Source organism: Podarcis raffonei, chromosome 8 (genome assembly GCF_027172205.1).
Source record: "Podarcis raffonei isolate rPodRaf1 chromosome 8, rPodRaf1.pri, whole genome shotgun sequence".
In the NCBI taxonomy this organism is placed as follows: Eukaryota; Metazoa; Chordata; class Lepidosauria; order Squamata; family Lacertidae; genus Podarcis; species Podarcis raffonei.
In genome coordinates this window covers 35,155,770-35,272,197 of record NC_070609.1, presented here as the reverse complement: position 1 = coordinate 35,272,197, position 116,428 = coordinate 35,155,770, and the positions used below count along the sequence as shown (strand labels likewise).

Here is a 116,428-nt window from a genome sequence, read left to right as displayed (position 1 = left end):
GCTGAGCATTGTCCCAGGGACACTGGAAGAGAAAAGAGATCTGTACAGCAGCCCTGGTTGCCAATCTAGGCACTTTTCTGGGCTTCTATCTGCAGCGGGAAGGGCCTGGAGGACCTTATGGAAGCCTTTTCCACATTCCAAGCATGAATGATGCCAGAGCTGGCCAAGATGACCCCAAGTCCAAAGAAATTGGGTTGGTGGGGGGGAGGCTGAGCACCTCTTTTGACAAGGCAAGGAGAACCTGGCAACAAGCCTCCAGCGACCCCTTGGCTCTGAAAGCTCCATGCTGACCTGCTAGAGATAGGGGCATGAGAATCACCTTCCTACAAATGGCTCTTAGAATGCCTACTCAAGGAGGAAGACGTTACCAAATGCTACTGCTCACACTGGCTGCATCATCTCCAGGCTCAGAGATGGGAGCATGTTTCTGAATTCCAATTATTGGGGGGATCAGACGGGGCAGGGAAGTGCTCTTGCACTCAGGTCCTGCTTTTGGGCTCATTTGGGCCTTGAGAAATAAGAGTGCAAGACTAGATGGGCAGCCTTTGGTTAGATCCAGCCTCCAGGCTCTTCTTATGCTCCTCTGCAGCCTTTCACCCTCAAAAACCCTGTAGGGATTGGATGAGGTTGCAGGAAAAAATACTGCCCCAGGTGTGAGATGAGCAGGGCGACTCTCTGCAAGATTGAGGGCCGAAAGAGGAAAGGAGGGACCGACCTTAGCAAAGACTTTGCATGCCTTGTCTAGGAAGCAAACCTCCCTGCACCTAATCCTGGGTTGCTGAGCTACATCGTTCTTGATGTAGGTGGGATTGAACACCTGCCACAAGTGGGCAGGCACACTTCCAGGACAGAGGCAGCTGGGATGTCTGCCCCAAAATACATTTCAGATCCTTCCTTTCTCCTTCTGCCTTATATAATACTGGTGTGGAGAATGCAGGAGATTCTAATGGTGTGCATCATACCAAGTAAACAGGCCTCTGCAGAATCATCAGCCTGGATCACCAAAGCCTACCACCTAACATACAACCATCAGGTGCCCAGAGGAAACCAGCAAGGGCCCACCTTGAAAGAATACAGGATGCCCCTCACTCTTTTGCCTCCTCATATGGTTGGAGAACATGGGGGGGGCGACCAGAGGGGCACTCATCGAGGTGAGAGCCTGCAGCCTATGATGAGGGTGTCCCAGCTGGGCTTCCCTCTCCTGGCAGCAGAAACCCATTTGCAAAGGTCCACCTCGAAGAATGCAGTTCAGCTACACACATTAAGAACAAAAGTAAACAGAAACCCCAATTGATCTTGCTGGAGACAAAGACCTGAGCCACACCACAGGGGTCTGCATGCTGAAAGCAGCATCAGCATCAACTTCAAACAACATTGGCTCAGTTCTTTGGTATCTCAGATGGGAGTTAAGGCAAGCAACCTCTGGCTGAGTGGTTAGGAGCACTCCAGCAGCTCCCTTTCTGCTCTGGCTGGCTTTCCCCCAACCAGCACAGTCCTCTGCAGCCACAGAGCAGCACTGCCACCTGCTGGGCATTCCGCACTAAGCCTCCACTGCTAGGCAAAGTCCAAGAAGCTCAGATGGGCAATGCCAGCTGGCTGCTCCTCTGGAAGGCTCTCCCTGCTGCCCTATCAGAGTGGCACAATATATTGTACCTGCGGAGAGCAGAAGGTGGGCAGAATTTTACCCTCTCCACATCCCAGGCGGGGCTCAGCCAAACCCCTTCAGAATCCTTCAGAAGCAAAGCAGCCTACGGCAGGCTAGTCAATCAGCACAGCTCACCGAGTGGGGGAATCTGGGGCTGCCATGACTCCCAGCCAATCCTTCCCCTTAGCTCTCTGCCTACACAAGAGGAAACCAAAGTAAGTCCCGTCCCATCCCAGACAGGGAAAGTCAATATTCTTGTAATCTCAACTGCCAAATAACTTAATACATGGAGTGAAGAAAAGAAGTACCTTCTTTATGCAAGTCTCACTGCTCATTTTGGTTTGAATTTATTATTATTCACCCACTTGCATTACATACCCAGGTGTTCCAGTACAGAAGTTCAAAATCTGGAGAGGAAGAGACATTTTCTTGCCAGTTCTGATGGGTTGACAAGGCCACCTTAGGGCCCCATCTCTGCATGTTCAATGAGCCCCTTCACACAAGCAATAGAAATCAGAATTGCTCCCACTGGATTTGTTTGAAAAGAAGGTATACAAGACAACATTTATTCTGAAAACGAGAAAATGAATTTGTGCAATGAGACGGCTCCACCAAGAAAAGCCACTTGCCGGGGTGAGGGTGGGGGAACCTCCTCTAAGTTATCGTGGAATAAGATGTCCTTCATCATACCCACCACAGCACACGGCAGTCAGCGCTTCCGCCTGAACTGGAATTTGTAAATAGCTGGCTGGTTGACGGTCTCTTTCTTCAGCTTCACTTTGTGGGCTTTGTCCTGAAATTGGGGGAGAAGAAAGTGGGGCTTCTTAAACCAACATACCCTTCTCATAAGGCTCAAGAGAGAAAAGCCAGGCATAGGGTAGGGGGCTGGGAAGCAGCAAGGAGTCAAGCAACCCATCTTAGATCTCTCAGTCTCTCAAACTGGTTGTGGAACTGCCCACGTCACCCTTGGGAAGCAGGAAGGGCTGACTGATCCTCTCTGGAGACACACATTGACCCCCCTCCCATGTTCCCTGGAAAAGAGGCAGGAGAAGCCACTGTAAGGCAGTAGCAAGATACTGCCACCTCAGCCAAGAGCAAAGGGAAGCAATGGTAGGTGGAAGGCAAAGACACAGTCTGCTCCCTCACCAAAAGGTCCTTCCGGGTCTGGAGCTTCTGACCAATGACAAACATCTTCCGCTCCCTCTCAATGCGCTGCTTCAGGAGGCTGTACTGACTCTTCCTCTGGCGGGCTAATTTCTTAAGACAAAAGAGAGAGAGACATTTATTGCTTTTGGCAATGGACAGAAACAAGTCCTCTCTGAAACGCCAGGTGTCTCCAACCGATCTTAAGGAGAAGACACCATGCCCAAGGCTGCCTCCAATTCTTTCTTGGTTGGTTAAGTGAAAGTTCCCAGCATACTCCACTTTCAACCTTGCAGGCAAACCTTCCCTATTCCAATGCTCTCCAGATGTTGCTGGACTACAATTCCCATCATCATCCTTGACAAGAAGTCATGCTGGTTGCTGTGAGTTGTAATTGAGGAAGAGCACCTTCACCAGAGTCCATCTCACAGCTAAACATTCAACATGTGAAAAAGCAGTCCTCTGCGGCCAGATTCTCAAGAGAAGCCACAGACACCCTGCAGTAAAACTTCTCCCCTGGATTCTCAAAGGGACTTTCCCAAAGGAGCATCTTCCTTTCAACCCAACCCTTCCTAACTATTCACAGCAACAGGCCAAGGAAGGACATAAACATATACTAGGCCAGTGGGATGGGGTGGGTTGATAAAAGCAGGCAGGCTGCTCTGGGAACCCTGGAGGTCTCACATCTCACCACAGCAGGTACAGAGGGAGTTTGGGCCTCTCCTATGGGCCTGGTTCAATGCCATTTCCAGGGAGCATGTTGCCGATCCCCACGGCACCCAGGCCCCAGGCTGCCAGACCCAGCTTTCCCGAGCAAGGCCATCTCAAGGCAGGTGTGAGCTAATTAGCACCATTGAGGACGACGGATCCAGACTTGTTGCACCTTCAGAAGGTGACTCAGTTCTTCTGGAAGAGGAGAGAACCCACCAGTCTGAACTAGCACAGCGACTTCAGCAATATGCCAACAGGAGGGTGGGGACCTTATCTCCCATCTCCCGCCACAGCAGTCTCTGCCTCAGCAGTTCTGGATGGCCTCTGCATTCCTCTCAGGCTGCCGGGTATTGCCCAATGTTTCTGCTCCTCTAGGCTTCCTCCTCCTCCGTATCCCAGGCAGGAGTCATGTGACCTTCTGCAGAGCTTCCTGATAGGCTGGAGCCAATCAAACTGAAAGGGGAGGAAGAAAGGGGGGAATCCCCTTCCCCCACTCTCAAACACACTGAGCAGACGTCTGGCTCCCTCTGGCCCATTTCCCAAATCATGCAACCCTGAGGACTATAAATAAAATCAGCAGCCGCCAACCCCGGGCTGAGAAATATTTTCCTTCTTATCCGCCTACCTAGATTAACACGTCACCCCTGTATCTGCAGGGAGCTGAGAGAACTCTAGCACCTCTCCGCTAGTCCTCATGGCACTTGGGGCAAAATTTAGCATTACGCAAAGTACCCAGAGTAAACCCCTTGAAATTAATAGCTGAGATCCATTCATTTAAGTGGGTCCACACGAGCAGAACTCAGCTGGCTACAAGCCGAAGTATGCAACCATGGCTCAGGACAAGAACATGGATCCTCCCACTTCGGCACTCTCAGTTTAGCTCCCAAGCAGAAGCCTCTGGGGGCTGATAAGCAGCAACTGCACAGACCTTCAACTGGGCCTGGGTGGTGGCCCCCCGAATGGCTTCCTTCCGCAGAGTTTCAAGGGTCGGCCGGTTGTACACTCTGCCCACCAGCTCCGGTGCAGTGTTCAGATGGGTGGCAATGTCAAATCGTTGCACTGGAAAAAAGAGAAGGCCCTGGGGTTGGCAAAGTCAGCCAAGAAACACCACTCACCAGACACTCAAGAGCCCTAAGGAAGGGTCATGCAGAACAGGAAGAGCCTGGGGGCTTCTGAATACCAGGTGCTGGAGGGCACAGGAGGAGGGAGGCCTCTTGTGCTCAAATCCTGCACTCACAGGTTTCCCCTAATGGGCAACTTGTTGGCCATTGTGAGAGCAAAATGCTGGACTAGAGGGGCCCCCTTTGGCCTGATCCAGCAGGCTCTTATGCCTCTGGCAGCTCCCTCCCTTCCCCTCTTCCAACTACCATCCCACAACCCCCACAGCATTCTTCAGCACAAGCGCATTAGAGTCAAAGGAGAAGGATGAGAAGGAAGGCTCCTCTGAAGGAAAAGTAAACAAGAAAGAGGAAGGTGGGAGAGAGCAGCCAAGTGCCCCCCTCACCCGCCGTACATGCCCCCCTTACCTTCCTTCTTTGTGTCAAAAAAGAATGTGTGCTTGTTCGGCTGCTTGCCCTCAGCTTCCAGCAGGTGGAGCTCCGACTTCAGCCTTTCAATTTTCTGAGGGAGAAAAGTGACTCAAGTCTTCATCTTTGCTGGGAGCCACAGAACCAGGCGAGCTGGAAGTGGTGGGGCAGGACCTGAACTCAGGGAAGAGCACAGGCTTTGCACGCAGACTGTGAAAAGCACAGTCCCCAACACCTCTGCCTGACAAGCAGAGGCCTTCCTCTGCCTGGGATGGGCTACCACCAGTCAGAGTAGGCAACAGAGAACCAGTGGGACCAATAGGCTGGCCTGATAGAAAGGAGGGTCCCCTGAGGCCATCTGTCTAGGGCAGCCTCCCAGCACAAGGCATAACCATCCAGCTGCCAGGCAGCTCTCCATGATCATTCATCCACAAAAACCAGACCAGGGTGCCTCACACAAAACAGAAGCACGGTGGAAAGCTTGATGCATGGCCCTTGAAAGCAAGCCAAGCCACATATAGGACAGCCAAACACAACCACTACTACTTCCCAACTCTACACGTAGTAGACCAGGGAGCAGCATCTACAGGGGTGACTGTTAACCCTTCAATAAGTGCCAGGAAGTAAATTCCCTTTAAGTCCAGTGGGAATCCCAGAGGGTGAAGGGAATGTGCTCTAACCTTGACTTCAGCTACCCGCTTCATCTCAATGTATTTCAGATCCTGTGTCTTCATCAGCTTCTGCTGCTCCAGCGTGGTTTCTTCTTCCTGCTTTTTAATTATGTGAACTCCATCCTGCCAGTAAGAAAACATATATACTTTCCAGTCAGACACAGTCAGTGGTGCCATAAGAGCTTAGATTGGGCTGGGGCAACAGAAACCTAAAATGACAACAATCTCTGCAACAGATCTGACTGGTTAGGCACTGTAGAACAAGCCAGTAACCCCCCTTTTCCCTTTGGCAAACAAACAAGCAAACAGAACAGGAAAATTAAACAGGAATACTCCAAAGAAAAAAATAGCAAGGATGGGGTTTCTTGTGCTCCACAAGATGTAGGAAAGATGGAGCGGACAAATATACAGATGCAAACAAGGGCATTTATCCCTACCACCACCCACTCAGTCAAGCCATGAAGGTCAACAGTAGAATCTACACAGCAACTGTCTCTCCCCCAATGCAGCCCCACATAAGAAGAGCCCATCCATCTGAATGAGTCCAAAGGCCTATCTAATTCTCTTCTTACATTGGCCAACCAAATGCCCAACTGCAAGCCAATAAGGAGGACTTGAACGCAACAGCACTCTCCCCACTTCCAGTCTGCAGTAACTGGTATTCAGAATCAGACTGTTTCTGACAGTGGAGGTAAAATAGAGCCTAATCGTCTATGCATTTGTCTAATCTCTTTTAAAGCTATTCAAGTTGGTCACAGAACACACACACCCTTCAAAAATAGTCCCATCCTATTCTCTACTCAGGCTAATAAGACTATTGATCCACTATCTGCTTCTTGGACAAACAAGCAGGAAGCCATGTCCCCCCTTATGCAGGGCTGCTTCCCAAGGCAGACTCTCACCTGGAGCTGCACGCGGGTCATTTTGTAATAGAATTCATCCGGGTTCTTCTCCGCGGCCTTCCTGCGAAGCGCCTGGAGCGCATTCCGCTTCTTATGGTAGTCACTGAAAGGCAACAAAACATCCACATTAGCACAGCCTTTCCACACAAAGAGTTTCCTCCACAGAGAGGCTACAAATGGGCTAGAAAAGGGGGACAGGGAAGAGTTGCTCCTTCCTTTACGCTTCTGAATATCAGCTGCCAGGCATCACAAATAAGGAAAGTGCAGTTGCACTCAGTTCCTGCTTGGAGGCTTCCCACAGGGATTTGGTTCTCCACTGTGAGACTAGGATGCTTGACTAAAGAGGCTTTTGGTTTGATCCAGTGGCAGGGCTTTTGTATTTCACCAGGAACTAATGCAAGCCTCTGCCATAAACACAGAAAAGTATTACAGATGATTAGGGGAATGCTTTACCCTCCAAATGTTCCAGATTAGTTTACTGTAACACACTCCACATGGTGCTGCTCATGAAGACAACTCAAACCTCAATTTGTTCAAGCTGCAGCCATCACATTGCAGCCTGGGACTCCATTTAGATGGCACACAACCCTTATTTTAAAACAACTACATTGGTTGCCAATTCATTCTTGGGCCCAATTCTAGCTACTCACAAGAATTGGGCCCAATAAAATTTATTGAATTGATCAATTATAATAAATAAAAATACCGTATTTTTCGCACCATAGGGCGCACTGGACCATAGGGCGCACCTAGTTTTGGGAGGCGGAAAACAAGAAAAAATTATTCTGAACCCCAGAAGCCAGAACAGCAAGAGGGATCTGGCTTCTGGGATACCGTGTGGCTGTTCTGGCTTCTGGGGTAACCGCGCCAAGCCTCTGAAAGCTCCCCCTGCCCAAAGAGGCTGTGCAGGGCTAAAGCAGAAGCCAGGACAGACGCGTCGCTGAAGGGGCACTGCGCCTTCTCTCTCTCTGCACAGCGCCCCTCCTTCACAGGAGAGGCGCTGCGCAGAGAGGGAGAAGGGGCAGCGCCCTTCAGCGAAGCTGGAGAAGGAACAGAAGAAGACCCTTCTGTTCCTCCTCCGGCTTCCAGCACAGGCGCGTCGCTGCGAAGCGGGAGGAGGAACAGAAGGAGACCCTTCTGTTCCTCCTCTGGCTTCGCTGGACAGGCGCGTTGCTCAAGGGGCGCTGCGCCTTCTCTCTCTCTCTGCGCAGCGCCCTTCAGCGAAGCTGGAGAAGGAACAGAAGAAGACCCTTCTGTTCCTCCTCCGGCTTCCAGCACAGGCGCGTCGCTACGAAGCGGGAGGAGGAACAGAAGGAGACCCTTCTGTTCCTCCTCCGGCTTTGCTGGACAGGCGCGTTGCTCAAGGGGTGCTGCGCCTTCTCTCTCTCTCTGCGCAGCGCCTCTCCTTCACAGGGGAGGCGCTGCGCAGAGAGGGAGAAGGCGCAGCGCCCTTCAGCGAAGCTGGAGAAGGAACAGAAGGAGACCCTTCTGTTCCTCCTCTGGCTTCGCTGGACAAGGAACAGAAGGAGACCCTTCTGTTCCTCCTCCGGCTTCGCTGGACAGGGGCGTCGCTGCGAAGCAGGAGGAGGAACAGGAGACCCTTCTGTTCCTCCTCCGACTTCCAGGACAGGTGCGTCGCGGCGAAGCCAAGGAGCCTGCATTCGCTCCATAGGACGCACACACATTTCCCCTTCATTTTTGGAGGGGAAAAAGTGCGTCCTATAGAGCGAAAAATACGGTACTTAACTAACTGAGGTTCTGCCCCCCCCCCAACAAACGCCTGCCCCCCCAACAAAAAACCTGCCAATGCCCATGGCGGAGACCCCATTTCCTTGCCTGCTGCAAGAAAAGCCTTCCCGTTCATCAAGTGTTGAGCAGGGAAGTGAAGTAGCAGAGACCTCCTGCACACCATTTTGGGGTCAGCACATTTAAGGGTCAGACAAACTTGACACAGCCACATTAGTGTGGTGCAGTGGCTAGAGTGCTGGACTAGGGACCTGGGAGACCAGGGGTTGAATCCCCACTTGGACATGACATTCACTGGGTGACCTTGGGCCAGTCACTGCCTCTAAACCTAATCTACTTCACAGGATTGTTGTGGGGATGAAATGAGGAGGGATGGGTATTAAATGAAGAGTGAGGAGAACCATGTACACCACTTGGAGCTCCTTGGAGGAAAAGGTGAGATATAAATGCAATAAATGATGATGATGATGATGATGATAATCACATTGTTGCAGTGCAAGACACTGGCAGGTCCTAGTGAGCAGCTGCAGGAGGCATATTGTGAGAGTGAGGGACATTACTCACTTGGCACGGAGCTTGTAGTCCTTCTTCTTTTCAAGGATTCCAAGATTCTTTCGGGAAGCTGGCTGGGGGATGGGGAGCAGGGAAAGAGAAACAAACACACATGGGGACAAGTGCTCAATAAACATAGTAGGTGGATATATGTGCAAGGTGTCTTATTTAAAACAAACAAGTAGACTACTGAAGTTTAAGCTTGTTTTATAGCACATGTATTAATACCAGGGGAAAGGCCTGTAAGGTCAGTGGCAGGGTGCCTGGCTTCCATGCAGCAGGCCCCAGGTCCAATCCTTGCCGGCATCTCCAATTAGACCTGGAACAGGACCCTGGAGACTGGCCACCACTGCCAGTCAGTGCAGACCACACTGAGCGAAGTGGGCCCAGTTGTCTGACACCCAGCTACCTCGGAAGGTGGCGAACTCTCCTCCACTGGAGGTTTTTAAGCAGAGGACGGAAGGCCATCTCTCAGCGACGCTTTTGCTGTGATCCCTGCACTGCAGGGGGTAGGACAAGATGAACCATTGGGGTGGGGTGGGGTTCCAACCGGGCATTTCTATTGAACTTCTGGACCGTCCGCAGCGACCCAGAGGGCAGAGGGGCCTTTCCGTAGGGGAAGGAGGAGGAAACCTTCGGGTGCCCTCCTAATGCAGCTCCTCGTACAACAGGGAGGCGTCGGAAGCGACACCCCCCGAAGGCGGAGAGAGGAGCTCCAGAGACGCCGCGGCCTCGGCTCTTGAGGGGCAGCCCTAGCCACAACCTCTAACCTCTTCCCCACTCAGCCAGGACGCAGGGCAGCGGCCTCTAAGCCAGGCGAGGCCCCTGCGAGGGTCCCTGGCCCTTCCAGCCCAAACCTGGAAGCGACACCCGAGGCGGGGGGGAGGGAAGGAAGGGAGAAGCCGCCACCGGAGATCGTCCGCCCGTCCCGCTCCCCGCGGCGCCTCTGCCTGGTCCGCCCACCTGGCTCCGCTCGCGGTGCTCCCGCTGGCGGGACTTGCCCGCCTTCTTGAACGCCGCCGACATGCTTTCGAGAGCCAGGCACTTCCGCGCCGTCGACTTCCGGTCCCCATCTGGCCCACTTCCGCTCGGCGGGGACCGAAGAACTAGGAACGTGCAGAGGAGAGCGCGTACACGGATGAAAAGAGAAGCGACGCCTCCCGTTGGGATGGAACGAGGGAGAGCGTCAGCCGCGGGGCGAGCTCAGGAGGCTTCGCCGGAATTCCTCACTCGAGCTCGCCCTGGTCCCAATGCGAGGAAATACATCTCCCTCCTCCCATTCACCCCATACCCTGGATCAGGAATCTCCAACCTTATCAGACCCGTGACCCACTTTTCTATAGAATCATTGACCTGTAGGGGTCATTGAGGGTCTCTAAATAGGTCATCTGGTCCAACCCCCTGCAGTGCAAACCCAAGCAGGCATTTGGGGACCCATTTCTTACTCTTTTATCATATATTTGCATGATGGAGTGGGCTTCTAACAAACCACCTTGGATCAGAACCCATTAGTGAGTCCTGACTCCCGACCCATCCAGTGCCCTCCTTGGGGGATCCTGTGAGGTTTAAATGTGGCACAAGTCCTGCTGCCACTGAGTTCAGCTGGGAGGGAGGAGGGTGTAAGAGGAGCCCCCACTTCCTCATTCTCTTCTCATTTGTGGTGGAACAAAGCATATTTTTAGGGTGTTGCTCCCCTGCCCTAGTTTCTTATTCTTTATTTTATATTTCAGCGATAAAGGAATTTTTTATAATACATTCCATTGTGTTGTATTCGCGTTATTGAAATACCCTCAAATGCAAGATTTTAACCTAAATGTTCCGAATGTAGATGCAGGGGCTCAGGAGAGAAGTGCTCTAGGAGACAGGCACACAGTAGCAAGCAATGGTCAGTGCCTGGAGCGCCTAGCAGAGACCTGAGGGCACTGGAGAGGTTTATAAGGGGGAGAGGGATGGGTGTCCCTTGAGTACTTGTACCTCAGCCTGGGAGGGTCGTAGTGCACTCTCCTTCCCTGGAGGTTTTTAATCAGAGGTTGGAGGGCCATCTGTCAGGGACTATTGAGCAGTGATTCCTGCATTGCAGGGGGTTGGACTAGATGACCCTGGAGTCCCTTCCAGCTCTACCATTATATTCTATGACTAAGGCCATGCTTACCCTTTTCCCTGCTCTCTACATCCAGGTTGTGATTCCAGGCCTTTGCAAATAGGAAGCTTAACTCCATGTTTGTGCTGAATGCTTCCCTTGGATGTAGGGTTAGGGTAGGGTTAGGCTGCTCCCTGCCGTGGGGGAGGAAGCCTCTTACAGCAGTGCAGTGTAGAAAAGTGGTGCAGGGGAGAAAACGAAGACCTTTAGCGGCAGTTGCACTTTGTAGAAAGCCAGTGTAAGTACAGTAGCTAGTGTGTCAGGACGCTACTTGGCCACTACTTGGGCCAGTCACTGCCTCTCAGTGATACAATCCAGAATTCTGCCACCTTCACTTTGCTTTTGAGGTGTAGATCAGCTCTCCGTCTCTGGGTGGCAGTGGCGAGAAAGACGGCAGGGGAGAGGCAGCCCTCCAATGGAGCAGAACGTCCCCAGCCGAGGAAGAACTCACTGCAGCTGGGGACCCCCCTCCTCACCCATCTATCCCTTCTCCTGTTGACCTGAAACAGCTGCTTCTGGCATTGGCTGGATGAGGAAGCTGCCTAGAAGAGGACCAGGGATGTGGGGACAGGGAATAGAGTCCACTGTTTAGGAAATGCCCTCCACCGCCACCACCGACTTGTGCTGGGACAGCAGAGAGGCCTGTACTGCTGCTGTGGGACAGAAATGCGTGTGAAGGGGAGGCTGTGTCTATGGGAAAGGCAAGGCTAGCTGCTAGTTTACTGGGGGCAGCCATTCCAGCAGTGGGGGAGCTGGGAAGCAGATCTCACTCTATTATCAGTTCTGCTGGGACAGGCCAGCCCCATCAGGTCTCTTCTCCCTTCCATATCATCCTGGGGACAGCCATTGCATCAGACTACATCAATGGCAGAGATGGGAAGCAGAAGGCTCATTTCATCAGCTTTGCCCCGCTCCATCAGGCACCTCCTGTCCCTGAACTGAGCCAGCTGGCCAGTATAGGAACTGTTCAGAAATTGGTGCCTGAATTTGGAATTTGGTTTTCCTCTTCCCTGCCTGTCTCTTTCCCTTGTGTGTCATGTTTTGAGTTTTCTTTGGATTGTCAGCCTGTGGGTAGGGACTGTCTTGTCTTGATTGTACCTAGGCTTCCCTGAGAGCCTTTCTTTCCAAATGCTCTAAATAAAATTAATAATAACATGGGCCTGGGGATCTTTGCTCTTGGAACTAGTGAACCAAACCACCGTGGTCTCTGCAACAGCCCTACAGTTGCCACTTAGGCTCCACCTTCCCTGGCTCTTCCTTTGTGCAGACTTGCTGTTGCTGACCACCTGCATGCCCATATCCCAAGCGCTTGCCTGTAGCTCCTTGAGCAAGGTGATGGGAGGCTGGGTCTGTTCTAGAGAGCCTTTCCCTGGAGGCTTTGAGCTGAGGCCGTGTTGTGGTTGGGAGGGGATGGCTGAGTCCACCAGGTGGCATGTCAGGGACTAGAGAATTCAACTCACAGCCTTGGGGTCAGGTCGACCCATGAGCTCATCAGTGCCTAGGCCACATACCTTAGGCCAGCACTCACCTTCAAGTTGGGCAGGCTAACTGAGCCCCTTTTGGGAAGAAGCAAAGCCCTCATTCCTCTTGCTGGGGGTTCCCAGCGGACAGGTAGAATGTGGTGCATGTCTCTATAACTCAGCACACCTTGATTTGCACATCTCTCTACAATCTTGCCATGCTTCCTGTCTCAGCAGAGCCACCTGTGGGGCACAAACCTTAAGCTGTCCATGTTTCCCCTTCCCATCATCAAACTAGCCTCCTCACAGTGGGAGGCAATTGCAGAGGCACTCAGGACCATGGCTGGCACCCCTGGATGGAAGCAGTTGCTATTTGCACTAGAGTCCTGCTTGTGGACTTCCGATACAGGAACATGGTTAGCCATGGTGAGAATGCTGGACCAGATGGGCCCCCTCTGGCCTGATCCAGGAAGCTCTTTTCCCAACACTGCAGAAATTTTAGGGCCCAGGGCCCAGTTGAGCTCCTTGGAAGTATGCCAGTTTTCCCCTCGCGGAGAAGGCAGTGGTGGTGGGTTTTGCAAGCAGCCCTTGGGGACAGTCCTAACCACCTCCCTCTGAAACTAGATACTGTCCCAGGGAAGACCAGGCTGCTGCTGGTGGGGACTGAGGACCTCAAGCCATAGTCTTGTCCAGGGTGCAAGTGGCCAAACCAGAGGCAGGAGCATAGGAAAACTGCTCTTCCTGTTGGGACATGGGAGAGTGCCAGTGGAAACTGATTTGTGTCTCTGCCCTGGACAGCACTAAAGGGGCATTTTTGGAAAGGAAAAGCATGCAGACTTAGATAAATAGGGCCAGGTGCCAAGGGAGGGAGGGAGCAGGCAATTGCATGGCTGATAAAGGCACATGGGTATGTGTAAGATTCTTCCCCTTTCACTCTTCAAAAGCCTTTTCTCACTCCAAGACTGTGAAGCTGGCAAAAGGAAGGGGCCCAAGGAGGTGTGGGTACCCGCCCCCTGTCCCAGCACACACAGGTGAAAACAGGTCCAAACAAGCCAGCAAGTGACCAGCTCATCTCTCCTGGAGAGACTTCCCTGGACAGAACAGGCGGTGGGCATCTAGAACTAACCAGCCCAGTGAAGCAAGCCCAGCATGGCTCACAGGGGGCAGCTTCTGCTTGGCAGCACAGGCCTTTGCCTGATCCAGCAAGGCACTTTTTCCAAGGCTTTAAGAACTGCTGAGCGTGCAGTTTTGCTTTGCAACTTAAACCCTTCAGTGGCCCACACTGGGGTTCCAGGGAAGGAAATGTTGAAGTCAGCATTGAGGAGTGCGCTGCAACTCCTAAAAATGAATGGGTGGGGTGGGGTGGGGGTGGGTGAGAGACACATCTAAGAGCAAAGCAAAGGTCTCAGGCCTCACAGACCGCCTTGCAAAGCCTCCTTCCCTGCCTGAGCCACAACGCCCCCCCCCCATGTCACCCAGCCCAGCAGTTTCCCTCCCTGTGGTTCCCCAGCCAGAGGAGCCTCCTGCATCCAAGGCCATTTCCACCCCCACCGTCGCCTTCCAGCCTTGCCCCATTACCTCACCACCCTCCCACTCCCTCCCCACAAATAAATCAGGCAGGCAAAGCAAGTCGTGACCCATTCATGTTGGGATGGGATCCAGATGTTGCCGGCCACAGGCAGCTGGGCCATTTCCTTTTTTGGAGAGGAACGCCAGGCCGAGGGGGATCCCAGGGGCCCAGAGGTAACAAAAGCCTGGTAGCTGGATCTGTGGGGGAGGGGGAGGGCTGAGCACCCCCCCTCCCTGCGCTCAGAGCTGGATGGGGGAAGCTGCTTTCAGAAGAAAAAAGGCTCTTCCAGAGATGCACAACAGTTCATTGCCCAAGTTTGCAAGAGCGGGAGCGGTTCCGCTGCATCAGCCCAGAGATCAGCTGCCCTGGGTCCATGTCCCAGCAAGTCCAGGGAGTGGGACAGGGTTGCAATTTCAAGAATATTTTGTCTTCTGTTTACAAGAGTCCAAGGAGCCCCCACCCTGCTGCAAAGAAGGCTGTATGCAGGCAGATTTGGATCCCAGAATGCGTGTGTGTCTGTCCTTCTGACAAACACAGAAGGGGTGGAATTATCCAATTTTCCTTCCAAACAGCCACAGGGCAAAGTTTTGCATGTTCTCAGCCTGCTCTGAAAGCCACAAATGGGAGGTGAGGTGGGGGGAGGAGAGACAGGCACCAATTACCCTGCTGCCGCCCCCCCCCCCATGTGGGTAGAGCTCATTGAGAAAAGTGCAAATTCCTGATGGGGCAAATGCAATATTTCCCCCCTCCCTCCCACAAGTTGCTAAGAACGACATCCATGGTCCAGTAACATGGTTTATTATATAAAGCCAGAAAGCGGGGGGTGGGGGGCGGACACTGGCCAGATATGGGCAAGGCTAGGAGGAGTCCCCCCACCACGACCTCCGACAGGCAGAGAGAGAAAAACACTCACACACACACTGACTCCCCCACTGCAAAATATCCAAGGAACTGGCTACACAGTACACGAACAGGATGGGGACAAAATATTCCTTGGAAGAGGGGAGAGAGAGAAGGAGCCAGGAAGGAAGTTTAGGATATAGAGAATAGGAGCCGGAAGTGGCTTCCTGCAGCTGGAGAAAATTGGGGGGGGGTCACTTTGGTATCGTTCTGGAGATCCTGCTAGGCAGAGCAGCTAGCGCTGAGCAGGCCACAAAGTCACTGTGGGTGGAGAGAGTGCCAAGACCCACCCAAAGGGTCCTGAGCACCCTCAGCGCCCACCCTGCAAGGGAGTCCCACTGCTGGAGCCTTGCCTGTTTTGACAAGTTTGCTCCTGGGTCCACTCACCCTCCCCTCCTACCACTGCAGACAACACTTGGGGGGAAGAAAGATGGGTGGCCACATGACACCTGGGGGGCAGGGAGGAGCAGCACCCTCCCTCAGAGGGTGCCCTCCCTCCAGCCTCTGCTTCCACCTCACTCACTTCAAAAGCAGGGAGAAGGGGGGACTCTTGGCTTGGAGCTGCTAGCCCCAGAAACTGGAGACCCCTCCCTAGAGGCTCAGGGAAGGGGTTGGTGGGAGGTTGGAGGGGCTGCAACGGCTTCAGACATGCATCCCCCCTGCATCCCATGCTGGGATGACCTTGCATAGACAGGCTTTGCTGGACTGCAATAGCAGGAGACAGGGGACGCAGGGAGGGAGCGGCCTCCCACCTCGCAGCACAACCTCTGGGGACAAAGTTATGAGGGCGTGTGGATCCAGCCCCCGAGGCCCAGCCACAGAGAGGCAGGGAAAGGGAAGCAGGGAGGGAGAATCCTCTCTGCCCCACTGCTGCTGCTGCTTCAGGATGCAGGAAGCCTGGAGGACAACCGGCACCAGGCCCGGCCTCAGAGGTCGCTAGCGCAGTCACGGCAGAGGATCTCATCGTTCTCCGGGATGAAGCCCTTGCCCACGAGGGAGGCAGCACAGCGGGAGCAGCTGAAGCAGTTGTGGTGCCAGTGGCGGTCCTCAAAGGAGACGTATTTGCCCCCTCCAAAGCCTGGGGGGAGAAAGAGAGGAGGATGGAGAACGGGATGTGGGCACAGCTGGGACTTGCAACAGGGCACCCCTCCCTGGCCCCCATCCTCAGGGGCCGCAGGAGGCCTCCGTGGCTCCGCCCACCTCCCGATCTCACCTGTGATGGGCTTGGTGCAGGCGCTGCACTTCTTGGCGTAGAGGCTCCCAAAGCACTTGACACAGTAGGGCTGGTCTTCCTGAGAGGTGAACTGCTGCCCGGCCAGGGGGGTCTGGCAGCTCGTGCAGACGAAGCACTCCTTGTGCCAGGGCTCATCCCGGTAGGTCACGCCTCCCTTGGTCAGCGACTGAGCGGGAGAACAGAAGAAGAGTCTGGGTGCTGGATCGGGCCAAGGGTTGCCCCTCCAGTCCAGCATCTTGCCCTCACACTGGCCAATCGGATGCCTCCAGTGCAATGGCAGAAAAACAACAACTACATTTTGAAGCTGGAACTGTCATGGGGGCTCCTATGCAACCAGCAATGAGGTTTGGATCACAACTGTTGGCTTCTTCAATACGGTTGTCCCGACATCTTTACAATGTCTGTGCTGTTGACTGTCAAACTTTGGGACTGTTGAAATATATACAACAAAAATAATCAATTTGTGTTGCGCCACTCCAATTGGGTCTACTAGACCCAAAATTGTTAGGCGATATGGACTAAATTGCTTCTGGGGTCCCTCTGGGATTAGGGGCCGCAAAGCTTCGGCTTAATTGGTTTCATAGTAGATCTGCCCCTGCTCCAGTGGGAACCTGGCAAGCAGATTTCAAGCCTGAGAGCAGCACTCTCCCTTCCAGCTACTGATATCCAGAAGCATTGCTGCCTCTGACTGCACAGGCGGAAGAACAGGAGTAATACGCACAGAGCCCCCTGTCCACCCACCCAACCCAAGCCTGCAGAGCCTGAGATGCCCCCTGCCCAGCTGTCCCCCTCCCCCTGCACACTAGTTAAAAAAGCAGGCGGGGCCCCACCTTCTTGCAGTGGGTGCAGCGGGGGGCGAACTTGCTCTCGTAGCACGGGACGCAGTAGTAATCCTTCTGCTCGGGGATGAAGGAGCGAGCCCCGATGGGCTGCTGGCAGCCGCTGCAGAGGAAGCAGTGCTCGTGCCACGTCTGGCCGTTGTACTCCAGCTTCCGGGAGCCTGTGGTGAGGCATTGCAGGGGGTTGGATTGGATGACCTTTGGGGTTCCCAGCCAAATCAACAGCACTATGATTCTAGGGAACCCACGCTAGCCGTGGTGACCCCGGCTGCAGAGGTGGCTCCCCTTGCCTCCCTCCCTCGTGGCTGTGGGGGGAAGGGGCAAAGCAGCCCACCTGGCATGACCACCTGCTGGCAGGCCACACACTGGGAGGAGAACTCCCGGCAATAGCAGTCGTTGCAGAGCAGCTCCTGGCCCTGGCAGGTGAAGGGCTCGTCGGCTAGGGAGCGGTCGCACCGGAAGCATCGGAAGCAGCCCTCGTGGTAATGCCGGTCCTCGTAGTAGAGCTCCTGGAGTTGGGAACGGAGGAGAGGAGAGGTCAGGGGGCAATTGCAGTGAGAGCCAGCGGGAGGGGGCTTGTCTGAGAAAACAACGCCCTTACGCTATGCTCATGGGGTGGAGGGAAGAGGCAAACGCACACCTTTGAGGAGGAGGAATTCGGAGCCCTCTCTTACCTATCTTTCTGTGGAAGAGGCTCTAGGAGGCCAAGAAGCAAAGCGCTGCTGCATCATAGGGGGCTGGACTAGATGGGCCATGGGGTCCCTCCCAAGTCTATGATTCTATGATTCCCCAAAGGTCACCGGTGAGCAAATACAGAAGCAGCCCTAAGCGTGGGCCCATTTCCTCCCATTTTGGGGGTGCAGTCAAGCCAAAGTGGGTCTACCTGCCCCAGCAGCCTCTTCTCAAGATGCTCCAATGGGAAGCCCCCAAGCAGGGCAGAGGCGGTGGCCCCCCTTTCCCATGCTGCCTAGCAGTTAAAGAGAGCCATTTGCCTTCCCCAAGGAGGTATTGTTCAGCTCATCTTGCTGGCTAGCAAGCAGGGGGGCGGGTGTCAGGTCATCTCATTATCCACAAGCAAAAGGTCCTCCTTTCCTAGCCTGTCCTTTCCTTGTATCACAGCTGGTCCCTTTCAGGAGGCTGCACAGACACACACACCCTTACTCACGAGCTACAGAACTCGCTTTAGTTGCCAGAAGGACCTACCAAAAGGGGACCCCCCATTCCCCTTGGGGTGCTGCCTGCTGGATCCATTTAGCACATGCTTGGAAAGGGGAGGGAGATCAGCTTCATCAGTGGGACTGGTTGTTACTTCTAAAGGTGCCTGACATGCAGGAGGGGCACTGCAAAAATCCCCGGTGCTTGGAGGATCCCAGCTCATGCCTGGGCCAAAGGCACCAGGAAGACAAGGAGCAGCCACCGCCCCCAGGGTCAGTTGAGCAGAGGCCTCCCCCCGCCTTGCCCCCTCACCCTGCAGTCGTGCCCGATGGGCTCCTTGCACTCATCACAGGTGTTGGCAAAGTGGGTATCATAGCAGGGGATGCAGAAGGGCCCCTCGTCCACCTGGATGTATTTGCGCCCGTAGAGGGACTCCTTGCAGCTGGCACAGTCAAAGCCTTCAGTCATCCTGCTGCGGGCCGGGACTCTGCACAAGGGTCCTGGGGGAAGAGGGAAGAGCGCGGCTGTTAGCCTCCTTGCCCAGGCAGAGAAGAGGGAGAGTAGGAGAGGACTGCTGCCTTGCTGGCTGGCAGACTAGCAAGGTCACCCAAACGCTTGCAGGCAGGACCAAGAGAGACTCAACTCCTTTCTTCCAACCCCTTGTGGCTTTGGGGTGCTGGTAGAAAGGACAATTCCAAAAGTACTGAATTGCATGCACCCGAATTTCCAGTGCAGCTCCACACACCTCCCTCAGCAGCTCCTAACCCTGACAAGGGTTAAAGTCCCAGTTGGCAGTGACAGAAAGCTGAGCCAAGGCTGTTCCTGAGCATGTGTTCAGCTGGTGGGGAGGGATGCGGAAGCCACTCAACCCTGTAGCAAAGGGGAGTGCCAAGTCCCACTCTGGTTTCACAGATCCAGTCACCTCTCTCTCTCTCTCTCTCTCTCTCTCTCTCTCACACACACACACACACACACACACACACACACACACCCCAAGGCCTGTCATTTGGGGCCCGCTTACAGCTGCCCCTTTCTGGAAGCAGCAAACGTTCCAGGAGCCCTGGGTTGATACTGCAGATCAGGCGCTTAGGAGGACCGAGGTTGCCTCTCCAGCTTTTTGCAGTGAGGGGGGGCTCTCTCTGCTAACCCTCCTGGAGAAGAGGAGCAAAGTCCCCTTCCGAGTAATCACTGCATTCCCCCAGCCCCGCAACCTGCAGCCCCTTCCTGCTTGTTCCCTGTGCTAACAAAGAGGTCAAGGAACCCTTGGAAGGCAGGCATCTGCTGCTCTCCAGATTGGAACTTCTGCCGCGTGCCTGGACTAGCTGGCCTGGAACCAGAGGAGGGTGAGACATAGTCCTGGCCTCCAGGAAATTCCAACATTTCAATCCTTTCGAAACAAACGAAAGACAAAGGGGAGGGGGAGGAGGAGGAGGCAAATCTCACGGCCCCCCTGCAATGCTGCTTTGAAATGGGAGTCCCTGCCTGAGCTCCCTTCGGGCCATGGGACAGGGGTAGAGGGTAGGGCACACAATGGTTGGTGGTGCAATCCTATGTGAGAGTAAGCCTCACCAACACAGCGGTGTTTACTTTTTGAGTAAAATACTCATGATTGTGTTAGTACTTGCAACAGATGATTCTATGTAGTGACAGTCTATCATTCTTGTAGAGAAGCCAGCAAGTATTATCTTCAGGAAAAGGGTTACAGTACTTGACCACATCTGGCCCAATCCAATGCTGCATGCTCATGAATGTAGCAGGACTTGCTCTCCAGTAAAAATAGACTGGGACTGCAATCTTGGATCCTCAACTTCTCCTTTCAGTTTTATACTATTTGTTTTGTAAAAATATATATATACTGCTTACAGTGGAGAACTTTGGGCTCTCAAATTTCTCAAGACCGCCTCTGCCGCTTGATTGCAGAAAAACCTCAAAGCTGTTTACAAAAAAATTGGTTCTATTAGCTGCGCCTCTTAACGGCCGCCTGACATGCAGAAATTCACCAGGTGAAGCTCTTAATGACATGGCTAGACCAGCAGTGGGAAAAGCAGGTTTCAGCCAGAGATTCTGCACATGTCCTTAGAAGAAAAAATACTTCCCTTCTTAGAGCGGAGACAGAACAGGGCAAGAGAACAATGCAAGGCTTTGATCACGGCAAGCTGGGTGACTATTCACTTCCTGCAATAATACCTGGCATGTATCAACCCAGGTCAGAGAAGCCACGCTGAAGCTTGTGTGCATTGATGGGACATGACTCCTGGGAGGTTTTCTCAAATTTGCCCTAACGCCTTTATGTCGGAAGGACTGCACAGAACCTGGCAATTACTGCTCTAGGTGGTGGTTCTGCCGCAGCCTCGGCCGTTTTGGAACCTGGTTTTTGGAGAAAAATTACACATCTACCCACAAACAGGACCCTGCCGTTGACTCACGTGAACCTCTTCACAAACCGAAATCTGAGCAAAGCTTTCGTGAACAGTCTGCTGATGGCAGCCGCCTGGCTCTGGCAAAGGGGAGTATTATCATCGCTGGAGTATTATTGGTATTGTAATTAAGGGCCTCTAGCAGCAATGATTGAGAAATTAATTAATGCAAAAGCTCAGGGTACTAAAAGGCCTCTCAAAATCAAACACGCTTACTAAAGTGTTTTTATTATGTGTATTAATTAATGCAAAATAGCTTTTTTATAGCATATGATTTTGCACTAACTTTCCTTTAGAGAAATTATCAGACCAATGCATTTATATCTCTTTATCCAAGCCCCACCCCCTTTGTAGGGAGATTTGTATGCTTTTCTGTTATTAGTTATCTTTCTGTCTTTATGGTATCTGTCCGGAAATGAAAAAGGAAAAACAGTAACTTTTCTTTTTCAAGCAAATGCACTCCTGGCCATACATAAAAGCCAAAGAGCACAAACTCTGACATGCTGCTTTAGGAAGCTTCTTGCCGTGGGGCCTTGCCCCAAAGCCAGCCGCAATTTTCAAAGAATGAGGAGGAGGAAGAGAATTGACTTCCTGGATACGGGATACAGGAGGAGCAACTCTGTGCCAGAGGAGGCCAGTCCCTTTGCCAGCTGAAACTCTCTCTCTGCAACTGCCAAGGCAGCATTAAGCCCAGCCCAGGCAACACCACCGATCTACCTTCCTTTCTGAATTTAGAAGAGCCCCGTCTGTCTCCTCTTGCTCACCTAAGAGGGTTGCCAGTGCTACCCCAAGGCAATGTGTGCAACCAAGGCCCACACGCCAGGCTTGTATCAGCTGGACAACTTTGCTTCGGAAACCCCTGAAGGTCAGCTGAGCTCCAGGGTTCAGAATTCCTGCAGGACCTGCGTATGGCCACCCAAGAAGCAAGAGGCATTGTGGGAAGTGGCCTTTCAGGACGAGGGGAAAGAACAGGACAGGCTGCAAGGCATTTTACAGAAGGCACAACACAGAAACGGGGTCTTCTCAGGGTCCTGAAGCCCGCTGCCCACAAAGCAACAGAGCCCTCCCAGGGAAACAGAGGCACCCTGTCTCAGCCTTGCACAAAGGGGGAGACACCAGCGGTTGGGTGCTCCCCCAGTAGACAGGTCTCTCTGGCAAGGGCTCTGCTGCGTTTACTAAGCACCCAAAGGGGAATCAAGTGCCACAACTGTCCCTCGCTGAGCCTCCATCTTTGAGGATCTTCCCCAGGACAGGGCGGCGTCCTGCTGCTGCTGCTGTTTCCCTGGTGGCAGAAGAGGGGGGCCGGCAGAGGCAACAGGCTGATATTGCTCAACGACTGAAGGAAAGTTTTCTCCAAATTTGGTCAAAACAGTCCCTCTCGCTGTGGCTCTTTGTTTGGAGAGCTGCAGCTTAGGAGGGAGTTATTTCCAGCGGGAGGGACATAAATCAGGTATCCAAAAGTGAAGGCACAGTGGCAGCTCTTGGGCTGCAGCACAGCCAGCTTTCCCACATTTGTCCTCTTGCGCCCGATATCGCAGCAGTGAGAGTTCAAGGGAAGCCATGGCAGGGAGGGGGAGAGAGTGCAGCCGAGACCAATCCTGATCCGTTTTCCAGACTATTAGACAACCATAGTCCTCCCCCTGTCCCCCCCCACACACAGGCAAGCCCTTCAAAATCTGGAATAGCACCAGATCCTAATGAGCAGGAAGTCACTCAGTTTACCATCCCTCATGCAGGCATAGGAATCCAGGCCATCTGCCGTGGGCAGGGATGCAAATGGCAGCCCTTTGGGATGGGAAAGGGGTCTCCAAGAGTGTGACTTGGGGGGCGGGTGATGCTGCAGGCAGGAGGGGAACACGGAGCACCTTTTCCTCTTCCCCCATCAGAGCAGAGGTGGATTGAATTTCCATCTGCACAGCTGAGATTTTCCAGACCTGGTGAGAGTGGGCGCGCGCACACATCATCTGGTATCAATTACAGCCCCAGCACAAGCCGGAGCTAACTGCAAATCCGTCTCTGCCATTGCAAAATCTCCCCATGGGGACCAGGGCTCCTTCCTTGCCAACTCCTTCCTCTGAGCAGCCTGCAGAAGGAAAGCGGCTCACAGCTCCAGGCTCTGCTGGCCAGGGCACCAGGTGGTATTAAGGGATCTCGGAGCGGGGAGCAGAGTGTTCTTTCAACAACAGGCACTTCGACTTTTTGGTGCCACAACAAACCGTTGCTTGCTCTGAGATGCCAATTTGAAGCAAAACATTCCATCCTCTTGGGAGATGTCTGGAGGTGCTATGGGACACCTGGCCGCCTTGAGTCCATCCATTTAGGACCAGGCTAAAGGGTGCTGCCCACACGACCTGTGGAAAACAGCAGGCTCTTGCCCACAAAACCAACTGGACAAGACTGCAGAGAGCAGAAGTCTGGCTTCTCCCGGCCTGAAGGGTCGAGGCTGAGGGAATTCCCTCTGCTTTCTTAGGAGGAGAGATCAGAAAGTCCAGAAACTGGTGGAAATAGCCTAGAAAAGACAAGATCCCTCCGTAAGGAAGGCCTCCAGAGAAGACAAGCGACCCAGTGGCTGGCCCTCACTGCCTTAAAGAGACGATCCAGAGGATGTCTTCCCCAGCCGAGGCACAAGAGGGGAAAAGCTACCTTTGCACACCTGACACCCCAAAGCACCCACCTCATCAGCTTGCCCCCTTTGGGGTTTCTCGTCTGCATTAGTCAAACAGGCACGGCTTCCTCGCTGGCTTTTTCAAAACCCTGCGAGGATTTCTGCCAAGTTGCAGAGCCAAATGGGATCTTGTGCTGCTAAAATGGGTGAGGGTTTCTTGAACTGAGAACCACTGCACACATAAAGAGCCTGGTTGCTGGATCAGGCCAAAGGGGGCCTGTCTAGTCTAGCACTCTGTTATCACAGGGGCCAGACAGATGCCTCTCTTCTGGAAAGCCACCAAGCAGGTCAATGGCAGGGCTATCCCCACCTGCTACTCCAAGCAGCCCATGGTACTCAAAGGCCTCCTACCTCTGGCAGGGCAGGTAAGACCATGGCCTGGGGCAACCTGTTCCATCTTCCCACATGAGGGGAAACTAGAAGGTGCAACCCTCCCACCAAAGCCCTGCTTACTGGGATCGCATAGTGGCAGCTTCTGGCGAGATCCCACATGAGCTCTGCGAGATCTTACAGGAAGCCGCCACCACTTGTCCTCACTTCTCTGGTGGTGGCGATGGCAGGCAGACTCCGAACCCAGCCATCGTGAGCCCGATCACCCTCCATGAACTTGTCCAATTCTCTTTTAAAGCCATCCATGTCAGCAGCAGGTGGCATCACTACCTCATGGAGGCCTTCTTCCACTGGAAAAGGGAATGTTTGCTTGTTGTTGTTTAGTCGTTTAGTCGTGTCCGACTCTTCGTGACCCCATGAACCAGAGCACGCCAGGCACTCCTATCTTCCACTGCCTCCCGCAGTTTGGTCAAACTCATGCTGGTAGCTTCAAGAACACTGTCCAAGCATCTCGTCCTCTGTCGTCCCCTTCTCCTTGTGCCATGTTTGCTTACAGGCAGGCGAATCTTGGTGGAAAAGGAAGGCTGACACATGCAACACAGAATCTTCCACCCAAGCTCCATGTGTGACATTTTGGGTAGGATGTACAATTGATGGAGAAAGATACTGTGAAAGGGCTGACGAAAACAATTGCTAGCAACAGGCAGGCAAGGTAAAAATTCCACCACACACCCACAGGAAGAGCTACAGACTCAGGGGTGTGGTGGGCATGATCCAAGAGCCTATAAGGGGCCCCCCACCCTGCAGTGCCATGGAGCAAAGGGCCTACATTCTGCACAGGGGCCTCACAGGCCAGGTGGGTTGAAGAGGCTGGAGGTGAGTCACATTGCCTCACCCACCTGCAGAGAGACAAGCCAGCGACTGTTTGCTCAACTGAAAGGAAACACACACTCAGAGCAGTGGCATCTCCAACCCACCCACACAGGCACAGCTTGCAACACTGGAAGGAAGACGTTTGTCTTCCTACATGCTAAGCTGTTTGGTCACAATTTCCATTCGCTGCGCACACAAGCACTTTTTCTGGCCTGCCAAGGTTAGGTGAATCAGAAGGCCCCATAAAAATGAAAATAACTGAAAAGGACATGTCGCCCGCTGGCTTCAAAGAGGGCTTCCTTGCTTCCTCCCTAGCGGATGCCCTGCTTTTTGCACCAGGTGTTAAGAGGGCACAGCACTGGCACCAGCCCTTTTCACAGCACACACAAGCCCCTCGACATGCCCTTGTCACAAGGGCAATGTGGAAGGAGGCATTCCTGTTGGGGCCCATTGCCAGTGGGGATGGCATTTCCCTATGGCAACTCAACCCTCCTTTTCTCAAGAGCACTCAATGACACCCCAGACACAGGCAACCTCCAAATGGCAGTCAAGCTCATAATAGCGGTGTCTGCTTTCCACTGGAAGGCCTTGACCTTCGCTGTTCCTCTGGCCCGCGCAGCTATCAGAAGCAACCTCTCTCCAACTGGAAAGGAGCTCCCGTATTTGGGAGGCAACCCGAGTCAAGCAGAGACTCCTGACAGTTGGTGAGTCATTTTCTGGGTTTCCTCTAGCACCTCTCTGAGCAGCAGGCTGAAGCATGAGCCGAGGTCCCTTCGGACTCCCAGCCAAGGAGTCACTGGCTCACAGTCTCCGCGGCGCTCGAGAAGCTACGAAATTACCCCTTTGCGGAGGCTCTGTAACCTCTGCCGTTGTGCGGTTCAAACAGATACCACCAGCAATTCCTCCCAGCCCAGAAAGTTCAGACAGTTTTCATTTTCTGAGTAACAGAGCATTTTTGTCGGGTGAGGTAAGCATCCTCCAGCTGCCAGGTCCTGCTCTCTGCTAGGATTGCTTAAGAGCATTGCTGCAGGAGGTTTGGGTGGTGCTAGTGAGACAGACACACACACACACACACACACACAGCAGGCGAGAGGCAGCAGGCACCAACCCAAAGCAGAAGCTGAAGAAGCAGAAGCTCTCCTCTCCATGCAGCTGGGCAGGAGGACTCCCTGGGGCCTCCATTTCCCCTTTGGCACACAAACAAGGCAAGGGAGACAAGGAGGGACAAGGAACATGGCCCACCCTCTCCAAATGCACGTTCTGAATGCATTCTCACCGAAATGTAAGAAGAGTCTGCTGCTGGATCAGGCCAATGGCCCATCTAGTCCAGCATCCTCCTCTTACAGTAGCCAACTAGATGCCCTACTGGAAAACCCACAAGCAGGATGTAAGCACAAGAACTCACAGGGCTCCTTTGGTTTCCAGCAAATGGTATTCAGAAGCATGGCTGCCTCCAATTGTGAAGGGAGAGTAGCCATTGTGGCTAGTAGCCATGGATGGCCTTCTCCTCCATGAATCAGTCTAATCCTCTTTTAAAGCCATGCAAGTTAGTGGCCATCATTGCCTCCTGCAGGAACAAGTTCCATCATTTTAACTACGCCCTGCTTGAAGAAGGACTTCCTTCTATGTGCCCTGGAAGACAAGCTAGGGCTTGTGTGTGTGTGTGCACGCGTGTGCATGTCTGCATGTGTGCACAGTCCCAAGTGTGAACGTGTTTGTTTTCTACGGTTTGTTGCTTTTAAGTTATAAGCAACAGGCAACTGGGGAAGCATCAAGTCCCACTCATGTATCTTTCCATGTGCTGAAAAATACGCCCAAGTGCCCTTTGCTGCAGACGGCATTCATATCCAGTAAGTGATGAGATTCAGGCCATCTGAAAACAAAAGGCACTATCAGAAACCCATGAAAAAGGGCCCTGGTGGGTTTGTCAAGGGGGAGGTGGCTGCGCCAGAGAATGGTCATCCAGGTGGACAATGTCAGCAGCTCAGCAGGTGAGCAAGCAGCGCCTGAGAGGTGCAGTTGACACATCACAAACAAAGCTGGGGGCAAAAGAAAGCAGTGACAGAGAAGGAAAACCATTGATGCAAAGACACCCCCCATACTCCAGAATGGGGTCCCTTGCCTCTCTAATTGTACCTGAGCCCTACATCAAACCAAACAGAGATGGTCTTCCAACCCCCCCCCCCACACACACACCACCCATTTCTCCTGGAGTTTGGCGCCTCATCTCTCCAGACACCATGCAGAGACCTCGGGGCTGGCAGGAGGGGCCTGAAGGTTGACAAGGAAGGCAGATGTGAAAATCCTCCAGTCTATTTTTTGCCCCTGCACGATCCAGGCTCAAAAAAGAATAGGGAGGCATCTCCCGAGGACGGTGAAAGCAGCAGGTGGGAAAGGGCAGGCTCTTAAATTGGGAACGCACCAAGACAGAGGGGGTCAGCTGCCTCTGACATTTTGTGCGGCCACGTGACGGGGCACAAGGGGGACCCCTCTTCAAGAGCTGCCTCTATTCTGGAGTTGTATTTTTAGTCTGGGAGATGCCAAACATTCAATGAAAGTGTGGGGGGGGGAGATTAGAGACCTGGAGGCAGCAACTGTTCTTGGCTCAAGGCTGTAGCTAGAAAGCAGAGTGGCAGGGAGGGTGTCCTGGGAGGGCTAATACCACCAATACCCACCTGCCAGGCTGCGAAGGTGCTGAGATGGATCAGTCGCCCCAGAGAAATGTGGAGCTTGCAGGAGGTGCTGCAGCCCCAGAAGGTAAAGCCACCCCAGTTGGGAAGCCAAAAAACTTTCTTTCCTGGGCAGCTTTAGAAGGACAGAGTCCCCAAAAAGCAGCTGCCAACACATTACACTCAAGCTGCATAGAGGCATCCTCTGTGCAGTGGAGAAGCCTTCATTTCCCACTACAAACCTTCCCATGACATGCTGAGAAATGGGTGCAGAAGACACAGATCCAGAGAGGTATCTGGGCAGGGGTGCTGGGTTGGGTGAAGGAGCCCAAGGGACCAATGCAATGAAAAAGGTCCCTTGAACCTCTCAGTCCAAACATCCAGAAACACTTTGTCAAGAGCAGCATGAAGGTTTTCCAAGCTATACTGAGGTCTTTCCTCTCTTTTTCAGAAGTACAGATCTGGATCTGTTTGAAGCCTCTTAAAACTTTCCTTCTGGGGATACCCAGTTCTGCAGAGAGGCTGAGGATTGAGTAAAAACATTCCCAGCACCCTCACACAGCTACGATTCCCAGGGGCTGCTGTGACAGTCAAAAAGGATTTTCATGACATTCAACTCTGCTCTGCAGACATGTGCGCACAAACACTAAAGGGTGTGTCTGATGTCACACGCGGAGAGAAAGAGCACGCCTCACCCAGGGCATCCAGCAGGCCCCTCTGTTGCATAGCATGGAAAATGCCTGGAACAAGTCCAAATCCCAGGCAGGGCTGAGCCCCAATTGCCATCAGGGGACCAGGCAATAAAGGCTGGGAGCAGCCCAGAGAGCTATTTGGACTTCCACCGCCAGATCTCTCATGAAGGGGCTCTCTCAGGGGCTTAGGAGCTTCCAAAACTGATGGACGGGTGGAATGGCCTATAGAAACAGGGCAGAGGGCAATGCTTGCAGCTCCTGGCTTGGCTGGAAAAACCCCAAAGCAGCCCCCGTTTCCGGGAGAAAAACAGAACGGCAACAGCCTTGCTGTACCAGGAAACCCTCTGGGGCCAGATGGGGACCTCCCAACAAGGAACTTTCTTCGGATGAAAGATGCCCCATCCCTGTGAACCCAGGATGTCTCCTGGGAGGAAGGAGGAGTGATGGTTCCCTGGAGGAGAGCTGGAGAAGGAACATTCCAGGCTGCTGAGTCAAACTGCGGGGGGGAGAAAGGGGTGGATGTTGTGGCTGCCTCACTAGCCTGAATAATTGCCAGCCAAAGGTAACCTAGGGGTCTCAGAGCGGGCCTGGGTGTGCACTGGGTGAAGCCAGGAGGAGCTCCCCAAGGGCCATGGGCCTGAGGCTGGGGCCAGCTTGAGGAGCTGTCCAGGGTCACAGATGCTCCAAGCTTTTCAGGTCCTGCAAGAAATACTGGCCACTATTCCTCTTAGGGACACTGTGAACCCTCCATATGAAGTTCAATGGCCAAATAGGAACACTGAAGTCATTTCCCAAAGTGGCTGTTTCAACCCTGAACATAAATTCAGGCAGCCCTTCAGGAGGCACCTTTGACCTTCCCAGGTTCAGAGAAAAACCAGCTAGCATGGCCTCTTACACGACCTCCAGATTGCAGCAGAGCTGCCCATCACCTTGAAAGGCGAGCACAGGGGAGATCCAGCCCCAGCCACCTTACGGAGCCTCGTTCCCCAAAGACAGCAGTATGCTGGGGCAGCACAGCAGACCCGGACAGTCCTGAGCTGCCCCAACACGCCCTTTTTCCTCCATAAGGAGGTGCTCTCAGCAGAAGAGCTTCCACCAAAACACACCAGAAGCAGCGACAGAGCCTGTCCTCAGCAAGACTCCCATGGCCCCATCATCACTCAGGTGCAGGCAGGGTGAGCCCAGCCAGGCACGTAGCTCCAGAGAGGAACCCCCCTCCCCTGGATCCACCTTCGTTAATGATTTCCTAGTGCTCAGAGACATTTAACCCTTTCGGATGTCTCCCCAGTCAGTTACACAAGGAAGGCAGCTTCTTCCCACCAAGGCAGGAGCAGCCAATAAAGAAGGAAAGAGCTGCTTTTCTGCCATGGTCAGACCACCCCCCTGGAGGCCTGTGTCCACTTCTGGGCACCACAAGGATATTGACACGGTGGAGTGTTTGCAGAGGAGGGCGACCAAGATAATCAAGGGTTTGGAATTAAAGCCTGAAGACGAACAGTTGAGGGAGTTGGGACTGTTTAGCCTGGTGAAGAGAAGACTACCTAGAGTAGGCAGGGCTGGACGTATGTGAGAGAGACAGACCCGAGAAAGGACAATGAGCTCAATTTAGTTCTAGGACTGAAAGCAAATTCCTGGGCTCAGAATGTTCTCCAAGGAATCCAGTGTGTTAATTCGGTGTCTTTGCACCCGGCTCTGGTTGGCAGATCTTGGAGTTCTAGTAAAAAGAACAAGGAGATCTGACAAGCCTGAAGTGCACCCACCTCCCAGAGGTCCTGCTTAAGTTTTAAATGAGGTGGGGAGTGCTGTTGGCTCAAGCCAGCCTGCCTAGGGCTGGGAATTCCACCACCTATTGGAAATCTGGATTATGTGGGACTGTTCACGCTACAAGTTACAGAGCGGCGATCCAGACAAAGGATGTCCTGCATGCCCACAGGAGCACCCATTTGCAGGATGGGCCCTGGCACTGAACACAGATGGCACTGTGACTGAGCCCCATGGAAAGAGTGGGCAGTATGGTCATCCCAAGCTCCTGGGGTGGGACACGCTGCCAGCTGGCCTTGTAATGACAGGCAGGGTGATGGTTAGCAATGAGAGAACTGCCATCCTTTCCAGCTATGAGGCATCAACACTCACTCTACCTTCACTGGTTCCTCTTCGCTGCGACTGGCCATATTTGTAGCGATGAATGCCAACAGAGAGGAAAATCCTGGCTGTGCAACAATGGAAGCCCCACTGAATCTGTCATCAGAGGCAGCTGCTTGGCTCCAGCTTGGCAATGAAGGGCACTCCATGGGGAGAGAGGCCAGGTTGCTGGGGTGGGGAGGGGAGGTTTTTGCAGATCCCTCTGCTGGGATTCCAAGCTGCTTCCATTTCCTGTGCCACATCCTCTTGCTGGGGGGGCTGATTCAGCAAGCAATTTCCCCTCTTGCCATAGAAGGGTAGCTGGCAGGCAAGAGAGCTTATTTGTGGCACACTGAGCGCAGGCTTGGTTCTAGTTTTCAAAAAACACTGGGCACCAAGAAGAAGCAAGACTGTCTGGCCTGCCCAAGTGCTGCTGGGCAGAAACACTATTGACCAGAATTTTTTGAGTTCTGGACTGAAAGGGTCTAGTGTCTCCTGCTGCAAGGAATCAAATACAGTGGTGCCTCGCAAGACGAAATTAATTCGTTCCGCGAGTCTTTTCGTCTTGCGCGGTTTTTCATCTTGCGAAGCACGGTCCGTCACAACTGCACCTCTTCAAGCGGCTTTAAGAAAAAAGGAAACAAACTTGCAAGACGTTTTTGTCTTGTGAAGCAAGCCCATAGGGAAAATCGTCTTGCGAAGCAACTCAAAAAACGAAAAACTCTTTCTTCTTGCGAGTTTTTCGTCTTCCGAGGCATTCGTCTTGCGAGGTACCACTGTATGGTATTTTAGTAGAAAAGGAGTGTGCCTGCAAAGATGATAGACAGCTAAGATATGTTCCTACAGCCAAGTCAAGTCTGTGGTGCAGTGGTGACGGGGTCGGCCTATGACAAGTGACACCAGGGTTCGAATCCGCACTTGGCCATGAAGGTCGCTGGGTGACCTTGGGGACCAGTCACAGGCTTTCAGCCTAGCCTACCTCACAGGGCTGTTGTAGAGATTAAATAAGAACGGGGAGGAGAAGCAGGTAAGCTCAGTGGGGAAAAGGTGGGATATTAATTCAATAATAAAATAATAATAAAGGAATAAATAAAACAAGTCATTCATTTGTCTTTAACATGAGAACACAAAAAAGCCCTGCAGCTGCATCATAACAAAGGTCCCTCTAACAGATCAGCAGGTTCTTGCAGCAGCCAATCAGATGCCCCAATGGGAAGCCCACAAGCAGGATCTGAGACCTGTGATTCCCAGCAACTGGCATTCAGAGGCAGAGCACAGCCACTGTGGCAACTGGGAATCAATAGCCTTTGTCTAATCCTCTTCCAAAGCCATCCATAATGGTATCCATCACAACAAGTAGGAGTGGATTGCATCCTTTAACTTGGTGTGCTACGTGAAGAGGTCTTTGCTGTTCTTTGAATGCTTGCAAGCAGCAGCAGCCCAGCAGAGCATGGACCTTCCTCCCAGTCACCTCCAGCCTCCTCTGTAATGAGTCACTGAGCACGAGTCCCTTTAAGAGCTGAACAAATAAATATTAGTAAAAATGAGGAAGCCAACAGAGGCTGGGTCTGCACACTGCTTCTTCTGCCTTGCACATTTCCCACAACAGGAAGCCCCACATCCGCTGCCTTATTCCAGCAGCCTTGCGGAGGGCTTCCCATGTGGGGAGAAGCAGGATGCAGAACCCCCAAACCACCTGCAGCCTGTCCCTGCCCCTCAACTGGACAGCCCTCTCCACGTCTCGTGCAGAATCACTGTGTCCCACTCGTTTTGGGTGCAAGCAACGCCGTCAAACAAGGTGTTGTGGTCAGAATGTCAGACTAGGCCCTGGGAGCCTAGAGTTCAAATCCCCACTTGGTCGTGAAGGTCACTGGGTGACCCTTAGGCCAGTCACTGCCTCTCAGCCTCTATTTACAGGAATCTTTTGAATTCTGGACTGAAAGGGTCCAGTGTCTCCTGCAGGGAATCAAATGTGGTGCTTTAGTAGAAAAGGAGTGTGTTTGCAAAGATGATAGACAGCCAAGAAGTTCCTACAGCCAAGTCAAGTGTATGGTGTATTGGTGAGAGTGCCAGACTACAACCTGGATGAGACCAGGGTTTGGATCCCCATTTGGCCATGAAGCTCACTAGGTGACCTTGGGCCAGTCACTGCCTCTCAGCCTCACCTACTTCACAGGGTTGTTGTGGGAATACCATGAGGAGGGGGAGAACCTTGTACACCACCTTGGGACCCTTGCAGCAAAGGTGGGACGTAACTGTGATAATAATGAAGCACACGGCTAAGAAATGGTTTTCAATAGGATTCGGAGGCACCAGATTCTGACACTCCAAAGCTAAACAGCGAAATGTGTGCCAATCCCACCACCAAGCCTATACGGCATTCTGGGGACACCCCAGAGTTAAGCTGTGCTCCGTACCACACAGACCTCCTTTTTGCACATACAGTACTCTTTCTGTGCTTTAAGTAGTTGTCCAGCAACCATAATATGCCACAAGCATGTGTGAAAGGCCCAGGATCCTGCCCCCGAGGTCCCTATGAGGCATAAGCACAACCGTGAAGCCCCCAGGCCTTCTGGTACTCAACACCCTATGAAGAAGGGTTGAGCACCGAAGGAGCTACCCTTGCCAAAATCCAAACCCTGCCTTGGGAAGGGGCATCTCAGCACAGAAACTCTGTGTATCAGGTTCCCCTTTGGGAGCCAGGTGCCTAAACTCAGCAGTTCTTGCCTCCCAGCCTTAGAGAGCCACCAGTTTCAAGAGCTTGGGGTTGATCAGCTGCTTTGCATGCAGAAGGTCTCTGGTTGAATCCCCAGTGGCATCTCCAGGGAAGGTTGCCTGAAAGCTTGAAGAGCCACTGCTGCCAGTCAGTGTAGACAATACTGAACTATCTGGACCAATGGTCTGACCTGGTAAAAGGTAGTTTCATATGTTCATATCTCTCATTTCCCTAAGCATCAGAGTGAATGCAGTATCTGCAGCTTCACCTTTTTCCAAATGCCTCTCCTTTCAGAGTGCAAATATCTCATAGTTATATGTCTTTGGATAAGTGATACTAATAAAAAAGAGAGAGAGCATGAAATGTTGCCGCCGCCACCACCACAAGCTGGGTCTCCTGTAGTCAAGGCAGGCTTTGATTGCCCCAAAGCTCAAAGATGCTCCTTCCAGGAAAGGCAACCACAGACTTGGCAGCAGAGGAAGAGTCACCAGACGAGGTGCCAGATTGGCATCTCCAATATGATGCTGGCACTGTCTCAAATAGATTAGTCAGTTTATCGTCTGCAGTGGATTCCTTTGTCTGAGGATCTCTTGGTGTGATAAGGCAAGGCTGCCCCCAGAACACTGATGCAACAGCAGCCTTGGAGCCTGGCCTCCAGCCTAGCCCAAAATGACAAGGAGCCCTCCAGCACAGAAAGCGCAGGCTGGCTGGGTATGTTCAAGGGTTCAGCCCCAGCAAGCCTCCCCTAACTGAAAGAGGAGAGTCAAAATCTAGCTATGATGAGGCATCTATGCAAAGAGACCACGTTGACTTCCAGCTGCAGGCCCAGCACTCAGCAGGTTGCACAAGCCTGTGGGGGCAGGCCAGGTTTGAGCCAGCAACACCCATGTTTGTCAGCTCCTTAAAACGCCACCCATTTAGCTAAACAGACCTGTCCCTTATGCTCAGTGCTGCCATAACAAGAGAGGAGTCCGGGACAAGGTCTCCAGTTCTAGACCAAGAGGAGGGCAACTTAAGTGGCATGAACACCCATTTTACAGTTTGCTTCAGCTGCTTTTAAGCAAACAAGAGATGAGAGTATTCACACATCATAAGATTCCCCTGCCACCCAAGTGTTGAACCAGAGTGAAATCACATTGGGCTCTTTGGAAGCTTATCAGAAGCCCTACAAGAGGAGTTTGGCCAAGATGCCCAAATGAGAACTTCCTGCCTTACTAAAGTAGATCTTCTCCTGCCATGTTTTGCTGCAGAGCAAGAATGAGATCCTCAAGTGGATTTTGGAAGGCATGGAAAGCATCCCTGGATGGAAGGAGGTCATAATCCACCAAGGAGCATTTGCAAGTGTGAAGCTAAAAGCAGTGGCTTCTCGTGAGAAAGGCCCTGAAGCTGGATCAGGCTGAAGGCCCAACTAGTCCAGCATCTTGTTCTCATAGCAGCCAACTAGAGAGCCAGTGTGGTGCAAAGTGTTGGACTAGGACCTGGGAGACTGGGTCATGAAGCTCACAGGTTGACCTTGGGCCAGCCGGTCATGGTCTCACAGCCTAAACCTACCTTGCAAGATTGTTGTGAGGACAAAATGTGGAGAAAGAGTAGTATGAACTACAGCACCTTGAGCTCCTTGGAGGAAAGGTGGGGTTCAAAGTGTTTCTCAAAATTGGGTCTCCAGCTGTTGTAGGACTACAACTCCCATCATCCCTGATCACTGGTCCTGCTAGCTAGGGATGATGGGAGTTGTAGTCCAACAAAATCTGGAAACCCAAGTTAGAGAAACACTGCAAACTAACCAGATACCTATAGGAAGCCTACAAGCAGGACTTGAGCATAACATCTACTCTCCCCACCTATAATTCCCAACAACTTCAGAGGCATACAGCTTCCAACAGCAAAGGGAGAACAAAGCTTTATCCTCCCTGAACTAATCTAATTACCTTATAAAGCCATCCAAGTTGGTGACCATCACTAGAGCTTGTGGTAGTGAATGCCATAATATAACTATGCACTGAGCAAGGAAGGACTTCCTTTTGTCTGAATCTCTGAACATTTAAAGTCAGGAGGCAGCCTGGGGGCTCAAGGCTTCATATTTCCTATCAGTTTCTTGTTTGTGCAAAGGCAGTTGCTTTTACTGCATTGCATTTGGTATGAATATATATATATATATATATATATATATATATATATATATATATTCTCTCTCTCTCTCAATTATGTTGGAAGCCATTTGGATGAAATATTTTAATTTAAGAAAACCATGTAGGAAATATATTACTCAGCCACCGTGCTGACTCAAGATGAAAAGGTGTCCCCATGTGCTGCAGAGATGAGCCCAGTCACCTTGGGGCACAACACAAACTCAGAAAAGTGGATTTCCTTGTGAACGACAACACATCCTTCCTTTCCTCCAGCCCTGAACTGTCCACAGCTGGACAGCCCAGAGACACCCGCAGCAGCAGCAGGAAGAGAGGGCAGGCTTCCCCTTTCCGCAGGAAAAGCAAACATGGAAGGCAGGGTAAAAGAGCATGGTGGCAGTGGAATGAATCTGGAAATCCTGGAAACTTGATTCCCAGCACACTTTTTCAAAAAACAATAACGCACAAAGCGTCTGTTCACAGGGAGTTCATTTAAGCCAGTAGCCATAAAAACAAAAGAGCTGGAATGAATCCATTTACAAATGTTGTGGGTGGGTGGGAATGTTAGTTAGACATTAACAATCAAGAAGCCTGATGCTTCAACTCAATATCTTATGCCAAGTCAACTGTGGGACCCTTGTGGCCACAGCTGGCTCCAGTGCCTGCACAAAACTTATTTGCCATATTCGCTGTACTGCCTCCTCCGAACCCTGTAATTGGAGCACCTACATTCCCAAGATTGTCAATTAGAGCATAGTCATATTTAGGACACACCCATTTGGGACAGGGTCTGCACTGGGATGGAAGAGAACCTGACTGAATCATTCTGTCTCATTGACCAAAACTGTCATCCTGTCCAAAATTGAAGGGACATCTGGCTGTGCTCATTTCCCACATATAACCCCCTCTCCAAAATTTCTTTGAGCGTCCAGAACTCTCAGTTGAGGGTTCAACAGTCACATGAAGAAAATTCTCTCTTGGGCGAGGAGATTCATAACACACGAAGCAGCAACCTGAACCTGAGGGTATGAGCTCCCCCCACCCTGCAAATCCTGTAACACATCCAAGGACATGGGGCTGGTGTTGAAGATGGACACAGCCACATGCAGCAGCTGGCGGGGGGGGGGTGTAACCCGGACCCCCAAGCTCAGCTCTCAACTGGTCTTTGCCACTCACAAGACACGGAGTGGAAAACAGATCAGAATGGAAGGGGTCTTGGGGGAAGGCAAGGGATTTCTTGTCTTTATAACTTGGTCTTACTCTCAAAACCTTGGAGAATGTTGCGGGCAGGCATACCTACCGTTAAACAGGGTCAGACTGCCCCAAGCGTCAGATTTTGGGGAACCTTGCAGGCCCCCCCAGGCCAGCTGTTTAGCACAAAACTCTTGGTGGTCGTCGGAGTTTTCTGTGATAACCATTGGCAGGGACGAGTCAGCGCCATTTGGGCTTCCTGCCTCAGGTACTAAACAGGGGGACACCCCCTACCAAAGCGCCATGGAATCCCCAGGTATTATTCCAACTTTCCGCAAATTCTCCTGCCACGATATTTCTCCCGCATCCTCTGACCCACACGGCGCTCATTCACACATTTGCTTCCGACATGAAGAGTGGAGGTGGGAAAAGGCCTTCCGGAGACGTGGAGACCCCTTGGCCTGTTTTGTTGCCCCCCTCCCCGGCGTTGCTGGGCCGGCGCGCTTTGTCTCCGCGCGTCGGAAGCTGCACGGGACGGGGAGGTCCTCCCCACCCCCTCTGCCCTACCTGGGCGAGGCTGCACAGCGCGCTTCTAACCGCGAAGCCGGGAAGGGGACTCCTCCCTCCGCCAAGCTCGGTTTTCAAGCCCCCCGGTAACCGCGTCTGGACGCAGCGGCAGCTCCGCCTTTGCCGTCGGGGGGAAAAGTTCCAGGGCGCGTTCCCCTGCGGGCAAACTTTCGCTGCCTCCCAGGACCGGTGAGGGAACCCGCTTGCCCGGGGGTCAAAAGGGTCTCAGCCCGCGCCCGGCGTGGGGGAGGTAGAAACGGGTCTGAGCTCTTTTTGCGCGCGCGCACCCGAAAAAAGGGACGCCTTCTTCCGTCGCGCAGGCAGCCGAGGAGTCGCGCGTCGGTTCGCCGTGTCCTACTCCGGCTGCTCCCGCTGGCAGGCGATTGCCACGCGGAGCCGGCCAGGGTGTGAGCGCCGGGAAACAAAGCCGGGGCTATGCCACCACCCCCTCGCCCCCCGCCTCGCTCCCTCCAGCCGCCGCCGCGCCCACCTGCTGCGCCCTGTCCAGCCGCGGATTCGCCAGAGGCGCTCGGCTTGTCCCTCTCTCCGCCTGCCCGAGTCGAAGTGGCGGCGGCCGCGCCTGCTTCCCTGGCCTGCCTTCGCGGGGCGGAGCCGGAGCCGCCGCCGCTGCCCACTAGGGAGGGGAGGGGGCCGCCGTCGCCGCCAAAGGGCCCGCCCAGCAGGAGCCCCCTGCCTCAGGCCCAGAGGCCTCCTCGCCCCGGCTTGGCCCGGCTTCTTCCTGGGCGCGGGGCAGGCTGCCCCCGGCCGGAGGGGCAACAGCAGCAGTCATCGCCGGGCGTCCCCTTGATCCTGCCCCGGGACTGGATCAAGGCGGCTCCGCTGGCCCGACGGTGCCTGCCCTGTCCTGGAACAGCAGCAAACGCAGCCCCAAGGCGGTGGCGGCATCGCTGGTCCCGGAGCCCGCAGTTCCACTGCCCCGGTGCGCTAATCAGATCAAAGGCGCAAGAGGCTTCCGCTGTGGGTTTCTTTGGAAATGAGCCCCCCTATACCTCGAATTTAAATGGGGCTCGTGTCCAAATAAGCATGCACAGGATTGCGGCTTTGATCTTATACTGCTCGTGGTTATACATATTATACTAAAAGTAAAGTTCCATTTAAGACAGTCATGTCCCGTTTAAGGCAGTCCGATCCACTGGGACCACTCCAGTGGACTCCAACATAAATAGAAGCCCTCCCCGCTCCGATGCTGCTGGGTCAACCCTGAATGCGGGCTCTTCCCGTGCTCAACCTGATAGGTCGCATCAGACCTCTGCTGCCTCCCTCCTCTTTGTTGCTCGAGCCAGGCGTTCCTGCTTTACAAAACAAACAAAAAACCGTGAAAGATTTAGCAGCACCCAATCCTCGTTGCTCCGATTCAAGTTGGAACTAGAGTCGCTGCAACTCCGCTTCCATTTTTCCAAAAGGGGTCGTCCTCTTTTCAATACAAAATGACAAGAATGTTCACAGCATCCCTAGAAACAAAGCATGGCAACCTGGGATGGTCCTGATGATGACGCCAACACACAAACATGAATTTACCACAATAGGGAACACACTCCCATGCCAGAGAGACCCGCCTTGCAGCTGATACCTGCTACTGTCTGTCTCCACACATAGGGGGAACAGGGGACAAGGGACAGGGATCCCACAGCCCTCCTGGGCCAAGGGCTCAAGACCCACCCAGGGAAGGAAAGTCTTTTGACAAGGAGCCAATGGGCGGGATAGGAGACCCTACAACAGCAGCTGTGGCATGCCTCATGTTGGGCACTGGGCTGGGGAGCTGGGGATGGAGATGGAGCCTCTGCCCCCTACTCACCTTTGGCATGTCTAGGGGTGGGAACCTCTAGTCAGGGGCAAAAGAGAAAGATCAAGGCCACAATACCAGCAGCTCCACAGGGCAGGGTCCTAACGGCCACAGCAGCACACAGGAGTCAGGCACTGAAGGAGGCTTTTGCTACTCCGCCCCTTGCCCCACTGCCTTAACTCCTGATTATGAAGGGCTGGCACCCTGGAGAGGTAGAACAGCTTGTGTTTGCCATGCAGGGGTCACAGGCTCCCATGCAGGATATGACCTTACACCAGGACACCCACCCTTCCTTCATTCATACGTACCTAAGCAGATCAGGGGAGCACTGCATAGACCAATCTTCTGGGTCCTGTATTTAGCCTCCCACTCTCCCCCCACCCCATGACCAATTTTTCTTCTGCCCTATTGGCCAGCCCTGCTGGGCAGCATCTCAGTGTGACTCTTCATTGCTTCCCACAAGTGATTTGAGAAGCCTGCAGAGAACCTGAGAGGGGAGAGCAGGAAGTAACCCATAGTATTTAAAGGACTGGGGTACAGACCCATTACACCCACACATTTGAATATCACCATGGTGCATCTGCAGCAGCACAGCTGGACACCTTCATCTGCCCCAGCTGCAACAAAACATGTCTCTCCCACATCTGTCTCTGCAGCCACAGCCTCTGGGCAAATTAAGGTGGATGGTTGTGGTTTCACCTGCATTGTGTTTTGCAATTCACACAGCCACCCTGGAAGAAAACTTGGGTTTTTTTAAATGAATTTTTTAAAAGGGAGGGGAATGGGTCAAGAGTTGGGGCTGTGGGGGTGGGGCATTCGTCTGCCCCCTAACAGTGCCTGAGCTCTTCAGACTCCAATCCCTCTCTATCATGCCATATCAACAAATATGCAAGTTCACAGCCTTTATTGAGCAGCATCCAGGATGGAGGTGATTCTGAGCAGCAAAGACACAGGAATGAAGTTGCTGAGCCCCAGTCAGGAATCCCAGGAGAGCATCTGAGCCTGGGGCACTGGATTAATGTGTTCCCGCTACAAACAATACTAGGAATGCCTTAACATGTTGCCTTAACTGTCATGGCGCTTGCCAAGGACAGAGCAAAGAGGTAAACCCCATGCAGGAGCATCTCAGCCACTTCTGCGGGTAATGGGGTGAACCTCCCTGCTTTACACGCAGAAGGGAGGAATTGCAACTGGAGCACACAGTTCCTGAGCCAGCATACTGTTAAATGTGTGTGAAGTGGGAGAGAAGGGAGATTGTGCCACCTGGGTACAATGCTGTGCTTGTGACTTAGCCTCTCCCACTCCCACCCCAAGCGGGGAGGGGAGACGGCAGTGACTGTGTGTTTACCCACACAGTGTGGTGTAGTGGTTAAGAGCGGTAGACTCCTAATCTGGGGAACCGGGTTCACGTCTCCGCTCCTCCACATGCAGCTGCTGGGTGTCCCTGGGCCAGTCACACTTCTTTGAAGTCTCTCAGCCCCACTCACCTCACAGAGTGTTTGTTGTGGGGGAGGAAGGGAAAGGAGAATGTTAGCCGCTTTGAGACTCCTTAAAGGGAGTGACAGGCGGGATATCAAATCCAAACTCTTCTTCTTCACACACCCTGTCCTCTTGCAAATTACAGGGTGGGGGAGTGGTCCTTGAAAGGTGTGTTTGGCCAGTCACTCTCATGGTTGGGCAGCATCATCCTGGAGGAGAGACCCTCTTAAGAATATTAGGGGGATGGGCAAGGGAAGGACCACACCATGTGAAAAATGAACATAATATTTTAACTGCAGTTTATTCATTTTCAGCTTTGTATTCTTGTTATAAAAAAAGTGTGCCCATAACCTAGGTTTAAGGTGCCATTCAGCTCCTAGCTTTCTTATCTCAGTTTCTAACACTGTTACTCATATGTTGCAAAGGGAGGGGACAAGAGTAGGTTGCTGGTTTGCTGCAGACGGCACCTTATTTCAGCAGGAAGTTGGTGAGAGTTCTGATTGGGAGTGACTGTGCTTTTTATCATTATAGTGATGGGTGGTTTGGCCTCCATTGCGGAGAGAAGAGAGCTTATGCAGAGAGTTCCGGTGGAGAGTCCAGAAGCCTCTGAGCCCTCAGCAGTGATCTTCCAGCTATCCCCCTACCATAATATTAATGAAACGTTCAGAAGGTGTGTTTTTTTGTAGGGTTTGGATCCCTTTTGAATAATTAATATTGTACAAATTTACAGCCTGCCCTCACTCAACAACTTTGTCCCCCCCCAAAAAAAAGTTTTTGTGTCCAATTTATGTGTTGACCCTATTTATTACTTCCAGGACAAACAAGTGTGGGAATGTGCCCTGGCCCCCTTGAGCCCCTGCAGCCCCTTTTTGTCAGAAAAGCAACCTAGTCAGAACATTACCAGGTGGGGGAAGGGACCAATTTGCCATTTTGTGGAGTACGGGGGTGGCGGCAGAGAATGAGCCAGTTCAGCTTATATGCAGCTCTCAGACTAAAAATAAAATTTAAAAAATGTTCCTTGCTATAAGGCAGGGGTGGCTAACTGCCAAGAGACTGCGATCTACTGACAGAGTTAAAAACTTGCAGTGACCTACCCCCCTTTTTTTGGGTTCAGGTCAAAGTTTTTTTAGGGAGGAGGAAAGCCCCTTTTTGGAGGGCGCAAGGCAGTAATGTTGAGCTTTTTTTAGGGGAGACCAAGTTGTTTAGCTTCTTTGGGGGGAGCCAGTGATCTACCACAGACGTCTAGTGATCTACCAGTAGATCACAATCTACCTGTTGGACGTGCCTGCTATAAGGCAAGTATCTGACATTTACAAGTTATCAGGAAGAAAAGGCACTGCTACTGTGGCACAAAGTTGGAGGGCAACTTTGGGCGATCACGGGTTCTGTATTGGTCGCGCGCATCCCCGTCCTCCGTCAGGGGTTGCTACATCGGTGGACAGGGCAGCTTCGCCCCACTGGGGGGGATGGGGAAAGTCAGGGACCTCCCACTGAAGGCAATAGCCGAATCCAAGACGCTACTTCCCTCCGTGTTCCACCAAGCCCAGGACAGGGCACAGCTTGATTTGAGGCACACCCCATTCCCACCACTGCAAGGGAAGGTCCTCCGGCAGGGTGGACCTAAAAAGTTCCTGGCCCGTTGGGCGCTAGCAATCGCTATGCAGCAAGTAGGGGAGTGGGGTACCCCCACAAAGAGCTTCCTGTCTCATCACTTAATCAGGCGCCCCTAAAACACACACACACACACACACACACACGTGTCTCCTTTATCTCATCTGGCCCAACGGGGGCTTCTTCCGGGGCCAAAAGGAGCCGAAACAGCCATCTCTTTAAAAATAAAAACAATGGGCGACTCTCTCAGCCTCCAGCCCCACACCCGCGGGGAGACAGTTTGCTCCATTCTCACGAGACATTCGCGTGTCGGAATGGTCACAAAACTGGGCACGATCCTCGTCCCCTCACCCCCCGGCTCTGCAAGGGTTAATGTCGCTCGCGGATGAAGGGGCGGTGCGACGGTTCGTCCCCCGCCCTCGCCAACCCCGAGCAGCCCCATCCGCCTCTGCACATCCCGCGCCGACCCCCATAGCTATAGCCATAGTGTTTCCGCCGGAACTCTCCTGCGCCGGGGAAGGAACAGCGAGGGACCGCTGGAAGGGTGGCTTCCGGTTTTGAGGGTTCGCCACTTCCGGTCCCGCCGAGCGGGACTCGAGTCTTAATACCGACCTCCTCCTCCGCTGCCGCTGCCGCCGCCGCCGCCATGGAGACCATCCTGGAGCAGCAGCGCCGCTACCACGAGGAGCGCGAGCGGCTGATGGACGTCATGGTCAAGGAGATGCTCACGCGGAAGTCCACGGTGAGGAGGGGGAAGGGGAGGCTGGGGGCGCCGGCCCCGCATCGCCCCACACCCGCGATTGACCCGCACCCCCTCATCCCTTATTTGTCTCTCTCTCTCCCCCTCTAAGCAGCTTCGAGACCAGATCAACTCGGACCACCGCACGCGGGCCATGCAGGATGTGAGTAGGCCGGGCCTTGTCTTGGGGGGGGGGGCTTTACCTTACTGTTTATTCATATGCCGCCTTTCAACTAAGAAGGCTCCCAAGGCGGCTGCCAAGAACAAGCGGGTATATACAAGTGCAAGAAAGCAAGTCCAAAAAAACGCAAATGCAAATGATAACATATCTGAAGAATTCCAGCAGGATTGAAAACTGAACATATCCACACTCCTGCCAAAAAGGCAAAGACCATTCCCTAAAACAAACCTTAAGAGGAGATAAGAATGCTTAAGTCATCATCTTTGCTTTATAAGGGTTCCAGGTGGGGCTGGGAGGGGACGAGGCTGGTGCCTCTTGATGGTTCCAGCAGACTCTCCCCTGTAGCAAATGATGTTTACATTGGCATAGGTGGCACTAAGAAAGCTTGGAAAGCAAGTAGGAGGCATAATTCAGTGACACAAGATGCAGGAGCAGCAAGTGCCTCAAGACAACCAGAGAGGCAGAAGGGACAGCTGATGGTGCAAGGCTGCTGTTTTACCATGAAGCCCAGCCCCTTCTAGTTTGGGGAGGCTGCTGCTGCCACCAGAGCTGTTATGGCTGACTCCTGGGCCCTGCCCCTCTTTTCCTTCCAGAGATACATGGAGGTGAGCGGCAACTTGAGAGACTTGTACGACGACAAAGACGGGTAAGAAGGGTATTCCCACCTGGCAGTTTCTTTGGGGAGGGGGCAGCAGACTTTGAGCTGGCAGGACCTGGTGGGGGCCTCCAGTTGAATGGGTACTGGAAAGGAGGGGGAGCACTTAAAATCCAGAAAGCACGGACTGCTGTTGTCCTTGTTCCATGTGCAGCACCAATCAGGCCAGATCCCTTATTTCTTTCTCCTTCTACAAGCAATCCTGCTAGCCGATCTGAAAAGGCTTCCTCCTCCTGTTTTCTATAGGTTGCGGAAGGAAGAACTCAGTGCCATTTCAGGACCCAATGAGTTTGCTGAGTTCTACAATCGTTTGAAGCAGATTAAAGAGTTCCATCGGAAACACCCAAATGAGGTGAGGGTGTGGGTGTGTGTGTGTAATGAATCCTCAAGGAGTAGCACCACTGACTAGTTGCCCTACTAAGTCTGAAGACCCTGGGATTTCATGGTTGCTTCTGGTATTGTGAAAGTGACTTGACTGTCAGTGCTGTAGCCTATATGCTATATTTTCTAGTTTGAACTTTGCTTCTAGTATGGAAAGATGCATACAGGAAGCAATCTCCACTATCTCTTTTCATGCTGTCCTTTTATGCACCAAATACACGCTGCTTTTCTTCCCAAAACCTTTTGGCAGTTGTTCAACTTCTCTCCTTGTCTGCCTCCCAAAATTTGGTAGTGCAGTGGTTCCCAAACTTTTTCATGCTAATTCCCCCTTGGTTCCATAAATTCACCTCCAGTGACTCCTTACCCTACAAAAAACATTATTCAGAATAGTGGTTTGCACAACTCACTAAAGAAGATAATAACACAATAAAATGCAAAACAGTAATAATTAATTGCACGCTTATTCAAAATCCAATTAAAGCTATTTCTTAATTAATTCAACAGAATTGATGAACTTGATCCAGTAATACTTGCTTTTCAAAGCCTGATAGTTATTTAGCAAGATTATTACTTATCACCTTTAGTAACTACTTTATTATTCAGTAAATTAATGTGATGGACAGACTTGATAAAGTATAATCCGTTTCCCAATGTCTGGTTTAAAGTCACTTTGCAGGAGCTTTAAATCTCCATGTTTCGTAAGAGTTGATTTCTTTGCTTGGAGAGAAGTTGGATGACTATACCAAAATCACATTCCACCAAATATGATGTTGGAAATGCAACAAGGAGCTTTTTAACCATTGTCAATAGTGCAGGATATTGATCAGAAATTGCCTCAAAAGTGATAAGAGTAAAAGAAATAAGCAGTAAGAAGTGAAGAAAGTGTTTCATTCTAGGCTTTATCCTGGACAATCATAAATAAGCGAAAAACATGCTTGTAGAAGCACATCTGCAGCAGTCCCTAAGTAACCCCACCCCACCCCAGGAGGCGATACCACCCACTTGGGGAACCACTGTTGTAATATGTCTGTTCCCTTAATCTTCTGTTGTCTCCTGCAAACATTTCTTTCCTTCATGTCTTGTCTAACTACTAGCATAAGGTCTAATGTATTTTGGATCAGGTATCACTGCATTTATTACCTGTTCATTATCTGGCCTGTTAATCCTAAACACCTGTAGTAATCTGTCCCTTGTAGATTTGTGTGCCGATGTCGGTGGAGTTTGAGGAGCTCTTGAAGGCCCGGGAGAATCCCAGTGAAGAGGCTCAGAGTAAGTTTTAAATCTAACCTGTCTGGCATAACCCCTTACTTGGCCTCCTATTCTGATGCCCATTACACTTTCCAGATAGTTGGAACAAATGGGCCTATTGCTGCAAGATTGCTTCTTGCTTGTCTTCATCTGCACTGTAGCCAAGCTAGAGGAAATGCTCTTTGTTCTTGGCCTGGGGATTCAGTTCTCTTCCTCATTATGCCAGTTCTGAGTTGTCTGTCTCTATTTGTTTTCTGCAGACCTTGTGGAGTTCACTGATGAAGAAGGATATGGCCGCTACTTGGACCTGCATGACTGTTATCTCAAGTACATTAACCTCAAGTCGTCAGAGGTGAGATTTCCAACCAGGTTGTCTAGGATTTGGAAGCATCTCTTGTCCTCTGTTCTATACCCAAATGGCGCTGCCCACCAACAAGTATAGCATGCATTAGAGTGCAAACAGAAGGAAAAAGGAATGGAGAAGGAACAAGCAACAGGTGTTCAAGCACTAATTCTTAATAGCTTCAGAAATATTTAATAACCAGGGAGACAGTTCTGGGAAGAGCAAAATGGAGGCAGGTGGTCCCAGCTGAACCAATAGAGTTGGCCTTTCTGTTTCCCTCTTCCACCTAATGGAATGGAGCTAAGGGGGTGAGCAGCAGGGAGTAGGGATTATACAGGAAACGATTCAGTGCCTGCGTTGGGATCTTACATGAAGTCACAGTTAATTATCTCTTTTTCCCTGTCCTCTGCAGAAATTGGATTATATCACATACCTGTCCACTTTTGACCAGCTTTTTGACATTCCTAAGGAGAGGAAAAATGCTGAATACAGGAGGTGAGAACTCAGAACTTTTTTGGGGGGGGGGAGAGAACAGACATTAAACTCTTCCAAAGCCTCTAATGTATCTTTATCAGTCTGGACTATTTTTTGTGTTCTGCTCCTAAGGTTATTAAAGCCATTCAAGTTGTTTTATGCCCCCCAAAATCCATTGTGACCAGATTTTCTCTGTCACCCACGTGGGCTTAGTAACAAGCTGAAAGAACCATAAACCTTGTTTGGCATCTTTCTGTGTAGGATCTCTGTTGGCAGGCTCCTTGCAGTGGGGTGAGGAGCATTGTTTGAGTATGAGGCTGTCACCTCATTCCTCTCTTCCCTTGATGATTGATACAGGTATCTGGAGATGCTCCTAGAATACCTGCAGGATTATACAGACCGAGTGAAGCCATTGCTGGACCAGAACGAGCTGTTTGGCAAAATCCAGGCAGAATTTGAGAAGAAGTGGGAGAACGGCACTTTCCCTGGTTGGCCGGTGAGCAGTGCCCAGGATGGGGTGGGAGCTGGAGGTTTGGCAAGATCATGGTCTCATGGAGCAGGTCTCTGCTGACAGCCTCCTTGAACCACCTTAGGAGCTCTAAGTAATTGGCCACCAAAGCTTTGGACTGTGTTTTGGGGGATCTTGAGCCACTAACCCTCTTGTTGTCTCTTGGCAGAAAGAGACCAGCAGCGCCCTCACCCATGCTGGGGCCCACCTGGACCTGTCAGCCTTTTCTTCCTGGGAGGTTTGTTTGCCTTTTTGAGCCTGTCTTGTTGGTGCTGGGAAGGGAGCAGGAGACGAAGGGCTGCGGCTCAGAGGCAGAACACCTACTTTGCATGCAGAAGGTACCAAGTTTGATCCCCAGTGACATCTCTGTTTAGGGCTGAAACCTTGGGGACCATTGCTGCTAGTAAGTGTAGACGATACTGAGCTAGATAGACCAGTGGTCTGCCTCTGTATAAGGCAGCTTCCGAGCTTTCCGGAACAGTTGCTGCTGCTGTTGCCGCCGCCTTTGCTCTCTGTGCTGTGCGGGGACTCTCTCTGTGCTCTGTGCTGTGCCAGTGTGGTGTAGTGGTTAAGAGCGGTAGTCTCGTAATTTGGGGAACCGGGTTTGCGTCTCCGCTCCGCCACATGCAGCTGCTGGGTGACCTTGGGCTAGTCACACTTCTGTGAAGTCTCTCAGCCCCACTCACCTCACAGAGTGTTTGTTGTGGGGGAGGAAGGGAAAGGAGATTGTTAGCCGCTTTGAGACTCCTGAAGGGGAGTGAAAGGCGGGATATCAAATCCAAACTCTTCTTTGGCCAGGCTCCTGCTACCCATTGCCCAGCTAGATGAGGGAAAGGAGATGGTTAACTTACAGCCAAGTCATGTCACCTCTGTGCATTTGTGCTTCTCCCACAGGAATTGGCCTCCCTTGGACTGGACAGGCTGAAATCTGCACTGCTGGCTTTGGGTCTGAAATGTGGTGGGTAAGTAAAGGATTTGTTTAGAGCTGGCTGTGGGGGGGGGTGTTGCTACTGGACCCCGTGTATGACACCCAATGAAATTAAAAGAAAATACTTCTTCATGCAGCACAGAGTTAAACTAAGGAACTTGCTCCCATAGGAGGCAGTGATGGCCACCAACATAGGTGGCTTTAAAATAGGGTTAGATAAATTCATGGAGGAGAGGACACTTGATGGCTACTAGCCCTGATGGCTATGCTCTGTTTCCACAGTTGGAGGCAGTGATGCTTCTGAGTACCCTTTGCTGGAAACCACAGGAAAGGAGAGTGCTCTTGTACTCAATTCCTGCCTGTGATCTTCATACTGGGGCATCTGGTTGACCACTATGAGAAAAGGGTGTTGAACTTGATGGGCCACAGGCCGGATCCAGCAGGCTCTTATGTTCTTACGTGAGAGGTCTGGTTTTTTGGATGAGCTCTGGGTTTGTCCGGATCTGGAGATACAAGCACATAATGCGTTTCTTCTCTTCCTCCTCTCCAGGACGCTAGAGGAACGTGCTCAGAGGCTGTTCAGCACCAAGGGCAAGTCTCTGGAGGCCCTTGACCCTTCTCTCTTTGCCAAGAACCCAAAGACAAAGGGGAGCAAGCGGTGAGGCCCATGGCTGGGGTGAAGTTGAACATGTCCTGCTCAGATCACCTTCCTGCAGAGGGGCAGCTCCTTCCTTCCTTCCTTCTCTGTCAGTGGCTGGGTGGGAGAGATGCTGTCCTTGGCTTAGCTTTGACTAGTAACCTGAGCTGTGGGGCCCATGTGGGTCCTCCTGGCGCTGCAAGTGGGGTGGGGTGTGTGTATCCTTATCCCTTCATTGAGCCATTTCCTTGACAGGGACACTGAGAGGAACAAGGACTTGGCTTTCCTGGAAGCTCAGATCTACGAGCATGTGGAGATTCTTGGGGTAAGCTCTGTCTCCCATCCTTCTCCCTAGCCATTGGGATTCTGTTGTGGTTCAGTAGGCCTCCTACTGTACTCACGGGCTCTGTTTCCCACCCCTTGTAGGAGCAGCGGCAGCTGACTCATGAGAACGTGCAGCGCAAGCAGGCACGGACCGGTGAGGAACGCGAGGAGGAGGAGGAGGAACAGATCAGCGAGAGTGAGAGTGAAGACGAAGAGAACGAAATCATCTACAACCCCAAGAACTTGCCCCTTGGGTGGGATGGCAAAGTAAGCCCGGCTCATTGTGGGGCTCGCAGCACACCCCCGGGGATGGGAGGAAGCGACTGCTTTGTGTGCTCACACTCTCTCTCTCTTCCTCCCCCCCCCCTTGCCTTGCAGCCCATCCCTTATTGGCTGTATAAGCTCCACGGCCTGAACATCAACTACAATTGTGAGATCTGTGGGAACTACACCTACCGTGGGCCCAAAGCTTTCCAACGACACTTTGCGGTAGGACACTGGAAAGTGCCACAATATTTATTTGGGGAGTGTGTGTGTTTGATTGGGCCTCAAAACAAATTATCAGTTTGCATAAGGTTCAGGGCTCTTGCTAGGCAGCAGCCCTCGAATCTTAACACTTGCAGAGCCCCCACTGTGCAATGGGGAGGGGGACCCTTCCCAACTGGCTGCTTTTTAGCTTAGCCTTCTATTTGAGACCCAGGTTGTGTGGCAGTTCTGCATGGAGGGCAGTGGCACAGGCCAGCCTCTTCTCTGCCCTCCTTCCCCCCTCCCTCTGGAGCACTTTGGCTCCGTCATGGCCAAGCCTTGATGCTCCTCTATGTTCCATAGGAATGGCGCCACGCCCATGGAATGCGATGCCTGGGAATCCCCAACACAGCTCACTTTGCCAACGTCACGCAGATTGAAGATGCTGTTTCATGTAAGTGGCCACAAGTTGCCTTCCTGGCCCTGGGTTTGCCTGTGGCTGCCAGTTTCACATTGTGGGGGGTGGGGGCTATCCTGTCAGAGTGATGGACCTGCTCTGTCAGCTACTGACTTGTTCTGTGATTTGTTTACCTCTTTGCTGATGTGCCAGGATCAGCAGAGTGACTGGGTGGGTAGAGCTTCTCAGAGGGGCAACTCATGGTGTGGCAGGAGCCTGATCCTTTACCCCTGGTTGGGCAGGGGTGCACGGCTTCTGGTGCTTCCCCAAGCAGAGTAGCAGCTATCCCTCCACCTGGGCATCTTGGGTTGTGACTGGGAGCTAGCAGTTGACAGTCGCCTCTGACAATTTGTGCATGTGTGTTTACAGTGTGGGCAAAGCTGAAGCAACAGAAGGCTTCGGAGAGGTGGCAGCCGGACACAGAAGTAAGCTGGGTTGGGACATCCCTTGCAGTTGTCTGTTGGGAATGGGAGGACCAGGCCGGGGGTTAGTGGTGTGTGTGCCTTCAGCTTCGGTCCCCATGCCAAATTCTACCGAGGTCCCCAATGTTTAGCAAAGGGAATGCAAAGGCTGGCGCTGGCTAGCAAAGCCCACTGAAGTCAAGGGGGATAAGAACTATTGGTTGTTACTAGTCATGTGACCAGGGTGAAATGTCCCAGGGTGGAGAGGAGTTCCTCCCATGTCTAGATTGGCTGTTTCCTCCATAACTATCCACCCTATTTCCCCTCCTACACAGGCATCTGTTGTGTGTCCCTGCCCCACTCCCAGCATGTAGTTAACTAGCTGGGGAGTTTCATTGGTCTAAACATGTTTCAGTGCATTGGTTTCTCCCTTGGCTACTGATTCCTCCCTTTTGTGTTTGGTTGAGGCTGTTTCAGCCACATAAGCAACAGCACTCGGGGCTGAATGTCAGAAACAGGGCATGACAGCTCAGTGGAGCCTCCATATTCAGATGCATCATAGAGGGGTGCTGGAATGCTCTCTGTTGTTCTCCTGCCTTGCTTCAGGGCTTCCCAGAAGCACCTGATTGGCCAAAGGAGCCTGGACTAGATTGGCTCCTCAGAGAGTCTCAGCAGAGGCAGTGCATCCCATTTTGCCGCTTGAGGCCGATGCCGCTCCACTTCTCCCCCAGTGGTAGAGCTGGCAGGGTGCCTGCAGAGGCTTCTGTTGCCTTTGGCAGTAGCTTCTGGGTTTCAGCGCTTTGCTGTCTCCATGGTGGGGGAGACCTTTGCCTTAGGGCCCTGGTACTGCTTTCCTGGTTTTCCCCACACCTGGGCTTCTCTGTCAACCTAGGAGGAATACGAGGATTCCAGTGGGAACGTGGTCAACAAGAAGACCTACGAAGATCTGAAGCGCCAAGGCCTGCTGTGATCAGAGGAGATGTTGGCCCAACGCACCCCACCCCAGACCTCCCATGTTGCGTGTGTGCCTGTTCTTCCCCCCTCCATGGGAGCGGGTGCTTCAAGGACACTTACAGTTCACAGGGTGATGATTCCTGTAACAATTTTTTCATAAAAAATAAACCTTAGTTTTAAAGGCAGAAGGAATGGGCACCTGGTGTGGTCTTCAGCTTTATTTAATAGACATGTTCAGGCTTCCAGCTTCTTTCACACGTAATGCATCCTTGTTCACTAGAAGTGGGACACAAGGCACAGATTCAGTCCCTCACTGAGAACTAAGCCAGAGTTGAACTTTCGCTTCCCAAAGATACAGAAAATACTCCCTCAGAAGCTGGTAGACTCTTTCATTGGATATATTTAAGAAGAGATTGGATGGCCATCTGCCGGGGATTATTTAGCTGCGATTCCTGCATTGCAGGGGTTGAACTCAAGCCTTTGGGGTCCCTTCCAACTCCACTGGTCTATGATTTTAGGGTTGTTCCTTTGTACCTCCTTGTAGTTCACTAGGCCCGTTTCTGTTTCAGTTGAGCGGGGAGGAAAAGAAGAAAGTGCCTTTGTTTGCAGCTACTCAAGGCCTGGCTGTGACAGGCAATTGTGTTCACTAGGTTTCCCCAAACCCACCCGCTTCTTCAGCAGCTGCTGGTAAATATCCTGCTACTGCTTCCAGCTCCTGGGTCCTAATGCCTACAGACACCTTTCCCTCTGAGCAGAATGCTTCTCTTAAGGGCCATTTGCTCTGGAATACAGCTATTGTGGCTCTGAGGCAGGGAGTTGCTGGGTGGAAAGGACAGGCATGCCCTTGCAGGTCTCACATGTGTATGGGACAAGGGGGTTGCAATCTAGTTGGAAAAGGAAGTAAAACCATCCAAAGTTGCTACAGTGGTGGTGGCGGCGGCAGCTGCTGCTCTGGCAAGCCACAAGGGAAGACCATAACATGACCCACCACATGTAACATCTGTATCTTCTGAAGTCTCTGTTTGGGGAAGGACCACACCTCAATTCTAGAGCATCTCCCTTGCAAGCAGATGATCCCAGGTTCAGTTTCCTGCAGCATCTTCCGGTTGTGTTGGAAGAGACTCCCACCTGAAATCCTGGAGAGCTGCTGCCAGTCAATGCAGACAGTACTGAGCTAGATGGACTAATGGTCTTGATTCAGTATAGGGCAGCTTTCTGTGTTTCTCTTCTCCCTGGGTTTAGTTCCTCTTTTTCTTGTTATTTCTCTGCTGCTACCCAAGGACCCCAGAGACCTGCTGGGAACAGAGAGCGTGGCTAATTACCCTAATTGGGATGGATTTGTTGCTGTAATTGCCTGAGGAAGGCGAGGCTCTGATGGGCACCTGGGGGTGGCTGCAGCCTGATTGGAAGTGGGAGAAGGGCAATTTGACTGAGCTGTGTTCTTGGGTGCCCTGGTTGGGGGAGATTTGGGGTGTTCTGCCACGGGGAGGGGGGGCTAAGTTCAGAAGCTATTCCATCTCACTTGAACAACCGTAGACTTGTAATGGAGCAGCAGCATTTATATACAGTCACACAGACTCCCTTTCTTGATAAAATGTATTGGCAGCATTTAGACACAAACCCAGACTCTCTTCTTTGAGAAACTCCCTCTCGATCCTCCCGAAAGTGGCCACTGCACTTTATCTGGCAAGGTCTTTGTTTCTGCCAAGTTTCTGCAATGCATCGCCCAGGTGAGGAGGTCTCTAGGAAAGGGTGGGATGTAGGTTTTGCCGCCTCCTAGCTGTGGCTTTCAGCAAGGCAGCTGCTCCATCCTCAAAGCTGGCAGTCTCTCCCCGCTTCCATCCCAAAGACGCCTTCCCTGGCCATTTCTCTCAGAACAATATAAAATCCTATTGACTCTTCCAAGCTTAGCCAACTCTAAAGACTGATTTTTTTTAAAAAAAGAAAGGGTAGCCCCCTCTCCCCAGGGGTAGTATGAGGGGGGTTGTCCCAAATACCCCAGGTTTCCTGCCCCTTCACTCCACCCCATCCTTTGTTGCATTGCTTGTGAGACCCCCCACCCCCACCCCCTTAATTTATCTCTGTACACCTACACCAGTCTATGCCAATCAGTATTGTGGACCTGCCCCCCAAGTAGTGCCCCTCTCCACAGCAGCCTAACCTTTTGTCCCATTGAAAGATGTTTCATAGGTGAAGAGGAACTTCCAGCTGTAGAGGTCTGCCTGAAAAGCTTGAATTGTCAGAATCCTTATTGTAAACAGCATACAGTCTTTGTTGGGGGGAAGGATGGAACTCCTTTCCCCATCTTTTATGAGGATTATCTTAAGTGATCTGATGCCTTTACTCAAAGACTCCCTGAAGCCAGCCTTGGTGATTGTGCCTCATCATGCCATGTGTTCTGGGCCCCATGTGGGGAAAGCAGCCCTCGGTTGCCCAGAGCATCATGGAAGCAAACCCCTCCTTTCTCCCACCACTCCACTCTACCTGCTGGTTGGTGCCATCTCCGCCTGGGCGGGGAGGAGGGCTCCCCAAGGGGCACCTCTTCTGCCAGCACAGGAGGAAGACATTGCTCAGACAGGCTTCTAGGGCGAGGTAAGTGAGCGCAGCTGGTGGGTTCCTTTGGGGGACTAGCTAAGGAAGGCGGGAGGGGGGGTGCATGTTTGAGAGAGTGTATGTATGAGAGACCTGCCTGCTACAGAGGGGACTGGTCCTCTAAATGTATTGAGTTGGGCTTCTGAGTGAGACAATCCATCCCTGGATGAAGCAGAGTTGGCTCCTCAGCTTGCATCCTTAACGTACGATGGGATCCTGAACGAGCAGCGATCAGGTGGGGTGGAGGCCCTCTGAAAGAAAAGACATTCCCCAAACCCTACCAAGCTCCAGCTCCTTAGCTGGAAGGATGATCTGTGGATTATACATTTTTCTGGATTAGAACTCGAATGCTTTGGTTCCTGAGGTCTCCCCTGAATTTGCAGCGCTTCCTTGAGGTTCTAAGAGGGTTGAAACCAAGCAAAGGAACGCAGAGCATCGTGGCGTGAGCTTTGGTGTTCAGTTCGTTTCTGGCAGACCTCTATTTTGGGAAAGTGAATGGGCTGCACTTCATCATCCAAACTCTGGTATTTTTCTCAGATATGCAGAGCCTTTAGGGAAGAGCCCAGGCCCTGCTTTTTCAACTAATGGCTTAGTTGTGTCCCCCAAGCTTCCAAAGCGATTGTCAAGAGTGTTGGAGATGACCCAGGGCTGAGCTGATGAGGTTTTTTGCTAACTGTTGGGTGTACGTTGGCTGGCCGGAGGTGCTGGTAGGATATAGGCTTCTGTTCTTGAGGGTTTCTGTCCTTGATGCCTGTCTACAGCTTTCCCATTTTTCCTCTGGGGCTCAACCAAACACAGGGTTGCTGGGCCAACGGCATTTGTCATTAGCAAGGAGCCCTGGGCCTCTGGGCGTGTCATTTTCCAGTCTCCATGGCAGCCACTGCTTGGGGACCTGCAGGGGTTCCTGGAACTCAGCCCACAGCCTTCATAGGTCTTTTGTACTTGTTGCTGCAAGTGCTCTTACCCCTTTGACCGCTTCACCAGCAGCTGCTTTAATGGCCTTAACGAAGCACCACAAGAGATCAAGGCCTTGGAGGGTTATCAGGCTAAAGGCTAAGCAGATTTGACCAGGGAATGAGACACAGAGCAGCCAAATGCTCAGTGCGAGAGCCGTCGTTGCTGGTGGGAACAGATAATAGAATCATAGAATTGTAGAGTTGGAAGGGACCTCAAGGGTCATCTCATCCAACCTCCTGCAATGCGGGAATGTAGGAATCCTTTGAAGGATGTTGACTGGTGGTCAGTCTTCTTGGTGGCACAAGTCAAGGTCCCACAGTGGACCAGTGAAGCTTCAGATGGTATGGACTCCTTGAATTTAGCCTGCGCAATCCTGCCAATATGCCCAGCGCAGATAATGGGGGTGCCCCAGAGATGAGGCAGGGGCAACTTCTGGTTACAGGAATGTGCTCCCTGGAGGAGGCTTGCCCATGGCTGACTCTGTTGTGTTTTCTGCACCGGTCAGAGACATTCTCATTCTGCCTTTGACTTACTGACTTTGCTTGTTAGATTTTTCTATGTTCCTGCATTAAGTATGTATTCTGTCCTGCTGGTCCCCCCCCCCCATATTTTTCTTGGGGTTTCCTTGTTAAATCCTTTGTATTTGTTGCTAAGCCCCCTGAGAATAGTTACACTATTAACTGTTTTAATGACTTGCTTTAATTAAGAAGACATTGCAAGATTTCCCAAGGAGGAGGTGGGGGGCGTGTCTTCCAACACTGCAGGGAAAGGCTATACCAGCAACAATCCATAATGGCACTTCCTGTCCTCTTGGAATCTGGAATAAGCTTCACATGGAATAAGATGCATGAGACTAATTTTAGGAGACACAAGAGAATCATAGAATCATAGAACTATGTAGAGTTGGAAGGACCTCAAGGGTCACCTAATCCAACCCCCAGCAATAGATAAAGTGATCCGGAGCTGAAGCTGCTCACTCCCCCCCCCCATCCATCAGTTTGCAATCAAAAGCAGCCAGACTTTCCCTAAGACTTGCTCAGTGTTAGGTTTTGCTGAGTCTCTGAACAAAGAAAGCTTGGCAGATACTAAAAATGCACCTCAATGTGCACAACTTGATGCTCCAAATTGGCACTTACTTTCTTTTGTCAAGAAAGCTCCTTAGGTTGAGGTAACTATGCCTTTTCCTTTAAAACATAGCAAAACTACATAAGAAGAGCCTGCTGGATTAGGCCAATGGCCCATCTAGTCCAGCAGTTTTCATTTTGTGACGAGAGATCTTCATCTCTCACCACCACTATCTGTCTCAGCTTATTAGACTTGCCTGCCGCAAAGGTTAGTTCAGGCACCGGGAACTGCCCTACACTATCTGCCGTGAAGAGAGCTGCAAATAATTCACTCAGCTTCTCTGCAGCTCCTATGACTTCTGCGGTGTATCCCCCCACTGTCAACTCTCATCTTGTCCCCGCTTCGTCTCTAGCACACTGCCAACTAAACATTCACCATGTCACTCTGACTACCAGAAAGTGACACTCCACCCATCTCTACACTGGCTCCCTGTCTGCTCCAAATCCAGGATGCACCCCCCTGCAGAGCCTGGAATGGTCTTCTCTCTTTGCTGCTCTCATATACCTAAAGGCCTCTCTGCCTGTGACCTTCTTTCCACAGCCTTCAGCCATCCCAAGATCTCCTCCCTCCAGCAGCTCCTCTTGCATGCCTGGAGCTGCCTCCCAGGATGCCTGCCTGCAAAACCCCCTCCCTGGCTTTCTGCAATGAAGCCCAAGGCCATGCAGCCAAAATGGAGGCACATCCAGCTTGCTTGCTTGCTTGCTTCCTCTCCTCTTCCTCTGTGGTCATATTTAAGACTGGAAGCTCATCAAGGGAAGGTGCTGCCCTCCTGTAAAAGCATCAGGCACACAGATGGCACCACACAGAAATAATGAGGAAGGGGGATGGTCTTCCATGCGGGTCTTCTTCTTTTGCTGAGTTTGTTTAGCACTTCATGGCTCAAAATTGGCAGCATCTGTTCCGGGAGGTGCTGCAGGGCTGGGATCTAGCAACAGCCTGAGGCAGTGAAGCTGTTGTGGGGGACAGGGGATAGCAGCCTGTGCATAATCACTCTCATAGAGAAAGACCCAGCTGACTTTCCCCAGGAAGGCAGGTGTAATGTCTTCTATTCTGACTCCCTCCAGTGGATGTTACAGGACTTGGGGCAGCTCAAGTTCTGTCCTTGCAGACTGTGACCAGATCCAGATGCTCTGCACTGGGGTGAGCCAGCTGGCTCCAACTATACTGGCCAGGTGGAGAAATGGCTTGATGGCCCAAAGCATCTCCTTCTGCCTTTTCTCCTTGAGTGAGCCACTTTTCAAGGGCCCACTGGCAACCACCTTCCTGACTATTGTGGGCACAGCTGATGCCCTGATCAGATTCCTAGCCAGTGACTGCACAGCCTCATCACCTGGATGAGAAGACCAGAACAGAGGAATGTGCAAAGGGCCCTGCTTCAATCGACCTATTGCTCCTGATGAACTGAGATAAGTCCTGCCAAGACCCTGTTTGGAATCCTTTCTACAGCTTTGTCTTGAGTTTAGGGGTTGCTTGCCTCCTTGTGCTCAGGGTGTGCGTGCTGAGAAATATGAGAAATGCATACACATGTTCCTTCCCTGTTGCCCACTCTGCAGGGTCCTACAGGATTAGATCCCCTTGGCTCGAGATGGCAAGTCCCAACAAGCACCGGATTCTCCCAGCCCAGGGTAAGAGGCTTCATTGTGGTGGAATTTCTGGCAGAGGTGACAGCCTGACATGTGCCCTAAAGAACAGTGGTCTGCAATGGGATACATCAATGCTTTGATGGGACATTGTCTGATGGTCCCCTACAGTGAGCTGTGGGTGACGGAGGTGCCTTTTCTCTCTGCCTTTCAAGAAACAAACAAACATGGTCTTTCTTTTTTCCATCTGCAGGCATCTTTCTCCTCTGGGTTGCTCTGCACTTCAGCACTTGGACCTCTTGTATACTGGCAGGTGAGAGGGCTGGCTGGCTATGTACTGGGAAGGGGAAGGTTCCATGTAGGGAGGCCCCTGGGGCACAGGCTGAGGAAGAGACAGACCATTGGAACTTCCTGCCACTTTCCTCTATGCACCTCCTGAAACATAAGCATGGCTTCAGTTGCAGTCAAGGCTTCTGCTCCACTCAGGAAACCATTAGCAGGAGCAGAGACTTCCTTGGCTCGCACACCAAGGGATTTACTAACGTCTTGCTTCCTCTTTCAGAGCCCGGGCCCATTTCAGGAGCACCCCTCGTCCCCAGCAGCTCAGTGAACAGCACAGGCATGATGAACGTAAGAAACTGACCCGGCATGACGCTGCTGTGTGTGGGGTGTGTGTGTTGGGCATTTCTCAGTTGGAGGTGATGAAATGGGAATGTTTGGGTGGGGGGCAGGCATGGAGTGTTTGCTCCTGGCTAGCTGCAGCCCTTTGGTGAGAAGGGACGTCCTGCAGGTGGAAGTATTAATTGGGCAGGTTTGTATGGGAGATAGATGAACCAGGAAATGATTCAATTGGGAGGCCCAAGTCAGGTCCAGGTCGCAGGTGAGAGGTGCTACTAGGGCAGAGGATGCTTGGCCTGGGGAGGCCAGGGCAGCTGTCTAGTTTTCTTGCCATGAGGGTTCAGCTCCATCTCCCTCTGCAGCTCACATGCCAGAGCTTCCAGTGTTCCGGGGAGCGATGCTACCATGACGAAGCTCATGGGAACAACACAGAGACCTGCCACAACACAACACACTGCGAGGTAGGGAGCCCGGTGGTGTTGCTTATTTGAGCAGGGTTGTTTTAAAGAGTTTTAAAGTGTTATATGTCAATTTGTATTTTGTATTTGTATTTTTTGGGTTTTATAAAGTTGATTAATACTCTACAGCCTTTTAAAATGTATTTGGGAGGTATTGTTCTGTTTTTGTTTTAACTACTGACTTGTGTTTTTACCTTGTATTTTTATCCTGTGAACCACCATAAGATCTTGAAGGGTGGGACAGTGGTACCTCGGGTTAAGTACTCAATTCATTCTAGAGGTCCGTTCTTAACCTGAAACTGTTTTTAACCTGAAGCACCACTTTAGCTAATTGGGCCTCCTGCTGCCACCGCACCGCCAGAGCACGATTACTGTTCTGATCCTGAAGCAAAGCTCTTAACCCGAGGTATTATTTCTGGGTTAGTGGAGTCTGTAACCTGAAGCGTATGTAACCCAAGGTACCACTGCATATAAACTAATAATAATAATAATAATAATAATAATAATAATAATAATAATTAATAAATATAAATAAATAAAGCCCCCCCCCAAGATGCTGCAAAGGACTGTGGGTGGCCTTGGCCTCTGTCCTGGACTGTGTCCTTACAAGTGTGCGGGGGATCAGCTAAGGTGAGGCTGTGGGGTCTAGCCACTCCTGCTTCTCTGCATGGATCATAATGCAGCGATGGTCAGTTGTCAGCCTTGCCCTGCTAACCCTTTGTTGGGTCTTGCAGCTCTTCCGCCTCAACACTACCAGCTACACAGCCCGGTGCAGCAGTGAGTGTGGGGGAATCAACGGCACCGACATGTGCATGCAGAATGGCACCATCAGAATGAACTTGTGTTCAATGGAGTGCTGTAGCTCCCCAAACTGCCTGTTCCTCAACGCTACAGCCTACGGTAAGCTCCCCCAATGGGAGGTCTCTTAGGATACTCTGCTTGGCAGGATTCCTTCTCCCTGGGGAGGCTGAGCTGACCTATGGGGCATCTGGGCAGAGCTGCCTTCTCAGAGGCCTTTCTTGGCTCTGGGGACTCAGTCCTTGGAGCAGCTGAAGGGCAGGATTTCAGCCCGCAGCCAGCCTCTCTCTGACGTGCCAGTCTGGCATGACAGCTTCTCCCGTCGGTCAAGAGGTCGTGGGGGCCTCAGCCAGCTCCTCCATCTCTCATGTCTGTTCTAGGTGACCTGCCGCCCACCACAACGCCAGCGCCCACCACTACCACCACCAAAGCACCCCCCAAAAATGTAGGTGTCACTTCATGTTCTGGCAGGGATGGCTTGTTTGCTGGCGGGGCAAGTGGGCAGGTGGCATCCTCAGAGTGGGTGGGTGGATGAGTGGGAAATGGGATCCTGGTTCTTTTCCTATGTCCTCCCTCCTGCCCAACACCAGGGGTGCACACACACACACCCCACACACATTGGATCAATCATTTAATTGATGAGCTGTTGAGCAGAGGGGGAGATCCCTGGGGGCAGGAAAGAAGTTGGACCCACCTCCTCCCAGAAGAGTCTGCGTTTTTTTGTGGGGTTTGTCTGCCTTGCCGGCCTCTCCTTCCTTCCTGACAGCCATAGATGGCTCTGGGCCATCCAGTCCAACCTGCAGACTGTCTGAACCCAACTTGACAAATGCCTGCGTCCTTCTGAACAGTCCTGATTTGTCTGGGGATTTGGCTGAATCCAGTGCACAGCCCTGGTGTCCACAATTCAATGGCCTGCCTCTCTTTCCTCCCTCGCTCCCTTCCTCTGTAGGGGAAAGTGTGCTCAAGCTTCACCTGCCATGGAGAAGGATGCTACAAGGGACAGAAGCATGCGGCCGGCTGCATCGTGGGCTTTGATTTTTGCGAGGTACCGTTCCTGAAATAACACCCCCCTCCAAACGCCCAAGCTCTTGTTCTGCCCTCTGAATGAAGCGCTTCCACAGGGCAGGGGCCTGAAGTGTTGCGGCAGTGCCTCAGAATGCATCTTGAGCCTTGTAAGCTCCTTACAAACCAGCAGGAGCTGCGTGCCTCAAGAGAGCATCAGGTGCCACAAGGCAAACTGGAAAGGGGTGGGCAGTGGCCAAATGCACACCCTGATGGCTGTCGTGAGGATTCTGAAATGAGAATAGTAAGCTGAATGGGTGCTGGAGCATCCAATGGAAGTCTGCTTTTTAGGACGAGAGATCTGAAGTCTGAGGAAGAAAGGGGGAGGCCCGCCAAATCCCCATCGGCAGCCCCGAGTGCCAGCTGCCCTCTGCAGGCCCCCTGCTTGATACTGGGCCCCCACAAAGCACCAACGCCTGAAACAGCAGCCAGCTGGTTCCTGTGTCTGCTACTTGTGTGGGCCAACACTTGCTCCTTTCTCTCCTTCCAGATGAAGAAAACCGGCCCCCACTTTGTGGCTGGATGCAGCAAAGTCTGCAAAACGGCTGGCCCGCCATGCTCCATGGGGTCCAAGGTGCCCTGCTACCAGGAGTGCTGCCCGGCGATGCCCAAGACCAGCTGCCTGAAACTGGATGGCAAAGTGCACTTCAATGGGGCCAAGCAGGTGGCAGCCCTCACCCCCCTGCTCCAGCTGCTGGTGTGTGCAGCCGTCCTCAGCCTGAACTATGCTCTCCTGTTCTAGGCTGGGCACAACTGAAGCTGAGCTGGCCTGTTCGGGTCCTTAGGTGGTGGCAAAAAAGCAACTCTCCCTTCTCTGTCTCTCTCTCTCTATGCCTTGGGGAATCCACTTGCTTTGGGCCTTTCTCACGAGGCATCCAACAAATGCCTTCCCCCCTTTCCTCCTTTTTCTTCCAGGGCCAAGTGATTTATGAACCTTTGGGCTGTGTGAGCTTGCGATAAAGGGTGATATATAAATCAAATAAATAATAATTTAGCTCAGACCTACATAATCAAGAGTCACTTTCCTTCCCTCTGCCCTGGTCTGAAAGATGGCAGGAGATCTGAGCTGGAGCCAGCAGGTCACAAGCCTGATCCTGGGGGCAAGTGACAGAAGCAACAGGAATTCTCTTTTGGATTAAAAAGGGGAGGGTGTCCTATCTATCCAGGAGCAGCTATTTAACAGTTTTGAGACCGTTTCAGATTTGCAGAAAGCTGAAGGTTGCCTTCTGTTATTTGACAGAGTCCCAAGGGCTGTACAGAAAGCCTCTTCTTCTTTAAACTAGCGTGACCCTGCTCTCTCCTGGCTTCCTGCTAGCTGGCTCTGTGAACCCCCTTCTGGCTCTGCAGGGGTGATGGGCCAAGGGAGAAGGGGGGGAGTTTGCTTATCCCCCCTAAAGGTCCTTGCTGCCATGGCTGATCTTAGCTGCTGCCTTAAATGAGGGACCCACTTTCTCGCTGGGCTGCCTGTCGTTCTCCACCCACCGCCCCACTCCTAGTATCAGAAATGTTTCTCTTGCCTAAAAATTGCAAATAAATCTATTTAACTAGATGAGCAGTGTGTGTGTGTTTAAAGTCCATGTCTCTGCCCTGGGCCTGCACCGTGTCTCCTCCACAGAGGCAGAAAAACCACCCAAGGTTTTTGCAATCACTGCAACAGGTACCGGTAGCTGCCAAGATCAGCGGCTGATCAATGAGGTCTGGCCCTGGGCGCCTCCTTGCTTTTCAGAGGTCGCCTGCCGTCCTGGGCCTTCTCAGGCGGCCACACTATGTACTGAGGGGCGTGGGGGGGCCCTGCACCTTCCAGGGGGAGCTGGCAACATCATTTTAGGGAAGTGGCAGTCTGGCAAGCTGCGCTGCAGCAGACGGGGCGTGTGGGTGTCTAGCTTCGGCGAGTCCGTCGAGCAAGGAAAGGGTTTGCAGTCCGGGCAGCAGCCGCTCCGTGGGGGGAAGGCCGGTGGCAAGAGCCCGGAGCCGCCCTTCCCGCGGCTCGTCGGGGCCTGGGAGCGCCCATGCGTCGGCGGCCTCCTTCTCTCGCATTCCTGCGCCCGCCCGGGAGGCCGGAGCCGCCAAGGCAGCCGCGGCCAGGCCGGAGGCGGGACCCGTCTTCTCCCCCCGCCCCGCCGTGCTCAAGGAAAGAGGCCTGCAGGCTCCAGCGCCGCCGCTTCCTCCTCGGCTCGGTTCCTGACGCTCCCCGGTTGCGGCGGGGGCTGCCGGGTCCGGGCGACCCTCTCCCTCCTGCAGCAGCAGCGGGGAGTGCCGCCTGCTCCGCCTTCCGCGCAGGATGGATCAGTCAGTGCCCATCCAGGAATCGCTCTCGGCGGGGGAGACCTGCCTGGTCGTATCCTTTGGGGTCCGCCCCGGGAAGGACCCAGCGGGGGGGCGGGCAGGGTGGGGCGGGGGTCGCTCGCCACTCCGGCACTTTCCGGCCCCTTCCTTGACCTCCGGCTGCAGGCGGTGCAGGGGCTCCTGGCTGGTGGGGAGAGCCGGCTGCTGGGCCTGGTGGAGAGCCACGGCAAAGCCATGTAAGTCCGCCGCGCCCGGCAGGTGGGACAGATGAGACAGGTGAGGGCAGGAGCCGGGCGTGGATTGGAGGAGGCGGGTCTCTTCCTTCCTCCCGCCCCTCCGTGCGGCTGCGGCTGCTGCTCCTACTTTCCCAGCTCCTCGGTCTCGCGCGGCCCCGGAGAGGAGCAGGTTCTCGGGAGCGAGCGGAAGGGGGCGCTGGGGATCCCAGGAGGGGGCCGGGGGAGGTGGGCTGCGGAGGGAGGAGCGGGCTTGGGACAGCAGCATCTCCGGGGTGCTGAGACGTGGTGGGCGAGTTGCTGGTGCCACGATCCTGGTCTCTGATGGAGAGGGCGCGGGGTCTCCCGGCTCTGTCTCCGCAGGATCTGCCTGTACAGCCACCGGCGCATGGCCATCACCGCCGAGGACGTGCGCCTGGAGAAGGTCCTGCTCCTGCAGGAAGGCTTTGCCGTGGAAGAAGGTGAGGGCTAGCTCTCCTTTGTGGCTTATTGACTTCGTTGCCGCATTCCTCGACAGGGAAGGCTCCGCTGCCTCCTCTCCCCCCCCCCCGCCCCACGCGACTGGGGCACTTGAAATAACCCACTTGAGTAGGAGGAATCCAGGACGAATGATCCCCCAAAGAGCCAGGTAGTGGATGCACTCTTTGGGGAACGTTGTCACCCGTGTTTCTGTCCCTTGGTCACCCCTGCCCCAGATAATGAATAATCATTGACCAGGCCTTATGGGGGGGGGGCTTAGGGGCTTAGCCGCCTTGAGTCCTGGGCTAGGAAGAAGGCAGGATACAAATAAATAACTAAAATAATAAAAATAATAATTTCTCCTTTGACAGTGGCCGGGGAGAATGACCTGCACATTGTAGGTAAGCATCTGCTGTGGTTCTTGTAAACAATGATTCCCCAGAAGTGTGATGGTGCCTGCCCTTCACTTCTTGGATTGCTTCACTCACTCCCTGGCAAGCAGAGCTGTGAGCAGCACCAATGGGGCCATGGATTGTTCTCCACACTACACAAATAACCATACTGTTGTACCTGGGAAATGCTACAGCATTCACTGACTGGGCAAAACACAGGCCCAAGCCAGCCAGTTCCCACTGAGATGAGCTCCTCTGCTTGCTTCGTTCTGCTTCCACTAAGTCTTTGTTTCTTATTTAATTTATCTCTCCCTTCCTGCCTCCTGCCTTCCTCCTGCCCCACCCTCTCTGAATTCTGAAACTTCACTAACCACACACTTCAAAGCCAATCTCTGTAACCCATGTGGGCTGAAATATTGCTTTTTGAAAGATTAAAACTTGCCTTGCTTTTGTGTACTAGGCACACATGTGGAGCTTTGCCTGAAGGTGCTGCCACTGATCCCCACTGCTGCGTCCATATGTATATTGTTCATTTTATATGTGTGCATGGTGCCCTTCAATACATATATTTACATGGTCGATTATGGGGAACGCGAACGATGCAGCCATAGGCTTCTGGGTAGCTTTAGCTGTGCCCAGGTTTGTCCATGCTGCTGCATGGTGGGGCAGCAATAGGAGTGCTCCTGCAGCTTATTCTCCAGAAATGCTTCTCCCAAGGTCAGCCCACAAAGTTGTTTATGCTGCTCTCCTTTCTCCTTCTCCTATAGGCTCTGATGTCACTGTCCAGATCATCTCAAGTGACGCCAACTTGCTAGTGCAGCTGCCTTTTGGTTCCCAGACACAGACTTTCTTGACAGAGGTCAGGAAGCGCTGCAGCCCAGCAGGTTCGAGACTCTGTTGCTGATGGGAGGACCTCAAAGTTTGGGCTACATTTGATTTTGCAAAGGACTGGAGTGGGGGTTAGTGTTGAAGTCCTGAGGCTTGTATGGGAGCTTGCCACAGTGACCAATTCTTTAAAAGGCTTCAAACCACCATATACTTGATTGTCACTGATGCGTTCCAGTGCAGCATTTCATGATAAGAAATATGGTCTGGGCTTCCAAGCCCCGGGCTTCCCTTGGTCACAGAGCTTGGCAAGGTTAGAGGAGCCTATGTTGTGCAAGTAGTCTAACAACCCATTGAGGAACAGCTGGAAGTATCTTGGTCCCTGCTGCTGGCAAGGGTGTTGCTTGGATCCTCCTTGTTACAATAGCTCCACTGTTGTTACAAGGCTGCCTAGTTGTTTGCAGTTCAAAATGCTGGTTGTGACCATAAAACCCTATATGGCTTGGGTCCAGGCTATCTGAAGACTGAATCTCCCCAAATTAGCCTGCCTGGGCTTTGAGATCTCCTAGGAAGGCCTTTCTCTCAGACTCACGACTTTCACACGCCTGTTTGGTGAGGACAAGAGGCTAGCTTTCCTTTCGCCAGCAGTTAAAAACTTTTTTGTTTTGACAGGCCTTTGGCCACTAACTGGCTGTTGTGGTAGGGTTTCTGAGCGGTGGTGTGTGTGTGTGTTTGTGCGGTTTTAAATGGTTTTAAGTGGTTTCAGTGCTGTTTGTAATAGGGTTAGTTTTTAATGTCTGTATTGATTGTTTGTGCTTGGTTATACTATATATGTTTTAATTTATGCTGTGAGCTGCCATGGGTCCTGCACTGGGAGTATAAGTCAGAATATAAAATAAACAATTAAATCCTCTGCCTGTGAGAGGATGACCTGGAGAGAGCAAGTAAGCAAGATGCATTTGTCATGGTGGGACAGATCCGGTTCTTGCTTGCTAGTGCAATGGGGCCTCTACCAGATGCTAAACCCCCTCTCCGGTGTCACTCTAGGGCAGGATGGCAATAAGACAGCAACAGACAGTTAAGACAACAAGAAGGAGGAATCCAAACTCTTTCTATGTGCTGTTGTAGTTGAGTGGAAGGACTAACCAGAAAGAGAGCCTCCGAAATATATCCCAGTGCAGCACAGTGGGTCTTTCTACCCTCCTCCTTCCATTAATGGGGTCCTCCTTCTCCGTAATTTATTAATTTCATAAAATTTACACACTGCTTGATTGCAAACAACCTTAAAGCGGTTTACAAAAAAATAAAAAACACAACCAGGATAATGTTATAAATAAGAAGCATTAACAACGATAATTTAAGACTTAATAGAAGTAAAAATAACTATAAACAAAAACAGATTCAAACTCACATAAGCTTCATGAATATCTGGGTAGACTAGTCTAAACAGATGTTTTTAGCAGGTGCTGAAAATAGTAGGGTGAGGTTGCCTGCCTCATATCAATAGGCAGGAAGTTCCAGAGTGTAGGTGCTGCCACACTAAGATATTGAATTCTTACAAATGTGGAACGGGTATTATTATGAGGCATCTGTAATACAGTGGTACCTCAGATTAAGTACTTAATTCGTTCCGGAGGTCCGTTCTTAACCTGAAACTGTTCTTAACCTGAATGTGCGGGTCGTCAGCGCACACGCAGCTTCCCAAAGCATGAAGGGACCGGTCCGCTTGCAATGCGAGAAAACGCTCATTGTGATGGTCATGACCATCAACGATGAATCAAGGCATTTTTAGCCGCGGCAGCGCGAGGCGAGGGAGTCCGCATCTTGCCAATCCTCCTGTGGGGGCGCTGCTGAGCTCCGCTGGGCTGATCTGGATCCGCTCCACCCTCGGGCGGGGGCGTTTCTGGAGGCGAACCCCACTGTGATTGGCTGAGCCGAGCGAAGGGTGTGGCCTGGTGGGCAGCCGCTCCTGGGATTCAGACCGGGCGATGTGCGCTTCTTGGCTGCGGCGCGCAGGTAGGAAGAGGCGCGCGCTGAGGACTAGGCGCTTGATCGCGACTTGGGAGGAAGAGATGGCCCGCCGTTGCCTGCGGTGGCCGGCCGGCTGGCTAGCCTACTGGCGGGAAGCTCCTTGGAGCGGGGGGTTCTCCAGACTGTGCCCTACCTCGCAGGGCCGTTGTGAGGGAGGCAGGGCCGCCGCCAATTGCATCGCCTGGAGAGGCGGCAGCAGGTCCCGCCCATACTAGAGCCCGGTTAAGAGAAGGAAGAAGCTGCAGCCCTAGGCCAGCCCTGCAGGTGCTGGCTGGGCGGGGGCAGCCCTGAGGCGCGCCCTCTTCCTGCTGCTCCGGGCTACCCGCCTTTTCTACCGGCTGGCGCTTCTTCCGCGCAGGCAGCTACTTGGGAGGAGGAGGAGGATTTCACCCTTCTACTTTGGCTGCATTTTCCACACACCCAAAGCGGCTTTTGCCCTGCCTGGAGGGATGGAGAGAGCCGGGCTCCTCTGCAGGGAGGAGTCGGGAAAGATCCGTTGGCCCGGCGGCAGGAAATCCTTTGGCGGCAGACAGCCGCCTGCCCGCCTCGGGTCCCTGGTTGCTCCTGCAGCAGCAGCAGTAGCACCTGCTGGTTCCTGGCTGGGAGCCCATTCCGCCTGCGGGGAAAATGTTCTGTGGGCGCGGTGGGCTTCAGGGCTAAGGGATCCCCCTCTCCAACACTTTCCTTCTCTGCCCAAGCAGCCCCCACCTGCTGCCTGGCGATGCTCCATGTGGAGGCAGGAAGCTCTTTGCAATGTTGCAATTTCAAGGCTCTTTTCCCCAGTCCCAGGCACGGCTGGCTTCAGGCTTTCCTGGTGGGTGGGGGTGGTGCAATCCCCCACCCCACCCGATGCTCCTGTCTGGCCTGGGCTTGTCTGCAAGGGCAGCAGCGGTTGGGCTGCTTCTGGCCTCAGAGGAGTTCGGCTGGTTTCTCTCCCTCCACCCCAGTGCCTCTTCCTTTCGTCATCCTGCAGAAAGTGGATTACCAACAGGAGCGGATGTTGCCGTTTCAGCCAAAAGAATATAGAGATGTTGAAAGTGGAGCTTACTCATAAACACTTGATCCGTAGTCTACCGAAAGAAAATTCTTTACAGACAGTATTCTTCATTTTGGACACTGGGATGTTGGGCTTTAGGAGGGAGCTTAACCTGCTGTTTAAAAATGTTCAGGGTTCCTAAAGCATTAATCAGAACTCAGTTTCAAATATTCAAACTTCTGAAGTTTGAAGGTTTGCTAAATTGTGACTGTGGTTGCACTTCTTTTTCAGTACCCTGGAAGAGCCCCCCCTCCCCAGTATGTGGATCCATTGGTTCCTTGAGCTTTGAAATGTGACTTAAAACAAAAATACAGCACCATCAAAAGCTCAGTATCTAGGAATGTAAGAGATTGTGAGTGATTGGTGTGTCCGTGTGCTATTTGTGGACTCAACCCCCCCCCCATGCCGCTGAATCACTTTAAATGTTTCTGGCTTTGCTCAGGCAGGCTTATCTGGTGCAGAGAGGGTTGCAAAATGGGCAGCTTTGCCTGCACCCCGTGATTTTAATACTCTACTTCTGGCCTGGAAGAAACAATGTGAAAAACTGCTAATAACACCATTGGCATTCGGATAATCTGCTAATAACACCGTTGGCATCTGTCTGTCTCGGGAGCTGATGGAGGGGTGTGCTTTTGCAGGTGAAGTCAAAGACCACTTGTAATTAAGTTCTGTAGTCTAAAAAACCAGTAATGTGAAGCACAGATGACATTGTCGTTTTTCTGGGGCACGTGATTGTCCTGCTGCCTGCTTTTCAGACTAGTAAGGGGTGGCAGAGAAAAGGTGGCCTTTGTGTAGGACCAGAGCATTAATCCCTTGGAAAAGGCAGGAACGAGAATTTGGATCTGGGAGGCTACCATTGGCTATGCTGGATTCTCTTCCCTAGCCCACAGGGCTCACTGCTTCTGCTCTCATTGTGGCCTGTGGCTCTGATCTGTGCTAAAAGGCAGCTTTCTCGCTTTCCTCCCAAGTTCTCCCTTTTGCTATGTTCATCTTTTTCCGCTTGGCCATCCCTGAGACCAACTGTGAGGAGCGCAGCATTCTGGCAGCCTGCCCTTCCCCCCACCCCAAGGAATGGTGAAGCCGAGATAAGGAGGAGCCTCCTCCTTCTCTGAGAGTCAGCCTTGGGCAGGCTGAGATTTCCCAGGCACTGGTCAGAGACAGACAGCTTTCATGGGCTTCCTTTCGCTTCTAGGAGTTGCTGGGAATGAGGACCCAAAGCAGAAAGGGAAACAGCCACCAGCTATGAACCAGATGGGCAGCACAAGTGGTGCCAGTCCTGCTGCTGCCGTCCCCAAGTAAGTTGAACATGACAGCCACAGCCAGCCTTGGAAACATGTAATGGGGTCAGAGTGCCTCTGTGCCTTTTGCTTCTGGGGTTGACGGCTTGGATTGCAGTTCAGAGTGTCTTTTTCTCAGGCAGACTTCCAAAAGTTAACAGGAGCAGAACCTCCCTGAAATTTCTTTTACTATCCCTTCCTTCTCGCTTTATAGCAGTGGTTCCCAAACCTTTTTGAGCCACTGGCCCCTTGGTTCTATAAAGGGCATTATTCAGAATAGTGGTTTTCATGACCTAAGGAAGATAATAACATAATAATAACACACAGTAACAATTGCATATTTATTCATAACCCAGTTAGAACTAATTCAGCAAAATGAATGAACTTGATCTGGTGTTACCGACTTTTCTAAGTCTGATAGTCATTTGCACCTGCAGCACTGCCCCCCCCCGCCTCTTAGTACCCCCTATGCAGGGAATCCCACAGCCCCTCAGAGGGCACCACTTTGGGAACCACTGTTTTAAAGAGTAACCTGCCTGACATGTGCTGGGCCACTCCAAAGTGCCAGATAAGACCCTGTATCTAATGGGGGGGGCAGTCCTCACCTGTCCTCTTGCAGACCTGTAAGGAGGGCAGTGGTCCTGTCTTGAGGATGCAACACTTGTAAGTGTAGAACAAAGTGGGCTTTTCCTTCTGGCACTGACTTGGCAGTGAGGGGGAGGCATTTGGGCTAGTGTTGCAGCCCCACTTCGGCCCTCCTTGTGCCAGCGTGGGGCTCCTGGCTCCTCTTTGCTTTCTGCCAATAGCAACAACACCTGAAATAAACCAACCCCTGCCCCCCTCCCCAATCTCCCTCCCTCCCTCTGCCCTTTCCTCTCATTTCCAGGCCCAACAAGCCCAAGAATGACATCACCAGCGAGATGGTCCGGTCCTCCAGTGTGCTGGTGTCAGAGGAGATGCGGGGCTTGTCCATGCAGACCTTTGGGCTGAGAGACACCATCATCAAGTCTCAGCTCCTGCAGAAGGAGGACGAGTACACATACCTCCAGGGCTTCAAGTAAGGGTGATTCTGAGAGAGCAATGCCGCATGGTAAAGGCAGCTCCACGCTTCCCCCAGGGGATTCCTTGAATGACACTGAGCCTTTTCCACCACAAATGCACAAGCCCCTTGGCTATTTGCCTACTAAATTTATTTATTTATTGCATTCATACTCCACCTTTTTCTCCGGTGAGCTCAAGGCGGGATAGGTGCGTGTTTCTCCCCTTCCTCATTTAATCCCCACAACGACCTTGTGAGGTAGGGTTTGCTGAGAAGCAGTGACTGGCCCCCAAGGTCTCAGTTTCATAGCTGAGAGAGGATTTAAACCCTGGTTTCCCAGGTCCTAGACCAACACTTTAATCATTGCACTACGCTGGCTCTCACTCGGGTGCCAGGGCAGCTGGGCCTGGGTGTAGGAATGGCAGTGGGCTTTCTCCTCCTCCTGTGCTGGTGGGGCAGAGGTGGTTGGCAAGATCCAGAGCAAGATTTTGTGTGTTTCCTGGCAGGTTTTTCGTGGGCACGTACAACGTGAACGGCCAGTCGCCCAAGGAGACTCTCCAGCCCTGGCTGAGCCACGATGCCGAGCCCCCAGACATTTACTGTGTGGGGTACGTGTGGGGTGCTTCTTATCCATTTATTGTTATGTTTCTCGTCCACCTTTTATCTCCTCCAAGGAGCGAAAGTAACATGCATGGGTCATCCCCTCCTCATTCTGTCTGTGCATCAGCCATGCGAGGTAGGCGAGCCTGAGAGGCAGTGACTCACTGTCAGGTCACCCGGTGAGCTGGGTGGGAGGGATTTGCACCTGCCATCCCCTCCTGCCCTAGTCCTCCTCCTCCTCCTCCTCTTGATGAGCATTGCCCACTTGGATACACGTGTGTGAGCACTTGAACACTTGGATGCCATCTGGTTTAATTGACCCTTCATCTTTCTGCTTCACTAGGTAGAGGAGGTCTCTTGCTCCCGCAGTTCCTCGCAGCCACAGGAGGCATTGTTGGCCACCAACCTAGACTGCTTTAAAAGAGAATTGGACAAATTCATGGAGAGGGTTACTGATGGCTATTAGCTTACAATGGCTAGGCTCTGCCTCCACAGTTGGACGCAGCAGTGCTTCTGAATACCATTTGCTGGAAACCGCAGGAGGAGAGAGTGCTCTTCTTGCGCTCTATTCCTGCTTGAGGACTTTCCATGAGGGCATCTGGTTGGCCACTGTGAAAAGAGGATGCTGGACTCTATGGGCCATTGACCTGATCCAGCAGGTCCTTCTTGGGTTCTTCTCCATGGAGGGAGGGTATGCCCCTAGCTCATGGTTTGCTCTCTTGAATGCAGCTTCCAGGAGCTTGACCTGAGCAAAGAGGCCTTTTTCTTCAATGACACGCCAAAAGAAGAGGAATGGTTCAAAGCTGTGACCGAGAGCCTTCACCCGGAGGCCAAGTATGCCAAGGTGAGCTGGCTTCGGCTGCTGAGAGGGCCCAGTGAGGACCTCTTTCTCCCTGAGGCTCTTCTGCCCCTTCACGCAGCCCTGTGTGTGTGTGTGTTTGGGGGCGGGATGTTCTGCAGAAGAGGTTAATGGCAGGAGTTGGGGACAAGGGGACTCTGCTTCCCTGTGAAGGGCTGTAAAAGAGGGGAAGGCAAAAAGGGGCCTTCTGCAAGGATGGGGGGGGGGGAATTCCATTTTCCTTCCAGGGCAATGTGGGCAGCAGCCAGTGAGGTCACACCTGGCATATTGGCAAGCTGGAACATTAGCAGAGGGCAACCAATAAAGGGCATGGAAAACAAGCCTGATGAGGAACAGTTCAGGATGTTTAACCTGGAGAAGAGGGGACTGGGAGGTGATATAAGAGCCATCTTCAAATATCTGGAGGGCTGTCACATGGAGGATGGAGAAAACTTGTTTTCTGCTGCTCTGGGGGTAGGACACGAACCAGTGGACTCAAATGACAACAAAGGAGGTTTCGACTGAACGTCAGGAACTTGAGAGCCTGTGTGGTATAGTGGTTAAGAGCGGTGGTCTCGTAATCTGGGGAACCGGGTTCGCATCTCTGCTCCTCCACATGCAGCTGCTGGGTGACCTTGGGCCAGTCACACTTCTTTGAAGTCTCTCAGCCCCACTCACCTCACAGAGTATTTGTTGTTGGGGAGGAAGGGAAAAGAGAATGTTAGCCGCTTTGAGACTCCTGAAGGGGAGTGAAAGGCGGGATATCAAATCCAAACTCCTCCTCCTCCTCCTCCTCCTCCTCCTCCTCTTCTTCTTCTTCTTCTTCTTCTTCTTCTTCTTCTTCTTCTAGGAAGGACTTTGATAGTAAGGTGGTGGAGTCTCCTTCATTGGAGGTTTTTAAGCAGAAGTTGGATGGCCATCTGTTGGGGATTCCTAAGCTGTGATTCCTGCATTGCCGGGGTGTGAACTAAATGGCCCCAAGAGGTCATTTCTCTACAGACCTGTTATTCTATAGCCTTTGTGTCTTTGTTTCCCTGGTTAACATGCAGGTAAAGCTTATCCGGCTTGTTGGGATCCTGATGCTGTTCTACGTCAGGACTGAGCTCGCTGTGCATGTTTCTGAGGTGGAGGCCGAGACGGTTGGCACGGGCATCATGGGGAGGATGGTGAGTATTCATCACCCTCAAACTGGGGGTGGGCAGGGGAGAGTCTGCTGTTGCCATTCTGGGGCCACCCAGACCTCTCTCTGTGAGAGCCTTGCAGGGTGGTGCCCCCTCATCCTTTCTGGGGTGTGATGAGGCTGCTGATGATACCAGCATCTCATCTGCTCTTGCAGGAGATGGACATGAGGGGGCCTCTGGGCTTTGTTTGGCCTGGGTGCCAGGCTCCCCTGCAGAACATGGGCTGCATCTGGACCCTCGAAAGGTTTTGAGGGGTCCCAACTCAACCCCACCTCCACTATTTACCAAACTTAAAAAAAATTCTAAAAAAATTGTTACTATTATTGCATTTATATACCATTCTTCTGCAAAGAGTTCAGTGTGGTGCGAACACTTCTCCTTTGCATTTTATTTTCACAACAGCCCTGTGAGGTAGGTTAGGCTGAGAGGCAGTGACTGGCCCAAAGTCATCCAATAGACTTCGTGGCTCAGCGGGGATTCAAACCCTGGTTTCTCCCTGATCCTAGTCTGACACTGTAACCACTCTGACTCTGCACTATCTGCTCCTGTGGGTCCTCTGCAATGATTCTGTGATGCCCAAAAGTTTTTGTGAGTCACCAAAATTTCTCATTTAATTAAAACTTGGCCATGCCCACCATTACGTAGTTTTGCTTTAGCCCCTTGGCCCCCAAAAGGTTAACCACCCCCTGCTTCTTAGGCCCTCTCTTTGCACCTTCCTGCTTGCTTCAGAGAGGTCTTGGCTGGTTGCTTTGGAGTCTGTTCTGCCTGCTCCTTCCATAGCAGGCAGGGAATAGAGTTGCCACCTTCTCTCTCTCTCCCGGCTCCTCCTCTGCTGCTTCTGCTTCTGCTGCGAATGAAGGGCAACAAGGGGGGAGTGGCCATCCGCTTCCGGTTCCACAACACCACCGTCTGCTTCGTGAACGCCCACCTGGCAGCCCACACCGAGGAGTACGAGCGGCGGAACCAGGACTTCCGTGATATCTGTGGACGCATGCAGTTCTGCCCGCCAGAGCCAGGCCTCCCACCCCTCACCATTGGCAAGCACGAGTAAGTGGGGGCAGGGGGAGGGAAGCAAGTGGGAAAGGATCCAGCCTCTTCTGTGAAGTTGTGGAGCAAATATGGAGACTTGGCTTTATGGGTTTGGGAATAATAATAATAATTTTATTATTTGTACCCTACCAATCTGAACTGTGTATTTTGTTGTCTTCTTATGGTATGTCTCCTCAGGGCCTTGTCTCTTCTCTTCACCCCCCCCCACCTCACCCCATTTCCCTAATTTTTAATATTTGTTTGGCTTCACGTAAATTTGATTCTATTACCTACCATTTCTTTCTTTTTAAAAATGAAAAGCAGTTTAGGGAGTGGCTGCTTAACCCCATTCCTTCCTGCCATTTTCCCTTTCAAAGTACAACCCCACCCCATCATGCATGGTGTCTTTCTCCCATGAAGGAGGGTGTTTTGGATGGAGAAACAGCTGGAAGGAAAGGGATTCGGCAACAGCAGCCCTCCCTTCTTGTGCTCATAGACTTCTATAGTTGCTTTTCATTTGCTTTTGGAAAAAGCCTCCCCCAGGAGACAGTTGCATGTATCTGCTGTGTAGTTTGGTTGTTCTGCTTATTTCATCAGCCAAGACAGTTTGCCAGTGATGGGAGTCCTCTGGACTACAGTTCCCATCATCCCTGGCCTTGGCTGTACTAGTGGGATTTGGAATCCAACTGGAGGGCTACAAAGCAGCTCTCTTTGACAGCACTGTAGTCTGCTGCCTGTCTTCCACCTTCTAGCTATGTGAGGTGGCTTCAAGTCTAGGACTTGTGTGAAGGATCATCTGTTTCCCAGACCTTCTGGTGGTCACTGATTTGCTTCCAAGTTAGTAGGAGGAACTAGGAAGCTGGGCAAGGAGCTGGCAACATCTCTTCATTTGCTGGGGTGACACTGTGCATCCTGGGGCTACGTGGCTGGGAACAGGAGCTGTGAAGAGCCTCAAGGGTGCTGGAGCCATTTCCTTACACCAGCGCCTCCCTTGCAGTGTGGTCTTATGGCTGGGAGACTTGAACTACAGGCTGGAGGAGCAGGACGTGGAGCGGGTGAAGAAGCTGGTGGAGGCCCACGATTTCGCCACCCTTTATCAGCATGACCAAGTATGTGAGGGAGCTTTCGGTAGGCAGGCGAGATCTGCCTTCCAACAAGGGTCAACCTTCCAAAGAGAGAGTGCAGAGCTCTTGCAGCATTCATGGGGCCAGGGCAGGTGTTGGGGAATGCTACTCTGTTGCTGCAACTGGTTCCAGAAAGTGGCTAGGAATGGCTGGGGAATCTTTCAGCTACAAGAGTCCCTTTACTTCTCCTTTGAATAAATATTTTCATTAAATTTTTGAGAAATCTAAGCAAATTTAACAAAACACAACTGGACTGTTATTCCATCAAGACTGAAAACAGTCCCAGTGAGTTCCAAAGGAGCCTTAAGACATGTAGCATAACCAATCAACTATTTTGCTCTACTAAGTCAGGAGTTCTAATGGACATGGTTGGCCTGCATCAGGAGGCAGGATTTGCTGCAAGAAAGCAGGAAGGGAGGCGTGGACAGTCCCGAGGGAGGCTTGGGTTCGAAAAATGCTTTGCTGCTCAGTTTCACCTCTCCGCTCTTTCCTTCTCAGCTGAAAAAGCAGATGGAGGCCAAGGCGGTCTTTGAAGGCTTCCTGGAGGGAGAGATTTCCTTCCAGCCAACGTACAAATACAACACTGGGTCTGATGACTGGGACACCAGGTAGGCTTGTCAGGAGCGTCACAGCCATTTTGGGTGCTCTGTTCTTTGCATGTCACCATCTCTAACAGGGAAGTGGTGATGGTCCAGCCCAGAGGCTTCTCTTGTGCAGATGTTTCTCTGTAGCATCTGCACAAGACCAGACCAAAAAAACATGCATGCAAAGCCATTTTAACCTGTGAACTTATGTTTTGTTTTTTGTTTTTTAACATCCAGTTAGCAGCTCTTAGAATGCTGCTTTGGAGAAAAAAACCCTGAAATACACAAGCTAGTGATGGCCCCACCTCAGAGGGCTTACAAACTGGGGAAAGCACAAGCAAAATGTTCCCCTTGGCTTAATGCCGGCAAGGAGATGTGGCAGCCCTTCCCACCATTTTGAATGCTGCCATTTTTGGTTAGTACAGTGGTACCTTGGGTTACAGACGCTTCAGGTTACAGACTCCGCTAACCCAGAAATAGTACCTCGGGTTAAGAACTTTGCTTCAGGATGAGAACAGAAATCGTGCTCCGGCGGCGTGACGGCAGCTGGAGGCCCCATTAGCTAAAGTGGTACTTCAGGTTAAGAATAGTTTCAGGTTAAGAACAGACCTCCACAACGAATTAAGTTCTTAACCCAAGGTACCACTGTAGTTTAAGATGGCATGAAAGGGTGTATTTTACTGGATTCATCCCACGACGTGGGAGAAGTCATCTCTGTTTAGAAAGAGGCCTTGGAGATTTCTAATGCAGAAAGACTGCAGATCTAAAAATAAGCAACTATGAACTTTCGGTTACTTTTTATTACATGTTACTGTTATTTTTATGAGATGTTATTTTTTGTGGTTGTATTTTTAAACTAAGTTGTTGTTTTTTTAAAAAAGTTTTTAATGTAGTATTTTAAATTGTTGCAGTCCGCACTGAGATCTTGGAGTGAAGGGGTGGGTAATAAATTAAACTACAACAATAATGTCCCTGGACTTAGGAAGCTAACCTCTCCTGATATAGTTTACAGAAGCATTGTAATTTTATTTGGCAGTTACATATTTCCCTTTTGGGAGGTTTCCAGTGGGGTGCACTGTTCTCTTTCCAGGTTCATCCCATGTGGCTCTTAAGCCTGGGGCCGGTCCACTCACTCTCCAGAGCAGGTGAATTAATAGAACAGGAACATCCATGTGGAGTATGGGGAAGCTAATGGGGCAATGCGGACCACCATTCCTAGGACATCTCTAGAAACCGTCCCTGCAGACTTCAACTGTGGGCTGCCAGTGACTCCTACATCTCAGAAGATGGCAAGGCTTTGTTCTTGGGTTGAAAACAGCCGAAATGACCGTTCTTCTCCTTGCTTTGCCTCCCATGCAGTGAGAAATGCCGCACGCCAGCCTGGTGTGACCGGATCCTGTGGAGAGGGAAGAATATCTCTCAGCTGAGCTACCGAAGCCACATGGCCTTGAGGGGCAGCGACCACAAGCCAGTCAGTGCCATCTTTGACATTGGGGTAGGCATCCGCCTCCTTCAAGCCCAGCTGGTGTGAGAGCCTGGGGAGGGCTCCCGTCACTCTGGCTCCCTCCATTTTGCCACCCTCTCCTTCTCTTCCACAGAATCATAGAGTTGGAAGGGCACTCCAAGGGTCATCCAGTCCAACCCAGAATCCCAGCAACCTTGGCTAGCTCTGAAGCTGGCCAGACACTGTGCTGCACAAGGAAATGCTGCATCTTCCACCTTCACCCCCTCCCTTGCAAAAAACAAAATAAAATCTTGGGCCTCCTTTCTGTAGGTCTTTCCTGTGCACCTACCACATGGTGACATCTCTCCTTATCCGCTGAGCTTATACAGTCCAGGGGTGAAAGGGCTGGAACAAGGATTATGGCTGGTGTAAGCCAGAGGAGTGGGATTGCAGGACCCTTGATCACTTTGGGGGGGGGTGCCCCATGGGATGCGTTTGACAGCCAGCTTCCTCTGCAGCTTGCGTGTTGGGTGCTTAGTTAATATGGCAGGTGATGCTGAGGACTCCTCGGAGGGGGAACCTCCTCCCCTCTGTCTCTCCCCCCAGTGACCCTTCTGCCGCTGCATGTTCCATTCAGGTGAAGGTGGTGGACAAGGAGCTCTACCGCAGATCCTTCGAAGACATCGTGCGCTCCTTGGACAAGATGGAGAACGCCAGCATCCCGTCGGTCACCCTCTCCAAGAGGGAGGTAGGATCTGCTGCTGCTGCTGCCCTGGCCAGTGGGCAGGATCAAGAGGCTTGCTTCTGGAGATACAGCCCCACTGGGCCTGCTGGCTCAAGACCACGTATGGGGCACGGCAAGCTCGTGGCATTCCATATAACGAGCCTCCCAGCGGACCTCTTTCCCAAGCTTGCCGCTGGGACCTGGATGTTCAGTGGAGCTTTTGGGGGTCAAGCCCTTGGTTCATAGAATTGTAGAGTTTGAAGGGACCTCAAGGGTAATTTAGGGTCCAACCTCTGGCATGCAGGAATCACAGCTACAGAATCCCTGACAGCTGTCTGTCTGACCTCTGTTGGAAACCCCCCAATGAAGGAGAGTGCACCACCTTCCGAGGGACTTTGTTGCACTACCGAATGGCTCTTACCCTCAGAAAGTTCTTCCTAACCTTTAATTGGAATCCCCTTCCTTGTCCCTTGTCCCTTCCATTGGTTCAGGTCCTCCCCTCTGGAGCAGGAGAAAACAAGCTTGCTCCATCTTCCATGGAGTTATTTGAAGATGGCTGTTTTATCCCCTCTCAGTCTCTTCTCCAGGCTACATATGCACGACTCCCCTTTCCCTTCCCACCCTTCTCCTCCATGTTTGTGGTTCTTTCCCCACTCACAGTTCCTCTTCAAGGATGTGAAGTACATGCAGCTCCAGATGGCGTCCTTCACCATCCACAATGGGCCCGTTCCTTGCCAGTTTGAGTTCATCAACAAGCTGGATGAAGAAGCCTACTGCAAGCCATGGCTGATGGCAAACCCCAACAAGGGCTTCCTTTTACCTGGTGAGCTGGGAGCTCTCTGTCTTTTCATGGGGTTTTACCACTCTTCCTGCCTGATCCTCCCCCCGGGTGACAGCCACAGATTGCTCTTGACCAGCCCAACCTGATTCAGCATCCTGTGGCTGTGTGCACCTGTTCCATCCAAGGCCCTCCAAATATGCTCAGTTTGATTCAAGCTTCGGACAAATCTGGTTCAAAGCTCCAATAGCCACAGTTGCTCACAAATTAAAATATCACTTCATTGATCTGGAGAACAGCCATGTTTGTAGCAAGAACAGCAGAAGTCCAGCAAAAATTTAAAGACAGATTTATTGCGACACGAAGTACCTTTTGCATTTCACCAGCTGTCAGGGCAGGGAGGGCTCTGGGTACCCATGAGCACTCTGTCAGTGCCTTATCCAGGGACCCAGACAGTCTTCTGCCTGCAGTCTTTGCACTCACAAAGCAGCCACCCCTCCCCTTTTCTTGGAGATGTTGTCAAGTGAGCAGCTCCAGGCCCCTCAGTTTGCATTTATTTACCGGTATTTGCATTTATACCCCGCCTTTTTCTCCAAGGAGCTCTAGAGTGGTGTACATGGTTTTCTCCCCTTCCTCATTTAATCCCCACAGCAACAACCCTGTGAGGTAGGTTGGGCTGATTGGCCCAAGGTCGCCGGGTAAACTTGGTGGCCAAGTGGAGATTCAAACCTTGGTCTCTCCCAAGTCCTAGTCCAGCGTTCTAACCACTACACCACACTAGCTCTCAATTTATCCTTTGATGCCTTTGACACTGTGGATCCTGGTGGTGTTGACAGTGGGGCTGGGTGAGCATTTTGCGGGTTTGCTCCGGAAAGTTTCTTTCAGCAGGAGCTTGCTCATCTTCCATCAGGGACCTTCCTTGCAGGGATCCATCTTTCCTCTTCTTTCTCCCCACCCCACAAACTACATGTGGTTGTGAGATGCTTTGAGGCTCGGTGCTGTCCAACTGTCCAACTTCCTTCTCCCTGAAGATGCCGAGGTGACGGTTGAGTTGGAACTGTTTGTGAACAAGTCAACAGCAACGCGCTTGAACTCTGGAGAGGACCAGCTGGAGGACATCCTGGTGCTGCACCTCGACCGGGGCAAAGATTACTTCTTGCCCGTGTCAGGGAACTACCTGCCCAGCTGCTTTGGGTGCCCCCTGCAGACCCTGTGCCACATGAGGGAGCCCATCCAAGAGATGTCGCCAGAGGCCATCAGGAAGCTAGTGAGTTCTTATGGCCAACCAAGTCTGCTGCCCTTCATCCCAAAGATATTTTGGGGAAGTTGGCTTGGGAGGAGGATTGCAGACTAGGTGACTCTTTGGGGACCTTCCAACTCTGCTTCATGTGCAATGCTGCTTTGCAGAGGATGCTGCCTCAGACTACACAGTCCTTCCAATCCAGGACTGTTCACACTGACTGGCTATGGCTCTTCAGGCGGGGGGCATTCCCTGTCCTACCTGGAGATGCCATTGGGAATTGAGCTTTGGAGTCTTCTGCATATAGAGCAGGTGCTCTACCACTGGGATTATGGCCTTTCTCCAACCCTGTTGCTCCCTTCCAGGTTCTGCTGCCATTATGGTCAAGTGATGATGATGCCTCCTGGCCCGAGAAGCCCTTGGACATTCCTAAGGAGTTGTGGATGATGGTTGACCACCTGTACCGCAATGCTTGCCAGCAGGTTAGAAGGATGCCGCTGGACCTGAACTTCCTTTTGTGTGCTTGGCCTTGTTATGGGAAGAGGGAAGGATAGGAGCTTAGCTTTGGCAAAGCCCAGCAGGGGCAGGAGTGCTCATTAAATGCTGGGGAACGAACAGTATCTATGGTGCTTGCTAACTAACAAGGGGGCTTCTACACTGTTTGTGCCCTGGAGTTTGGCTGCATTGGGTTCATTGTGCCCTTGGGATGTGTGATTGTATTCATGGGTGCAGCTCCACAGGAAGGCACTTCCAGCAGATCTAGCAAAGTGAAACTGATATTTTTTTGCCTTCTTTGCCTTTTACTGTGGCTGCTCACGTTTGCAGGAGGACCTCTTCCAGCAGCCGGGCCTGAGGGTCGAGTTTGAACAGATCCGTGATTGCCTGGACACAGGGATGATGGATACGCTCAGTATCCTTGGAGGAAGTGTGTTTGAAACCGGGACTGGCATTATCTTTCTCTCTCCCACCCCTTGTAATTCAGTACAGTACAATTGCATATTACGCACGATTTCAACCATATGCGGTTGAAGGCAGGCTGGTTGAAATTCTACAAGTTAAATGCAAGCAAGGCAGAGGGCTTAAATGCTCTTGCCACGCTGGGAAAGCCTTCTAGTGTTTCTGGAACGTAACCCCTGCATAAGAGGCAATTGTACTGCATTCCCTTGTGGAGTCTGCTGATTCTCTCTGCAAAGTACAGTGGTACCTCTGGATGTGAACAGGATCCGCTCCAGAGCCCCGTTCGCATCCTGAAGCGAACGCAACGTGCGTCTGTGTGTGCACGGGTCGCGATTCGCCGCTTCCAGGTGACGTCATTTTGAGCGTCTGCGCGAGCAGCAAAACCTGGAAGTAATGCGTTCCATTACTTCCGGGTCGCTGCGGAGCGTAACCTGAAAACGCTCAACCTGAAGCTACTTCAACCCAAGGTATGACTGTGCATGTTTACCCCCTCCCTCCCTTAGCAGTTCAGCCAACCCGATCCCCATCCCAGCTACCTATGAACTGGGTTTCTGTGCCAGCTGAGGCAAACATTTCTCCCCCTGTGAATACCTTATTGCAGCTAGTTGTCATCTTGCATTTTTTTACTCCTCTGTGGTTGTGCGGCCCCCTACGCTGGGGCCTCCTTATGGATGAGTGGGCTTTCCCAGTGTCTCAGCATTGCAGCTGGCACTGGCCCCATCTTGGCGACTGCCTGTTCCTTAAACATCACTGGCCAGATGGCAGCAACCACTCGGTGGCGGAAGCTTTGCTGCTCTTCTTGGAGAGTCTCCCTGAGCCGGTCATCTGCTACACGCTGTACGACAAGTGCTTGGAGGCTGCTGACAGCCATGTGCTGAGCAATCAGGTGAGCCAGTAGAGGCCGGCTGCCAAAATGGGAGACATGTAATGCCAAGAGGCTGCCTGGTCCCTTGGTGGGGGAAGTGTGTTTGCATGCGTGCGACAGCTTCCTTCTCTGTTGTTCCCAGGTGGTTTCCACGCTGCCCAAGTGTCATAAAAACGTCTTCAGTTATCTGATAGCATTTCTGCGGGAACTACTGCAGCACTCTGTGAAAAACCACTTGGATGTGAATATTCTTGGTAAGAACTGATCCTGGCTTTGGTGGATGATCCTAGGATGAGTGAACTGGGATAAACGGGGTCGTGACCTATTTGATTTAAATGTTTTGGCATGTCACACACCTGACAGGAATGCAGCTCATTTAACTATGCCCTAGAGCAGCTTGTTTCAAAACATAGGTTGAGCCAAGTGGAGGTGGTGAGTTGGCATCTCAATTCCTGTGCATTTAATTATTCGGGACACCGTGCCAAAAAACCATCAGCTGGTGCGGTGGGCCTTGAGAAGGGCAGTCATCCCCCTTCATAGCTCCTTACATGGAACTCAGATGCCACTTATGTATGCAAACACTAATGGATTTTTTTATCATGTTTCCTGTGCAGGTAGCATATTTGGGGGGCTACTGCTCCATCCCCCTCCTGGTCACACCAAGCCAGACATTGCCGAGAAGCGGAAAGCTCAGCAATTCATCCAGCAGTTCCTCTTGCGGGAAGAGATCACACTGTGAAGGCCGAGGACTAGTAACTATAGGCAGGGCTTGTGTAAAAAATAGTTTTGTATATTCAGAAAATTAGATTTTGCAGTAATTGTGTTTTTTTAAAAAATGTAAAGACATGTACATACTTTTTAATTCTGGAGCACAGGTCAGGTGGGAAGAAGCAGCTGCTACTGTGTTAGCAGCACTATAAAGCACAGTGAGTTTTTATATTAAACCAGCAGTCAGTCTGCACACTGGATCTTGACTGTGGTATGTCATGTTTTTTGACAAAACAATGTCCTCCTTTATATGCCATTGCCTTAATGCTTAATCTTTGATAACCTAAATCAGCTACTTTTATAAGCAAAGAATGTAACATAAATATAATTAAACATTTTAACTTATTAACGTCCATGTTGCTTGCTCTCATTTTTAATCCAAGGAGGTGTCTGGCTTGGCAGCAGCAACACCTGAAGGGCGCCTTTGGGATCTTAACATAAGAGCATAGAATCTGCTGCATCAGGCAATGGTCCATCATGAGCATAGCCATCATGGCTAGTAGGCTTCGATAGCCCTCTGTTGGATAGAGATCAGGAGTGTGCACAAAGCTGGCTTAAAGCTAAATCTCTGGCCATTCAAATGCCACACTGGCTTCATGTCTAGTTCATGGCACTTGCTGGGAGCCTGGTTCACTCTTTTTGACTGGAGGGAGTCTGTTGATTCTCTGAATGGGGTTGGAGGCCCAGGAATGTGATCACATTTTGTGTTCTTACAAGGTATGAAGGCATCACAGCCAGGATCTGCTGCCCTGACTAGCAACAATGTTTGATGCTGTAACTGTTCTCACTTCCTCCTTTTCAGTCCTGCCTTCCTCCTCTTAGTGGGCTTACCCTCTGGCCCTCCTAGCCTAGAAAGTTTCCTGTGCCCCTCTAACAACCACAGTGGAGGGTTAATGGAACACGCAACCCTTCATAAATTGAAAGGAAGTGTGTGGTGGGGCTCTGAGGATGTGTGCGCAAGCCCCGTAAGAAGTGAGAGAAACATTTCTCTCCATTTTCTACACACTAAGCTATTGTGTCCCTTTCATTACCTCTTTCTTAAGTCTTCAATTGTTGCAAGCCTACTGCTTGATTATTTTGGCTGCCTGTTTCTGCCCTGCTTCCCTGGTGTGGTGATGGGGCACCTGCCAGGTTCTTTCAAGCAAAGAGCAGCCTTGATTGACTGGGTTACCACCTACACTGAGACTGGAGTGATAGGGAGTAGAATAGGCAACCTGCTCATTAACGAGCCTTTTAATTAGCAAGCCTCTAAGTTATCGAGCCTTCTCCCTGACTTCAATAGTACCTGCTCATCCTGGGGTGCTTTTATAAACTGCTTTGGCATTATTATTGTTTTCAAATGAAATAGAGGTCTATAAAAGGAGCGAATCGTCCTGCGTTCTTCAGGCTTTTAAAGCACCTCTCAATCATTCATCCACGCCACTCTTTTCCAGGGCATTCCCTCGCCCGCTTTCCAAGCTGCTCGAGCCTTTTTCGGGTGGGCAAAAAAACCGTTTCAACTCCAGCTGCGCGCCGCGTCCTGCCTCCCGCCCCGGCATCTTCCCGTCCACTTCCCGCAAAACAGATGCAGCCTGGACTCGGTGCCAGAAGAGGCTTTTCGCTCTCCATAAGGGGAGGGAGGCTGCAAGGTCGGCCTTGCCAGGGTCTCGGATGATTCACAACAGCCCTGCAATGAAGACGCGCCTCGCCGACGCTCCAACTCCTCGCGGGTTTGAAGGCATCCGTCCCTCCCGAGTAGACACCGCCGACGCACCGCTCTAGCCTCTCTCCATCTGTGGTAGGAGGGGGCGTGGCCGGAAGAGGTGCTTTCCCGGCCTGCCCCGCGCTGCTCGGAAGCGGAAGCGCGAATGTCTGAGGAAACCTCGGGCGGACGGACCGAGCGAGCCGAGCGGACTGACGGGCGGGCGAGCGAGCGAGCGAGCGAGTGCTGGCGCTCGGGCTGCGCGTGGCAGCCGAGCAGGCGCCATGGCACTGACACGGGCCGGGCTGGGCCTGGAGCTGGACGCGGCCGGTGAGATGCGCGCGGGGCGGACAGGCGGCCCTGGAGCGAAGCGAGCCTGGAGCTCGGGCTGCCCCGAGGCTGGCCCTGTCCTCCTCCTCCCTGTCAGAGAGCCGCCCTCACGCGGCGACTCGTGGGTCACTGTCGGGGGTGGCGGCGAAGCGGGGCCGCGAATTCCTTTCCCCCACCGGGCGCGGCGGCAGCTCCTTGGGATTGTCGAAGCGGAGCTTGTTGGGGCGACAGAGCCCTCCTTCGGCTGAGTCTCTTTTCAGCCGCCGCCTCCTCCTCCTCCTCCTCCTGCTGCTGCGACTCTTTCAGTATTAAGCGGGGAGGGGCAATTAGTCAGCCAGCCTGGTGACCGAAAGAGTGACCCACATAATGTAGCCTTTCGGCTGGGACATTTGCAGAATTTTACAAGCAGTCGATGTATATACACGCATATTGTTGGCTTGTCTCCTTCAAAAGCCAGAAGGCGCCATGCAAAACCCAGCAAGTCTCCTATGCTAGGGCGGGGGGGGGGGCGGGAAGAGAGGGAGAAGTAAGACTTTAAAGATGCATGTTTTTTGTAACATTAGCAGGACACATTTTGACTCAAGTGAGCCTTCTGCAGGGAGTTATCTGTAGAAAATATAAGGGCGCTGGCTTCACTGCACTTTAAAAACCTTGTAAAGCACGAAGAACTGAAGCAACTATGTGCAATAAAGGAATCCTAAGACAGTAAATTGGGTGTCAAATGGAAAACACTACTACTTACTGAATGTTCATGAGTTTTGACTGCTCTGTTCTACATGATCTTTTTACAGGTGAGCTGTCTTATGTTCATTCTGTGACCCTTCTGGAATGCCACTAAACCATGGGGGAAAACAGTCCTGAGAATGTCATCTATTACAAAGTGGAGGAAGATGACTTGGCCCAGGATGATAAACTGTTGTGGTTTGTGGACAAGAATGGCCTTGTCCCATCCTCATCCAGGACAGTGTATGACAGAACAACAGTCCTCATTGAACAAGACCGAGGGCCATTGGAGGACGAGGAGGATGAAGGGCAGTGTGGGGATCACTTGCCTTTTCTGCCTGATGGTCACGAGGACAGATTTCCTTTGATAGCTGACCATGAAGGAATGTCCCAGGGTTATGTTCAGCACATTATTTCTCCGGATCAGATTCATCTGACGATCAATCCTGGCTCAACTCCTATGCCACGAAACATTGAAGGAGCCACCCTTACTTTGCAGTCAGAGTGCCCTGAGACAAAACTGAAAGAAGTAAGTAGCAGACTCTAATCTAATCCTGCTCCTCTATCGGGAGGCCTGTCATATGATTGTATGGAAGCCTGTATTGCTTTTTGTGTTGCATTTAAAACTCACGGGGTCAGTTCTGGAAAAGTCATCATCCGAAAACGCCCAAGAAAACAAATTTCCTGATTCTGTAGTGTTTGGCCTTTTCCCATACTTGTGTCAGAGAGGCCATGCCTAAGCTGATCCTGGATGTTTTCACATGTTGCTCTTCAAGTCAGGTTTATATAATACAAAAATGCACTGTTACACTTCCAAGTATCTTTAGGAAAAGGGTGAGCAGAGCTTCTCAGGTTTTGGGGGTGAGAGAGAGCAGTGCTTTCCCTTATATAGCAGGCATATAGACTTGCCTACTTTCCATACTAACCAGTGCATGGTTGAAGGGAAGCTTTTGCTACTTTTTCATGCTATACACCCTGCCTTGGGAGTTTTCACAATAGTAGAACATTATCGCTAGGGCTGTGTGTGCCATGTGTGATTTTTTAAATAAATGTTTCTGCACTAGGATAGAAAAACAAAAATCTGTGACCAATATACATTATTAAGGTTTGCGCTGAGTGTTACATCCTGTAATAATGTATAGTCAACACTGTGTATAGGTGAGACAGAACAGACAATAACGGAGAGAAGCTCCGAACTGTCTGAGTTTTGATTTATGGATTAGCAGGAGGGTGTATGCTTTAGAGAGGCAGCTAAGAGATACTTCTTGACTTAAATCTTGGAATCACTCACAAAATAATGAAGAGGGCCTTTAGTTTTTGGAGTGCTGATAATGAATAAAATTCCTCAAGCTTTATTTTTTATGAATTAATCTATCTTGAATTTAAGGGTGTTTTATTTTTATTTGTTCAATTTATAAACAAGCAAGCACATACATTGAAACTGGCTTAAGATTTAAAAAACAGAAAAATCCTATTTTTAAAAGGCAGGATTTAAACGTTACACCCACTCAAAGCCACAGATAATTAAGAGCCAAAGTCCTAGCGAAAAAGAATTGTTTTTGCCTGACATTTAAATCAGTTATCATACATCCAGTTAGGGGAACCACCCATTAATGGTGCGTCAGTCTTATCTGAATTGTGCTTCGGTTTATTGGCTCTCATCAAGACCATTACCAAGGCAAGACATTGGTTCAGCACATCCACTGCTGTACCCACAAATGTAAAGGAGAAGTAGAACTTCTCTTATAAGGAAGTAGATTGAAACTTTGCACAAACAGAATCCTGAGAAAGTGAGCTTAGCAGATTGTTTCTGGCCCTTTGAAATCGTAGGTTGCACTTTTAAGTCTGCAGATCTTAAAGCTGCTCTTTTGGTTTCAATATGACTGCCACAGTTTGGTTTGACGACTTCAGCCGTATATAAGCCCAGTACTTCTGCAGATTTAGAGAAGGGCTAAAAGTTCATTTGATATACCTTTTGCCTTCTCAAAAAAAATTAGGAATATTGAGACTGACTTAACTTCAGGTATAATAGATTAACTATCTCTTTCTGCTGCTCTTATGGAGGACAAAATCCGCCAGGAGCTTCTAGTCCATTGCCTTATGTTCAGATGATTATTGAAAGCAGCTGCTTGGGAAACGATGGAAGAAGAATACATATTTGTGTATGTCTGATAATTACAGAAGGGGGCAGCATTTAATAACTTATTCTGAAGGAAAACTACTGTTCACATATGATTATGACAGGGCCTTCTCCATGCTGGTAGACTCCCAACTCCCATGTCTGGCTGCTGGAAATTATAGTCCAGCACACAGGTGTTCTCCATCCACCCCGGTGTGAATAATACTTTGTTTAGTTGTAAATTAACATAACTTAGACGTCACTGTTTGGGAAATATATGAATTAGTATCAATGGGAAACTTGATTTGATGCATATGCCCCTTTGTCAGAGTCCTATGTGCTCCCGTGTGGCACAGAAGAGTCGTGTGCACAATTGCACATTCTTTTGCCAACCAACTCAGACCTGCACATGGAGAACAAGCGCACCCTGTGCCAAAGGGAGCTTCCTTTGCAAGTTGTGCTGCTCACTGCTTTGGGAACCTGGCCAGAACTACAAAGCCTGGTCATCAACCCCACAGCTGGCAATGGGAGTACAGGAGCAGCACATGGCAACCTTGGCAAAAAACTAAGTTAAGCCACTGAAATTAGTAATGTTGCATCAGTTGCCAAAAAAGGTCTCTGACCCTTCAGGTATCCAGAAAGATTACATTCTGCAGTTGTGCCTGTTTGTAAGTGGCACCAAACTGGGCAAAGTCTGAAGAGCTGAATAAAATATCTGAGCCTAAAGCACCGGCAACAATCCAGGGTCCATTGAGAAAGGGACAACAGTGGCGGCAGCAGGGTCTTTTCTCCTTGGAAACAGCACAGTCCACAAGGGAGTGATAGCAGCTCAACCAGAAGGAGTAGCAGCAACATCTGTGAAGAGGGAGTTGGGGAGTGCTTTGCAGGGAATTGGGGGATGCACTTCTCTGCCTTAGGCCTCTCAAAACTAGGCAGGAATTTCTAGTCTCTCTTGTAATAATTTTAACCATCTGCAACCATTTCAGGAGTCTTTTTAGGTTCCAAAATTTTGCATGTGCAAACCCACAGGCTACATAATCCCTTATGTTCATTTGTTTTCTTCTTATAACTAGCTTTCCTTTTCTTTCTTATTTTTGATACATTTTGCATGCTTTCTTTTTTTACCTGTAGAGGGAACATCTTTAAAACCTTCCCCTACCTACAGGGTCTTTTTTTTTTGCAGCCAGTATTCATGATGGGCCTTTGGCCTGATCTAGCAGAGCTGTTTTTATGGCAACTCTTGAAGTTAACAGTGGAACCCTTTATGATTCTTTGATCAAGAATGGAGACTTAAAGTACATCATGTTTCTGGCAGGTGAAGCGTTACCAGTGCACATTTGAGGGCTGCCCTCGGACCTACAGCACCGCAGGTAACCTGCGCACCCACCAGAAGACACACCGCGGGGAGTACACTTTTGTGTGCAACCAAGAGGGGTGTGGAAAGGCCTTCCTAACATCCTATAGTCTCAAAATCCATGTTCGAGTCCACACCAAGGAGAAACCTTTTGAGTGTGATGTCCAGGGTTGTGAAAAAGCCTTCAATACACTGTACAGGTAAGAGCAGGAGCATTTCCTCCTCTGTCTCTCAAGACAGTGCCTTATTATACACACACAAATGAAATGTCAAAATGTAACCACAATGTTAAGCCCAAGGGCAACTAAGTTGTGGCTCTCCCAATGTTGTTGGACCTCCAACTCCAAGTAAACCCCAGCATGGCCAAAGTTCAGGGATGATGAGAGTTGTAGCCTAGCAACATCCAGAGAGGGACCTACAGGTTAGCCACCCATGCATTAAGTGAAACATCTTTCCTGGGGGAAATACTATTTTCCTTGCAGAAATCTCTCTCACACACACACACCAGTTCTTGTTAGCTCCTCCGAAGTTTATTTCTCAAAGTCTAGTTTCCAATTGAGAGGCTGCTGTTCTAAGCTGCCTGCAAGGGTTTTGGAGAGGAGCCTACTTGACTGCTAGGAAGGTGCTTGGACTACTGCAATGCACTCTATGTGGGGCTACCTTTGAAGGTGACCTGGAAACTGCAATTAATCCAGAATGTGGCAGCTAGAATGGTGACTGGGAGTGGCCGCCAGGAACACATAACACTGGTCCTGAGAGATCTGCATTGGCTCCCAGTACGTTTCTCAGCACAATTCAAAGTGTTGGTGCAGACCTTTAAAGCCCTAAACGGCTTCAGTCCTGTATACCTGAAGGAGCGTCTCCATCCCCATTGTTCAGCCCAGACACTGAGGTCCAATGCCGAGGGCCTTCTGGTGGTTCCCTCATTGCGAGAAGTGAGGTTACAGGGAACCAGGCAGAGGGCCTTCTTGGTAGTGGCACCTGCCCTGTGGAACACCCTCCCATCAGATGTCAAGGAAATAAGCAGCTATCCTGTTTTTAAAAGACATCTGAAGGCAGCCCTGTTTAGGGAAGTTTTTAATATTTAATGCTGTATTGTTTTTAACACTCAATTGGGAGCCGCCCAGAGTGGCTGGGGAAACTCAGCCAGATGGACGGGGCATAAATAATAAATGATGATGATGATGATGATGATGATGATTAGCCGATTTTGCTTCTCGGATAGAAGCTGCTGTTTCCCTGTGCCTCCCTTGTTGGTGAGGCTCAGTTCAGAAGAAATAGGCCTGTGGTAATGGAGCCCACTTCTTTCCTTGTAGGTTAAAAGCCCATCAGAGGCTTCACACGGGAAAAACATTTAACTGTGAATCAGAGGGTTGCAGCAAGTACTTCACCACACTCAGTGACCTGCGGAAACACATTCGGACCCACACCGGAGAGAAGCCATTCAGGTGAGCCACCTGGCTGGAGGTCCTGATGAATCCTGGGTCCTTTGTCAAGCCTTCTGCTGTACAACAGGCCTGGTTTCTCCTAGCTTCCTGTCTGGCCCTACATGGGGGGTTTGGACTCTTACTCTTGAGCCACATGGCTTTTGACTCCTCTCTGGCCTGCAAAGTGTTGGTATTGAGGCTTTCTTGCCCTGGGTCCACCTCTAGTGAATGTCCTGTGTGTCTGGCAGGACCCATATAGCCTTTCAAATACATCATCATCCACCTAGTATTTTTGATGCCCTGTGGCTGTAGTCCACATGTGGGGAACTGGTGGCCCTCTAGATGTTGTTGGACTCCCACTTCCACCAGCCCCAGCTTGTGTTGCCAAGGTCAGGTGAGGAGAGTTGTAATGTAATGTAGCAACACCTGGGGGTCCCCACCACTTTGCTGCTTAGGAGGGAGAATTTCAGCAGCAGTCCCAGTACTGCAGTAGTGGGAGAAGTCACCGGTGCAGGGTTTTCTCTCATTGCAGGTCCTCAAAGGCCCAGGAGCCCTGCCCCATGCTGATGGTGCCCTGGTCAACCACTGAGCTCCATCTCAGTGGGATTGTGAGACTGCATTGGCGGATGTTCTGCTTGCTCTTTTTAAGTCTTCCCTAAGTCATAATACCATGTTCAAGAGCAGGGCTTCCCTTCTGCAGAACTTTCCACTACCCTGTGTGCAGATTAATGCATGGCCTGAGGCTGCTGGGAAGCAAGAGGTGTGATTGGAACTGGTTTCTGCATGAAGCTCCTTGCTGATTTCTCCATCCCTCTCCTGTAGGTGTGATCATGATGGCTGTGGAAAAGCCTTTGCTGCAAGCCACCACCTGAAGACGCATGTCAGGACCCACACCGGTAAGGCTGGGTCTATTGAATCTCTTTCCTGCTTTCTTAATGCTAAGCAGCTGCAGCCTAGATGTGGCCTCATGGAGAAGATGTTTGGCGCAGCTTGCCTGATAGGTCTGAGTGGTTAGATGATGCTGACTCAAAATAAAAGGCCAGTTAAAAGTTTAATAAACTCAACCTTGCTGAAAGCAGCCCAGGATATCTTGGGAAGGAGAAGGGAGCACTTTATGAGATGACAGTCAAGCCACATTATTTTGTGTTGAAGCCTGCTACATCAGGATCTTGTACAATGGGTTCCTGGGCACCCCTTACTCCTTACACACACTGAGCATGGGAGTGTGATTTAGTCTCTGGCTCAGTATTAGCGATCCTGGAGCTGCTGAGCAACAAGGAACCCAGAGGGTGTTGGATGTGTACAAATCCATAGATTTTTGCCATTGTAGGTGAAAGACCTTTCTTCTGTCCCAGTGATGGCTGCGAGAAGACTTTCAGCACACAATATAGCCTCAAGAGTCACATGAAGGGACACGAGAAGGGGCCCTCCTATGCTATGCTGTCCAACAACAGCATCTCTGAGGTGGGTGCCTTTTTCTCAGAGAAAATGTCATTATTGGTGCACTAGATAGCATGGTGTGCCTTGGTGAGTGCCTGTCAGTATCCAGAACTCTTGTGGAAATCCAGCTCCTTTGGGACCTTTGCAGGTGAAATTACACATGCATGCAGAAAGGTAATCTGCTTTTTCACACAGTGCATTGTGCTGTGGAACTCTCTGCCACTCAAAGAGATTGATGGCTTGATATGAGAAACACTGTATCTGTAAAATATGTTTTTATGCTAATGCTATAATCGTAATGCTGGTGTTCTTGTTCTTATGGAAGGCTAAAGATGAGGCTAGTTAGATGTGTAACGGATTTCAGGAATGCTGATGTATTAGGTTCAGAGAAATGCTAGATGGGGAAACTGAATATAAATGCAGACTAGAGAAACTGATGGGGGAAAGTAGCCCAAGAAGGGTTAGAATTCCTGAAAAAGGAGCGGAATCACAAAAAATCCCAATGAGACAGAGAAATGGGAAACCTCTAAGAAAATGAATGCTTCTGCACAACAATCTTTGTAAGGAGTTCAAAAAAATGAAAAGGCATGTCTAAGAAATCGGAGGGGCAGGTCATCAAAGATGGGCACAGATAAGTAGCTCAGACTTGTAGGGACAGTGTCAGAAAAGCCCCTGTCTGTGATCCCAGAGAGTCACTGTTAGCCACATAGACAGTGCTATTGATCAAGGGCCTGGCTCAGTACAAGGCAGTTTCCTCTTTTCCTGTGTCATCTCAACAGCCATAGTGAGGGCCTTTGTGAATCCTTGGAGATAAATGGCATTTGTTGTAGTTTCCTTCTGCTACCAGCTGCCTTTCTCAGTTAGTGATCTGTGACATTTCACATAAAATTTTTAAAGAAAGAGATAGAAAATGTATTTGGGCCTAAGTCTCTGATCACCCTCACTGTTGATAAGTCAAGGACTGGTGCTCTTGAAGAGACTGGCATTGTGGGGCTATAACCAAGCTCATAGTTGCAACTGCTGCATTGCTTAATGTAGGCTTCCTCTCCACCTCTGCAGGATACAAACCACTCACTCTGTCTCAGTGACTTGAGCCTCATGTCCACAGATTCAGAACTGCGGGATAATTCAAATCCAGTAAGTATCTCTTCTGACAGCACAGTGGACAATGTGGGTCATAGAAGCAGCCTTCTGCCATTTTTTAAAGAGCTCACCTTCCGCCATTCCTGTGGTGGACTTCTGTGGTGTGGCTGGAAGCAAGCAGGCTTCTTGTATCTCCCTGAGCCAGGTGCTTCAGGGATGTCTGTTCTGAGCAATGCAGCCTGAGTGTATTGGTGGCCTCGCCACCAGGCTCAACCACAGACCAGCTGACTTTGCATGCCTCACTGCTCCCTCCTTTCCCCAGATGCATGGACAAGACCTGAGTACAATCTCACCAGCAAGCATTTTTGAGTCCATGTTCCAGAGTCCGGAGCCTCCTGTAAATCAGGAAGACGCTCAGCACACAGGTACAAGTCTGCATCTTCTCTTTCATTTGCTCCATAGATCATTATTAATCTTGGACAGCACAGAGAATTTAGTGAACTGCCCCAAAAGCTTAACAAGTGGAGGCCTTGGTAGGCTTTTGGTGTCAGGTGTGCAGGGGTGTATGGTTGGTGGGAATTATACGTGCTGCATCATACTATAATTCACAGAGCAAAGCTAATGAAGAAAAACACTCTCTGGTAGCCCTGGGTGGGAGAAGAAAGGCCCAAAGGGGATTAGCCTGTTTGAGGAAGCCTGAGATGGACTGCATTGAATAAAAATGCAGTGACTACATAACGTTTGCTGTCTGTGGCTTCCATGAGTCTCACCAGAGCTCAGACAGCAAGAGCAGTGTATGGCCAGTGGGGCCTCCCTTTTGCAAATGCCATGGGCCTTCTTGATATAAAAGCTGGTGCTGTTTCTGCCTGGGCTACCATCCAGACGTGTCATGGCCACAGCTGGGATCCTTCATGAAGTGCTTTTCAGGATCCTACTAGAGCTTTCTCACCATATGCTTCTCTTTTGGCAGACGCCTTGGTTAAAGATTTTGGTGGTGATGCAGACCCAGCCCCTGCTGCCCAGCCACCCCTCGGAGAAGCTGCTCCTTTGTCTCTGCCACTTGTTCTTCAGCTTGGCATCTCTGAGCCTTCTCCCCCAGCACTGCTTCCTGCCTCCACTGGCACTCAGCAAGCAGCCTACGGAACCCCTGCCGCTGTCCTCCAGTCTCCAGAAGTGCCTGCTCCTAATAGCACACTCTTTGCACCCAACCCCCAGGACTTCCTACAGCACATTCAGGCATCTCCACAGCCTGTTGGGAATCCCCCTGTCCCAGCAGCAGCACCGAGTGTTGCTGAGGTCCTCCCCAGTGGGGTTCAGACTGTGCCTGTTGGAGGGAACTCTGTGCTGGCTGGCAGCCCAACCATCACCATCACCCCATCACAAAGTGCAGCCATTCTGCAGTCCAGCATTGTCATGGGAGAGCAAAACCTCCAGTGGATTTTGAATGGTGCCAGCAGGACCTCCCAGAACCAAGAACAAATGGTGAGTGACCTGAATCCCATGCTCCAGCCCAGAACGTGTTATGAAGAGGGATTGAGGGCTCCAGCAGGTGGGGTAGAGCTGGTACTGCCCTGTTTCCAGAGTGGGCTGGGATACTAATATACTATTTGTTGATTTCTGGACTTGGCCCTTGCATTCAAAAGTCTTTTTTCTTTCCTTATGCCAAAGCCACAGGCTCCAGTGCTGGAGAAGGTCTTCTTTACCACTGCCCTTCCTGTTGCTGGTAATGCAGGTAAGTGACACATCCAGGGATCACAATCTTGCCTTTCATCACTGACACTCACAAGGGCAGCTGCTGAATGGGCTGGAGCTTGTGTCATGTCAAGGAGGACCCACCTGGGAGGGGGCCGTTGAGGAACTTGCCATTAGCTTTCTTCTTTGGGGTGTATTAGCACTCAGCGAGGGATAGATCCTCACCCCAGGGCATCTGCTTCCCTCCGCTTCTCTCAGTGAGTGAAATAAGGGAAATCCATCACTTTCCCATGTACTTGACTTGTGTGTGTTCCTCTCTCATATTATTTCAAATTTATTTATTCTTCATGAATAAATTGTATAAATTCCAAAGGGAGCCCAGTCCAGCTCACAAGAATAAAATGACATAAAAACATTGTTAGCATTGTTAAAATATTACAGAAAGCAAATAAAACCAGCCATGTACAAGCTTCTTAAAACTATTGGCCAAATGCCTGGATAAATAAAATACCGTATTTTTTGCACCATAACACTCACTTTTTTCCTCCTAGAAAGTAAGGGGAAATGTCTGTGCGTGTTATGGAGCGAATGCCTGCGGGTGGCGGGGGGGGGATCTGCTGCAGTCATGAGCAGAGGATCCATGGTTCCCCTTCCTTCCTTCCCTCCTCCATGGTTACAAAGCATGGATCCACATGGATCCTCAGGATTTTTGCAATGGGCTACTCCAAACTCACTGTCAGATCACATGTCTGTGGCCACAGCATGAACCACAAAAATCATATATCCACTATTTCATTTAGAATATTTTTTTTTCTTGTTTTCCTCCTCTAAAAACTACGTGCGTGTTATGGTCTGGTGCGTGTTATAGAGCGAAAAATACGGTAATTCTATGTTTCCTGAATGCAAGTAAAGGGGGGGGGGTGTTCCTGATTTCCCTTGGGAGGGAGTTCCATAGCTGTGGAGGGGCCACCAAAAATTCCCTGTGTCTCAGGTGCCTGTCCTTTGCACTGCTACTCCTGGTGAGGGGCCTCTTTCCCCAGATCACTGGATGGCACTGGTGAGGGCACTCTTAAAGTTACTTGGTTCTATATATTCATATTAACCCCTTAAAATGGGCCTAGTGGCTTATGCAGTGGCCTGAGGAGTGAGATGATACAATCTCTTGCCATACTGTACAATAGCTAGGTGGCACAGCAGCCAGTTAGTCAACCTGGAAGAAAAATTGTGAGAGCACCTTTTAGCCATGAGTGACTGGGCCATGTGAACTTTAACCCCAGGTTATGGACTAACAGTTGAGCCAGAGAGAATGATTCATTCCTCTCTGAGCAGAAAATGGTTACTGGGTGACACAACCCTGCAGCCAGGTCGGCTGCTAGAGAGTCTGTGTCACCCTGTTTGGTTTCTGATTCCTCCAGTTTTGTTCCATCACCTGAGCTACTTCCTGTTGCCTCAGCCTCGGGCCAGGAATAGGCATACTTGATCCCAGCAGCACCCAAGCTTTGCACCTGGTGTCAGGCATGCAGAGGGAGAGAGGGAATGTGGGGGAATCATGTCGTGAGAACAGGCTGGTAGCAGTGGTGGGTGGCAAAATGTGCATTTCTTCCCATTAGCATTTCTGTTGGGAAGCCCTGAGAGGTACAGATGGACAGGCACAGGGGAGTGCTGGTGCCTCTGAACTGACTGTTGTTTGTCCCCAGGGAGCTCTGTGCAGCAGATTGGCCTGAGTGTGCCCGTGATCATCATCAAGCAGGAGGAAGCCTGTCAGTGCCAGTGTGCCTGCCGGGACTCAGCCAAGGACAAAGCCAGCAGCAAGAAGCAGAACTGCTCCTCACAGGGCTCCAAGGCATCAGGGGAGCCTCCTGCGGCAGCACCAGGGCCTCCGCCTCAACCCTTTCCCATCAACTTGGCTGCCAGCACCTCCTCTGCTGCTGCTGCTGCTGCTGCTGTTGATGCCGCCACCACCCTCTCTTCCACGTTGCCTCCTTGCGAGCAAAGCACTCTGGCAGGGAACCCCTCAGACTCACAGAACCACTCCCTAAGTGCCATGGATGTCTCAGACTTCCTCTCTCTCCAGAGCCCCGAGGCTTCCGCCTCTGCCTCCTCTCCACTGATTCCAATTGAAGCCCTGCTACAAGGGGAGGAGGAGCTTGCCCTGGGTGGAGGCCGTGGTGGCAGCTTCCTCAAGTGAAAAGGCGAAGGCAGTCCTGTCTCTTTATTACGTTGGCTTGTTGTGACATGAACCCAAGCCTCAGAGTCACTCTGAGCGAGTTTTGAGGGCCGACTGCTCTCTGGTTGCACCTTGCCAGGGGCACGGGAGGTTCTTGTTACAGCTCCTTGGGGGTGCCTTTACTACTAAGTGTGCACTATTATGGGGGGAGGGGGAGAGAGAAGAAATGTTTGTGAGGGAGGAGCAAGCAAGACTCTCTTGCTGTAGAGGCAGCTGCACTTTGGCAAAGTGGTGGACAGGGAGACTCGAGTGCTGAAATGCAGGCCAGGCACATCATCATCATCTTCATCATCTCTCCAGAGTTTGCACATGTAACTCAGTCGGCTTGCTCCAGAGTTGGGGCCCTGTGGTTTCCACATCTTTTGACAGATTACCTGCTTGGAAGGGCGAGTGCTGCTGCCTCTTTCCAGGTGGGCTGCTTGGGGGTTTGCACAAGTTCAGGGGCTGAGAGGATTTGCACTGATGCAGCTTGATCAGAAACAGTCACCCAGCACAGCAGCTTCTGGGGTGAAAACGCCCCTGTGGAAGCTTGTCAGGCCTTTGCAAAGGTGGATTGGCAGAGGTGCCTGTAGAAGACTCAGCTAGTGAGGAGGGGCTGCTTCTGCCACTTAGGACCCACCCAGCTAGTTCTGGCAAAGCCCATTCCCTGAATGTCTCATGGCTGCGTCATGTCATGAAAGTGCTGGTGCTAAGCTGGCCAGTCCTCCAAACCCTCCAGTCCCCCCCCCCCAGGATTCCTCTTCGCTGTTCAGCCTTCCCAGTCCTGCCCTCAGCCTGTACATTGGAAGGGGCATCCTTTCTTCTAACTTACTCAGGGTAAAATCCTAACACGGGCTGCCCCTCCCTCTCCAAAAGCCTCTAAGGTTTCAATGTCGCCTCGGAAATGTTTTATTTATATGCCATTGTTACTTTTAAAAAATAGATGCCATTCATAGTGTTCTTCTGTTTGGTAGCCAGCCTCCTTGTGTTCTAAGGGAGACAATGCCTGGCAGACAACTGCTGTGGGGTGATGGCAGGCTGGACAGGAACACCAACAGGAGTTGCGGAGAAGAAGGGACTTGAGGGTGTGTTTGTCTAGCTTCAGTGACAAGCTACCTCTGTTGAAATCCCCTCTTCTCCACAACTGTTGAAAGTGTGTGAGCAGCCCACCTGTCCACCCAGTTTGAAGGGCAGGCTTAGGTGTGTTGATGGGTAGCAGAAGGATCATCTGCTCTCAAGCACCCCCTAGGCAGTAGCAGGGCAGAGACTGTCCTTGGGCTGGAGATCTTTTGGCTGTAACAGTTGGTTGGCCTGCTGCCTCTTGGCCATAGGGCATAGGCGATTGCTTGTCCTAGAACGCCAGGTGTGGTGGGACTTGGTACTCTTTGCAGGGCTTCTTACTTTAGCAAACAGCTGGGGACTTGGGTGAGCAGAGCCTGGAGAGCTGCCTGTGACAGCAGCCTGTCCTGTCTTGCAGGCCGCTTTAGGCAAACTTTGTCTGGCACTGCTGCCCTGCTTGGGTGTCTCTGGGAGGGCTGCACACAGTGGTGGAGAACAGGACAGCCCTTGGGGTTCTGTTCCTTTATTTATTTATTGTGTTGTTGTTGTCGTTGTTGTTAAATTGACCATACAGACCAGAGCCTTTTGAATCCCTCTCCTCTTCTTCCTGTGCTGATGAGGGTTGCAGAGCCCGAGGTACCCCATATTCAGGCGTGGGGAGGGTGCCAGGCTGGGCAGTCAAGAACTGGGCTTTGCACAGCTCAACCCCTGGGCTGTTGACCATCTGTGACTTCCAGGCCTGCAGGGAGGTTCAGGGTTGGGTGGCTTGGTCAGGCGAAGGAACCAGGGAGCAGCTGAGGACTTATTTCTGACCCGTATAAAGACCCTACTGGGAGTGGAGTCTGCTGCATTTGCTGGAAGCTGCTGCTACTGCTGGAGTCTAGAGAAGGAAACATTTTGCTGGGGCTCCTCCAATGACACTAACATGCTGGGCTCTAAAATGCACTTTAGTTCTCTTTAAACTGACTGCTGCAATTTTGTTTTGTAAATAACTTTTCACAAAGTTATTAGGGTTCTTTCCCCCCTTTACCCCCTCTGAGTAAAAGTTAAATGTGGTTACGCAAAAAGAGCACTTAACCTCTGTGCAATATGTGTAGCTAGGCGTGGCGTCCTCATATGCTCTGTGTGTGCGTCCAATGCGTGTCCATGTGCGTGCGTGTGAGATTAACAGAATTGATGTGGGAACTGGCTAAGCTGTGTGCTCTGCCTTCTTCAGACTTATGCATGTTTTAAGCAAATGTCCAGTCTATGCAAAACTTCCACTAGGAGCCTGAACTGAATGGAATCAGGTTGGGTCACTCACTCATTCCGAGGTGACTTTGGTTACAGTTGAATACATTCATAGGGTCGCAGCTGCCATCCTTGTCTTCTGAATGCCCCAGAGAGGGAAGTGGAGGGCAGGGAGGCAGATGCAAGCTGTCCTTACATTGGCATGCAGCACCTTCTAGGGTGGATGTCACATTCCTGCCTTACTGCACTGCAAGGGTCTCTACTGCAAAACTGGAAAAACCCTTCATTTCCCAAAAAGGAGTGGTATTTTCCTCTGGCACCTTCTCCAAGCACATTGCTAGTGATTGATCTGTAGAAGTGAGCTATTCAAAATGCTAAAGGTGCCAACGAGAGAACCTACTCTTGAGAAATAAAGAGACACAGAAAGAGGCAACTGCATTGCCTGCTAGCTACCCTCTGCAAGACCACAAAAGGAAAAGCTTATTCTTTTTAACATTACACACTCTGGATTTTTCTTTTTTTTTATCGGAGTATTATTTCTCCTTTATGTCTTTTAGAAATTGTGTCTCCAGTTTTGGGTTTTTGTTGTTTAAATAAGCATCCCGTGTAGCTGGGTTGAGAGCTGACTTTTCAACTTTTTCCATCTTACATTGTTTCATTTGGAGGTTTGGACTCTGGTTCTGCACTGAGAAATGCCAAGGAAACTGGATATTTATGTAGGGTGTGTGTGTGTGTGTGTGTGTGTGTGTGTGTGTGTGTGTGTGTGTCTGTTTGTGGAAACGGTGTGTAGCCCACACTGTCTTCTTAGTCGTATGCATGCTGGCCAAAAATGGTTTCTATGCAGTGGACACTTTCAAGGAAATGCAGTTTCTACTTTCCTTAACAAATGGGTGTTTTGGCTTTTTGTTCCCCTCATATGAACTTCACTGGTAAAGCCCAGGGAGATATTTTAATTTTTCTTCTTCTGCAATCTGTTAATAGAAATGGCTCATTCCTTTGCTCTGCAGTGTTGTGTCTTTCCAAATGCTCTTTTTTGTGGGGAAATGGGAAGGAGCTGCCATTCATTCTGGCAGAGACAGAAGTTAAGGTTCCTGGGGTACCTGAGAGAGGGTTTAGGCTGCCTCTTTCCCAGTCACTGCGGGTAGGGAGATGTCACCATCTGTTAACACTGCATGTGTGCGATAGAGGTGGTGGGGGGGGGAGAAAAACCTTGCACAAGGGGGAATTTAAAGCCCCTTTCCCATAACTGCCACCTTCCCACATGGGGTGTGGGCTTGTGCCCTAGAGTGGTGTAACTGGAGGCCCCCAAAGGCTCTCGGGTAACTTTTGCAAAGTGCCTTTCTGGGTCTCCCCTCCTAGCCCGGATTTCCTCCACAACAACACATGGCATTGCTATGGCTCCATTCCAGAGCTATGCAAGGAGTGAAGCGGAGATCATTTGAAGTTGCCAGTTTCTCTCAGGAGTATGTGTTTTGTGTTTAAACAAATTTAATTTAACTGAAACATGGGAACAAATGTCCTTGCATTGAGTGATGTGAAGATGTTAGTTACAGGTACAGTACTTCCAAAGGAAGAGCCTCTCCAAAACCCCAGAAGCATAAACATGAATTTGTATTTTTGAAGAATGTAAAATGTGAAATAACCGTGTTTGCTTAACTGCTCCATTTTGTATAAAATTAATATCGTACTTTGAAATACCTGCAAGGAAGTGGAAATTAATTTTTTAATTGAAAGCAATATTAATACCACTGGGATCCTAATTAAATGCTTATTTAAATCTGGTGCCTTTGGAGGAATCATTTCTGGAGGTGATGGGAATTATTTTCAACAGGTTTTAGCTTAGTGACAGAGCACACACTTTGTATGCAGAAAGTCCCTGGTGTTCAATTTCTGGTATTTTCAGGTGAAGTTATGTAAAGGCTTCCCTGAGATTCCGAAGACGCACTTAAGACAATCTTGAACTAAATGGACCAAAAGTATGACTTGGGATAATGCAGCTGCTTGTGTTTCAATGTACTGGAGAAGGCAAGAATGCAGTGCTCCATTCTGCCTGAGCTGAGGTTTAGGAGGAAGTGGTAGCTTCCAATAATTAGCTGACCCAAGACCCAGAAGAGTGGCATTGCCCCAAGTGAGGTATTCCATCTTTAGTTTGTGGACAGGGTTAGTGCATCCCACAATGTCCCATGCCCTAGAAAGCTGGTGACTGGGCTACTGTAATGCATTGTAGAGGGCTTCTCCCACAGGCACCTGGCTGGCTATTGTGGGAAGAGGATGCTGGACTAGATGGGCTCTTAATTTTCACTGTGTGTCCTGCGAGGGCAAACCTGATCAGCCGATGAGACAGGGTGGAGCCTTCTCTGTGGTGGCGCCCCATTTAGAGAATGCTCCCTCTCTCTCCTGTTTGACTAGCGCTGAGGAGAAACCTGGGTGAAACTGGGGGGGGGGGGCCTTTGCCCAAGCACTAGGATGAGCCTAAGGGGGCAAACGCTTCTCTCAGCTGCCTCGGTTGCTGCTTGTTTATGCTGCTTGGCTGCTCTCTCCTTTGGACACTTATATTAATAACTTTGTATCAATATTAATAATATTAATAAATAATACTTATATTCTTAGCACCTATTAATAATAATAGTTAATAATAACAACTGCAAATGTTGGGGTGTTAGGCTGCGACAAAGCATCCTCCACCTTTTATTTACAGCAACTATTATGTTACTAATTACAACGGCCGCTTGCGGCGCGTGTCTGTCTCAGACGGCTCCACGTCCCCCAGCCCCTCTGTCCAGGATGGCGCGTGTGGGGAGGGGTCGTGCCTCCGCAGCCCCCCAACCCAGTCCGGTTCTCGGAGCTCCACCCGGCTAGCAGGAGAAGAAAGCAACTGCGCAGCCGCAGAGTGGCGAGCCTCTTAGCACGCCTCGGGCAACGAGACACATAGGCGGACTCTGTCCCCTGGGAAAGCCAAGGCGAGGTCAGTCTACCACTTCACACGTCTATGGTCTGCAATTGGCGTCCGGGGGCTCTCGCAGAGCCAAAACTTCCTGTAAGGAGCGGAAGCAGTGCTTGCCCGGGACTCTCTAGGACTATCACCTCCCTTGGCTTCGTCCTGGGCGACGGCGCCGCCACTCCTTCCGCCCCGATAGCCGGCGCGGGGCAGAAGTTGCGTCATGGCCGCGGCTTGCGACACAGGAAGTGTCCCCGTGCGAGGCAGCAGCGCCAGGCGGATGGAGGGGATCGGCGAAGCGGCGAGCGTCGTCGTGTTCGCTTGACTGGCTGAGCCGCTGGCCAAAGAGGGACCCCTTCGCTTCGCCCTTCCTTCTGCGCATGTACAGAGCGCCTCTCCTGCTTCGTCTGAGGCTCCGGCGTTGCTGGTGCTCCTCGTCCTTCCCTGTCAGACCTTGGAGCGGCGGCGGCGGGGCTGCTGCTTCTGAGGAGGGCGCACCTTCCGCTCCTGGACTGTCGGCCATGGCGAGGGTCCCCCTGCCGATGCCTCTGCCGGCTTCCGGGCCGGACCGTCAGTCGGCGCTGTTGGCGGCGGCGTCCGCGCTGCGCGCGGGCGGCCTGGTGGCGCTGCCCACCGACACGGTCTACGGCGTGGCCTGCCTGGCGCAGGACTCGCGGGCGCTGGGGGCCGTTTACCGCCTGAAGGGCCGCGCCGCCAATAAGCCCCTCGCTATCTGCCTCGCCGACGTCGAGCACGTCTACAGGTGCGGCGGGGTCGACGAAGGAGGTGGGGGTCTTGCAATGGGGGGGTGGCCCTCCCCCCGCCTCTCCTCCTCCTTCCTTCGGCGAAGCAGGGAAGTCGGTGGATAGGGCCCCCGGCCGCTTCTGCCCCTTTTGCTTGCCTTTGGCTGCGTGACAGAGGATGGGCTCACCTTGTGCATACTTTCTCCTTCCCCTTTTGTAGGTACTGTAACGTTTGCGTGCCTGACAAGCTGCTGCAGGAACTCCTTCCTGGGCCAGTGACGCTGGTCCTGGAGCGCTCAGACACCCTCAACAAAGACTTGAACCCCTTCACCCCTGTGAGTCTTGGCTAGCAAGTTCTATAGAGACCCTTTTACCTTTTGGAGAGCTCCCAGTTTCCCAATAGGGTGCTTACCAGTTGGGTGTGCTCTTAGGTTGACATCAGAGTGGACCTTCCTCCATTCCAGGCTAAAAGGCAAATCTGATTGGTTGGGAATATTAGTGGAGATTTTAATTTTCCTCGGGATTATTTTTTTTAAAGCTATTGCCGGACTGCAAGTCTCAAGCTAAGCATGGCTACTTCTTTTCCTGTTTTAGTTTCACTTAGTTATGTGGCCTGGGAGGGGTGGCTGCATTCTGAGATGGGTGGGATAAAGGTGCAACAGATTCCTACTTCCTGTCCTATTCAAATGAGCAGGGGTGTATGTGGGTTGTTCTTCTCACAGTGCAGAGTGGGGAAATCTCCATACCAACCTGCCCACAAGATCTGCTAGGGATGCTCTTCATGACCTGGTGGTAGTAGTGGAGGCCTGACTACTTAGGATTTTCTCTGTGTCTGTGCATTAGGAAATTTGTTGATCCCCCTTTCTGTTGCCTAGCCTTTTTATATTCTTATTCCAGCAGGCATTTAATTTAGTGTGTTAAGGGGTTTCCTGTATTTTGGTAGATGAACTTCTTGTCTTATTTGCTACACCTGCCCTCTTACGTTTTTTTTTACTGAATTTAACTTGTGTTGGACTTCACTGTAAGCTATCCTGAATGCTGTTGTGCAGTGGAAAGTGGGGCATATACTGTATATGTATGCATGCTTTCATATACATGCATGTATAAATATCTTGCCTTTTAAAACTATATATACATAAAAGCTAAAAGTAAGTAGTGGTACTCATTCATCTCTTCCTCTCCCCCACCCCGCTTTTGTCACAGTTAGTTGGTGTCCGCATCCCCAGTCACTGGTTCATCAGGGAGCTGGCCAGGGAGTGTGCTGGCCCTCTGGCCTTAACAAGCGCAAACATCAGTCAGGGGGCGAGCTCCCTCACAGTCACGGTAAGGGCTGCTTGAAACCTGTAGGACGGGATGATAATGGAAGCCTGGGCGGCTCTCCAAGTCCCCAGGGAAGGGCATTATGTTCCATTTTGTTTTAATTGGCTTGCTCCTCTCAGAGGGTAAAGCCACTGTGTGTCTAAGCAAGAGCTTATGGTACCCTTTTCTCTGTGGTTGTTGGCTATTAGCATCTTGTGGTGCACACTGGCTCAGGAGCCTGCTAAGCTCTTACGCTCTTCTTTTATATTTCAGGAGTTCCAAGAACTCTGGCCTCACCTGTCACTTGTAATTGATGGGGGCCCCACTGGGGACATCCATAGACCAGAGTCCCGCCTAGGCTCTACCGTGATTGACCTTTCTGTTCCTGGCAAGTTCAAGATCATCCGGGGAGGATGGTAAGCCTCACACAGCCTCCTCTCCACCTGAGTGGCGTTTGTAGGCTGCAGAGTTGTCTTTCTCTGAATAGGATGGAACTATTTAGCCCTAGGACAGTGGTCCTTGGGGTGTGTGTGGTGGTGGTCCTAAAGGAGGCAGGCTCCTGCTGCAAATGATTCCCAGAAGCACACCTGCTTACTCCTGCAGGTGGAGTGCCTTGTAAATTGGGTCAAACCTCCTATTTTGACTTTGCATTTAACACACGGATGATGCTAAATTAGCATTCAAGAATATTAAGCTGTAAACAATGCAGATCTTGTCCCCAGCATCTTACTCCTTCTTTTCTTTTCTGCAGTGCACTTATTCAGACCGTTGAGATCCTGGCAGTCAAGTATGGCCTGACAGCTGATCTGCCTATATGTGGTCAACTCACACAGTCTCTGGGCAAGTAGATGGTGTGTGACATATCAGGAAGCTGTTTGCAAGAGCCTTGTTCTGGAAAGTATAACTCTGCCCTTCTTGGGTGCAAAGGGAGCCTCCCTTCCTTTCCCAGTCGACTTCTGTGACTCCAGAAGGATCTGGCCCTGATGGGGGCGAAGTATTTTCTCCTTCCTGGCATTTCCTTTCGGATTTAGGGAGGGGCACACACTTCTGTGCCTAAGTATCCCTCCCTTTTAGGAAGTCTGTCCTCTCTATCCCTTGAACACTTGGCCTGGAGGGGTTGAAGCATTTGAACAAGACAGTGCAGCTGACAATCATGGAGTGTATAGAAAAGCAGGAAGATGCATTTTGAGGGGCCCTGGTAGGTGGAGCTTGCCTGTGACCAGGGGGGGACCAAACTGCCTTGAACCCAGCTCTTCTGAAAACAGAGACCAGACCAGCCACTGGCGGGCAAGCAACAGGCTGCGCTTTTGACCAATATCATTAAAATGGAAACCTAGTGCATGTTGGCCTCCATGTTCTTTAGTATGCGGAGGGTGGGGAATTCTAAGACTGGGGGGAAATTACCTATTGGAGGGTGACATGCAGTATTGATAATCCTAGTGGTGTAGGATTAATGGTAAAATGAGAATCTAGCTCATTTTCCCCATGCAACCACTGTAGAGTTCACTTAGCAACTTTGCCTGAACTGCAGGCATGGGGCCCAAACAGCACACTTGCTCGTCTTTCCAGCCCAGCCCAGCCCCCAAACTATTCATAGGTTGGAGTACAGTACAACTCACTCCCCAAAGTCTGCAACAAGCTATTAAGGAGCAGTCTCCTTTTGAAGCAAACGCCAAAACTCCATGCCCCATTAGCTCACTGGGGCATCACTTTTTCTGTTCTTGCTGCCTGTCTTGAAGGAATAAATGTCAACGCCAATGAGGTTCTTGTTTTATTGCAAGACTGGGTGCATTTCTGATCATTGGAATTCCAAAGACATAATACAGCATGTGGTTTCTGAGAACTTTCCTGCATACACAAATTGTCTAGGTTTTGTTTTTTTAATAAGGGTAGGGTTATGTTTGCTGGGAGCAGCAACAGGGTAGAGGTCTAAGTAGCAGTGGCAGCAGAGAAGGAATAAATATCCCTGGAACTGAATAGCAACAGGGATGTGCTGTTCAGTTTAGCACCTCCTGCAGAACTCAGATTTGAAATGAATTGTCCTCTTGGCTTGTAGCAGGCAAAGAGATTTATTCTTTTAAGGAAAGCTGAGGGCTTGGAGTGAGGAGGATTGCAAGAGCACTAGCCCAACTATATCTGGGGAGTTTTGCACAGTCGTATATCAGTGTGCTGCCCTGCAGGAGCATAGCAAACCTCTCAAGAGGTATTTCAACATGAAACACAGCTCATCCCTCTTCACCCAGGTTCCAGAAACTTACAGCTCTGAGAGCAGCTTCCTCCACCTGAATGGCTACCAGCTTCTCTCTGGGTCTCTTCGTGCCCAGGAGAATCAACCCTTCACAGCTTGCTCACATGAGCCACTGTTCTTTCTCTTTGCTGTAGTGCTCTGCCCACCTACGGGTTAGTTCCAGGTACATGTCCGGCTGGTGGGGCAAGTAGTCCAAGTAGAGCCGGGTCAGGGTCTTCTTGGGCATGGCCTTCTCGATCTGGGTGCCTTCGTGCCATTCATTGAAGGACGTGATGGAGACTATCTCCGGGCGCACCATGAGGGCGGCCTGCAGGGCCGTCTCGTAGTACTTGCCGTTTACCCTGTTCCGTGTGTTGTGGTTGTTCCAGGGGCGGATGCTGGTGTCGATGTAACCAGGGCCCACACTGGGGATGAAGAGGAGGTTGTTGGAGTCACAGAAGGCCTTGATGGCTTTCCAGTTCTGGTGGGAGGAGCCGTAGGAGAAGCCGTTGGAGGCAAAGTAGGTGTAGAACCCGTCGTAGCCGGCGGAGAGGATGTCGTGCTTGTGCCCCTCCTCCACCAGCAGGGCGATGAAGACGGCGTCATAGGGGGTGTTGCGGAGAGAGTGGGAGCCGGAAGGGGTGAGCAGGTTTGCCCATGCTTCGGGTGGCGTAAGGTACGAGTCATAAATATAAAATAAAGGCAGCCTCCGGCCCGTGCTGGTCTTGTATCTGTAGAAAGCATCATGTGTTCCATACCTGCCAAGATAATAGGCTGTTTAATGCCCCACATTTGGCCTTATAAGTCCACAAGCAGCCTAGAGAAACTTGGTCCTGCTCTTAGCAGAGAAGGCAGGTTGCCTGGTTTCCCCCTGCTCTGAATGTTGCATCATTACCCTCTTTGCTTCCAGTTTCTCTGATTCTCTATACCCATTGCAAGCTGAGCTCCAGCACTGGGGTCCTTTGACAGGGAGACTGAGTAAAGAGCCAGCTTCTCCCCCTTCCAGCCAGCCCAGCAGCCTGACCGCATCACCAGTATCTGAAGGTTTTTAGGTTTTCATATGAGGGCCATTTTTCTCCAGCCAAAAGAGCAGATTGTCACAAATTCAATAAGTAGCACTTAAAACTTAACAGTTTAAACACTCTTTATTTATTAAATAAGCAACGCTCATCTTCAGCCCTGAGTTCTTGGGTTTCACACAGGCAAAAGTGGCCCTTTGTTCTACGCAAGCCTCTCAAGGGTAGGAATGGCCTCTCCTATCTTTTTAACCCTTTGCTTTCCAAATTGGCCACTTTCTTGTCATTTGGACTCTGGCTGTTGTCATCTTTGGGCCTCTGAGTACTGTACTTACTTGTCTATGATATATTTCACGTTGCTGTGCAGAGTGTTGTCATCGCGCCCTTTATATGGCTGTATGTGGAAGGTGACCTGCAGAAAAGGAACACGGGGCAGCAGCAGCCCCAGCCACACAGTCAGTGGGCAGCAGCAACTGCAGGAGTAATCTCCCACCCCCGCTCCCACCTACATTAGTCCTATCCCTTCACCACAAAAGTTGTTAAAGGAAGGTGGTGGACTCTCCTTCACTGGAGGTTTTTAAACAGAAGTTGGACAGCCACCTGCCATGTAAGATTCATTCTTTCCCTCCATTTTTGTTCCTTCTTATGTATCAAAATCAGTTTGGTGGGGTGGAGAGAGAAGAGACTGAACTGTCTCAGGCAGGCATGGCTCTGTAATACTACAGTCATACCTTGGGTTGAATGTGCTTCAGGTTGAGCACTTTCGGGTTGCACTCCGCAGCAAGCCGGAAGTAATGGAGTGTGTTACTTCCGGGTTTTGCCGCTTGCGCATGCGCAGACGCTCAAAATGATGTCATGCGCGTGCGTGGAAGAGGCAAAACGCTGCACGCACAGACACGCTGTCGTGTCTTACGTTCTATTCAGGATGTGAATGGGGCTCCGGAACAGATCCCGTTCGCATCCCGAAGTACCACTGTATTTTTATTCCATGAACTTCCAGATTTCACCACCCCATTACAAGGCTTCAAGCAGGGAGAAGCTAACCAATTAACAGGGACCCCCTTTGCACTGTGGATGACTGCTCATGAGTGGAACCCCCACCAACCCTGGCTGCCACATAGTTGGAAGCAGCTGTCATAAAACTCGCCTAATAGCCCCAAGCAGTGGCAACAACAGGCACCTGGATTGCGTATCTGTGTGCGGCGTCCAATATGAAGGGCACCAGGCTCTCAGAGGGCTCACCGTTGTCATCTGCTAGGCCAGGGGGGTACCAGGACAGAACCATGACTCCTGCAGAGATAGAGAGGATTGTGCCCACCCGCAAGAGCTAAGACTGCCTTCAACATCTGGCCGCTTTAAAATCTGAAGATGATGCCCCCCCTTAAATATGGATGCTGAAAGCCTGCTAGGCCAAAAAGATAGTCAAAACCATTGCACCTACCAGCCCCCAGCCCTCAAAGAACTAACCTGCCCCTTCTTCACTTGATGCATAGAAACTATGGAACTCCCTCCCACAGGATGCAGTGATGGCCACCAGCTTGAATGGCTTTAAAAGAGGTTGAGACAAATTCAGGGAGAAGGTTATTGATTGCTAACCATGGAGGCTATGCTCTGGCATCACAGCTGGAGGCAAGCAATGCTTGCGTATAGCGGTTGTCCAGTATAGCAGTTGCCCCCGAATCCTGCTTGCAGTTTCCCACAGGCATATGATTGGCTCTTGTGAGAACAGGATGTTTGGCTCTGACTTGGTAGGCTCTGTTTCCTGATCCCTTGTTCCGTGCCTGCCAATAGCAAGACATCTGGCCTCTGCAGCAAAAGTGGTGATGGGGGAGGAGCTGTCCAGGACAAGGCAGTGCTGAAATTTCATCTGAGATCCAGATGCTGAAATTTCAGACTTCAGCCTCTCGGGGTTGCCTGGAAACCCCAGAGAAATAAAAAGAAAGGTCTTTGGCTTTGGATGCCGCTAGCGCAGATGTGGCATTTCCAACCCCCCACCTCCCACCCGCCAAAGCTAGAGGAGTTGCTGGCAGGGGAGGCTGTTATCCTTTGAGGAGCATCTCTGGGCTTCCCCTCTGTGATATGAGGGATATTTTGCGGCCTTGGATGCTCCCAGAGATTTCAGCAGCCGGTGATTCAAGGGGCGACGAGGGGCTTTATGGGGCAGCTTCTGAGCGGGGGTCGGGGTCTTGTAGGGGTGCTTGGTCTCTCGATCGCCCTCGCCAGCCCGGCCAGTGTGCCACCCCTCCCCCGGCCTCCTTCCTCTCCGCACCCCTACCCCGCGGTCGGTTGGGGACGCGCCCTCACTGACCGATGGCGGCGGCGCGGAGCTGGCGCATGTGCTCCTCCAGGACTGCCGGGTCGCGGGAGCTGTAGGGCCCGAGGGCCGGGTAGAAGCTGGCTCCGATGTCCTCGGGGGGGCTGTGGCGGCCTTTCGGGTAGCTGGCCGAGATTTTGGGGTCCCAGTGGGGCACCATCACGTGGTCCCAGTGGAGGTAGCGGCTGTCGAAGCGCGGCGTCCCGTACCACGTGTAGTAGAAGACGTGCAGCGAGGAGGAGACGGACGGGGCGTCCCGGTCGGGCGGGGGCTGCGCCCCGACGGGGGGCGCGGGGGAGTCGGCTGGGGCGGGGGCCTCCTTGGCCTCTTTCTCCTCGGGCCAGGGCCCCGGGAATCGGCGGCGCCGGGGGTCGTCGGGTGGGGGCTTGAGGGTGCGCAGCGCCAGGAGGGCGCCCAGGACGAAGAGCGCGCAGAGGAAGAGCGCCAGGCAGGCGCGGCGGCGCAGGCGCACCATCCCGGCCCCGAGCCCCAGCTGCTGCCGGCCCGGGCGGGCAGCCTCCCCGCTAACGGCCCAGGCGAGGCGCCGGCGCGGCACTTGGGCCCGTCTGCCTCCCGCCCTGCCCTCCCAGGCGGAAGAGCCCAACGGGCGGCAGGCCGGGCGACGCGCACTCTTCCCCCCGCTCCCGGCCGTTGGATGGTACGGTCCATGCATAGGGGCGGGGGGAGGAGGCCGGCGTTAACCTCTCATTGTCCAGCCAGACTGCGCTGGGCCTGGGTCAAGGCACGGCAGCTCCTATTCCAGGCACGGGCGTATTTTCTCACGAGGGAGAGGACTGGGCAGGCGGCGAGCCGCGGAAAGAAGGGCTGATGGCAGTTATTGCAGCGATGACCGAAACGTTGAACAGAGAGCTCCCCTGCACCAGGAAGGGTACCCGTTAGAACTGTATAAGCCATATTCGGCTGCTGTGCCCAGCCCTAAGTCGCCAGAGGAGCCCAGCAAGCCTCTATCTGCCGTTGAGCCATCTAGCTCAGTCTTGGTGGTGCTGGCTGACAGGTGCTCCCTATCCATACTTGGGCCTTCTGCATTCACGTGGGTGCGCTGCTAGAGAGAGAGAGAGAGAGAGAGAGAGAGAGAGGTGCAGCCTGCTCTTCTCAAGAACAGCAGCCGGTGTGAGGGTACATGCTTTAAAAAAAAAAAAGCGGGGAAATGATAGCCCCAAGAAGAGGGCAAAACACAAGTGGAGGATTGCAAGTCGATTCTTCAGCTGGAGAGCTCCTCTGCCTTGGACAGTGCATTGACAGACCGCAGGATAGCAAATCTCTTGTTCCCAGAGGCGTAGCGTGGGGAAAGGGGGAGCCGTGGCCCCAGGCGCAATTTTGAATGGGGGCGCAAACAGTCGCCCCCACAGCAGGCTCCTTCATTGGTGCCTGGCTCCGTGCCAGAAGGAGCTGCGCCTTGGCTGCGGTGCTTGTGCCTGGTGCAGTTTCGCCCCCCCCCCCCCCACAGATCAGGCCTGACCTGGGGGAGGAGAGCAGGAGAGTCGGCGACAATGCTGCCGTCCACCCCCCTTGGCTGCGAGGAAGAAGCTTCCCCGCCCCGCTCCTAACCCTGAACTGTGGCGCGTGGAGGGTGCCCTCCACCCCCTTCGGGGGCGCGCCCCGCACGCACACTCTGGGTTGTGCCAGCATATGGTCCTACGCTGGTTCCTTCTGGCACCAGTAGGAGTCTGGTCCTAAAGCTCTAGCTGGTGCAGAATGCAGTGGCTGGATTGCTGGTGGGCAGCCAACCGACAGCATGCAAAAATATCAACACTGTCTGCCCATAGGTTCCAATTCTTTGCATGGTTATTCTTCAGCTTAGAGTAACTTGAGGACCACTGGAACCTTTATATCCCAGTTCAATCACTGAGGAGTGCTGCTAGTCCCCCCCCCCCCATGTTAGTTGCCCCTACAAGGGACTAGAAGGGAATGTCTTCATATAAGGAGGAGTTCCCTGTACTCCAGGGGTGATGAGAAGAAATATGACTTGCTTGGGCTGAGGAGCAGCAAGGTATCAGTCTGGGTCTTTCCAGGGATGAATTACTGGGTGTGGTGCTTGGGCTCAGCTGAATGAGTGCCCTGGCAGTCTTGCATTGCATGCAAAGAACTGGAAATGCCAGAGGAGGAAAGCCAACTGGAGTTGGACTGCTGGGAGGCACACACCCTGTCGGTTTCCCTGCATGATATTGGAGAGAGCATCGTCTGCCAGATCTTGTGATACAGGTCTGCTGTAGTGGGAATCTTCTGCACAGGTCTCTCTCACTGGCCGCTCTTTTTGAGGCTGGTGGCCAGGGAAACCTGGGCCTTACCACTGCCATTCTGTATGCGGTGGGGCTCTGTTCTGTTCTCACAAGGGAGTCCCTGCCAGATGAATGCCTGCTGTGTGGTGCTGTTGCTCATCCTCTGCCTACTCCATTGTTCTTCTAGTTCTGGACCTCAGCTTTCATGATAAGCAGAGTTCACCCAAACATTTCCAGGCCCTTGCTTCCTTGCTTCCATAATTCCCCCCCAGTACCTGTTACCCTACCGTATAAAAAGCATTCAGAATAGTGGTTTGCACAAGCACAACCTACTAAGGAAATCAACAGTGGGAACAAAATTTAAAGCCGTAACAATTAATTGCACATTTATTCAAAATCCAATTAAAACTATTTAGTTTAAATAATTCAATGAAGTTGATTAACTTGATCCAGTGATACCAGCTTTTCAAAGTCTGGTAGTCTTTAATATCCCCAGTGTCCCCTTCCTCTTAAAAGCTCCTTAGGCAGCCCACTTTGCCACTGCACTAGACAAAATACAGTAGATGCTGGTGGAGGCATATCTTCCTGTTGGCTGCAGTTTGGTAGATGGGCAGCAGGTGGCACTTTACCACTGTGGGGAGAGAAGACAGGAAATAGCAAGCGTCCCCCCCCCCAAGTGCCAGGGATTCTGCTTGCCTCATGGAATGCCTTGCTGTCCCTCCATCCAGAGTGGTGTCCCGCAAGAAGCACATCAAGAAGATGCTCAACTCTTTCTAGAAGTGGAATATGACCTTTCCATTTGCTGCATAACGAGAAGCAGGAAGGGGGCGAGCCTGAGACTCTCTGGACTAGTAAGAAACTCTAGTTAGCTCAGTTGATTAGAGTGTGGTGCTGATAATGCCAAGGTTGCAGGTTTGATCCCCATATGGGCCACCTGCATATTCCTGCATTGCAGGGGGTTGGGACTACCATCCAACTCTACAATTCTATGATTCCCCAAAGATGCACAGATTAATGAATCACTGCATCCTCCAGCTGGTACTGGGCCATTCTGCAAATACTAGCTTTCACGGTGCCTCAGTACACCTGCATTGCTTCTTCAGCTCAGCTTAGCTCGCCTCACAGAGTGAGTGAAATGTCAGCTGCCACCCAGGCACCCTCCTCTCCTCAAGAAAGTGCTTGTCAAATTGTGATTGTGTAGAGTATGGGGGAGCACAAATGTGTGTGTTTTGGGTGTGTGTGATTATGCACTCCCAACTTAACAACTTTTAACCATCAGCTACTGGAAAATTAATCTAGATTCATGCTTGCTAACCTAAATGCAACCAGCCCACAACTCTTCTCTGACACTTTGCTCATCAAGGTCACATCAGAGGAAGGGGTTGCCACAGAATTAATCTAGGATTTGGGAAGAGTTAACACTTCTGCCTGCTTTTATGGAGGGAATCACAGCATGTGCAGCCACTTGACCCCTGTTCCCTTTTGCAGAAAAGTCGCATTCCCTCCCCTTGTCTAAGCTAAGGTTGACTACATTTTATTTCATTTCTGACTAGGAGTCTGCTTGACTTACATTCATCCTTGTTTGACCAAGAGATGAGGTGGGAGGGCATCTGTGGGCCTTTGTGAATAAGGGAGGTATAAACTGGGCCCATGGAGCAAAGCTGGGGAGCTAACAGCCCAGGTGTGACTTGTGGGATCTCCTGTCCCCAGCACCACATTTAATTGATGGATCAATTAAGGCATGTATAGATCCCCGTTTGTCAAAAGGTTACTGGCACTTTACATTGCAAGTACAACATAATAGCCATGCAACATGAGCACTTACATGCATCTATCTATCTATCTATCTATCTATCTATAAACAGTAATGTCAAACTGTCCACAGATCACTTCAGTTGCCATTCCTCCCACCTCAAAGCTCCCAAATGCCTTCATTGGGAGGTACCAAGCCCCTAACCCCAATGGCTTGCTCTCTCTGCAGTGATTGTAGACAGATGCAGGTGGGGGTGGGGGAGAAGGAGACTTCTCTTGCTTGGGCTTCTGCCTTCTTTAAGGTAAGGAAGAGCAGGGCAGGTTCATATCACTTCTGGGAGCCTGACCTCTTCAGCAGCTCAGGAAATTCTGCATCTTTTGTTTGGTGACTGTAGGAAAAGTAAAGTAGTAACTTTATTAAAAGTGGCTTATGTGTATTAGAGCTTTGGAATCACACAGAACACTTTGTCAGACTGGTTAGGGTTTCTTTTCATTTTGTTTAAAGTGAAGGAATGGGAGGAAGACCTTGGAGGCGCCTACGACTCCAGGAAATTATTATTTATTCATTTGTTGCATTTATACCCTCCTCTCCCTCCCTCAAGGAGCTCAAGGTGGTGTATGTGGATCTCTGTCTCCCCATTTAATCCCTACAACAACCCTGTAAAGTAGGCTAGGGCAAAAGGCAGAGACTGGCCCAAGGTTACCCAATGAGCTTCATGGCTGAGTGGAATTTTCAACCCTGGCCTCCCAGGTCCTAGTCTGGCACTCTAACCACTGCACCACACTGCCCATCTCCCCTCCCCTCAATGCCCCCACTCCTTTGCCATCTTTTCTTCTCTGCAGGCTGGACTGCCCCACCTGATAGGGATGGAATAAAAGGCTGTGGGCAAGCAAAGAGGGCTTCGTGGACGGCTTGCTGTGCTTCCAGGGACTGCTGGTGTCTGTGGGCTCCAGATTCTGTAAGCAAGCAGCTGGGTGCAGCTCAAGGAAGGAGGATTAATCCTGGGAATCACTTTGCTTTGATCCCTTGCAATGGCAGGGGCTGGAGGCAGAGGCAGCTCTGCTCCCTTTGGAAATGACTCCTCTTAACTAAGCTGGCTGCTCAGCCATTCCACTGTCAGCATCAATCTGAGGTTAATTGTCAGGAGGCACCTCCAAGGTGGCCTTTGCTAGTTAGCGCAGGACAGGAAAGGAGATCGCATTGATGGGAGCTGGAGAGAAACCAGCACTTCCCTGCTCATTTTCTCTTTTCTGTGGAGGGAAAGAGAAGCCAAGGCAACTTAGCAGCATTTACATTTTAATGGGAAATGTCTTGCCTGCCTGCTGCTCAAGGGCTCACAAATTGCTTTCCAATTCTGGGCAGCTGCCTCATATGACATCAAAGAGCCCCCCCCATTGTAGCTCAGTTACAGTAGGGGGGGGACATTTTCCCACTTATGGTGAGAGTGACCCCTGGCATCCAAATTTTGGACTGATGTTTTTGAAGCACTCTTTAAATGCTCCATCCAAACCTGCCCCACAACTTGCCCTTCTGAACTTCAATTCCAATCTCAACCCTTGATCAGCATATAGACAAAATCCTGAAAGGTTCGGTACAATAAAATCACGCAATCAAAACCTGCATGTAACAACTGAAATACTGTTGTACTGTACATAACATTCACAAATCCTCATTGTGTGTTGTAGATCCCCATCCTGGTTAAATGTTAGAAAGGCCACCTTACATTCACCTGACTGTCACTCCCTGTTAACAAAGAACTGATCAATGAACTTACGGTAATCAAATTGTCTGATACAAGGGGCTGTGCAAAAGAACCTGCTAGAGTCAGACTGATTCTATATGGCTCTGTCCACAGGGGTATAGTCTCTCTGCGGATGGAATCTCCCCTGTAGTAGATGGTAGCTTGCTAAGAAGAATCCACACCAAAATGCTGAATAATTTTCATGAGGATCTTTTTTAAAGCTGCAAATAGTTGCTGAATTTAAGAGATCCACAAATGACAGATCCTTACCTCCCTAGTGCGGACCTCTCTCTCTAGTCTAGAGGGCTCCTAAGAAGGAAGGGACAGCCACCTTGAACAGTGAGCTGCATTGCTCTCCATCTGGCCTACAAGGTACCCTCCAACTCTGCATGGGACTGATCCAGGAGTGATGTTGTGGCAAAGGCCACATCACTAGAGGAGGAGGGTATGGAATGTCTTTTTCTCTGTGTCCTGCTTCCCCCTCCCTGAATTTGGCCAGGCTGCTTCCCCCTCCTCTCTCTGCTCAGTGGCTCAAACAAGCTCTCTAAGGATGCTCGCTTCCAACATGGGGATCAAAGCTATTAGCCAAGTGATAAGAATGAGCACGGGCACAATGGAAGCGTAATTACTCTGTAGTTAATTGAGTTTCATTTGTCAGATGTTCTTCTAAAGGCACACCAGAGATGAATGAAGCTTTCCGCAGTGATCTATATTAAGAACATAAGAAACAGGCCAAAGGGGCCCCATCTAGTCCAGCCTCCTGGTCTCACAGTGGCCAGACAGATGCTCGAAAGAGAAGCCTGGGCGCAGGACCTCAGTACATCTCTTACAGCTCCCAGCAACTGAAATTTAATAAATAACCGGTATTCAGAGGCACCATGACAATGGAGGAAGAATGTAGCCATCCTGGCTAGTGGCCTTCATGAATTTGTTTAATCCTCTTTTAAAGCCACCCAGGTTGGTGGCCATCACTGCCTCCTGTGGGAGAGAGTTCCATTGTCGTGTGAATAAGTTCCTTCTTTTGTCCTAGATCTGCCAACATACAGCTTCATTGCATGGCCCCAAGTTCCAGCATTGTGAAAAGACTAGGGAAAACTTCTCTCGGTCCAGTGACTCCACATAATCTATAGTTTAATGTGCCTCCATCATGTTCTCTAACTTCTCATTTCCTTCCCCCCCCCTAAACTAAAAACTCCCCCAAATGTTGTCTCCTCTCCTTTTAAGGGGACTTGCACCAACTACCTGATCATTTTAGTTGCTGAACCTTTTCCAGCTCTTTCAGAGGCAACCAGAACCGTACACAGTATTCCATGTGTGGTCACACCACATATTTCTATAATGGCATTAGATACCTGCAGTTTAATTTTCAACCCCTTTCCTAATGATCCCTAGCATGGAATCTGCCTTTGCCACAGCTGCTGCACACTGGCTCAACATCTTTTAACAAGCTACCCACTACAGCCCCAAGGCCTTGTTTCTGATCTACCACCACCAGTTCAGTTTTCATGAGGGTATATGGGAAATAATAATAATAATAATAATAATAATAATAATAATAATAATAATTATTATTATTATTATTATTATTATTACTTGCCCCAACATGCATCACTTCACACTTGTTTCTGTTGAGGCTCATTTGCCATTTTACCACCCATTCACTCAGTTCAGTGAGGCCACAGCCAAAGGCCTTATGAAAACCCCTTCCTGGGTTCCTGGGCCCACATTTTGGCATGTTACATGGTTGGAAGCATCACTTCCCATTCAATGGAGGCCACTGTCTTCATCTACCTATCACAGCCTGTAACTAATTGACTGTTGACCACGTGAGGCCCTTGTGAGCTCCAGGCTAAGTTGCTGCAGGAACTTTCTTCCAAAAGAAACTTGGAGAAATTGCTTGATTAGCAATTAGTAGTGCAAAACCAGCAGGTTGGGACTTTCGCCAAAGGTGGACAAGCATCAAAACGGGCTCGTGGTCTCGGCTGCTGCTGATTGTGCCTGGCAGGTCTGTCATCTAATTTTTAGAAGCTGGTGGGGGGTAGGAGCACCTAATCTAATTGTGTTGGTCATATTTTGCATCTTTTAATTACTTGCCCTAGAATTAATTAATGTTTATACGCCTGGTTCAACAGAGGACAGTTCTGGAAATCTCAGTTTGGAGATGCTAGGAACAGGCATTTTTGCCCAGGTGGCTCTTCAGAGCCGTGCAGGGTCTGCACTCCTAGGTAAAGGAAATGGGGTTTCTTTTTCACAGCACCTAGAGCTCACATCTGAAGGAGGCTTGCTCTGGGACCAAGGTGAGGGCTAGCTTCATGGCTTCTAGTCCCCACATCTGTTCATGCAGCTTAGGGCTCTCAACAGCCATGACCCAAGAGGACCACGTGGGACCCCTTGTTCAGAGGCACTTCTGATTTTGCATTTCTGGAGGCACCAGAGAATGGCTCTGCTCTTCTTGGAGACTCCATAGGAGCACCTGGCAGCCCATTACAGTGGTACCTTGGTTCTCAAACTTAATCCATTCCGGAAGTCCATTCCAAAACCAAAGTGTTCCAAATCCAAGGCGTGCTTTCCCATAGAAAGTAATGCAAAATGGATTAATCCGTTCCAAACTTTTAAAAACAACCCCTAAAACAGCAATTTAACATGAATTTTACTAATGAGACCAATGATCCATAAAATCAAAGCAATAAACAATGTACTTCAGTCATACAATCAATCAATCAATCAATCAATCAATCAGTAGCTGAACTGGGTTCCACACAG

The 116,428-nt window shown here is 51.3% G+C and overlaps 8 protein-coding genes across 16 annotated transcripts; 5 read left to right on the top strand and 3 right to left on the bottom strand.

Moving 5' to 3' along the window:
• Nucleotides 1-2,178: 2,178 nt before the first annotated feature.
• Nucleotides 2,179-9,986, bottom strand: UTP11 (UTP11 small subunit processome component). The gene is made up of 8 exons (XM_053399189.1): nucleotides 9,860-9,986; nucleotides 8,909-8,970; nucleotides 6,599-6,701; nucleotides 5,706-5,819; nucleotides 5,026-5,119; nucleotides 4,428-4,558; nucleotides 2,792-2,902; nucleotides 2,179-2,438 (listed from the first exon to the last, which is right to left on the bottom strand). The coding sequence occupies exons 1-8, from the start codon at nucleotides 9,920-9,922 to the stop codon at nucleotides 2,355-2,357; spliced, it is 762 nt and encodes a 253-aa protein (XP_053255164.1). The 5' UTR covers nucleotides 9,923-9,986; the 3' UTR covers nucleotides 2,179-2,354.
• Nucleotides 9,987-15,538: 5,552 nt separating this feature from the next.
• On the bottom strand, nucleotides 15,539-37,185 carry FHL3 (four and a half LIM domains 3). The gene is made up of 6 exons (XM_053399188.1): nucleotides 37,052-37,185; nucleotides 18,507-18,694; nucleotides 17,374-17,548; nucleotides 17,031-17,200; nucleotides 16,180-16,366; nucleotides 15,539-16,044 (listed from the first exon to the last, which is right to left on the bottom strand). Exons 2-6 carry the CDS (start codon nucleotides 18,660-18,662, stop codon nucleotides 15,893-15,895), a joined length of 840 nt encoding a protein of 279 aa, XP_053255163.1. The 5' UTR covers nucleotides 18,663-18,694; nucleotides 37,052-37,185; the 3' UTR covers nucleotides 15,539-15,892.
• A 4,821-nt stretch (nucleotides 37,186-42,006) lies between these two features.
• On the top strand, nucleotides 42,007-50,346 carry SF3A3 (splicing factor 3a subunit 3). The gene is made up of 17 exons (XM_053399187.1): nucleotides 42,007-42,197; nucleotides 42,310-42,357; nucleotides 42,969-43,021; nucleotides 43,277-43,382; nucleotides 44,608-44,680; nucleotides 44,920-45,011; nucleotides 45,415-45,497; nucleotides 45,834-45,972; nucleotides 46,154-46,222; nucleotides 46,879-46,946; nucleotides 47,463-47,570; nucleotides 47,805-47,874; nucleotides 47,976-48,140; nucleotides 48,252-48,362; nucleotides 48,702-48,792; nucleotides 49,165-49,220; nucleotides 50,089-50,346. The coding sequence occupies exons 1-17, from the start codon at nucleotides 42,102-42,104 to the stop codon at nucleotides 50,164-50,166; spliced, it is 1,506 nt and encodes a 501-aa protein (XP_053255162.1). The 5' UTR covers nucleotides 42,007-42,101; the 3' UTR covers nucleotides 50,167-50,346.
• A 2,022-nt stretch (nucleotides 50,347-52,368) lies between these two features.
• Nucleotides 52,369-60,889, top strand: LOC128418969 (uncharacterized). 3 transcript variants are annotated; one of them, XM_053399183.1, is made up of 8 exons: nucleotides 52,369-52,742; nucleotides 56,378-56,449; nucleotides 56,658-57,034; nucleotides 57,385-57,483; nucleotides 58,215-58,380; nucleotides 58,659-58,723; nucleotides 59,228-59,323; nucleotides 59,831-60,889. In XM_053399183.1, the coding sequence occupies exons 2-8, from the start codon at nucleotides 56,410-56,412 to the stop codon at nucleotides 60,080-60,082; spliced, it is 1,095 nt and encodes a 364-aa protein (XP_053255158.1). In that variant the 5' UTR covers nucleotides 52,369-52,742; nucleotides 56,378-56,409; the 3' UTR covers nucleotides 60,083-60,889. The 3 variants fall into 3 exon arrangements, with proteins under 3 accessions (XP_053255158.1, XP_053255157.1, XP_053255159.1); XM_053399184.1 differs by lacking the exon at nucleotides 52,369-52,742 and having other exon boundaries at nucleotides 54,616-56,449; nucleotides 56,658-56,717; nucleotides 56,967-57,034; XM_053399182.1 differs by lacking the exon at nucleotides 52,369-52,742 and having other exon boundaries at nucleotides 54,615-56,449.
• Nucleotides 60,890-61,244: 355 nt separating this feature from the next.
• Nucleotides 61,245-81,403, top strand: INPP5B (inositol polyphosphate-5-phosphatase B). 7 transcript variants are annotated; one of them, XM_053399174.1, is made up of 22 exons: nucleotides 61,245-61,678; nucleotides 61,792-61,862; nucleotides 62,223-62,320; nucleotides 62,690-62,719; nucleotides 63,478-63,594; nucleotides 67,795-67,897; nucleotides 68,766-68,936; nucleotides 69,425-69,526; nucleotides 70,248-70,362; nucleotides 71,406-71,522; nucleotides 72,397-72,584; nucleotides 73,564-73,675; nucleotides 74,189-74,298; nucleotides 75,634-75,769; nucleotides 76,356-76,466; nucleotides 77,103-77,265; nucleotides 78,252-78,487; nucleotides 78,826-78,942; nucleotides 79,286-79,370; nucleotides 80,176-80,303; nucleotides 80,425-80,536; nucleotides 80,897-81,403. In XM_053399174.1, exons 1-22 carry the CDS (start codon nucleotides 61,622-61,624, stop codon nucleotides 81,019-81,021), a joined length of 2,604 nt encoding a protein of 867 aa, XP_053255149.1. In that variant the 5' UTR covers nucleotides 61,245-61,621; the 3' UTR covers nucleotides 81,022-81,403. The 7 variants fall into 7 exon arrangements, with proteins under 7 accessions (XP_053255149.1, XP_053255150.1, XP_053255151.1 ...); XM_053399175.1 differs by lacking the exon at nucleotides 62,690-62,719; XM_053399176.1 differs by having other exon boundaries at nucleotides 61,254-61,862.
• Nucleotides 81,404-82,879: 1,476 nt separating this feature from the next.
• Nucleotides 82,880-95,096, top strand: MTF1 (metal regulatory transcription factor 1). The gene is made up of 11 exons (XM_053399181.1): nucleotides 82,880-83,061; nucleotides 83,853-84,313; nucleotides 87,219-87,457; nucleotides 88,574-88,705; nucleotides 89,507-89,580; nucleotides 90,015-90,148; nucleotides 91,184-91,261; nucleotides 91,530-91,632; nucleotides 92,178-92,689; nucleotides 92,876-92,939; nucleotides 94,597-95,096. Exons 2-11 carry the CDS (start codon nucleotides 83,903-83,905, stop codon nucleotides 95,085-95,087), a joined length of 2,238 nt encoding a protein of 745 aa, XP_053255156.1. The 5' UTR covers nucleotides 82,880-83,061; nucleotides 83,853-83,902; the 3' UTR covers nucleotides 95,088-95,096.
• Nucleotides 95,097-100,661: 5,565 nt separating this feature from the next.
• YRDC (yrdC N6-threonylcarbamoyltransferase domain containing) lies at nucleotides 100,662-103,713 on the top strand. Its single transcript, XM_053399173.1, has 5 exons — nucleotides 100,662-101,095; nucleotides 101,296-101,410; nucleotides 102,279-102,398; nucleotides 102,648-102,790; nucleotides 103,126-103,713. The coding sequence occupies exons 1-5, from the start codon at nucleotides 100,713-100,715 to the stop codon at nucleotides 103,220-103,222; spliced, it is 858 nt and encodes a 285-aa protein (XP_053255148.1). The 5' UTR covers nucleotides 100,662-100,712; the 3' UTR covers nucleotides 103,223-103,713.
• A 419-nt stretch (nucleotides 103,714-104,132) lies between these two features.
• On the bottom strand, nucleotides 104,133-108,454 carry MANEAL (mannosidase endo-alpha like). Its single transcript, XM_053399171.1, has 4 exons — nucleotides 107,926-108,454; nucleotides 106,798-106,907; nucleotides 105,953-106,029; nucleotides 104,133-105,359 (listed from the first exon to the last, which is right to left on the bottom strand). The coding sequence occupies exons 1-4, from the start codon at nucleotides 108,404-108,406 to the stop codon at nucleotides 104,723-104,725; spliced, it is 1,305 nt and encodes a 434-aa protein (XP_053255146.1). The 5' UTR covers nucleotides 108,407-108,454; the 3' UTR covers nucleotides 104,133-104,722.
• Between the last annotated feature and the right edge of the window lie 7,974 nt (nucleotides 108,455-116,428).

Excerpts from the sequence above, each read along its gene's own strand:
- SF3A3 (XM_053399187.1), top strand. The coding sequence starts at position 42,102 with ATGGAGACCATCCTGGAGCAGCAGCGCCGCTACCACGAGGAGCGCGAG. Across the intron at positions 46,947-47,462 it reads TTGGGTCTGAAATGTGGTGG|GACGCTAGAGGAACGTGCTC; the intron begins GTAAGTAAAGGA and ends CCTCCTCTCCAG. Across the intron at positions 47,875-47,975 it reads AGCATGTGGAGATTCTTGGG|GAGCAGCGGCAGCTGACTCA; the intron begins GTAAGCTCTGTC and ends CACCCCTTGTAG.
- FHL3 (XM_053399188.1), bottom strand. The coding sequence starts at position 18,662 with ATGACTGAAGGCTTTGACTGTGCCAGCTGCAAGGAGTCCCTCTACGGG. Across the intron at positions 17,549-18,506 it reads CCATCGGGCACGACTGCAGG|GAGCTCTACTACGAGGACCG; the intron begins GTGAGGGGGCAA and ends TCCCAACTCCAG. Across the intron at positions 17,201-17,373 it reads CCAGCAGGTGGTCATGCCAG|GCTCCCGGAAGCTGGAGTAC; the intron begins GTGGGCTGCTTT and ends GCCTCACCACAG.
- LOC128418969 (XM_053399182.1), top strand. The coding sequence starts at position 56,332 with ATGAGAAATGCATACACATGTTCCTTCCCTGTTGCCCACTCTGCAGGG. Across the intron at positions 56,450-56,657 it reads CCGGATTCTCCCAGCCCAGG|GCATCTTTCTCCTCTGGGTT; the intron begins GTAAGAGGCTTC and ends TTCCATCTGCAG. Across the intron at positions 57,484-58,214 it reads ACAACACAACACACTGCGAG|CTCTTCCGCCTCAACACTAC; the intron begins GTAGGGAGCCCG and ends TGGGTCTTGCAG.
- INPP5B (XM_053399174.1), top strand. The coding sequence starts at position 61,622 with ATGGATCAGTCAGTGCCCATCCAGGAATCGCTCTCGGCGGGGGAGACC. Across the intron at positions 61,679-61,791 it reads CGGGGGAGACCTGCCTGGTC|GCGGTGCAGGGGCTCCTGGC; the intron begins GTATCCTTTGGG and ends CTCCGGCTGCAG. Across the intron at positions 80,304-80,424 it reads GCCATGTGCTGAGCAATCAG|GTGGTTTCCACGCTGCCCAA; the intron begins GTGAGCCAGTAG and ends TGTTGTTCCCAG.
- YRDC (XM_053399173.1), top strand. The coding sequence starts at position 100,713 with ATGTACAGAGCGCCTCTCCTGCTTCGTCTGAGGCTCCGGCGTTGCTGG. Across the intron at positions 101,096-101,295 it reads GACGTCGAGCACGTCTACAG|GTACTGTAACGTTTGCGTGC; the intron begins GTGCGGCGGGGT and ends CCCCTTTTGTAG. Across the intron at positions 102,791-103,125 it reads AAGATCATCCGGGGAGGATG|TGCACTTATTCAGACCGTTG; the intron begins GTAAGCCTCACA and ends TCTTTTCTGCAG.
- MTF1 (XM_053399181.1), top strand. The coding sequence starts at position 83,903 with ATGGGGGAAAACAGTCCTGAGAATGTCATCTATTACAAAGTGGAGGAA. Across the intron at positions 90,149-91,183 it reads CCAACAACAGCATCTCTGAG|GATACAAACCACTCACTCTG; the intron begins GTGGGTGCCTTT and ends CCACCTCTGCAG. Across the intron at positions 91,633-92,177 it reads GGAAGACGCTCAGCACACAG|ACGCCTTGGTTAAAGATTTT; the intron begins GTACAAGTCTGC and ends CTCTTTTGGCAG.
- MANEAL (XM_053399171.1), bottom strand. The coding sequence starts at position 108,406 with ATGGTGCGCCTGCGCCGCCGCGCCTGCCTGGCGCTCTTCCTCTGCGCG. Across the intron at positions 106,908-107,925 it reads GCTCCGCGCCGCCGCCATCG|GAGTCATGGTTCTGTCCTGG; the intron begins GTCAGTGAGGGC and ends CTATCTCTGCAG. Across the intron at positions 106,030-106,797 it reads CACACAGATACGCAATCCAG|GTCACCTTCCACATACAGCC; the intron begins GTGCCTGTTGTT and ends CCTTTTCTGCAG.
- UTP11 (XM_053399189.1), bottom strand. The coding sequence starts at position 9,922 with ATGTCGGCGGCGTTCAAGAAGGCGGGCAAGTCCCGCCAGCGGGAGCAC. Across the intron at positions 4,559-5,025 it reads TTTTGACACAAAGAAGGAAG|TGCAACGATTTGACATTGCC; the intron begins GTAAGGGGGGCA and ends TCTTTTTTCCAG. Across the intron at positions 2,903-4,427 it reads CCACCCAGGCCCAGTTGAAG|AAATTAGCCCGCCAGAGGAA; the intron begins GTCTGTGCAGTT and ends TTTTGTCTTAAG.